General features: G+C 44.4%; 1 protein-coding gene across 13 annotated transcripts; it reads right to left on the bottom strand.

Annotated features, from left to right (window-relative positions):
* Nucleotides 1-26,840: 26,840 nt before the first annotated feature.
* Nucleotides 26,841-88,241, bottom strand: eya1 (EYA transcriptional coactivator and phosphatase 1). Of its 13 annotated transcripts, none has more exons than XM_047568535.1 (18): nucleotides 88,017-88,241; nucleotides 58,896-59,023; nucleotides 58,261-58,326; nucleotides 56,851-56,928; nucleotides 55,049-55,115; nucleotides 54,524-54,669; nucleotides 53,524-53,661; nucleotides 49,172-49,254; nucleotides 48,436-48,622; nucleotides 47,707-47,849; nucleotides 46,887-46,970; nucleotides 43,465-43,554; nucleotides 33,397-33,455; nucleotides 33,137-33,297; nucleotides 32,815-32,929; nucleotides 32,403-32,524; nucleotides 31,681-31,781; nucleotides 26,841-29,233 (listed from the first exon to the last, which is right to left on the bottom strand). In XM_047568535.1, the coding sequence occupies exons 2-18, from the start codon at nucleotides 59,017-59,019 to the stop codon at nucleotides 29,153-29,155; spliced, it is 1,845 nt and encodes a 614-aa protein (XP_047424491.1). In that variant the 5' UTR covers nucleotides 59,020-59,023; nucleotides 88,017-88,241; the 3' UTR covers nucleotides 26,841-29,152. The 13 variants fall into 13 exon arrangements, with proteins under 13 accessions (XP_047424491.1, XP_047424490.1, XP_047424483.1 ...); XM_047568534.1 differs by lacking the exon at nucleotides 88,017-88,241 and adding an exon at nucleotides 66,222-66,584; XM_047568527.1 differs by lacking the exon at nucleotides 88,017-88,241 and adding an exon at nucleotides 60,726-60,844.
* Nucleotides 88,242-107,125: the final 18,884 nt, after the last annotated feature.

The following is a 107,125-nucleotide window of genomic DNA, read 5'->3' as shown; positions in this document are numbered from 1 at the left end:
AAGTAGGGCCTTGTGTAAGTTACACATTGTATTCTTGTGTTGTCATTTGCGTTAAAAAAACTTCTCCTCCCAGTCAGGATCACGCCAGCACCATCAGGGCCTCAGAGCCTGCAGCGTTTTTGTCACCGATACACCAGCGCCGTGCCCTAAATGGGCGACACTGACACTAGGATGTCACCTGGACTTTGTTTCTTAGCGTGCCTCCGCGTCTCCACCCTCGCCCCTCGGGGTGATTCCCAGCCTCGGCCTCAGCCTCTCACTCCTCCCGTTTTTTTGCATTGAGACTCTTGACAATACGTCCCAAAGCCTCCAGGCTATTTTTTACACCTCAGAGCTTTGTTGTTCTTATTTTGAAATGTGCAAAACGTCAGGGTCGATCAACAGCAACAACACAAAAAAAGAAGAAAATAGTGGAACTTGGGAATAAGTGCATGTGGCCCACAGGGATGTTCCACAAAAGACTGAAGGCCTTATTGTTGTTGTGCACCATTATGGTGGCAGCCATAGCGTGACAGCTCCTTTCAGATTTAATGCTGAGTGACACATTGTTGATAACTATTAGCAGACTGAAATTCTCAATATTAGAGAGCGCTGCAGTCGGAAAACCCCCACTGTCCACAGCATATGATTTAGTATTAGGGAAGCACATTTAGACCCGACTGAGCCTTAGCCCGTGTGGTTTTGGAAGGTCCTTCACGTTACACACACTGACCGAGACTCTTTGTCTATGCATTATTAGAAAAAAAAAGTGTACTTCCTTAATTTCTCCAGTGATAGATGCCGCCGAAGCACATGCCAATCCGCAAGTTTACTGGTCGCGTGTCAGTGTACGAGCCTGGCGCCTGCTCTCGCTAACATTCTGCCCCGTCCGTGAAGCGTGCCCACGGATCTCCTTCTTCGTTGTTATTAAGTGCCTCGTATCCTTTTTCCCTGGTCTTAACCGTGATGACAATGCTTTCCAAATCCCAATCATTTAGAATACTGTAAACAGACCACTGCTTTCATGTGCGCAAACACTGCACAGTGAATACCCTCTAATAGCGCATATCAATTGCTATTAGAACTAAGGGGGGGAAAAAAAAGAAGGAGGAGAAAAAAAAATAAAAAAATCAAGAGGGTCCGATTATCCCTGAGTCTCTAACAGGCCAAATAAATAGTACCATGTGAGTGATTTGGCCCAGATGGACACACGAGTCCAAGGGAGTTAGGGTTGTTCAAAAACCATCAGAGTTTAGAGGGTAAGTCAGGGTACCTGCCTTACCTCAGCATCCCCTCATCATTAAGGGCTTAGTGTCCTAAATGGATTTTACAGTCTCTGCTCTGGGACACACACCGGCATGGAGACTGGGAGCTGCTTGAGGCTGCTCAGCCCCAATGAAAACCACTTGTGGAGTCAGCAGTGAACGTTGGAAAAATATATATATACATTTTAATTTCAAGACAACTAAAGGAGTCAGAAATCTTCTTACGTACCTGGAATATCTTCCACATACATTCGTCTACATATGTAAAATTCAGAGGTGGGTCATCCACCATTATTGCCAAACTCATAGTGGTGTTAAAGGAAAAGTCAGGAGGAATCCTTCCACAGGGATCATGAACAGCCCTACCATATTTGATTGGTAGTTACACACCCCTCTCATGATATGGGTCAATATATAATTGCGGTCCTTTTTGAGTTGACAGGTTGACAATTTGTTATTTTCCATGTAAAATTTTATATATTGCCGGAAAAAGAGAAACCTCAATTTAACAAAAAGAACACAATCAAAACTAATTTTGAATGAGCTAATTTTATTAACGTTTAGCTAATTAGAAGGCGGTTATTAGTTGACATTTGAGAGATATCTAGTCATTTTTTATTAATAAGTGATTGTTTCCATAATAAGTAATTATGCATTTTGTAAAGATGAATGTCTGCAAAAGTCCCAAAAGTTATATATTGACTCATATTAGCCAGAGCCTACTGGTAAGGAGAGATCATACAGCTTGGGCACACACACAGACGACTCATTTGTATATGACACTTTACAAATTGTAAACCGACCGATCACCACCATTCAGGCCGTGGCTGGCTCCGTATGCCGGTTTTGAGCGCAGTCTCAGTTTTCCCTTTATGAATGACGAAAACAGACTACTGCTCCCTGCTGATATGAAGATTTATTTCCTTTCACATGTGCCCAGAACATAAACTGCGCGCTGGTTGGCAGTGTAGCAAAAGTGTACCGCTGAAAAACATGTCAATCCACAGTTTTACTCTTCGCGTGTAGCCTTAGCAGACCTGGTACGTGCAGGAACTGCAAAAGCATTAATTGCAAATAACTTGGCAAATAGAGAAAATATCTGTACAACTATGCACCACAAATATATCGAAGCATAATCTCAGGTATTTGATTAGTATATGTTTTTTATTGTCACTTCAACCATATACAGTACATCAGGTGCAGAAAGACAAACAATGCAAACAGTACGAAATGTGCAAGACACCGGTATGAATGTAACGCTGTGTGCAAAGTATTCACAGATGTGTGCCTGTTAAAACTCTTCAAAAAGGACAGAATGGACGTGTCATCCAGTAGAATGACAGTCCTGTGAAATGCAGATCCTGGCAATCTTCCCATCAGGGCAACGTCTGCCTCTCCTGACGGGCCTCATTTGGGTGTGTAAATCAGCCCCGAGCCTTGACCACACCGGCTTCTGGCACCGGCATCAGCGATGGAAATGAGCCGCAGTGTGTCAACAGCCTCAGAGAAGTTCATATCAACTTGCTCATCCTATTTCATTTAGGGTTCTCCGTGCGTTGTGGTGACAGCGCTGAACAGCTCGATATATGTCTGCCCATCAATCAAACGGGCCCGATGTATATGAGCTTTCGGGTCGCGGTTGGAAGTGCAAAAAGAGAAACTGTACGTCTGTTAAGTCTACGTGCAGCAGCACGTGGAAATGGTTGCAGCGGAGCTGACCTCTAGCAGCCCAGTCAGTCCTGTTTGTGAGAGATGGAGCCTGTCTTTTATCAGTCCCCATTAGAGGGGACAGGAGTCTAGAGGGAGTGTGTTGGTCTGTGTGTGTGTGTGTGTGTGCGTGTGTGTGTGTGTGTGTGTTTCCTACTTTGTACGTGTGCCTTGCTTGAGCAGCCACATTAATCTCCATGAGTGAGCACTAGCAGGTGTTAACCTATGTCACTCCTAATCGCCATGGCAACAGAGTCATGGCACCTGGAGGTGTCTGTGCGTCATGTGTGGATCATCACCCACCCACCCACCCCCACCGCATGTTTCTAACAATGTGAAGATTCGGATAAGTTAGGAGTAGTCTGTAGTGTATACTGTACATATGTTAATTAAAAGAATATATCCAGAATATTTGGTTTTGTTGCAGGGTGGCTTACATGTGCTGTAGCTTTATCCTTTAAAATGTTAAATTAGAAGCATGAGGTGTTGTGTTTTTACCAACTCTATAAAAAGATGGCATCACTCATAGGTTTCTCCAAGAGATTCATTTGTCACCATTTTTCCAGTACCAAATTTCACCTACGTCCCAGGTAATTCGGGTTGTCTATGAGATTGACCAGAGCCGTATATTAGAGAGAGTCTGGTCAACTCAAATCATGGGCGCCATGTTTGCTACATCGGGTAGAAGATGAATGTGCTATGTTGAAATAAATGTCTTATTTTCACTATTAACTATATTATAAACTATATTATAAATGTTATCGCCAACGTCTGTCAATATCTAAAAGGCCCACACTTAAATATCCCAGCATCTACTTACTTTAAATATTTTAAATGAGCCTGTAAAATGCTTTGTAGCCCAATCACCTCATCAGTCATGTAGCTGTGTTTACCTTCCCAGTCTCCGTGTTCATCCATCACCATTAAAAGGTTGAAATTACTCAGAAATATTATAAATACTCATAAATAGTGAAAATTAAACTAGTTTTACTGTTATTCAGTATTATCATTATAACGTTAGCACGCTAGCCAACTGCTAAAGAGAAAACGAAATTGCATCTATGCATACATAACAGGGATTTATCCACGGTTAGCTTACCTGGGGTAGAAAAGTTCAATAAACAGCGGGCTGGATCTGCCGGCGGATGTCGCATGTCGGCAGTTGTGACGTATATTTTGAGCGACAAAAAAAATTAAATACATTTTATTTTAATGTTACAAGATCATCATCGTCAATTCAAATTTAGAATTATGTGTAAAAAAACAAAACACTAAAATAAAAATACATTAAATTAAATACTCGACAGCAACTAGTAAATGTGCCGCAATGCACTCTGGGAGTTCAGTGTGGTGTGGCATTCAGTGTCATTCAGTTGTTGTGTAAACTCCCGCTCGTTCACTGATGAGTGACTAGTTGCCGCTATTCTGAGGCAGTTAGTTAGCGTGAAAAAGTAAACGCCTTTAATCAGCGTCCTTGCTCCGCACCGCTCGCCGCAGAGAGCCGCAACAGAGGAACGAAAGAGCCGCATGCGGCTCCGGAGCCGCGGGTTGCCGACCCCTGCCCTAGTTGGACAGACTCTCTCTAATATTGGGACTGACTCACTTCCGTAGCCCCAAGTGGTCATTCGAGGAAGTGCAGTTTATTAGTGTACAAGACCTTTTTTTTTTTTTTTTTGCCTGGCGACCTCCTTTGTCTCTCAACAAATTATTAAAGATTCAATTAACTTGTCAAAAACAATGTCAATTATTTGGAGAAGCTTTACGAAACCTGGTCTGAAACCCCAGAACAAGCACAAAGGTGATGCTGGCAAGGAAAAACCCTTCCTTGGGGGAGGGAAAGTGAGAAGGACAAAGGGACACACAACTTTTAACATACAGTAGTAGCACAAAAATGCATGAGTAGTAATGGAGAAGAAATAAGGTAAGAAATGACAGGATAGGAGCTGTTGACAGTTAGGAGGCAGCCTCGGTCTATGGCAGCAGAACTACGGGACGGTTCAGTGTCAGGTGAGCCATCCCTCTGAGAGATATATCAAGTAATTTGTGAAGCTTCAGAGCTGCTGACCTTTGTCAGCATCCAGAGTCAAGATGTTGTTTCCACCAATTTCCAGTCTTAATGCTAAGCTAAGCTAATTGCTTCCTGAGCTCAAATTCATACTGCAAAGACAAACAGTCTTCACTGGAAGAAGGTTCTCTAATCTCTAATTATTCCTGTACCATTTAATAACAATGTTTTGATTATTTGGTGTATAGGGCAAAAAAAAAAGAAAAGAAAAGAAAAAGAAGCCCTACCAACTTTTTGAGGGATTGAGGCTGAATTTCCTGAAATAATAACCAACTAAATGCAAGTGGAGCATCACTTTTCTGAGGGCAGCATGGATTCATCCCCTGTAGGCTTTTAAGCTCAAGATGGGACTATCTTTTGGTATCGACTTCAAATATCTTCCTTACGGTGCAATCATTTCAGCCGAGGTCAAGCACTCGTGGTTTTCGGGAGAGCTCTCTTAATGCGTCCTTAAGTCCTCCGGCTCTCTGCTCTTAGCGTTCGTCTGCCAGACAAAAGTAAGCAACGGTTACTCGAAAGGAAATGCTTCGGGAGTGCTCTGGGCTGGAATGTGGCGCGCTGTGCTCCCAGAAGGCCGCGCTGCAGAGGCCCCCGGTGCGGCTGCCACACGCCATGATTGCCAGGGGTCACTGCCCGAGCCCGAACCCTTCAGCCTCCGTACCCGGCGCGCATGATTTGAGGTTAACGTGTCAGAATATTTCACCACTCTTCCCGGTTCGACCCCCACGCCGCTCTTTTTCGACTCGTCGTCCTGAGGGACCGCAAAAAGCCGGAGGATGTGTGAGAGGCCAAGAGTCAGATAAGCACATTCAGATTAGAGATAAAAAAAAAAGAGAAAAAAGAAAAATTAGGAATTAGATAGAGTGTGACATGGAGAGCGGTGATCTGGACGAGGGACGCTTTGCAGCGGCGTTGTTTACCTTGAGAGCGGGGATGACGGTGAGGCCGAGCGCGGCTAGCTAATGCTGGGTGGCAGCTCTCTGAGGCCGAGCCCCCTGGGCTTTCTGCTGGCTGGTCCAGCTGTCATCTTTCTAATGATTTCTTTATTTTGCAGGAAGAGCTTGTCGCCAGGGGAAACGCGCCACTTCCGGCACGGGGAAACCCGACGCTGGGCCAGGCTGACGCTGGGACCCGCTACGTCTGCAGCCACATCACAGGGGACCAACACCACCCTTTCATCCTGCCCGTGTTTCTTTGCTTTCTTTCTCCCTCTATCCACACAGTCATCAGTATCACCCTTTCTTGTGGAGCTCCCATTTGTCCTCGGGGGGTTTAACTTTACTTCTCGGTAGTAATAGTTTTCTTTCGACTCCTGAATGATTATTTAGCGTTTCATTTGTAGCAGATAACGGCGCGGTTCATACTTTAATAGCGTTTAATGCACATGTAGGGAAAAAAAAGCGCGCGGCGCTTCACATCCTCTTTCCACATTCGTGATATTTATTTTTTGAAAGTGATAGTTTTCTAACCAGAATGTGTGCAGAAACCTCTCATTAGCCCGTGACTAAATCACTCCTTTTTTGAAATAGTTAATTTAACTTCACATCAAATAAACATACCAGCGTCTCTCATAATCAGCCACGTTAAAATGTTTTTTCCGCCAAACACGAAACCTCGCGAATGATTTTGTAATGTATCTGAAATCCATTAGTGAGCGCTCGCCCTGGCCAGTTGGATCAAGAGCAGGGGAGTCGGGGCGGGATGGGAGGGGGGGGAAGAGGGGGGGGGGGAGGTTTACAGGCCGGCAATGACTGATCTCACCCTGACCGAGCTCCTCTCCGAGGGCGAGCTCGCGCAGATCCCCAGAGCCTTTCGCTTTCTTCCAGCCCTCCATCAGAAACCTTGAGAGGGCCTTGAAGAAAAGAAAACCAAACCCTCACCCCCCCATCCCCCTCCCCCCCGTCCCACTCCCTCCCCCCCATCCCCATCCGAGAGGCGCATAATCAGGCCCAGCCTCCCAATCACGAAACCCAAGTTGAGCGCGACTTACGGCCCCTTCCCCAGTGCTTCTCTCCAGGCCCCCTCCACCACCACCGCCTCCACCACCACCAAACTCCCTCCATTCGCCGCCGCTGATTGTTCCAGAAACAACAGATGGAAATTGTGAGCGTAAACATGTAAATATTGCAGGAGTCATGGCTGGGAGCAGAGCGGAGGTCCTCTCTGCCATCACGGGGCGAGCTATTTGAACATGAAACGGAGCAAAGCCTTCAGACAACAACCTCTTTGTGTCAGAAGTGATAGCTGTCAGGATGCAACACACAGAAGCACAAACACCGACGCGCGCACGTATAAACACGTAAAGGAAAGTGTGAAATCGAGCGCGTGCGAAGGGTCCAGTCACTGAACTAATCCGGTTTTATTTTATATTTTTATAATTTACATTAATTTAATTCTGAGAGAACTCGGACACAAACGTGCACGTGCGTGTCTGTGCGCGTTCCGCATGTAAAATTGCTCTAATTTCGGTCGATGGTAAACGTGGGGGCGCAATCTGCGTAGGGGCACCTGAGAGTCAAAGCATGAAGCACAGTTGAAAAATGTAAACATTTTCAGAGACTGATTAGTATCCAAACCACAGGACCGTTACCTGTCAGGTCCGAGCAGCGCGCGGCAACTTGACGAACGCGGATACGCTACGTGTGTGTGTGTGTGTGTGTGTGTGTGTGTAAATTAGCGTGCATGTACGTGATTATGTATGATTGAAGCCGAGGCCTGTTAGGGACACTAAAAAGGCTCTGGTTAGAATCAGAGAGTCTGCAGCATTCTGGACTGACAACATTGTTATATAATCTACATTTTCTCTGATTTGATTTCTGACAACACAGAAAGAAAAAAAAAAACGTCTATTTACAGAAAAGGCGAACCCTGATGAGCTGAAGGTTTTTTTTTTTTTTTTTTAAATTTTCAAGTGCAGATATATATTTCAATTTGCAAGGAGGTTACACAAAAACAGAAAATATTATCGAAGATAATATATTTTTTTATAATTGATTCATTTATAATTTATTTAACTCACTAAACATTGACTAAAAAATTCAAATGATAAATCCAGATAGTTTTAAGTATATATTCAAGTACAATAAAAACAATAATTCCAGGTCTATTTGTGGCTCTTTTTTTAATTTTCATGTCACTATTGTGTTGGTGGTAAAATCTCAAATGAAACTGAAATATTATGATTATTATTGGAGTTTTTAATTCCTATAATTAAATTTTTTTTCTTCTAATATTTACATGGGGTCTATATGACTTTGTCCCTTTACAGCCCAAGTGATTGACAGCTGGTCCCGGCCTGGAAACGCTGCTGGGGGCTCAACACTACGGGGAGGCTGCCATTGATATCCGTTGTGTAATTTTCTATTGGCAGGTGGGTGATGGCTGTGATTAAATCTGGGCTTTAGCCTCTGCCATCCGCATTATTGTGTCGGGATTCCCCGAGTCCCCGCTCTCCGGATCCTCTGTCACATTCTGTCATGCCAGCTTTGGGCCCTGCCAGCTGGCCCCCGTGGCATGGCATAACACGGACTATGCTGGCCTCACGAGGGGGCCCCGCCTTTGCTAAACCCCCCACCCACTTCCCCTTCTCTCTCTCTCTCTCTGTCTCTCCCTCAATCCTGACTCCTCAGTCTGTTTCCTGTCCTCCCCGTTTCCCACCCTCCACCATTTAAAGCCCCTCTCGCTGTCATGCAGCAGCGGCGCGGCTCTATTTATTTTAGTCCTCCGCTGTTCTCTTAAGCGATGCATCTGTCCATCACGCTCCGGCGGCTCCAGAAGGAGGGTCACGCCAGGTTTATGGCGTTGTTATTAAATGCGGGCGAGCTGCGTGGGTATCGCTGATTGCCGCTGAATGTGAGGGACGTGCAGGCCCGGCCTCGGTGGGCACAGACTGGGACGGCGGCTAAAGGTCAAGCGTGCTAAAACAGAGACGCTTCCTATTGATGTCTGACTGGAGTGTTTGTTTAAGCGCAGGGAGGCGAGGAGGGCCCGGGGTTTGGCTGAGGCCACTTTACCTCACACGCGTAATTGTGGAGGCTTCAGCATGAGTTTGAATCATCTCTGGGGCCGTCAACATCATAATTATCCCATTTGCCTTCCAAACACTGACAAATTATTCCGAGGTAATCCGACCTTCTCTGAGAGAGCCGACATTTCAAACACTTACGGAGACGTATAATAATAATTCTAAATATTGGAAAATACGCTTGAATATAGAAAACTGATGATTGCTTTATACGTGCATCAACAAACTAAACTCTAGATCAAATAATGCTTTATACAACTATATATCAGCAGAGGTGCGCGTACATGTGTGCACGTCTGCATTATCTCTAGGTTACATTAGAATATTGTATTTCCCCCGGGGCTCGGCTTTCTCTCGTTTTGTCTCGTGACCGAGGTGGTTCACCGGTTCAAAATTAGCCCGTGACACGTCAGGTGCGTACAGTATATCATCGGAGCACTGACCTCTTGAATAGCACACCTCATGCTGTGAATGTGTCAATATTATGAAGTGCTGTCATCTGATCTAATGGGGTCCATGTCGGTGGACAAGCTGTGACCCATGCCTGCACACACACACACACACACACACACACACACACACACAGAGCGTGCAGACACACAGGGACAGAGGCGGTGTCACTGTGCCTATTCCTGGCTATTTGTTTTAACAAAATGGTTTACCCATGTGCAATTTGTCCGGTGCTGTGTTTGTGACTGGAGATAGATCTGCTTACATTTTTGTTGCTGCCATAAGGCCGCAGCTCACTCTGTTGAGAAGGCATTTTTTTTATATATATATATATTTTTTTTATTTGCAGATTTGGAGCTGACTTCGTCTTATTCCAGCGAGGTCGAAGTCAAGGCCAGAAACGTGCCGCGGCCTGTCCTTCTGCCCGGGCCGAGGCCATCTTGGAAACGAGTTTTGGGATGAACGTCGCTCTCAAATCGAGATCCACCGTGTGCGTTTTCTTTTTTGTGTGTGTGTGTGTGTGTGTGTGTGGCTTGCGAAAAGGCAACAAATGCCAAGACACACACGAGACGTTGGACGTGTGCTCAAAGGCGGCCTGTCCGCCTAATTTCGACACCGCCGCTGTTTACCAAGACGTGGGAAAGTAGATGTTAAAAAATCATCATTATTACCGCTTGTTTTTTCACTCCATCTGCTGCAGTACAGTATCCGCCATTGATGTTGCCCACGTTAAACTTTCTTTATTGTTTACCTTTAGTATCTATATCTGTTTACCTTGGGCGTGGGCGACTCCTTCGGGTGCTTGAAATGATTTAGCCGATGACCTCATCCAGTATACACACTTGTCAGTGCCGAAGAAAGCGTGGAATCGGTTCATGCGCCGCTTTTTTTTTTTTTCTTTTCTTTTTTTCCCTTTTAAGTGGATGTAAATGATATATTTTCTCACATAGCTGAATCGTCTGGGAGTCTGGAAGGTTGTCACAGAGTTAGCCAGCGCGGCTCAGCTGTCCCGGGCTAGAAGACATGCACGCTGGCAGGGGCGCTCGTCGCGCAGAAGGTAATATTGTCAAGTGGAAGGGGGGTGTCTCCGTGCCACATGAGCATACCAGAGCCGTGATGTGCGCGCCGCAGCCGCGATCTTCCCCGCGACTGTCAGCGGGGCCAAACATCACACGGCCCCGTGATTTGTGTAATGCGTGAAATAATCCTGTGCGATTCCAATCCACGTGTTATTCACATACAAACACACACACACACACACGGGCTCACACTCACGGCTGGGACTCGGTGAATCCCCAACGGGGGAAAGCCACATTAAAGGTGAGCGTTGTTATTCTGCCTTCGGTCCTGCTAGACTCATCAGTTATCCTCTATGGCCTCCAGGATGTCTGCCATCCCCTCCCCTTCCCCTCCCCCCTTTCCCCCTCACCCTCCCCTCCCTCCTGTTTGTTTTAAGAAATATCCCGCTTTCATCGGAGCGGGAGCGAGGAGTGGGTGACACAAAAAGTAAAAACACATCTTTCACGTCTAAATAAATCTGACAAAAAAAAAAAAAAAAAATGCTTTATGAACTGCCACCTGAAGGTAGCCCTAAAAAGCCACGACAGAGCAAAGTGGCCATAACATTTAATCCGATTGGCTTCCTAGCTCCAAAACCGTCTTAGCAGATGGTAGGCTGTAATATGAAAGTTATTCACCCACTCACTATGGCAGTGCGTCTGTTATATCGCCATGTCCTGTTATTCTTTATGGGCTCCATAGGCACTAAAGAGGAGAGAAGTTATTTTCTTTTCATTACTTCTCTCTCTTGGGGGACCGGGGGACTTGGTCCAGCTCTTCCCTTTCAGTCCAGAAATTCTTTTCAATTAAAGCCCTATCCTAGCAGATGGTGGAGACATTAGGGCCGGAGCTCTGTTGATGTGCCGCCCCTGCAAGCGATGGACAGCCATTTCATTTGCCACGCAGTAAATCTTAAGGCACCTAATGCACCGGGCGGCCAGCGCCCGACAAACACACACCAGGCCCCCCCCGGTCAACGCGCCGAAAACCCTCGCAGTCATCCGCCTCCCCCCCCCGATCACACATGTATTGTCTTTGCCACGGATCAATTAAAAGGATGAGGGTCTAAAAAAAGGGGCCATTTGTAAAATGGACGTCCTCTAAGAAGAAGTGAAACAGCAGCAGAGAGCATTGGAAGCGTGAATAATTTATCCCGAAACCCTATCACGCTGTTTGTATCAGTTTCCATCATAAAGCTTGGGGGGAGGAGGAGGGGGAGGAGGGGGAGGAAGGGAATACATCAGCCCGTGTGACAGGCTCTACAGGGAGGGTACAGTAGAGGGGTCTTCTGGGCAACCACATACACATAAATCCACTCGCTGTCACTGGAGGAAATGGCACAGTGAGAGCGTGGCGTAAAGACTCGGGCCCGGACATGTGCTTTTAAAACAATACATGTTTGAGGAGCTTGCTTTATAAAGTGAGAGCTGGGAGTGACGGAGGCCTACAGTTTCCGTGAGATATGCAGGAGCACAAGAAACAGCCTATGTGTTCAGCTGTTGTGGCTTTTTCTTTTATTATTATTATTTCTTTTTTTTCTTTTTTTTTTTTGCAAGACGTGTAACATCTCCCGCAGCAAGTGCAAAAAAGCATGAGAAACGAGAAGCTTCTGGAATTCCAATTAATTTCTTCCAGTCTAAATCTAAACTTAACACTGAGCGGTATGCATCTGTCTGAAAAACAGCTCATAGACACCCAATACCTCTCTCGGTTTGGAGAACTGGGATGAACTTCGCCGCTGCCAGCTACATGTAAAAGAGACGCAGGGCGTATCTCGTCGCGCTCCGCTTTCCTTTGTGTTTTCACTGATACGACGGCGCGATAATTTTGCATTTGGGAGCAAATCTGCTCTGAAGCTGTGATTGATTCTACGGGACAGTAACAGCAGATACTGATTGCTTATCGTAAGAAATTGAAAAAATTTCACATGTGACTTAGCGTATTGTTTTAGAGCTATTGAAATAACGGCTGAAATCAGGAAAAATATACAGAGCTGCCTAATAGCCCAGCACGAAAACAATAACTAGGAAATGGATAGGGCAACATTTGGATTTGCCTGGAGGTTGCACACTTGATTCTGTGGTAACGTGTGTGAAGCCAAGATATTGTGTCGGGTTGCGTGTAAACACTGTCTCTACTTCTTCCAAGAGTGTCAGTTCATTTTTGTTATGATACATTTTGATTTTTACATCTTTATTATATGTCCATCTTAATTTAACTATAGATATAATAGTATGGCTTATTCATAGTAAAGTAATTAGTTACATTATAACATTACTGCATTTGAATTGTAAGGCATTACATTACTTTTAAGTTACGTTCACCAAAAATGACTGGAAATATGGATTTTGTGTTCTCAACATATCTTATTGCATTCAGTGTAGTGATGGTGGATGGCATAATGACTAAGCTAGGCTAACGCTAACAACATACACATGTACATATTGTGTGGTTATATTGAAATCAGTATTGCTAGAATCTACTACTGTATATTAACCAATCACGTAAAGAAAACGTGGCACCACCCTACATGTTTTTTTTAAATTACTTTCGGATCTTTCAGTTTCTCACACAAAGTAAACTTAACTATAGTGAAGAACTGAAAATCATGAGCATTTGTCCGTCTTGTGAATCTTGTGATTTGTGCTGTAGTCGTCTTCTCCCCAATCAGGAACGTTTGCTCTGACTTTTTTCTCCTCTGCTAATCTCAAATTTGTATAAAAACTCAATTAATTTAATTAATTTTGGGTTTAAAATCCTTAGTTATGCATGTTACTTGATATTTGTGTCGAGTAAAATATGTCTTACATTACCGCTTCACAACAAAAAGTAATGCATTACAGTATTTGCATTACTTTTGTACCACGTTACTCCCAACACTGATGCAGGGAAAGAGACTGTTTTCGTGAACACATCATAGCTCATTTCAATAACCATTTCCCATCACGTTTGGAGGCTTGCAAGAGCAGAGCTCCCAGTGAGTGAGTGAAAAGCAGCGAGCCTGAGCTCACCCCGGTCCGGTCCTGGCGGCTCTCACCGTTCCCAGCTGCTTCGGGAAGAGGAGCTGGGGACCGACCGACCCGACCGCTACTGCCAACGGGACCGCCGCGACCTTCGTCTGAAGCGGGAGCCAAACCTCACGGGTCCCAGCGGAGAGTGGCATTCTCCGAGAGAGCGAGCGAAAGTCTGGTTTAAGACGACAGAGGCAGCTCGTTAGGCGGCTCGGTCTTTACCAACTCCTAGTTCAACGGGAGCACTGGGAGACTGGAGGAAATCCCACATAAGTTGAAAAGGGATTCGGTCAAAGCGGAGCCATTTTCACACATTGTTCTACCTGGTAAAGGTGTTTGCAATCACTTTACTTATTACGTTGATGGCTGGAGAGGGAACTGAGTTAGTGTAATGTGTTTTACATGTATGGGAAAATTCCAGTGCAAAAAATGTATAATATTCCAGCAAAAGAAGACATTGCTTAAGCTTAGAATAAACATCAGAAGCAACAAATGTCAGGAATATTAAAACAACATCATATTACTCCATAGAATATGTTTTAAATTTGAATTAACTGAGTATTGACTTTCCTGGTCGATGCAGGGGCGGCAGCGGCGTAACCTCAGGCAAGCTTTCTGTTTGTCTGTTTGTCTGTTTGTCTGACTCCTGCTCATCCATCTCTCGTCCCAGTCTGTCCTGCATGTAACATATGAGATTTTTTTTTCTTCTTAGAGACAGAAAGGTTTGAGGGTGAAGTGTCATTTTACTCAGCATCCATAAATAGACCGTGCAGAGCATATCCCAATGGAGGTGAACGCATATCATGTTAGCAGGGCTGAGTAGGTGCTAACCTGCTGCTGGCAACCTCCACACTAAACAATACTTGTTAGAGAGAAACACAGAAATTGGATCACTGTTGTGTGAAAAGTGAACTAATGTTATGTGGAGTAAAACACAAGAAAGTGTAACGCAATCTAATGCTTATTGTTGAGCTGGTTCCCTTGACAGAATTGCATTACAGGTGATTGAATAGCAACGGGGATGTCTTTAGGTTGTCTACGTAGGATTCAAAGTTAGGGAAATTCTCAATTTTGCAAAACTAAAAGCAATCACTGAATATTTTGAGGGTTTCCTGTTATATTGGAGCAATAACCAGACATGTGGTTTCAGTTAGGTGCGAAAACATGCAAAAAATATGGCCTCTTCTAGAGGTTAAGCAACGAGTTAGCTAAGTATTTACCAAAATAATAGTTGTTTTTTCCGAGCATTTAGCAAAAACGCTAAGCTCCCAGTAGTGCAACTGGAGAAGGGATTAGCTAAGCTATTGTTTAGTCAAAAGAAAAGTTTAGGTCTTTTTCTAAGCATTTGGCTAAAATGATAATCCAATAGCCCATGAACAGAATAGTTGGACGTGTACAATGAAAATGCTAATAACAATTAAGCTAAACAATATTTTGACTTTTTCTCAGCATTTAGATGTAATGATAAGCTAAACAAAGCTGGAGAAGAATGAATGGAAAATTCAGAAAGCTAACTGTGGTTTAGCAAAACAACAGTTGGACCAAAAAAAAAAAAAAAATGCATTTAGCTAAAATGCAGAGTTTAGCTAAACAGTAACTGAAGCTTTTCTAAGCATTGGGCATGACAAGCTAATAATTTCACAGAATGAGCAGAGTTTAGCTAAACTACTGTTGAAACATTTGTTTAGCTAAACAATACTTTGACTTTTCTGAGAATGTAAATAAAGTCCTAAGCTAACAGTAGCACAAGTGGAAAACAGTTTAGCTCAATTGTTTAGATAAACAATAGTTGGACTTTTTGTTGACTTTGTTGACTTTAAGTGTTGCGCTAAAACGATAAGCTAAAGTAGCGTAAGTGGAGAAGAGGTTAGCTAAACAATAATTTGACCTTTTCCAAGCATTATGCTAAAATGATAAGCCAAGAGTAGAACAAAATAATTAGAGGTTAGCTAAACTATTGTGAAACATTTGTTTAGCTAAACAATACTTTGACTTTTGTAAAGTGCTAAGCTAACAGTAGCACGAGTGGAGATACGTTTATCTCAACTTTTGTTTAGATAAACAATTGCTGGACTTTTTGTAATGGTGGTGCTAAAATGATAAGCTAACGTAGCGTAAGTGGTGAAGAGGTTAGCTAAACAATAATTCGACCTTTTCCAAACATTAGGCTAAAATGATAAGTTAATAGTAGTACAAAATTATTAGAGTTTATTTATATTGTGAAACATTTGTTTAGCTAAACAATATTTGGACTTTCCTGAGAATTTATTTAAAGTGCTAAGCTAACAGAAGCAGAAGAGGAGAAAAGTTTAACTCAACACCTGGTTTAGTAAACAACAGTCAGAGCTATTCCCAGCATTAGGTCAAAAAGAAAGTTTCATAATGACACAGCCGGAGAGTGGTTATTATTGTTTAGCTGAGCAATAGTTGGACCTTTCTTAAAGGATTTAGCTATAATAACAAATTCTTAGCACAACTGACCACGATGATATCAGTAAACTAAATCAGCGATTTGCCTTATGCAGGAAATGGTAACACTAACTTAGTCATATGAGACATCATTGCAGACCATAGCAAAGAGAAAATAAATTGAGCAATAGAGGTTTTATTACTCAACTCAACTTTTTATTTGTAAAAGGAAGAATGTGTTATTTGTTCTGCCAAAACATACTTGGCGTTGCATTAAAATTAAGGCTTGACCGGAGGTTTGTTAAAAAAACAACAACTTGTAAGTCAAATATCCCTCCGATACAATCGTGAAGTTGTTCTGAAGCGTTGCCAAGGTTAAACCTGTAACAAATTATGTGATCATGTCTACTCTTTACAAGCTTAATCGTCCTAGACCCTTAAATACAGAGTAGGCCTTGTGGTTAGTCGGGTAACAATGTGTGTAAAAATTGCACTCAGTAAGACAGTGTCAATTATAGAAACCTCAGCATTGCTATTAACACAGAACAGACATTTTCATCTTTGACACCGTACACGCCCTGATATTTACCTGAGCTGGAAAGTCACTCGCAAACCAAATAATATCCCGGGGCATCGAACAAGCCGCCTGAAAAACCGCTTACAAGGCCGCTTCCTTCCGAAACACCCTCCTCCAGCCAGTAAAAGTCTCCGAGCCATGCCAGCGACATAAAGACGTGATAACTAATATAGTCTTGGCTACCTCCGCGTGCCCTGCAGCCACAGGCCTATTGTTGTCATGCTCTTTTGAAGCCTGGGAAAAATATCAAAGTGATGGAGGCTGACAGAGCTTTGAACAATTAGATTTTGGCTCGGTGACAGGAAAACCTTAGACAACAGGAGGGAGAGATGGTGAAGTGAAAAAAGAAAGAGACTGACAGACGGAGAGAGACGGACTGAAGAGTGTGCATGTACAGTTATTTTCCAATTTCTGACTGATGGGCCGAGGCGCAGAGAGGGGGGGACCTCAGATATTACTGTCCTAAAGCATGACAGCTTGACAAGGGAGCCTCCACTTGAAGCTTTTACAGGAAGGCACTCACAAGCCCTGGCACAGGAGTGAACTGCAACAGAAAGTCATGCAAACATGCTACATGTCGGACGCGCGGGCATACGCATATAGACACGCTCAGGAATGTGCGTCAGCCTCAAACGAGATGGACTTGGCCTTTGTGTGCCGAGGCAGCAGAGCAGACAGGACAGAGTGGATGCCAGAGATCCGCTGTCAAATTGCTATCCTGTATCTGACAGACGGAGCGAGACAGGAAGAGAAAGAATGGCAGCGGAAGACGGCGAGAAAAGTGTCTGTTCGGGCTAAAGCCGTTGCTGCTCCCGCGGTTCTCAGCCAGGGCAGGAAATGAAGAAATAGGATCACATCAAAATATGCGAGCCCTATCATCCCGAGCACACCTTTCCAAAGGCCGCAGTCAAGCCAGCGTAGGATTTAGGGGATTAACCTTTGGCAAGATTAAACAATTTTTTGCTGAGTTTATTAAGAAATGTGTTTTAACGATAGGCAGAAAAATGTACTGATGACGACAGTAAAATAAACCGAACGTCTCGCAGCCGGTCTGCAGGACTTGCCAACTAATACAAAGCTTCCCTAAAAAAAGGATTACGAAGCGACGGTCAAACAATCGAACCAAAGAAGTACAAACACTAATCACCGTTTCTGATGGGTTCAGCAACATGCGTCACAGGCACTGATGAGGTGAAGCCATTAAAACCATATTGGAGGTCCTATTGTAGTGAAAAGGCACTTTTGTAGCAAACCAATTTAGGGACCTTCTGCTTTTACATTTCTTTTTTCGTATCTGTAATAGGAAAAGCTGGTTAATAGTTGGTGATATTACTGCAGTTTCTAATCAGTCGATTTTAGAAGTAAACTACCTAAAGCACTTTGAATTTGAAGCTTAAAAAAGCTGTACAAACTGAGCTCTAGGAGTCAGTTCCTGCAGTGTGGGGACATAGCAAAAGTTCCTCAACCGTTACAGGTACTACGAACTGTGGTCATTTTGTTTCATTTCTTTCTTGTTGGTCATCAGTTTCACTTTCCATGATTTAACACACAGCATAACATCTTAATCATTGACCGACAAAGGATGTAGGCAGGCAGAAGCCTGAGGCTCATAGTATGTGCCTAGCCTTGGTAATCATGAACTGAATATTTACAGAAAAATACAAAAGTTAAATTACTGAAATAAAAAACAAACAAATCATCTAAGTCAAGTCACTTCAAACTCTATCTTCTTTCCTTATAATCATCTTTAATAAATCATCTTACATTTCAGGGTTTTTTTGAAAATTAACATAGAACAACATAACTTCAGTTTATCGCATAGTCCGTTCCATAGTTTCACACCGAGAACTGAAACACATGGAAAAAATATGTAAAGCCGTCTTAAATTATGTCTTCCCTCTCTTAATTTGAAAAAAAAAAAAAATTCCCCTAATCCTAATCAGGGAGGCCTGAAGGAATCCTTTGAGCGTGGAGGAGCGTACGCCAAAGCATCATAAAACAGACGTCATCATCGCAGTAAATTCAATTTAATACATCTTTAAATGTGCATTATGCGACTTCAATGCACACACCTGTTTGAGTAAAAATGACAGCGCCTGACAGTTTTACAAAACCACTTGACCTCTTTAAAACCATCATATGTGTCGTGTTTTTAAAGAATGACATATCCTGCGAGGGTGAATCCTTCTGGGCAGGTGAGAAATCCTGAACTAAGAGTCTAAGAGGCGACGTGCATGCGATGGTTTGTTGGAGCAGGTGGGGCTGTTTCCCTCTCGGTGCACAGTGATTACTGCTGGCTGAGGTCCACCCGGCCTGCAGCTAGCAAAACATTATCTATGGCTCAGTGAGTTCCCTTTTATTTGATTTAATCTTTCTTTTTTTTTTACAGGTTCCGTGACAGAAACCCATAACACGTGCACTCTTTTTCCGAGCCCAGAGGTCTGAAGCGCATCTTTTCTGAATCCAGATCGTGTGTATCCCGTGATGCTATGGAGGCGAAATGTAAACAAGCGCAAACAAACTCTCCGCGTGATGCCGCAGATTGTGCGCGCTGTGATCAGGGGAGCGAAACCCCGGCCTGCGATTCGTTTACTGCTCATTAAGGACCAGCGTGTGACACATGCGAACGCGCGCGCGTAAAACGTTCACCGTGATATATAAATGTTTTCCTCACCTAATCATAACTGCGAGCAGGAGCGTCCTAAATCTTTTTAAATAGTGAAAAAGATGAGTATTACTCTTTTTTATTGCAGGTCCTTAGAAACCGTAGATGTTTATGGGGTGCACTGTCAGAGCGTAAAAAGAAGAGGAAAAAAAAAACTCACACATGGATATCAGCTGGGTTTCATTCCACCTTTTTTTTTTTTTTTTTTCTCTCCCCTTTCCAGTTACTCTCTTCATTGAGACTCTGGAAGCTCATAAAGAGGCAGGCAGAGCGCGAGAGAGGATCTGGGTGATGTAATTTGCTCTTAGCGTCAGTGAGGAGCAGTCCGGTGATTTAGCAGGAGTGTGCTGAAGACATGACAGAGACTAATTGCTTTCATTAATCACGTTTTGCCGGGCCCATTCCCGAGCTAAACTAATTGAAATCCTCTTACCTGTCAAGGCGCCAACCATTGTGCACCCGGCAGGAGTCACAGAGGAGGAGGAGGAGGAGGGTGGGGAGCAAAGGTGCAGGGAAAGAGTGCAGGAGGAGGAACAGGCAGGAAATGAAGCTTTAACTACAAATAAACCATGTCTTTGTCTAGACAAATCTCTTTTCAAGCCGTAATGCTCTCTGAAATGTGTTAATGTCATGTAAAGTCTTTCAGAGGGCTGCGGAGCTGAGGAGAAGCCAAGCGCAAATGTGGCTTGGGAAGAAAGGCTCTTTTCCTGCATAAAATACCAAATCAAATTATTCCCCCTGGTCCAGCTGCCAGTGGCGTCGGAGACAGAGAGGGAGGGAGAGAGAGAGAGAGAGAGAGAGGGCTTTAGGCCTTAATACCTTTGTGTGTGACAGGGGCCATTACTGAGGCCCCTTTATGGTGCAGCACAACAGAGACATCAGAATGTCTGCAGACAGACGGAGGGAAAGACAGACGGGGCAGAGATAGACGAGGGCGCATTCCCCCGGAAAGTCTGTAAAGTTCAAGGTAGGAATCGGCATGCGCTTCGAGCCGGTTCACCGGGAGCCATCGACCGGCGTCCAGAAACGAAAAGAAATAGGTGGTGATGGTAGACGTAGAAATAACTGTAACTCTATAGTTTTTAGAGGAATGAAAAGGACATTGGAGGCTGTGGAGCTTTTACGGGCCTTTTTTTTTTTTATCCGTCGAACATCAAAAGCTAACCATCGACCCGGATCCCTAATCCACTCGTACCTGCCCACCTCACACTTCGCTGCCAGTCAACAAAGTACAATATATGCGAGGTGGGACTGAAAGAAGCGGTCGCACCTGCATATACACCTATGCACACACAAAAAGACGCACACACACACGCTGGTCTTTTTGGCAGCGGCATTCAGGAGTTGCATAGAGGACAAATCCAAAAGTGATTGCCGTGTGAAAGGCCCTCCTCCTGCCTTGAGAGCGCGTCTCCAGTTACGAGGTCACAGACAATTAGAGCGAGAGGATCAGACAGCTCCACCGTTGTCATGGCGCTGCGCGGCGGCTCCCGCGCACTCTCTCTCTCTCGCGCACGCACGCGCGCGCGCGCACACACATGTGCGCCAATAAATTCGGCGATAATGTCCGCGAAGCGCACACTGACAGTTGCTCGGCTATTTAGAGCGGCTCCAATAATCGCGTACAAATCACAGCCACGCATGCAATGCTTGTCAAAAAGGTTGCGCGGATGAACATGCATGTACATGATCTGACACACACGCGCGCACGGATACATCACACGCTGCCTGCAACCGCTAACACCTCCACTTCCTCCTCCTCCACCACCACCACCCCTCCGTCCCTCCTCCCTCAGTCCCAGACAAACGCAGCCTCAGGCCTCGACAGCAGACATTTTTTTTTTTTTTTTGTGAAAGGCGAATGTAATTCAATGTTCAGGAATGAATTTATTCGCCAAAAAAATATTATCTGCTGATCTGCGCAGGGGGAGGGAGTGTTCACTGGCTTCCTGAACACCTCTTGTCACTGTGTTGCCTTCCCTTGTGGTGTAGCGAGCAGGAGAAGGGCCTGCAGGGACACGGGCCGACTCCAGATCTTATCGCCGCTGCCATCCCCGTATTGGGTTACGACATCCATTTTTTAATTTAGCATACTGGGAGACAAGTCAGCATTCACAATGAAGCCTTTATGATCTGTGTCAGCTCGGTGCCAAGGACGAGTATTTCTCCTCATCACTCGTATACATGTTACCGGACAAACAGCCGTCCAACTCCTGCAGGGCTGACAAGAGACAGTAAAAGATTTCTGAGAGTAACAATGGTTTTGATGACGATGCGTGAGGCATGTTGTTGTTTAAAAGCTTTCTGCAGGCCTTCAGTGACAGCAGTTTCCAATACTTGCAGTGATTTTTTTAGAGAAATTCGCTTCAATTGTTTCACATAGAAGAAGCAAGAGAAAGTTTATTATTTTTAACCAACTGGTTCCTTTATTTAATGGCGAAAAACAGCCTTTTCCATTTAACTACTCAAAAACCAACCACATGGACAGTCTGCTCTACCTACTGAGCCACTACACAATTATCCAGTCCAGAGAAGCTAATGGTCGCTAGGAATTCTAGCTAGGAGTAGCTAACACGCTAACAATTCTCCCATTTAAATTTTTCAATTTCAATATCAGTTTTTCAGGTGAAGACCCCCAAACTGATTGAGAGCTTAATTAGGGGGCCCTACATATGTGTTCTATATTAAACTCTGTCTAGTGCTATATATAAATATACATTATTATCATCATTTTGCATTCAATAATAAGCTATGTTGGAAGCTATATGTTGGATTCTTGTTAATGTGTATTTGAAGAAATTTAAATTTTTATGTTAAAAATGTATGAAAAATGTCTAATCAACCAAAGATTTTGCGACCCCCCTCTGCAGTACCTCTGTGGACCCCCTGTTAAAGACCTACGACTTAAATATTAAGTATTAAAATAGTATGTTCACTTATACAAGTAACAAGGCTCAGCTTTAGCGGTTTAGCTTTAGCTGTTTTGCTAAAATTAGGCTATCAGGGATTGCTAAAACATTCTTCTAAAATGACTTGCAGCCTCAATGAATAGCTGACCATGTGTCGTAGCTTTGGAAATCATAGACATACAAGCTTTAAAGGTGTAGTTAGCCAGTTAGCTTTGGCATGATTTCAGTTTAACCTTTCGCACAAAATGACGTGGAGCTCGGTCGCTAAGCTACAATCAGACTGACATGTAGGTACCCGACTGAGCTCTCTGCAGTGAACCAGTAATAGGCCTAGCAGCTTTTTGTCATCACTAATATCCTTGTAGCACGTAAACCGTTGATGCGGACTGGCGTGGGCCGGTGAACCACCTGAAACGATTAACTTAGTGAACTCTGTCAGTGCTCTAATTCTCTCGCCCGGTGGTTCAGAGGAAGAATCATGAATTATGGATGGAGGGGCTTAAATACCTCCACCTCCGTTTTTCTCGCAGCCCGTCGGACGCCGCGGCCCTTCATGTTATGCAGAGCAGAGCTTTGTACACTCACGTCCGCTCTGCGCGGGTGAAATGTTAACTCGGAGGTTTCCCTTTGATTCGAGGGGAGATCGCGAAACAACATATTTAGTCTTTGAAACGGAGGAGGAGGAGGAGGAGTGGGACAAGCCGGTGTCCCCTTATCGAGTTTTAGCTGGCGGTGTGCGTTTCTGGTGGCGTACTGTACAACATGCCCATTCAGGGTAGGTGTATAAAAGATGAAGGACGGGAGTTAGCGGGAGGTCGATGGAGGCGAGAGGGCATCCCATGGTGGTGAACGTGGGGGTGTGTGTTGTGGGGGCGGCTGGGGGCACATGGGAAGGGGAACGGGTGAGGTGTGGGGAAGGAGAGAAGGGGTGTGTGTGGAGGGGGGGAGTCTCGGTTTCCTGTTCCCCAAATTCCCAGCTCCTGTCTGCGGAGCAGGTACACAAAGCCTCCCTTGAAGGTTTTGGAGACGGGCGGCGGGATGAAACGCAGCCACTGATGGTTAACAGATCTGTCCCCCTGGACTCCCCCACCTCCCCACGCCTCCCTTCCCTCGTCTCCCCTCCCGCACCGCTAGCCAGCGCTGCGTTTGTTTACACTCTCCCAAGCCTTTTTAGCATTTTCTGGCCGGGCCGGTAGACTTGGCGGGACTCCACGCTGCTGATTGCCATATTCCCAGACCAGAAATGTCACTTACCACTTTACCCTCCTTCATCCGCCAGTTAAACCCTTTGTAATCCCCCAGAAGAGCAGAGTCACCCAGGATATAGAATATTTTCTCCTGTCACAGTGACTCCTCACACTGGGCCGCCTCTCCTCCATCCGCCCCGCGTCCCCGGCCCAGACGGAGGGAAGAGAAAAGGAACCATTTCAGCCAACTGGAACGGGACATTAACATTCCTACTGGGGCAGTACGGGCTCAAGAGAAAGAGAGCCAGACCAAAAGAGGAGATACCAAGAGGGAGAAAACAACTATTGTGTTCCTCTTTTCAAGACACACTCTTCCTCTGTGGGACAGCGTGTCCTGAAAAGGTTTGCAAATTAAACTGTTTTTCCACTACACCACAGTCAATTTTACCCATTGAAGTCTTTCCCTATTTAAAGTTTAGCTGAAGTTAGCCAAAAAAAAGGAAAAAGTGCTGCTTATACATATATTAAAATACATTTTATTTAAATGTGAAAGAGGGGTCAGTTGCTGTGGTTGATCCAACACAACTGACCAGCCTGTCGAATGAAAAGTGAAACTTTACAAACACAGAAAAAAAAACGAATGCTAGTGTTTCAGGACGTAAAACAAATGCACAGTTTTAGGATTAAGAGAGAGAGAAAAAAAAAATCTCATAAGCAAGAGCACATGGCCCACCTACGAAACGGGGCTTCACCTCTCCTTCATTTCCACTTAAGGCGAAAATACGAGAGGAAACATCTCCCGTGACTTGTCGAGCAAAAACAAGCCGAGGTGGGACCCGGGGCCGTTTTTTATTAACGGACGACATCGGGTTTATTGAAATCGCCCCGGAGGCGCTTTCTGCCGCCAGACGAGAGGGAGCTTGGCCCCGGTCCGAGACCTCGCCGGGGAGAGTCGGCCCAATTAACACCCATAAGGGAGGTCCTTGCAAACACACACACACACACACATATATACACATAAACACGTGCTCGCACACAGCGGACAGGGAGGTCTGGAGCGGCTGCAGGATAACCTGGTAGCTCACGGCTCACGAGTTGAGCGCACGCAAACTTAACGCAGTTGTGGGGCGGCCTCAGCTCGCCTTTTAAACCTCCGCCGCTCACCTTCAAATGGGCCCAAATAAAGAGGAGGCGGGAGCGCGTTTGACCACAGATGCAGGTGGAGCTGTGGTTGCAGTGCTCACGTGCACAGGCCACTCAAGCCCCAGCAATCACTGTATGGTGTTATTGTCAACTAGATGCATGACTGCACCTTCGTATTTCTGCAACACTTGCTCGTCGTCTAAATGCATGCGCGCAACCGCCGCCGCCGCCGACTTCTCCCGTGGCGCAGCCCTCTCCGCAAGTCTATTAACACCCAAGGCCCAAAGTGCTTTTGCCCCCGACCAGGCCCGCCACCGTCGCACATTAATAGCCGGATTCATATGAGAATTCCTGGTCTGTATTGGACAGACATATTTGCGGCCCCCCCCTTTCGGAGCTGACACTTCTGGCCGGGATCCCTGGCATCCACAGCTTCCTGATTACCAGCTGTTCCTGCCCCACTCAGGCCGTCCCGATCCCAGTAACTGAGGAATAAACAAACAGTAAACAAACGGACCAGTTTAGCACCGTGGCCCGCCACGGCATGACAACGAGGGCTTCGCTGCTCTCACACTCGGCTGCCAGGGCCCTTCATCTTCAAAACCATTCGAGGAGGAGGAGGAGCTGCAATCAGCGACTTTCTCGCGGGGTCCGTCGAACCCCGCCTCTAGACAGACGGCATCGGCCTAATCAAGAAAAACGAAGTGCAGAGTGAGACAGCGTCAGGTTTTTAGATTGAGACTCCTCGCAGCTTGTGTGTGTGTGTGTGTGTGTGTGTGGAGGCTTCGCGTCCCTTATTGTCTCAATCTGTGGACATCTGCTCGCTACAAAAAGAGACAAATTCCCCAAACTCGAGACACACTAGCCACCACGAGAACACAGGCCTATTAATAGGCTTCCTGCTCGTAAAAGAGACGTGGCTCATGTGGATGCGGATCGGGTTTTTTGGGGGGGAGTTTGATATGCATGTAATACAATATTAGTTCAATTGTGATGCACCGTCAGAGGCCCCCTCCATGGAAATCTGCATGAAATCACTGTCTGGGCAAGGTCGTAAATCACCAACGGCGTTGTTTATTATTGCAGTACAGTTTTATGGAGGGCGGGCACTTTGCGGGGACGTCCCGGAGAGGAATGCCCAGCGCAGGACCTGGAAGGTAATGGCTCCTTTATTTCCACGAGGGGAGGTTGGTGGGAGTTCAGCGAAGACCGGGGCGTCTTGAGAATTACACGGTTACGGCCGAGCCCTGATTAAAGCACAGGAACCACCGTATCTAAGATCATACACATCATACCGGTGCATGATAAATCTCGCCAGAGTTCTGGTGGAGGACTGGGAGTCGGGGCAAACAAACAGACGCAGCCCGGGCTCTTATTTTTTTTTTTATTCCCTTCTGTTCTCAGCCAGAGCGGCTGGCCGACATGCATCAACACCCACTTTTTCATTCCCATAATGTCTCGTCTGGTCGCGTCTGAGTGTTCCTGCCAGGTCTCCGAGCATCGGGAAAACTTATCAAAGGGAACAGACCTCTATTCTGTGAGAGAGCAGCACTCGTCTCTTCTCCTACGGTCGGGACTTTCAGCTGTTCAGACGTGGGGAGGGGAGGGGAGGGGGAGGGAGGGGGGGGCACATTAGGGGTCAAAGTGCTGGTGCCTTCCGACGGTAGCACCCTAAATAGTTTTGCCCCGTCAGACGAGTCTGCGCCTTGCCCCCCCCCCCCCACCCCTCCACCTCTCTCTCGCCGATCGCTCCCACTTCATCTGAAAACATAATTGATCTGGATATTAAACGGTCCGTGCGGCTCTAAATACAATTCCATGCATGTTTAATACTCCAGCGTGGTTTTGGAGGCCGGACACTTTCTTCCCTGTCTGGGTTCGTGTTACATGCTGGACCGCCTTAACTGCGACCACCTCATAAAAATCAGCCTCATGAATATTTTTCTTTTTCACGTGTTATTTAAACTAACGCTGCCCTCTGCGGATTGGTAGCGGAGTGTGTGTGCATGTAAATTATGCACGTAGGCTCCTATGGACGCTGTTAGGACGGAGCGACTCCAGATACTGGGTTAGGAACTGGGTTGAGTTCAGGAGCCACGAGAAAGCGTAATGAAAATTTAGTACAGTCTCACAGGAATTATGAGGAATATGGAACCGGTCGAAAGGAAACCACAAAGCGTTTTGAAAAGTGACGTTAATCACGCTGAAAAAGTCACAAAAACGCGTTTTCATTAGCTGCAGGACGTGATCAGCATGTAGGTGTGTCCTGGTTCTGTTTGCTTCCTGGTAGGATTAGAGGCTGAAGTCACTTGGAGATGACACTGACATTAACCTGCTCACGTTAACGCACGAAATCAGAAATCATCGACAAAAAATGCCCGCGGCGCGCGTAACAGTTCACAAATCAGTTTTATTAATTTAAACACAATCAAATAATAATGTCAAAAACATCTGTACACATATTTTGCAGACACGACAATCTTTTGCGTTTTTCACAATGAGGCCCATGTACTGTAAAGTATTTCCAGTTTGCATTTATGACTGCAACATAATAAAAAAAGCGTGCTGTATGAATCTATAAAACATTTCCTCTATTTAGCTACCATTACCTTGATCTAGCAGCAATATGTAGGTACCCCGGAGCGCAGGTTGGGAGGGGACGGGGGGTGGGGTGTTGTTTTAGGGAAGATGGAAGGGGGTGGAGGGGAGGTGGGGGCAGATCTGAATCGAAACGCAAAGGCCGACAGTGATCATGTGCAAAGGAGGGAAAGAAAATCGGAGGCGCGACAAACGTCGGCCCCCGTTTTAAGAAATTCACAGTCGATAGCACATGTCCTGTACGTTCACAAACCCCTCGACGTTAGTGGCTTTTCTCTCAGCGCTAATTATGGTTTCCCCCGTCCACAGATGCAGGAGCACCACGGAGGAGGGCTTCGTGTGTATTTCGGCTACTTCAAAGTGGGACACAGAATATATTTCCAAAGTCGAAATAAAAACACTACATCATACAAAATTACGCTTGCTGTACAAGAGTTGTTATAGTGCTTGTATAAAAGATAATAAAACCTATTCAAGCCTGCTTTTATTTTATTCATTTAGTTTTTTTTTAAATGTCGGATTTTATTCAAATTTGTGGAGGCAGGAAGTCGCCTTTCGCTAAAACTCGTCAGAATTAAGTTTGAAATGTACGGGGTCAGGGCTGCAAGCTGGTGAAATGCCACAAGGACACAAGTTGTGAGCTACCTTTTTGAATAACAAAAAAAAAATAATAATAATTTCCCTTTGAAATGTGTGTCCAAAAAGGACTTATAGTAGAGGAGGCTTGTTATTCTATATAAAGATGTGACTGCAGTTTCCGGTGAGGACGAGAAACATCACAGAATCAGAAAACAGAAAAGGTCCTTGACACTTGACATCCATGCTTTTGGTCTTGACAAAACAATTTATCACAAAATCCCATTATCTACATATTTGTTTATAACTCGAAACACATCAACACGTTCAGGCGTCGCCGCACCAGCTTATGTGCGATGGGATGCCTTTTCATTTATTTATTTTTTTCTTTACTTCAATGAAAAAAAAAAAAAAAAAAAAAAAGCATTGCCACCTTTCAAGAGCATGTACCTAAATGAATATAGGAAGGAATAGTCCAGTGATTACAAACTTACACACACACAAAAAAAAAAAGATTTCCTCTGTACACGATTGTCTCAGCATTGTAAATAAAGTTTTTTGTTAATTTTCTTAAATTATTAGAAAACCCCCTTTTTTTTCTTTTTTTTTCTCTTTTTTTATCCGTCTTCCATGAACGTGTTCCTCTCGCTGCGTCGGAAATCAATAGTACTTTGTAAAAGGCACGAGTCTTTTTGTCGTGGAGGTACCTTCTCGGCGGCCGCTCACAAAGTCTCTGTTCATAAATAAAGGAGCGCAGGAGCCTCCCAGGCCCGGCGCTTAACAGAGGAGCAGTCGCTGCTTTGTGTGTCTGTCCCGCGATGGAGGTGAGACTGTAACGTATGTAAACAGATGAGGAACAGAAATGAGAGGGTGGAGGGGTGGAGGGTGGAGGGTGGGGGCGTGTGAAGAGCTGAAGGGATGGAGAAACGTCACCAGCAGTAGTCGTGGGCCCGTGATCTACTGTAGCTGAGTTTTTTTTTTTCGTGGCGAGGTGGGGGGGGCGAGGTGTGGGGGGCGAGGTGGGGGGGCGAGGCAGGCCAGGCCTTCAGTAGCTCGGCTCTCCTCCGCAGGTGTGAACCCTGATGGAGTCCCCGGCACAAACAGGAGGCCGTAAAACACTCTGACAGCTCCGGAGAGCGGCCGATTCACAGTAACCAGGGCGAGCAGCTGCAGCGCCGTAAATTCACCACTCTCTCTCTCTCTCTCCTTCGCCTCGCAGAAAAAAAAAAAAAAAAAAAAGGGTTAAGACGATGTGTGACCGTATGTCAGCACATTAACCGCGTGCTCTGCCTTCTTTTTTCTCTTCTTTTCTTCGCATGTAGTGAAAGACAGACGCCAGGCAGCACAAGGGGGTTGGAGGTGGGGCTTCTTCTTCTTCTTCTACTTCTTCTTCTTCTTCTTTTCTTTTTTTTTTTCCCAGAGGCGCGGGGTCTGTGCGGCAAGCGTGGGACGGGGCTGGAGGGCGAAGGTGAAAGGTTGCGTGGTGCGCTGAGGCGGAGCAGGGCGTCCCGACGGTGGTGGTGTAGTGCTACAAGTATTCCAGGTCTAGAGCGTGGTGGAGGGCCATGAGGTCTGAATGGCTGGAGATCCTCCAGAAGGGCATGTTGTGCTGCGGGAGGGGGGGAGGAGGGAGGGAGGGAGGGAGGGAGGGAGGGAGCGAAAGCATTGGTTTAGTCTTACAGTACAAAGCTTTACGGCATAAACAAACACGAAATTAGGCAGAAAATGACGATAATCTACAAAGAATTTTTTGTCGTTTCGGTCACAGTCGAGACTAAAAGTTCTTGAAAAGGTTGTGGTGTTGTAAGTGTCAGGTTGGTGCTGGTAACTATGATGCAGCATTTTGTTGACATCTAAACTAGGGTATTACGGTATTTTTCAAAATTCTGACGATATCACCGTATATTACGGTATTTTTACTTTTTTCATTTTTCATGCATGTTCACATTTTCTACTGAGTGAGAGAGGAATTAATGCAGTAGATTGACTAAAGATGGACTATTTTACTGTGATGATGAGTAAATGTTGTAGAATAATCGCACAGTTGTAGTAAAACAGGTTTGTGTGGCCCCGTGTTAGCACTGTTGTCTGCTTATGTGGACATTTACAGCTTGGGTTCAGAAAAACAAAGAATTAAATGTTTATTTTTTCATATTTCCTGCATATTTAAGCTGCTACGTCTTTAATGGTAATAGCAGCACGTCCGGCTACCGTAATAACAGTAGCTGGCGCGCAACATTTTTTTTCTCACATTCATAAAAAAGCTAAAACTGGCTCATCCTCTGTTACGTCGATTGCTGCGTGTCGTTCAGGGCGGTGACGTCTCTCGGAAAGCAACTGTTTTTCCCTGACACATCTGTGGATCTGTAAAGCATCGAGCTGAACCAGAAGCTGTCGTTTTAGGCTGAAGCGAACTCCCACAGCGTCTTCTGAATGAACCTCCCGCCTGCCAGTGTGTGTGTGTGTGTGTGTGTGTGTGTGTGTGTTTGGGACGGTGCGAATGAGCTGTTGTTCCCAAGCAAAGGATGAGGAAGAAACCCGAGTCGCGGAGAATGAAAGGAGCTTGTCAGGTAAGAGTCCTCGGCTCCTCAGCGCGCGGAGCCCATTACCCTCCCCTTATCAAAGGTATGGCCTCTCCCAGGCATATGTTCCGCTTAGGAGAGCCTGCACTGACCCTTAAAAAGCTCTTTGCTTTTTGTTTTGTAAATTGTCTTTGCTTTTAAGTTTAAAAGCTGGAGATGTTATCTCTGCCCTCTGTCCCAGGCGATGGTAATAACCGAAGACAGAATTGTTTCGGGGATTTTTTTTTTTTTTTTTTGTGGTGGTTGGGGGGGGGCTGAAGGAATGAGGGCCGAGAGAGAACGTTCAGTCATTTGCTTTTGTAGTTCCACGCAGTGTCACGTCTGATATGCGCCTCCTGACGGGTGAAATTGTTGTGTTATTTCACGTCCTCTCTGATGTTGACACAGAAACCTTTTACTGCGTGCCGTGTCGTGGGACTCACACCACTCAAGATCAGGGGGGGGGAAAAAAAAACACCTTATCCTTCCATCAATGTCACACTCCCAACAATTCAAGACTGAGTAAAAATATTTGCATCCTTTTCCACAATCACCCCTCAAGACCGCAGTCCCAGGGCGTGTTACAGAGCTATAGCTTTACACTTTTCATCCAGGGTAAAGATCGTCGTGACTCCCTAATCACTCTCCATCTATCCTCGCGCTTTTAGTCTTTGTTTACTGAGAAACAAGTGAAAGAAAAAAAAAGGAGCTGGAGGCTTTTCAAAGGGAAACTCCGCGCCTTCAGCCCGACACTGCGGCTCACCGTGACTGTCAGGGAACTATGCCCGCGGACCGCTGATTAATTTGCTAATGAGTGTTTTCTGCGTGCGGCTCAGATGCGGCGTTGGGTTCACACCCGAGACCTGACAGAAACGCTGAATGCACAAGAAACGGAGCAAGAGCCGACAGGCAACCGAAACGGGGCGAGTCGCATCCATACGTGACAGATGATGTTTCCCGAAAAAAGTACGAGTTGTTTTTTTTTTTACTTGAGCCATCTCGTGCTAACAGGCTCGTCGCTGCAGTAAATATTCTAATTTCTTCAACAATGATTTAAGTCTCCTTTATGCGTGTGCTCTATTTACGACGGTGCCTTCAACGTGCCTGAAAGGGCTTGTATAGCGTTACACATGCAGCATTCACGCTGCTCACAGCACCAAGGAGGAATATATAATTATGCCATCTCTCCCCTCCCCTGCCCTGTAAACCTGAGATGGCGGAGGAAGAGCGCTGATTACACACTACAGACTTTCTCCCTTGTACTTGGACGCCCTGTAAGAGGATAAACGAAGGAAAGCAAAGACTTTTGAGGAGGAGGCGGCTTGCTGGGGCGCTGAGTCCTTTCACTGGAAAGGTATGGCAGGTATGTTTTGTCTTCCGTACGCATTCACCGTGAACTCCTGACCTCGTGTATCCAAATAATCAGGAGCTCTGACGTGTTTTTTTCTTTCTTTTTTTTCTCACGAATGTTTTCTGTTGTTCTGAGGCCTCTTACCTTTTTTGAGCCTTGCTCCTCTTCCACTCCATCTCCAACAACAATGTAAACAACTTTCCTCCCGAACCTCTGAATTACTCTCTCGAAGCAGCTCTCCTTCCCTGTTGAGGAATCAAAAGAGCGGTTGTTAGCCGTTAGCGGAGCACGGCGTGGATGCAAACAGATGCACGGGCGCTTGCAAACACAAAGCTGATTCAGAGGCCACTTTAAAACACTGTGTGTGTGTGTATGATGAGGCTAGACACTAAAGGAAGGAGATACGATGAGATCATAAAAAGTAAAGACTTGACGCTTGACTGATGGGCCTGAAAATGGTGCACGGGAGAAGCCTGACGTTTATTTTGCCTTTGCTCTGGCGAAGAAGGGGGGAAGGTGGGAAGAGAAATGGGAGGAAGAGAAGGGGGTCCCGTTGCTCTGGAATGACATAAATGTGCAGAAGTGGTTTCATATGCAGAGGCCTGGAGAGGCCCAGCGCAGGCCCAGCTCCAAGAAAATAATCCCAGGCTGATTAGGACTACTCCTTCACAGGAGAACATCAACCCTCTCCGGTGACCGGTTGTACCGCGACGTCCGCGCCTCGGCCCTGTCGCTTAGGTAGCGTGTGTGCCTTGACTGCTTTCTCTCACCGGGCTAAAACAATAAGCGGCAGAAAGACCGAGCGCAAAACAAAAGGGGAACAAATCACACGTTCGGAACGAGGCGGGTTTAAAGCAGGCATTCACCTATTTTGGTTGCACTATAAATATTCTCGATGGGAAAGACGATTCCCAGGCCGTAGAGCAGGACCTTAGCCAGGGCAGGGATGAGCTGCGTGGTGGTCACCAGGATATTCACACAGTTTGACCTGCAACGGGAAGACAGAGGAGATTAGAGCGTTCTGAATCACTCCGAGGGAGGACAAAAGAAAACACAAAAGAAAAAAGCGTGTAGGAAGTGAAGACGCCGCGATGCGTCACATCTTTAAAACACGTCCTGCAATGAGGGATTGGAACACAGCTGCCGAAGAGACAAATCTTTAGCGCTGGTGCTTTTCTTTTATAGCTCGGCAGCACGCTGCTGACTTATTTACACCACATGCACGTTTATATATGTGCGGTGTGGGACTGGGTACAATTTTCCTCGCTGGAGTCCTACCTTGAGTGGATTAATGTTAGTGCTTTCAGTGCCAGTGTTAACCAGGAGTCCGTCAAGGCTTCAATTTCTGCTCGCAATTGCAACCAGGCTTCCCTTTTGGCCGGGCCCAGCAGACCTGAAACGCAGGGTAACATTGTTTGGGTTGGACCGGCCCCTTTCGAATACCACTGAAATTTCTTAAAATTTACCCTGACCAAGCGGTGTGGCATGTATGCTTTTAGAACACACACACACACACACACAAGCACGCACACACGAACATCTGCAAACTCATTCCTCCTCAACAGATCTGCGCGGAGTGGCACCGCTCGTTGGGGATTACCTCCGACGTTATTTTTGTAGGTGGTGTAGATTTCTTTTACTCGTCTGTAGCGGAAGGCCAGCTTTCTCATCCAGTCCACGCCTCCGCGCACGCCCGTGGCCAGACACAGGTTGGCACTGGTGGCCGCCGCATGGAAGCCGTCGGCGCTGAAGTTATACGTGCTAAAAAAAACAAAAGGAGAAAGGATCCGTCAGCGCGCCGGGCCGTGCTGGAGCACTTCTGAGTGACCGGTGAGTTCAAAAAGTGAAGCAGCTCTGTACCTTAGGTCCTGACCGTTGTCGTCGGAGGACACGTCATCGATGTGAACCTGGTCACATTCCTGAAACACACAATCACGCACTTTGAGACAAAGTTTTCACATATTCTTAAAGACGGTTTCTTGTTTGGGAAAGGACACAAATGGTGACTGGTCTTCAACGTTTTTCAGGCCAAGACCTCAAACTAATGGAGACATTAAGTAGGTATATTAAACTTGGTCTAATGCTATTTATAAATATCCATTATTAATATCATTTTGCATTCAGTATTTAGTTATTCAAACAATACACAGGTTCAAATATTCATTGTTTTCATTTCAAACATGTGCAACAGTAGGGTGGTGCTAACGTCTTCTGACTCCATTTATCTTTTTACTAAAATATGTTGGATTCGTGTTAATGTGTAGATAAAGAAAATTGAATTTGTGGGGGAAAATTAAAAAAAAATATATAAAAAATGTCTAATCAATCAAAAATTTTGTTGAAGACCTATGCTTTAGGTCATATTTTATCAGATTTCACATATTTATTTAGGAATATGTGCTACGTTATCTCAGTCTCCGTATTTGCCTTCTTCTTCTTATCATTAGTCTGGAAGGACTGTAACCACTAGAGCATAGGTCTGTGGAGGCACTGTAAGGGGGGGACGCAAAATCTTTGGTTGGCAAGACACTTTTTATGTAAAAAAAAAATAAAAAATCTTAAATTTCTTTAAATGCACATTAACCTGAATCAAACATATTTTAAATAAGATAATACTGTTTATAAATAGCACTAGTTTAAAGGTCCGTGGCCTGGAAAACGTTGAAGACCTCTGGTCTAAAGATGTGAACACCACAAACATAACCACTAAGGATCAATTCAGAAACTCTCTATATATAAGTATAGTGGAGGAATGCAGGCCAGATAAGGCACAATAACATAAAAGCGAAGGCACTAATGGTCTGTGCATGTGTCCGTTTGTCTGTGTGTGTCCACGTCCTAACATATGTGCACACGCCTCCTTCCCCTCGGGGCGAGCGCGCGGCTCCTCTTGGAAAGGTGGAGGGATTCTGCAGCTCCGATTCAGCGCTGATTCCACCAGCACACAGTAACACAATCCAGACTTTCTGGTAAATGTAACCTACTAGAAAAATTGAACCTGATGCTAACCGCCAATGAAATTATGACCTCTGATTGCTGCTGCGCCACACACCAACACAGCCCCGGGGCCAGTCAGCCAGTCAGCCAGCCAGCCAGCCGGCCAGCCAGCCAGCCAGCCAGCAAGCCAGCCGGCAAAAGAGCGCAAGAGAAAGCAGACGAAAAAAAACAAAAAAATCTGTTATTAGTTTTCCATTTATAGGAGCAGGCTCTAGTGCCTCCCCCTTCCTCCCCTGTCTCCGCCCCGTCAGCCAGCTCCAAATGTGAGGGAGTCCTGCCTTGGCACTCAGACCAACACATTTCACATGGGGGCAGAGAGTGGACGCGGTGGGCGAGCTGCTTTCCACCGAAACTTTAGCGTGGCTAGCGTTTTGGACAGCGGGGAGGTTGAGCAATGGCCTCGCTAAGAGCAAAAGAATTTCATTCATGCAACATTAACCTCTAAATTTGTTTCAGTCGACTCTAATCTAGTGTGAATAACATTGCGTGTGATATCTCCATGATGTAGTTTCTCTTCTAATTTCTCTGGAAAGCTGCAGGTTTTTTTTTTAATTGGACGCGCAACTGCCAAAACGGTTTGTCTCACCTGTTTAAAGTTATGCGAGAAATAATAATTTCTCATGGAAATTGAAACTCGAGGAAAGAGAATTCCTCCCGTCTCGAGTATGAAAAGTCCCTTCCAATTTTTTGGAGCTTTTTAATTAAGTTTCATCCGGCTGTTAAGACACCAAAACACAGAAAGAACTTCCTTGTTTTAAGTCAATCTAACCGAGGCCAAATGCTGACGTTATTACATTCCTCTCTAATGCTAGAGCAGGGTAAGGGTAAGGGCTTTGGACCGTAAACCTTTTTTATTTTACTGGTTCCCCTCTGAACAAATTTTTCATCTCCCTGGATTTGTGGAGAGAGGGAGGGAAGAGCGACGTGAGGAGAAACTCAAACCAGCTGTTCTTTAACAGAATTAAAATCTTGACCCCCCAACCCTAGCTCTAATGCAGCCGTTCTCCAGCCAAGCCTCTCCCAGCGAGCCCCGAGATCCAAAGAGGAAAAGACTTTGACCCCGTGACCCCCCCAACCCCCCCTCTCCCCTCCTCTCCGGGGCGCCGGTTACCCCGATAAAGGGGGCGGCGGGGTAAAGGCAAGTTGAACAGAGTCCAAAGTGACCTCACATTGAGCCAGCTCATTTCCAGATAGACAGACTACCAACGGACAACGGGGGGGGCCGCAGCCTAATCTGTTTCCAGACACCCACCAGCAGATCTTAAACGGTGGAAGAAAGCGGCAATTTGTCCCGGCTTGACAGTATCACGAAAGTTGTGGACGTTTTACGTTCGCAAGACCAGACGTATTGCGTGCACTTAATTCCTTAAGCAGCAGAGGCATGTCTGTTTGTTTAGGAGAACACAAACGGCACCCTGGGTTAAGCACCTCATAAAGCTTCCTTTCAGAGACCTCCCATTCTGGTGCAAGTGACTGGAATGCTCCCATTATCCACTAATTATCTGCAACCCGCCAACAATCGCCTCTTGCCACCTCTTCTTCTTTGGTTTCTTTGGTTCTTGGCAGTTTCACCCAAACTGATGGAGAGATTAATTAGGGACCCCCTACCTACTATATGTGAGCCTAGTGCTACTTATAAATATACATTATTATTAACATTTTGCATTCAATATTAAGCTGTTTCAAACATGTAGGGTGATCGTGCGACTGCCATAAACATATCTACATACATCATGCACCGTTAGCTTCTCTTGTGCTAATATTGCAGCGAGCAAATGGGATTTCACCTGGGGACTAAATAGGACAATTTGTGGGGGGACCTGACAAAGTGGGCGTGTAATATGCGGCCTCGTGATTGGCTCAGCAGCGATAGGGGCGGGGCCTACTGTGTACAGGAGGCTTGGATTGACAGGTGTCGGCTAGCGCTCAGTGTGAAACGGTGAATGACAGATAATGTCTTCTGCCTCTGTTGATCTCTTTATTAAAATATGTGTTTAAAGAAAAAAAAATCTGTTGAGGACCTTTTGTTTTCAGCTCTACTCATCCCAAACTGCTTGACAATAACACCTCACACTGGCAAATCCCATGTAAGGTTTCTTTCAGAGTGTGACAGCCAACGCGGATCAAACAGACACTTGAGAACAATGTTATTCAGCATGTTAATTGCGGACCTCCAGCCAAAACTGCACAATGACCCGAAACACAAAATATGTCTCAGTAATTAGGCCTAACTGCAGCCATTAGGACTGCTGCCTGATTATGAATTATTTTTCATGGGCTGGTCCAACTCCTCAAAGCTAATAAACACAGCAAACCTCAACAAACGCGAGGTCTTAAAAATACAAATGGCCAAAAAAATAGAGGGGTTTTGGTTAAATAACGTCGTTTTCTTCATTGTTTCTGCGTATTTACATAGCATTTCGATTGTGTCACGGTGGTTAATTAATAGATGGTCAGGGTTGAAACCTCCACATTGAAGTGTGTGTGTGTGTGTGTGTGTGTGTGTGTGTGCACTGGGAATAAAAAGCGAGGAGGGGTTGGGGTGGGGGGGTGGGGGGGTTGTTGTTGGAAGAATGAGCCCAACAATTACTGTTCCCAGCTGGGGTTGGCATAAACCTCTGCACTGGCTCCCTGGGAGGACTGGGAAAGCTAATAGAGGAGGTGGCTGTGGGTAATGTCGTACAGTAACCCTTACACACACTCATTAGAAGCCACTTCTGAAGGCCTCGTAAACGCCACAGAGCCATGAACGGGGCAGGTCGCAGTGGAAAGAATGGAAAGAAACAACATCGGTCGGCGCGTTTTACTATCCCATTTTGAATTTTACAAATAAACACATGGAGGCTCCGCTGTCCGTAGAGTTTTGTAGGTGGAAATATGCTCACGTGAAACCGAACGTAGGTAGAAATCCTACTTTTGCGGTTTATTCAGCGTCACTTTATGATGAAGTAGTTCGTTTCCAGTCATGCAGGAACTCATAAGCTTTAAAGTTAAAGGAACTAATCACCCAGGGATCTTTGAAAAACCATGTGAAAGACTTTTAATGTAAATTTCCGAGTCTTTGTCCTGTTGTTTTATCTTCCATGTATTTTATTTGCGTTGCTGTCTGTTCTTAATTGTTGTTCCTAGGCTGCTGTCTGGGCCACACTTCTCCTGGAAAAGAAGGATCTACCTGGTTAAATAAAGGCTAATAAACTGGAGGAATCCTAACCCTGAGCACTTGAAGTTACTGTCACTGAGTCACTGGACTGATTGAAAGACAGAATAAGACGCTGTCATTATTTTTGTTTTTCATGACGTGAGTAGCAGACTGACAGGCCTTCGCGATGGAACAGACGTCGAGAGGCGGTTTGAGAATTTCTTAGAACCGTTTGAACATCTCTTTTCCGTCCAGTCCCCCCCCCCCCCACTCCCGGTTCTCCCCTCACCAAGCAAACAGTGGTCTCTCTAAAACCTACAATCACCACTAACTCGCCCCAGATGTTCCTACTGTACTAAGGAGTGAAGACCCTCCACCAGAAGCCATCGCAATTACTCCTTACGCAAACACCGCGTTCTCTCTGTTAACTTCATCACCGCCCGTTCTTTTATTTGGCTACCGAGCCGACTTAATCTCTGCAGGAGAGAAGGAAAAAAAAAAAAAAAAAAAAAAGCACATAACTTGAAGACGGGATGCTTCGGCCTTTGCTCTCTCTCTCTCTCTCTCTCTCTCTCGCTGTCTTTCCACTGGTCTGTTGAAAAGCCTCCACTGGGGAGGAAGTTATCAGAGCCCTCTTTGTTCCCTTGGCATCTGTCATTAAGCAATCAGCGGTGACGGCCTGAGTCTTCCTGTAGCCCTGGAAAGAGCTCGGAGTGGTGACTGCGGCAGTCAGAGGCTTGGAGAAGAAAGACTGGGGGGCGACCATGCAACGCATGTTACCAAAACAGAAAGATTCATGTTAACTCCACTCGCAGACTCGGCTTTTCCTCCTCCCCCCCTCCCTCCATGAAGGTCTAGGTCACTGCCATACAATAGTGCCCACTTTCTGGATACCCTTCCTCTCTCAGGTGAGCTGTTCTGTCAGGTGGGGGGGGGGGGGTCAAAACCACAGTGTGAGCGATAACAGCCATCATCACGAAATTCCTCGTGACCCCACAGGCTAATGCCATGTGAAAAACGCTCCACCATGGTTCGCAGGTTCTCAATGCTGCCACTCTACCGGCAGAGGCTGTCACCCCCCCCACCCCCCTCGGTGGTTTGTGACCCCCAGCAACTTCCTCCTCCGTTCCCACCACAGGCACCCCTGTCTAGGTGGAGGGGAGGGAGGGGAGGGCGCAGGAGGGGGCTGTGATTATCTGGGGGTCAAACACAGGATGTGGGTAACAAAGAGAGAGTTCTTCAAAAACCCCACTTCATTCCAATCCACAATCTGTGCTTGAACAGTCGCGGAATTCAAACAGCGGTGCCAAACAAAGCACAGGTATAGAGACATCTATGCTGGTTTTACTCCCCCCCCCCCCCCCCACCCCCACCCCACACCCACCACAAAATTAAACACAATCAGGATGAGGGACTCAGAAACTACATTTAACAATTTGAGAAAGTTCTGGAGAGAAAAAGGACGCGCTCCACGGGGGGAACCTTCGAGGACGCTTGAGAAAAAAATATCAAAATCTCATTTCTGCTTCTCAGCATCTTTCCCCCCCCAGAAATAAACACAGTGAGGCTGTTTATTTCTGCCAAGCGGAGACTGCCGTTTGAACACACTTCCACCACAAACCAAAATTAAGCAGGTGCTGCGTCTCCCTTTTTTTTTTTTTTTTTTTTAAACGGGCGGACAAGAAAACTTTTCTTAAATATCGTCATTTATCACCAGCCGGTAATGTTATATTTTTTTCCGTGCAGCCTCAACCCTCATTGGTGTGTGAGTTGGCCCGTGCTGGGACGGGACGGCGGGTAGACGGTGGTGGAGGGGGGAAGACTGGCAGGGCGACTCTGCAACTGACTGAAGTCGCTCCAAAACACATCAGTGGCCCTGCCTGGAGACTTGATGGAGTTATGTCGAGGAACGAGGCAGAAGTGCTGCATCAGTGGCCAAGGACATGATGAAACACCAGCGTCAGCCTGCACGCCCCAAACGGACGGAGCCCATCTGACAAAACACACCACGCAGGAAAATAGCATCGTTTGGGCTCCAGCAAAAACTTTTATCTGGTCAGCTTAAGCGTAAGTAACTCTAGTTTAAAATTTATTAGAAAACCCGCAAAAAAAATAAACTATTAAGGGTAAAAAAAAAAAAGCTACCAGTCAAAAAATGGAACGGCTAAGTACAAGATCTGCAGCGGGACGTAAAACCAACAGAACGGCTCCGCAGTAAGAGGCTCTGGAGGACCATTTGAGCCGCCAGGAAAAAAAGGTAACTTTTCACAGCATCCCTCATTAACAGGCAGCCCCTGGGTGAGAGTGACAGAGGAGGGTTCAACCCCGCGACTCGCAGGCTGGGAGCTATAAAAAAAGCCAGTCAGCTTACAGTGTTACAGGACTCCTGCACAGGTAAGGACGTGAGCGAGGGAGTTTGTGAATACTTGAGTGTTTGTACAGTTTATATATATATATATATATATGTGTGTGTGTGTGTGTGTGTTCACGTGTTGGGAGTGCATGTGCAAAAGCGCGTGAGTCAGCGTTGCACACAGCATGGAGACGTCAGTGGGCTAATTTAAAATGTTGCCACCTTTAGAGACCTCTCCCCCCCTCCACACACCACTCCCTGCCTGCCTCCCTGCCTGCGAGTGCTTTGCCCCCATGCCCTTTATTCTCCAGACTCGGAGGGTTGTTTTCTCACCCACGGAGGAGGCGGGAGTCGGCAGTAACCTGTACCCCACTGAGAAGGGAACACGGGGCGTTCTGGGGGGGGGGGGGGGGGAGAGAGGCCCCTGGTTCCCACATATTGCTCGGTGTCAAGAGTTTGGGCAGCGCACCTATACTAAACTCACACCCAGAGCCACAGAAGAGCTGTCAGTCTTCTGAGTGAACTCAAGCCTCAGTGTGCTTCGTTATACACATCGCCTTAGACCATCAGTTAACTCCGCGTGAAGCCTCCAGCCACAGCAATAAAAACATCAGCAGAAAAATGAGCTAAATTTAAAAAAAATAAATAAAAATCTGCATATATTTGATATTTAATACAGAAAACACAATAAAAAGTTAAAAATAAATAGATACTATATAAAAATGCTTATATATTTTGCTATTTATTAACAAATTGCAACAAATATTAGTTTAATTAATGAAATATATATATATATGTATTTATGTCTGCAGATATAAGGAGCACATTTCATGGTAGAAACACACTCTCGAGGATCGATGCGAGACATTCGCAGGTTTTGGGCGCATTGAAAACCTTCCTGCCGTATTTCTGGGAGCCGACGTAAAAAAACGGTGGGTGGAAAAAGAAAAAAAAAAAAAAAAAAAGAAAAAAAAAGAGAGCGCTGATCCAGAAAAAGGTTAGAGGAAGAAGAGGGAAAGAGCAAGAGAGAGACATAAGGGTGAAACTGATCCCTGTTGACCCCTTCGGCATGCCCTCTTTCTTTTTATGACTTTCCCCTGAATCGTCACTCACCAGCTCTATCAACGGGCTCCAGCCTCCATTCATTCACACGCACGCACACACACACACACACACACACACACACACACACACAAGTGAATGGACAGAATACGCTAACACACAAGCTAAGCCTCGGCTGCAGCCTCTGTAGCCTGAGTGCAGTTTAATCCTGAAAAAAAGACTGCGATGTTAAAGATGTGATGTTTATAGATTTGTGCCGCTCAAATTTTGATAAAATTTAAAAACTGTGCTGTGCACTGCGAATGTTTTACAGGAAGCACGGCCCCTATTTAACGTCCTTGTGCAGAGGCTGGCAGAACAAGAGTGTTAAGACTTGGGCCGAGTACTCACACACCGTTAGGCCACTGCACCTGTGTTTCTGCACAGCCTCTGGGGGTCTCCCTTTATGGCTTAGACTAAATTAGATGGACCATATGCATTTCTGCACATGCTTAAATACATAACTGCTGCTGGCCGCGGTATTTATAGTCGGACTCTATTTAGCTGCATCTGAGATGGAGGACTGTAAATCAGGGGAGAGGAAACGCGACTGGTTAGGCATTGCTGAGAACTGGCACTTAACACTCAAGATTGACCCAGCTCAGTTTAAGAGGAGAGATCAATATGTCTTCAGGAGAATGTCACTCCTCCTCTGGTATGATTGTTAACGTCTACAGAGAGGTCTCTGCGCCGGACTCCCTAAAAAAACCATTGTTCCCGCGCTGCCGCAGTCTGCGCACTCGGGTTAAAGCTGAGGAAAAATCGGAATCTTTTAAGTGTCAAAGCAAAATCATGCAATTTTGTCACTGAGATAAAGCAGAAGAAATGCGGGCGAGGGATTTTAAAATAATTTTATAAGTATCCTGAGCTGCCAATTCGTCTGCGAACGGGTTTCATCACACATGAAAAGAAATCAAAACACGGGACAGATGTTGAGCGAAACCACATTTAAGCGTTGTCGCAAACTGCCATTTTTTTTTTTTTTTTCCTCCCAAATGATTGGGGCACATCTATTAAACAAAGTGCAGCTAGGATGGATTCTACGCGGCCAAGGCATAAGGAAATATTTAACCAGCCAATTGCAGTCAATTAACTTTGATCACGATGACTGCGTTTCTCTCAGTCCCTCGTCTGTCTGGGGGAGTATTAACATTTTCTTTCTTCGTTTCTCTGTCTCTAGTTTTTTTTTTTGTTTTTTTTTTTTCTTTCTTTCCTTCCTTCTTTGGGCTCGCTCCGTGTAACGCAGCCGAACATGGTGGTGGTGAATAATGAGACTTGGCAGACCGGCCGCAGATCTCTTCACACTTAAGTATCAAACAAAACATTTCCTCTCCCGTGAGGTCAGCGCGAAGCAGGACACTGAGGAAAAAGCGTCGGGTCAGTGGGATCAGATTCGCCGGGAGAAGGAGGCGGAGAGACAGAGAGAGGCAGAAACAGAGAGAGGAGGCTGCGTGGACAAAAAGGCATGGAAATAAAATAAAGGAAGCGAACAAAAAATCGTAGACGGAGAGCTGGATGGTGTTGTGGGAAATAACATGTGTAAAAAATGTGTTGTTTAATGTTGTTTATGAGGGCGAATGCGACATGTGCAATTATTCTTCCCATCCCCAGCTGCACTGTTTCGTACACAACACATGCACATGTATAATCATACCTGCATTTGTGCATCCATTCAATGGTAGATATGTATATACATATATGTAAGGATACTAATTTTTTTTTATATTTTTCATGTTTTTTCTATTCTTATTTTTATTTTATTTCATACACATGTGCATCTTATCTTATCTTGTGCAATACCTGAGTATGTGCCACACATTTTCCTGCACATGCAGCCTATTTGCACCTTTCCCCAGAGTAAAGCAGACACGCAGACACACACACCTCCCTACCCCTCTACATCCCTCTATATCCCTCTATTCCCGTGCCCCAGGGGAAGATTTTACACCAGCCGTACATGAATCAGAGGGGGCGAAAGAAGAATGGGAGAGGACACGGCGGGGGAGTAGGGAGGGGGGCACATGCAAGCGACGGACAGGGTCTGCGGTGTGGGTGGACAGCGACACCAAGCACACAGCACGACACACACAGCCAGGCGGCGAGGCCACAGAAACACTAGAGCCTGACAAATTGCACTGCAGCCGCTACGGGCAGAGCGGGACAGAAGTGGAGGCGGAGGAGACTGACAGAACGCGTAAAAATGATGGTTTATCCCCTGGGCTCTGAGGTAATACTTCACCCCTACGGGGCCGGACAACTCCACGCTATGACACCGTCGCTCTGGCTGAAATCTAAATGGGCTGTCACGCCAACGCTCAGAAATCAGAAATGCACTCACCTCTAAGTCGTTGAAGAATAAGTGTGTGTCGGCCAAGTTGAAGATCATCTCTTCCATCCTCAGGCCTAGTGATACAGATGTCGGTGGATCCTTAAAAGAAAAACAGACAAACACAATTCAGTCGAACAGCATTTGTTTGTCGGAAGAAGCATGATGCAATGCAGCGGATAGTGATGTTTCCTGTAAGCCGCTTAATTAACACAGAATCCCTTTAAATTCCACAGCGGGCCGGTCCCATAAAAGAAGAAGACATTAGACGGACTTGAAAGTTCCAGCCTCCGTTTACGACCCTCTGAAAGGGACCAGAATAGTCATCAGAACTGCCGCAGACTTGAACGAGCGCAGTAAAAGGCATGTCTCTTTTCAGGAGGGGTGGTCGATTTAGACGAGCCGGGGTCAAAGGCTCCTCGTAAATAGCCCATTCTCCGCATACTTGCGCAGATGCATCATCTGATCTGATTATACACGCCGAAAGTTTCATTAGATAATGGGCGGGGGTTTATTAATGCAAGTGCAAAATAATTGCCAAGAGAAAATACACACTTATTACAGGGAGACCTCTGCAGCAGAGGCGACCGCTGGTTTTTCCTTAAATCATGATCTTGGTGAGTAATGTGACACGCGCTGTAATGGTGATATGGTTGCGCTGTCTGTAAGATAATACCTAGAGAGGACTGGACTACACTGTAAATAGTTAATGAGCCGGTGACAATGTGCATGATTTCCCCTTTAAAAAGATAATGAATAGGCAAAAAGTTTTCAGTGCATTTTCTACAACTTTCCTGAAGAGGGTTCGCATCCGTTTTTGCTTGAACGCGAAATGAATTCCTTTCATATCTCAAATCTCTAATCAGCAAATTGTGTCCAGAAAGCAGGAGATGAAGAAAGACAATTAGGCGGCTGCGGAGGAGGCTTTTCTTTTTCAGCCGCGCGAGACCTCTATTAAAGACAGCGCCAGATGCAAGGATTACAGTTAAACCACCTAAAGACACACCTGAGCTTTCCACTGATTAGCTGTCACACCCCACAATGCTTATGTTTTCACCGAAATGACAGAGTGCGAGCCACACAAGAAGAGCTCAAGCCCCACTTCTGGAGGCTTCCCCCCGTCTTCTCCTTAACCTCCCAGTTTGAACCAGTCTTTCAGTAAGAATTCATCAGAGGTAATTTGCCTTCCACATCAACAGGCTAGCGGTTCGCTCTTCCCAACCTCTGCTGCTGCTGCTGGTGGGTGATTTAGTGTTGTGGACCGGTTTGGTGGGAAAAGCCGGACTACTCTGGCACAAGCGAATCCTTTCCAATTAAATCTAAACAATCAGTCAGTGAGGGAGTTAAGAATACAAGCAGGCCAGAAGGCCAAAGTGCTGCTGCTGTCATTGCTCCAGCACCACCTGTCCTGAGATGTCAGCGTCCCCAGGGGGGCGCCAAGCTCCCTCCCCCCCCCAACACCAAGTCCCCTACCAATAACAGCCCCCTCATCCCCACCCACTTTAAGCTCCGGCTCTGTCCAGCCCAATAGCAGCACAGCTGGCCTCAGCCGTCAGCTTTATGGGAGTGAGCAGCCTTGATGCCAATTAAAAGAGCTGATAAGAACAGCAGTGTGTGTGTGTGTGTTTATGCGCGTATGAGGGAGCGAGGCGGCAAAAAAAAAAAAAAAAAAAAAAAAGGAGAGAGAGAGAGTGGGTGGGAGGTCACAGCGAACAAGAGAAAGTGTGGATGTGCACTCAGTCAGATACACATCTATTTATAGAAAGCTCAGAGCAGCGAGGAGGGAAAACAGATTTGTAACTTTTTTTGTGTGTTGTTTATGCCGCTAAGAGATGAAACGAGTGACGGAGAGGAGAGGAGAGGAGAGGAGAGGAGAGGAGAGGAGAGGAGAGGAGAGGAGAGGAGAGGAGAGGTTGCCGTGGAGGATAGGTGGTGGTGGTGGTGGTGGAGGGATGTTGCTCTGCCTCACTTTCTTTTCACAGGTAGTTTACAGATCTGCGTTTCTGATATGCTTTGATGCAGCGAGCTCTGCGGTCGCTGCCTCAAAGTGGGGAAGCACAACATTGCTCCAATGTGACGGCGTCAGCAGGTTGAAGAACAACGCGAAGGAGAAACGCAGAAGAACAAAAGAGGGAAAAACGGAGAAGGAGAGAGACTCCAGTGGCTGTCACATCCCATATGAGGTCTGACGGCTCTCGTGGAGTCAGGAGTGTTTCCTGTTTCAAAGGAGCGCGCGCACAATCAGTGTTGCGCGTTTCGTGTTTGTGTGTGTGTGCGCGCGGTGCGTGAGCCTCTCATCACGCAGCCACGGCTCCCTAAGCCTTCGGCTCTCTCTTTACCCAGCAGGCAGGGCTGAGAATTAAGTAAATAAACAGCGCGGGGTCATGGGGCAGCCGTCTTTCACCCCAAAAACAAAACACTGCCCCCATCAAACGCCCCCTCATACCAGAACAAAGGCCCAGAGCGTTGGGCCGCAGACGCTAAGCTCTCTGACATATGAGGAGCAATATGTCATTATCAGCTTCAAAACCAGACACATCCATAGCCAAAACAACTGGTGATTAGAAATGCTACTCTGAGACAAAATACACTTATGAACCAACAATGAGCTGGTATCTTTTTTTTTTTTTTTTTTAATCATCTGAACTACACTGGAATAAAAAAAAACAGAAAGGATGATGCAATTCGAAGATTATAAAGAACCTCAACACAAAACCATGAGAATAGGATTCAGCCTTATCTCCCAAATAGTTTGTTTGGAAAGTTTAAATTTAGAGAAGCAATTTACATGAAACAACAAATAGCAGAGCCTGGAAAAGTAAACTCTTCGTTTTATGAATATACACGGTGACATGGGATAGAAAATGACCTTCCACTAAAATAATAACATCATGTTAAGATATATATATATATATATATATATATAGACATGCATATATATTTGAATGTGAATCCTAATTAATGCAGGTTGAAGTCGGAGTTTTTGACTGAAGTACAGTTGGCGGACCCTCGACAGGGTCTCCAGGGAGACCCGCGCCTGAAAAGCACGGATTGAGAAGCACTTAATTAAACTAACAATGTGGCATTTCTGGAGGAGAAAGGAACACTCAAGATGTGTCAATAGACATCCACGGTGCAACTGTTGTGAGCCCCTACAGCCGAGCCCCGACCAGCCACGCATAGCTCCAACAGCTGCAAAGAGCCTTCAAATACTTGACAGGCCTCATTGGACCTATTAAAAAAAGAAACAATTATCTGTACATTGAGTTCTACTCTATCTTCTCACTATGGACTTAGGCCTAAGTGAAATATATCCTCCGCTTCCTCCGCTCGGTGGCCATTACCCGACTCAAATCCCCCTTTTTCTCTCCTTTTAATACTGATGCGTTTTGTACGATAAAGTGCTGCTACTGCCACAGTCTGATGTCACTCACCCGTCCGTATCTGTTGGCATAAGAACCCGTGAGCAAGGAATGGAAAACGATGATTGTTTCATCCAGGTCCCAGATGAAAACTCGCTAGAGAGATGTGGGGTGGAGGGGGTGGAGGGGGTGGAGGGGGGGGGGGGTGACAAAGAAAAAAATAGAGAGAAAAGAAGCAAAATCAATGGTTGCACTCTGTAGCGCTGCAAGGTGATCCTCCTGGTCAATAGGCCAGGAGCGTGTATTCGCGCGCCGCAGGGACCAGGATCCATTTGCTCGGGCTGGTCACCGCAACACTTCTCTCACCACCCCACTACACACACACACACACACACACACTTTCCAGCCCTTGGCCTTTACATTAGAGTAATCAATAGTGACAAACTAATTAACTAGATATGTTAACATGGCGTGATGTCAGTGCCATAATGGCCGCTGTTATCCTCGTTCAAATTAATAACATATTAATGAAGAGCCTTCGGAATTATGAAGGGTTTGTTTTGACATACGGTCACTATGGGCGGCAGCCTCGGCGAGCGCTCCCTCATGACTAGAGAATATATATTATTCACTTCGGCGGTGACTCATTTATTCACCTTATTGTTTATTTACGAGGTATACATGAGAGGTTTATATAAGATATGTGTTCGGCGATGAGTCATATATTCCACGATGCATCAATAATGCATTTAAAGTTAAGGAATCAAGCGTTTAAGAATTAATGGCCGTCAAGTGTTAAAGTTGTGTGGCAGCCATATAGTAAGTGGATTAGTGTCCATGTGCCTCAGACAGGGCGAGGCTGTCTGTCGCCAAGGTAGCGGGCTCACCCTACCTCAAGGTCAGAGTCGGGCGGCGGTGATGGGTTGTTGTTCCTTCTTCCACGGCCACGTGACTTTCCATCCGAGGCCCGGCGCAATCGATCCGAATCTGAATCTTTAATGGGGGTTGATGGACTGTGGATGGTACTGTACTCAACTGAAAAGGAAGGAAAGAAGAAAGGGCATGAGAAGTGCGCGCCCGAGACGAGCCATGACTTGTTTTTTGAGGAGAGTGACCATTTGTTTTGATGCGGCACAGACAGCATCCTGCGCGGGGACATTATTCAAAGGGGGCAGACCGTTTCGGGGGCCTGCAGATAACAAACGCATCGCAAATCAGTTGCAGCACACATGCTAAAAGCCGTCGCGCTCCATGCTGATTTAATAAACAAGAGGTAACGGAGTGCACGTCAGCTGCGAGTAGCGAACATGTCACTCATCCGAACTGGATGAATGCATGAAATTACGGTTATTTAAAGCGAGCTGTCTTTAGTGTTGATCGATGACAACTTCAAATGCAGCCATAAAAACTTGAAGGACTTATAAAGATACAATCTCAATTGCCAGATGATGCATTAATGTCACATGGAATTATGGGAAATCCAACAACATTTCAGTTCCTTTCAAATTGTTGTTTTTGTCTGCGTTTTGTTACATGCGCAGGCTGAAAAAGAAATACTATTTGTACTGTTTTGCATGAGTTTCGCATTAACGATTGCTCACAGCTCTCGGAGTGCTCTTACCGGCGGGGTTGTCTGTGAGGGCTTGGCTGGTGACGGCGGCAGGTGGCTCCTGGAGGGTGTAGGTGGTGGTGGTGGAGGGCGTGCTGGGGCTGGTGTTGTTACTCGTCATGTAGGGCGAAGTGTAGGGTGAGCTGTTGTAATACTGAGCGTACTGGCTCTGGCCAAAGGCGGGATAATTGGGGTACTCCTGCGAAGAAAGACGGAGGTGGGTTATATTTGGATGGAGATAAGACGAAGAAAGAAAGAAAAAAAAAAAACCAAGAGATAAATCAAGTGAGGGGAGATTTTGATCAAAATGCAAAGAGAGACAAAAGGTAGCAGAGCTGAAGGAAATAAGTAGGAGGTTTGGCAGAGTAATCCGAGATATGCCCTGCACCAGTGTTGCTACTTTACAGAGCAGATTCCAAAAAATAAATGCAAACACATGTCTGTTCTGTCCTACATCTGGACAACGATCCGTCTTGTTTTTTCTTCCCCCCCGTTCTCCTTTTCCTCTGTGGCATGATACATATGCGTTGGAAGAGGTGCAATAGATAATCCAGTGTACAAAGATTTTGACGTTGTGAGTGATTTATGTTTGGATGTGTCATGGGTGAAATGCAACATATTGAGTATGCATGTTTCGTAAAGATTTCCAGGTTGGGAGGCTGCGGTTCCAACATAAACTATGATCGGAAAGCTGGATATTGGTACCAGATCAGAGAAACGCGGCGATGGAGGGAAGGGGTGAAGCTACCTGTTGTGTGCTGTTGAAGCCGGTCGAGTTTGTCAGGGAGTTGTTTCCCGCGTACAACCCCGACGTTGTTGTGAAAGTACCACCTTTGGGGGGAGAAAAAACACACAGAAGTTATGTACAGGCTTGTGTCAATATGAAAGGATTAAACCTGCAGGTAAAATGAAATGGCACATTGTTAGAGAGGGGGGGAGGCGGGGGGAGAAAAAAAAAAGATTAGTCTTTCTCAAAACAACTGTTTGAGATGGGGAACAGAGGGAGGCCTCAGGGAGCACTCCGAACAGTGGCCTTATCTTTCCTCCTCTTCCTTTCTTATCAGTGATTGGATCAAGGCTGATGAATGACGGGGTTGGGGTGGGGTGGGGGTTAGGGGAGATGAGGGAGGGAGGGTGAGGAAGGGGGGGGACCCGCTTCCAAGCCCGCACAATGTGAAGAACACAAGAGACTGTTGTGTGTGAGCTACCGAAGGGTAGCGTGGGGCGAAAAAGGGAGGAAGGGGGGGGGGGTGGAAAAGGTGGATGCACTCACTGGGACGGAGCATGAGGGTGCTGGGTGGGGTGGGGGGGGTGAGGTTTGACAGAGACGTATAGGTAAGGAGGGCCGGGGTCGGAGTGAGTGGCGCTGGGAGGCTTGGCTGCTTGAAGCCTCGATGAATATGTATGCTCCTCTTTTCACTCTGCTCAAAGGACGGCGGGTAATTAAATCACTGAAAAGGGGTTGATAGCATCTAATGGCTTAATAATATACAAGCGGAGAATTATAGGGGAGAAGAGCGGCGGTTGCCCTCTGGGGCACAACCTCTCTCTTGAAATGACCCATAATGTCATGTCGAGGACGGAGCAGCTTAAAGGAGGTCTGCCTAATCTTTGAGGCTCCACTTGTGCGACGCAATTTACACTAAACTATAAATGTTAATGAACAAAATGACAAGTCTCACTGCGCGTACGCTTAATGCTTCATTCACCTCAACAGCGCTCAACCCCGAGAATGATTCATCCCTTAAAAGAAAGCGCAGTTAAGCAGGTTTCCATTCGGTGGAAATTCTATTGCCTGCAGCACCAACCGTGTTTATAAAGAGGAGAAACCTTTAGTCACAAAGTGCTCACTGTTAAAGAATTTAGCTGCGAGCAGGGAGCGCTTGATTCAATGTGCAGACAGTCAGTCAGTCAGTCAGTCAGGCAGTCAGTCAGTGGCGAGGCATGAAAATGGCACGCACTCATGTTTAACCCTCTGTCAATACATGACTGGAATTAGTATCTGATTGCTTTAGCAGCTTATAAGCCTGCAAACTGTACGATACGTGACCTGTAATATAAAAGAACAAACACAATACAGCGGCGGTCAGTGATTTTACTACAATATGGTTTTCTAAAATTTCACCAACCAATAGCCCCTGGGCTTTATTACTCATTTCTGTCCGTACAAAGACAGACTGGTTGTCCATTCTTCAACACCGTGATCCTCCCATAGCCCCAAAAAAAAAAGAAAAAAGAAAAAGAGAAAAGTATCCCACCGCTTCAGTGAAAACAAGGCAGGAGATAAATTTACTGTTCCTAAATGAGGGCGTAATTACACCTTTGTTGTCAAGAGAGAAACGGAGGGAGCTCCTTTCATCCTCTGGTCATTGGCCCCATCAGGAGGGCCCTCCCATACCGTGACAAACGTGAAGCAGCTTTCAGAGAGGAGGGGGGGGGTGATTGGAGAAGTTTGTGTGTGGGTGGGTGGGTGGAGGGGCATGAAAGGCAGCAGCCTGTAGAAAGCAACTCGGATATTAAAAGACATAGCCCAGTGTTTGGCCATATCCGGCAGATACGCACCTAGCGCAGTGGCTAAAAGACAGAAAAACAAATACCTCCCAGATTCCTAAGATTACCGGTAGCCAGTAATTATTTGTGCACCTCCCCACCCTCTACCTCCACACAATTATCAGGCACACAGCAGATTTTCTAACGCATTTTTCATCCGGGCCTCCATCTGTAATTTTCATTTCATCGGTGGTGTTTTCTCTCAGTTTTTTGTTTAATATTTCAACGGCGGACGGGTGGAGGGGGTGGGTTTTGTAAAACTTTCCCTGCGGAAAGTTCAATATCAAGTGAAAGTCCAAGCGAACAATAAGTCAGAGACAACAAATTAGCCGAATGCACAGTTCAAACAGTCATAAGAGCGTTCGCTGGCAGAGTCTGAGGGGGAACAAGGAGCCACATAAAAGCTGAGGGGACCCCTGGCAGCCCGGCGAGAACGAGCCTGTGCTGTTGGGAGTGGTGGTGGTGGTGGTGGTGCTGGTTATAGTTGGGAGGAGAGAGGGGGGTCTTGCGGTTCCCCCGGGGGGCATGTTTTCTCTCCCTCCCCCTGTCCTGCTCCAGTTAGTTCACTCACTCAAGACCAGACATCGTCCCTCCTCCTCCTGCCCTCCTGCCTTCTGGCTCCACAATTGGAAGTCCATTTGCTTTGCTTGATCAGTCCCCTTCGCCATGGGCTATGTCTATCATCAGTGCACAATATTTGTAGCAGAAGTTTGTATGCCCCACTTGGGAATAGGCTATCAAGTCCAGATGGGGCTCTCTCTCTTTTAAAAAAAAAAAAAAGGCAACCTGGGCTCCGGCTTGTTCGTCTCACAGCGCCATTGGGACAGAATGTCGGAATCCAATTATTCACCTAATTAGCATCTGCTCAGTCCAAACGACAGAACAATGCCTCCGTCTCTTCGCGCACCTCTGGTGTTTTAGCCTTTTTTTTTTATTTTTTATTTTTTTTAATTGTAGTCCAAGAAAAAAAAAAAAAAAAACTCTAAATAAAAGTTGCAAAAGTGAGATCCAGAAAAACCGGCCCACACAAAGCTCCATGGCATTGGACATGAAATCAAGGAGCAAAAACATTAATTTAATCGTCCGCCGCCTTGACAGCTGGCCACAGCCTGGTGGCAGGGACACTAACAGAGATGAGAGTATCAGATGTGGAGTGGAAGGAGTCTTTGGTTGGGACGCCGAGGCCTGAGGCACATCGCCCAGGCAGATCAATAGGCCAGAGAGAGTAATGATGATGGCGTGGCGGAGGGCCAGAGCAACAGTTAGAGAACCTAGGGCCAGAATAGTGGTCAATCTGTCATCTAACATGGCCGTCAATTACTAATGCACTTAATGCTAACGTGGGGCATCCGATAGCCAGAGATAGCAAGAGAGATTGAGGGAGAACCAGAGACGGACAGAGGGAAAAGAAAGACAGGCTAAGAGCATAATACTTGGAAGATGAATGGGCACATAATACTGTCATCGTGAGTTAAACCACTAAGAGCAGGATAGCAGCTTGTGCATTCTGCCGCACATGCTCTGGCTCTCGTTCCCTTCCTTACCCCGCGTCTGCCTCTCCTTTTTTCAGGTGCTCGGATGCGTGCCGCAAAACTCTCGACTGTGGCCAACTGTATTTGGTTAAGAGGCGTGGAAAAGAGGCTTCCCCGAGCCACATCTGCTGCTGAGCTGGCGTTATTTATTGTGAAATGCTCCGGAGGCTTTTCAGCAACATGTGGAGATATTTCAACTGTTACACTTTAGGTATTACGAGAGAGAAGAGAACGCGGAGACTGGCGCTAGCTGCTAGCGAGCCGTCCTCGTGGGGCAGGTGGGACAGGGGGTTTGCTGGATCCACAGAGAGAGTAGAAAGAGGGAGTAATAGAAACACACCGAGCATAAGATGTGAGCTACATTTAGACTGACGGCACAGAAAGAGCAAGAAAAAAAGAAAAAAGAACGGGGGGCGCTAGGCGCAACAACTCATCTTTATCGGTTTCAAGGCCATAAATCTCTACGGTCTCAGCTCTTAGCCAAATACAAATATGATCACAGGGAGAGAAAAAACAAAGGCTGGGGAGCGACATGGCTGGTGCCTCCTAAGTGCCTGCCATTTTTCCATCTGTGTTGATTCTTTTAAGAGGAGAGGAGAGGAGAGGAGAGGGAGGAAGCCGTTTGTGGCTGCACATAACACCGCCGGGATGCAGCCATTGTCTGGGGGTGAGGGCGAGGGCCGCGTTGTGAATCAGTCTGGGCTCTGCGAGCTCTTAAATCAAGAACAGAGACCCGATTTCTCTAATCTTTTCTAAAAACAGTACAATGAAAAATATTAGAACGGCTTAAGCGGTAGATGAATATCTTGACAACAGTGAAATAGATACACAGAGCGATGTGCCAAGTTAAAACAAAGGAAGGCAAAAAAAAAAAAAAAAGACAGGAAAACTAATCTTATTCTTTTGATTTAGAGCTCCTCTTAATAGTTTTGCAAACGTGTCACGGCAGCCGCTCCAGTCATCCGCCGCCACTTCACAGAACGCACAGACAGATGAAATAACCCAAAGATGTCCTCACCCTGCATCTGGTAGCTGTAGGGGGCTTGTCCCGTCTGTGGCGTGGTGAAGCCAGAGCTGTAGCTTAGGAAGCCCGCTTGTCCTGGGGATTGGGACTGGCTCAAACCCCCCTCCGTCTTTATGCCTGCCCACAATGGACCTAAATCAGTTAGTGACACCAGATCGGTTTGATGCACAGACAACAGTCAACACAGGTTTAAATTACACTGGACGCAGCAAAGGGACACCGCCTCTGTCTGTTAGCATAACACACTAATCACAATGTGGATGAGCAGTGATTACCTGATAACTGATTCCCACTATCACGGGCTGATAAGAAACATTATCTTGCACCGGGCCTATATCACACTGCTGAGAAGATGCTAAGCTAAATGCACGCTCAGATTTTAGGATTGCAAAAAATGGTTATTATCTAACGTAATCTAATGTGATAAGATGAGGAGCTGATAAGACGTTGAGCTTGTGTTCGGGAGTCATACCGACAGTGGTCCTGCTAATGTAGTTTCTATGCAATGCTAGGTTGCAGGACTCCATTCAAATAATAAACAAAGTAAATTCCTGCACATATTGGACAGTCTTGCGGGGTCAGAGCACTCCAAAGACTTTGGACAAATAAAGCCTACAGTGAGCCACGCATTCTACGCTTTCTCTCGCGGTGCCAGAGGAAACCAGTTTTTGTTTTCAGATTTCTATCTAATCTCTCCGATCTACGCGAAAAAGCCTCACAAGCAAATTCTCCTTTATTGAACCGGAGGAGAACATGCAGGCACTAAACAACAACTCAGCGTTCTGCCGCTCCCGCCTTTTCCAGGAGGAGATGTGGGAACACGGTTCGGTCCGAGTAAAGTCACAGTCGTGACCTTCATGGAAGGGAAAACATTTAGCCGTACGGTTCTTATTCTATGCATGAATACGAGCTGAGGGAGACAGGCAGTATTAAATGACATACTTAGCAAAAAAAAAAAAAAAAAAAAGGAGGTTACAAATTGTGTTTATTTTACCGTAAGCTGGGATGCCATAGGGCTGGCCAGGCTGGGGGTAGCTAGCATAAGCTGCGGCCTGCTGCATTCCTGTGGTGTACTGCGTCTGTCCATACGCAGCCATATTTTGGGATGAAGGGGTAGGAAGAATATGCGGATACGTTCTGCTATTTGAGAAAGGAAACAAAAAAAAAAAAAGAAACAACAGTGAGAAAGGAAGGCAAGAAAAAAACAAAAAGATGTTTTAACCCCCCCAAAAACCGTGACACAAACTTCGCTAACTGACAAACTCTTGGCGATTGCGCCACCTCGGCTGTGAGGCAGATAGCATCTCACGGCTCGCATACATAGTGGAAGAACAACAAATGGCAAAGGAAATTTTTTTGCGAGATAATAATTACAGCAGGTTTCAGAGTGCACGAGCTGCAGACATCCAGGCAAACAAAGCCGGCCAGAAAACCCAAGATCTAGCAGGAGGATCTCATTAAAGACCCAAATGAAGTTGGATGCTGCTTATTTGTTAAAGAAAAATAAAAGAAACCTTACTTGGAAGGGTAAATCTGTGGAGAGAACTGGTGAGTTTGTCTTGGGCTGAAGCCACTGGTTCCAATAGCTGGGGAGAGTTAAAAAGAAAAGAGGCGAGCACATATTTAACCATATTTAAACATTAAGAAATAAGGTAAATATTGTCTTTTGCCAACAGGACTTCTGGATTCCAAGGAAACAGTAATTACATTGCATTACTCTATTTATTTTGGTAACCTTATTTAAGGCCGAAATCCGGAGAGCAATGCTCAAGTAAAATAATCAGGTAAGAACATCAGGTTCTTCTGCTGACCTGCGTATCTCTGAGATACTTCTGGGCTGCTATGACAACTGCAGGCGCAAACACACACACACACACACAGACACACACACTCGATGGTCGGAATCAGTCTCGGCCTGTGGCTTCAGTCGCCTCGGGCCTTTCAAGCCACAACCACATTGGAAGTGACATCACTGATTGCAGGTAATGAGTGCTACTGCATAATCATTCCATCATTAAGAGCACGACTCTGTGGTTCCACGGTGCCGCTCGCTCGTGAAGCTTTCAGCCACAGAGAAATCAAACACTTGTTTTAAATCTGTTGACACACACTGTTTTGGTTTGTTTTTTGTTTTAAAACTAATATTCGTCAGTATTGCATATATTCCAAGTGCGGTTGTGCTTAAAAAATGCCACAATTAACCACGTTAATTTGAATGTAGAGCGTGCATAATGTTTTTTTATCAGATAATTAGATAATATTCCAATTTGCACAAAAAACAAAAATAAAAAAACAGAACAAATCAGACAAGAAACAATGTGGGTTTTTGCAGCGGAAGTGGCACCGCTTTGAAACATCTGTGTAATTGGTCGCGACATGTAGAATAAGGGATTTGGTTGCGCTAACTGTATGTAACTGTACGCCGTAACCCCTCACGCACGTTATTAATATTGAACACTTTTCCCACATCAGCAGCACCTGCCACTGGATAAAAGTTGCTCTTCTGTGCAGAGCTTTGGGTTTCCCCCACGGAGGATATGGAGTATACCATTACTAAATTTCATTAATATTTCCAGAGACAAAAGTCATGAAGTGATTTATGCGCTTCTAGCGTTAAGTATCGAGTCCTTAGTTAAATAGTTAAGGAAATAGAGGGAAATTAGCTGCGAGTTAATACCACGTGCAGTTGGATGCGGTGCTATTTATAAATGTTTAACCAAAATGTGACACGGATTCCACTGAGGGCGGAAAGAAACGAAGCAACAACAACAAAAAAAAAATAAAAAAATTATCGCATTAGTGATAACTTCTCTTACAATTCCTACAACGCGCATTATATTGTGCGGCCTTGGCTTTATTTAGCAGCGTGTTTATGTGTGTGCGTCTGTGTGATGTTTCCCCGCTGAAAGGAAGGTGTGAAAACCCCGGCTCTGACAGGGCGATAGGGTAACAGCCCGTGGAGAGACAGGGCCACTGGGACGCCGTGTCACTCTCCCGAAGAGACGGGCTCTGTGCATTACAGGTCATAATTCAGTCCTGTCCCGACATGGGAACCAGCGGGACAGACACACACACACACACACACACACACACACACGTGTTAAGCAAGTGCAGCATATAAATATGCTGACAAAGTTTTTAAACACACATGCGCTCAGACACGCAGACATTGTGTTCTGCTGCAGGGACGCTTCCTATCAGTCACCCATCTCCAGACTCGTCTCATCAACTAACACGAGTGTGTGTGTGTGTGTGTGTGTGTGATAAGAGAGAGAGACAAATAAGTGCACACGCACACACAAAACGGTTTTCCGCTCTCACCTGATCCTGAGAAGCTGTCTAGCGACGTGTCTGCTACCGAGGAGGCGATTTCGCTGCTGCTCATTGGCTCTGTTTTAACTGCAAACAAAGACGCCACAATGTCACCAAACAAGCCACAACAACAAAAAAATATAAATATATATATAAATAAATAAATAAATAAAAAAGAAATCAAACTGACTGTAAGTCTCACTAAATTAGACTTACGTATTGTTTCAATACGGAGTGTGAAATAAAGAGGGACAGGGAGAAGTGAGCAGTCAAACAACTCAACGGCATTAATTTAAATGCACAATAAATATTGCAAATGACGTAACGCGTTGCTCCGTTTCCGTGTGTCTAGTGTGTTGTCCTTAATTGTTTTTGATCATGTAATATTTAAAATGATCACCTCTCCTTTATCTTTTATTCAGGATGCCTTAGCCAGTCATGTAAAGACTTTGACATTATTTCAAAGGGCACCACAAATCAAAGTTTAATTTGACAGAGAACTCTACTAAGACGTATATATATAAATATATATATAAAAAACTAGCGGCTAATCAGCAGGATGAAAAAGAATCCTTCCTGCAGATTGAAGTCACTGAGCTCGGCAGCTACATGCACGCACAATTGAAATGTCAAGGAAATATATACGGTGTATAAAATCTTTTTAAGAGTGTAGCGAACGCTGTTTGACCTGGACTCCATTATACAGCCCTGCAATAGATTTGCAAAGACAATTTCACAGCTATCTGACAGCTCTGGAATCTTTGAAATCAATCCATTTCACTTCAGGCGGGCTGAAGGATTTTCTTTTTCCTTTTTTTCTTTTTTCTTTTTTTGGCAAAACAAATTGACAATGCGGGCAAGGGAGTCATGCTCAGTGGAATCCCTCACGGTTGAAGAAACCATTTGCTGTCATGTATTACATGTTTCCGCTATGCTCGCTCGGTGCAGAAACACATGTTGACGTGGGGTAATTCTTTTGAACAACACACACGCGCACACACACACACGTACACGCGCACACACCGATGAACACGGAGCGGTAAAGTGCATGCACAAACCGGCGCACACTCACGTCACAGAGCACACAATGATAACCACCGTATCCGGGAACATCCAGCATGAAAACAAAAAAGGCTCAGTGTGCAAGTTTATAACCTGACCAGTCAAGTACAATGAACTCAAGTGGAGTCAAACCATGCTTGAAACAAAATGCCACAAAAAAAATAACAATAAGAGTTTCTAAATGAAAGGCACAATAGTTGAGGCAATTTTATAGTTTTTGCAGCTGATGGACTGTGTATTTACTCGTGGAGGGTTTTAAACATGTTTGTTAATGAGTTGAAGTGATTGAGCGCTTTCGGGATGGTTTGGAAAACACCAAGTATTGTCCTTTCATCGTGTCACTAAAAGTAGACAAACCTGCAGCCGACTGAGAGTTAGAACCTAACAACCAGTCTGCAGTGGTAAGCATTGTGATGTTATCACCTATGGGAAAGAAGAACGGCAAAGGGACACATGACAGACAGTCTGAACGATGAGGCCCCGCGTCATGAATACACAAAAATAAAAAAACCCGGAGCCGGGAGCAAAGACTAGCTCAGAGATTACGTGACAAGGGCTGTTTTTAATAATTTGTGTCACACGGGGAGCGAGTGCTTCACTAAACAAAGGCTCGTATTTTAAAGGGCAGGTGAATCAGCTGAGTAAATAACTATGTACGGTGGAAGCCGCATGCAAAGCTCGACAATTTCCATGCTGTAGGCTTTGAATAATTACATGGTTACTTAAATAAACAGCTAATAGTCGCAGGGAAACGACTACTGCTGGTGGTGAATTGTGCGATCCACAAATGTCCAAGTGGCAAATGTAAAGTACATCATCATCACACTCAAAAAAATAATTGCGCTGACTCACCCTGCAAAATGTGCAACAACTTTAGCTTTAGTTCGTGTAACGCAGATTAAAGGGCCACTTCTTTTTTTTTTTAATTACTTTTAAATCACAGCAGCAAATAAGACAGAGAAAAGATAAGTTTAAGAGCACTGCGCACATACCTTCAGTGCCATTGGGTGTCATGGAATTGTTACTGATGTGCGAGTTGTCGAGGTTAGGACCACTAGGAGATTCACTGCTACCACTTACTCGGCTGTGAGGACTGGCTAGATCCTGCATTTCCATAGACCTGACGAGACACACACACACACACACACACACACACACACACACACACACACACACACACACACACACACAAAATCAAATTACACGTTTCACTCTGGTTTCAGGGAAGGCACGGAGCTCTGACACACAATGCTGCGCACACGCTATGCATAAAGCAACTGTGAAGACGCTAAAGTGTTACGGAAAAATATGATATACACACACACACACACACACACACACACACACATCTAAAAATACAAACAAAGCAGTTCAATTTCTATTTGGTGCCACGTCAAAAATAACACATGCACGCACAAGTACAAGGCAAAATGTGACACACACACACACACACACGCACACATAAATAAAAGCAGTGCAGGGCTGCGCGCTGTAAAACGAGCGGTAAACATTCTGACAAGATAATTTCAGATTTCTCTCGTCACAGCTTTGCGCGACGCGAACACAAATTGTTTACTGTCAATTTAGTCTGATGTTTCTTCGAGACAGAAATGGCCGTAAGTGTATATCGCTTTGCGAAGACCGTTAACAGATGTTTGCTGGTTTGAGGCGATGCTTAATGTGCCTGTTAAAAGTGCAGCACTCTGCTTGATTATAAGAGCCCACGCCTCAGCGATGGGCAGATGAGAAGCTCATGAGGCATGTGTTTGCTCTGGCAAGCTCCTTAATTGTTTCTGTGTTTATACAAAAGACCACGCCACTGAAAACATTATTCTATCTTCTCCTTTGTGCGCTCAAAGGATTTCATCGAGTGTAGACAATGGAGTAAGAGGAAGGCACGAGCGATTTAAAAAAAAAAAAAAAAAAAAAGGACGGCCACAAGCTCCATACCCCATTTGTCTCTGCCACTGTTCCCTTAGCAATAGTGGGTTAATAAAATTAGCATGACATGTTTTGTACATTATACTGTCATTTTCAATTAGGTTTCGGGGCTCGGGGTATCTCTGCTATCGATAAACATTGGCCTTTGCACGAGGCCACAAAGATAAATGCTCTAAGTAGTCTGAGGGATAACAGATGCCACAAAAAATAGAATTACCAGATAAAAAAAAGATTAAATCACGATACGCTTTCACTGAGTTTTTGAGGATGTAAAACTCCTTTTTTTTAATTTTTTTTTTTTTAATTTTTTTAGCAACAACACAAAAGTCAGAACTCTTCACGTGTGCAGAAATGGAAGCTGAACTCTTGTCTTCCCAAAGGTAAATTAATTCACTCCTCCCCTAAAAATACACCACCAGCATACAACACTATTTTTTTTTGCACACACACTTAATTTACGTTTCCTCCTCCTGTGTCAAAAGTTTTTTGCGTCATCAACCGTCCCCCACTCAAACGACACAGTAAGCAGAGAAATGTTGACAGCGGCTAAACGGAGTCTCTAAGGAAACGCCTGACGCCGCGCGGAGCGGCCCGAGCGTCTCCGACGCTCCCGGCGCGGCCGCCGCTGAGCTCTTACCTGGAACCTGGCTCTGAGTCCTCCCAAACCACACTCCCTTCCTCTCTATTCTGCCTCCGCTCCACCTGCCCCCCCCCCCCACCCGCCCCCTCCTCCGGCAGAAACAATGTCACCCCTTGTTACTGCGGCTCGATGTCACAGTCCGGAGCCATCCGTGACACAAAAAAGGCTTGTCTGAGAAAACATTATTGTTATTCTGGAGCAGAATGGGAAGAGAGGCTCTAGCGGGAGAACAGAGGCTCACATTGTCTCTCTCTCGCTCTCTGAGCCGCAGCCCCGCTCCACTGTTGTTTCCTCCTCCAGGTCCTCCCTCCTCCCCGAGCAAGGGGAGCATGGCCAAATGACGGAAAGGTGATTCATCATTGGTCTACGACAGCTGCAAACTGGATTAGCCCTCCCCCAATCAACATGCAAAGCGGCTTAGCCAAGGTAAGCAGGAAGGGGTGGGGTGGGAGGGTGGTTGGAGGGGAGGTGGGTGGAGGGGGTTGAAGGGTTGGGGGGGGTGGAAGAGGGCTAAGGGTGGGAGAGGCCGCCTGCTCTCCTGCTGCTGGAAGTGAGATGGGACTTGTTGAGCGGAGGCAAGTCGAGCGTGACACCCCTAGCATCTCCAGCAGATCTTTCATCTGCAATTGACACTATCTGAAATTTATCAGCACTCCTCCTCCAGGGCGCACTGACAGGGCCTAATGACCATCACGGCTGCTTCCCGCGGGCCTGCCCCTGCTTGGGGCTATGCTAAAAAGTATGAAAATATGCAACTTCCCTTTAACTTCGCAGCTCGCTCGCGATGGATGGAAAGCGAAGATAGGGAACGAGCTACGCTCCCTCAAACACGCATTACGTGCGTCTATATCCATCTTCTCCTCCTCTGCAGGATCACAACTTTTTCTTTTCGGACACCAAGACGCATAACTCACGCCTGTATGTCTGCATGAGTGCACACACACACACACACACACTCATGCACAGGGCACTTCAGAGGCCCCCAGATGAGTGGTGCAAATGTGCAAATGCGCACACACACACACACACACACACACACACACACACACACACACAGAGACACACACACACATCTCTCACACACGGGGCACTTTAGAGGCCCCAGATCAGTGGTGCATCTCAGACAATGAAGGAGACTGGAAACAAGAACATGGAGAGCATATGGAGCCACATATGTTTCCTATGACGCTACGAATGCCTCTATTACTCTCCTTTAGCTGACAGTTACATTTCGCTGTCCACTCCCGCTCTGCTTGTCTCTCCGCGAACATCAAGCGAAGCCATATACTTGCGTGGCTATAACACTATATTAGACCTGACTCCGGCCCACCATGGGAATACGGGGTCCAAAAAAAGGTCAAAGGTATTTATCTGGTCAGAAAAAGAGACTTGGGGGGAAAAATATATATATATGTATGCTGGCATGATTTTTTTTTTGTTTAATGGTTGACTGTTTACATGAGCCAAGGTAACCTGAGATCCATGGTCTTAAGTTTTTTTTTTTTTTTCCTCCAGCGGGCTTTGCTCTTCACACCAAGGCAAAGCCTTCATGAATACCATTTCAGCTTTACAGTTTGCCCTCCCTCCCACTGCTTACGGTGTAGCCATCTGAGCAAAGACTGCCAGGGAAGCAGCACATCCACCTGGCATCTCTCTCTCTCTATATATATATATATATATATATCACAGGTAAAAGAGAAAACTCGTTTTTTTTGCCACAGGACATTAACAACAATCAGAGAGTTGGGGAAAGTTTGCGGAGGCAGAGCGTCGCTGCGGTGGCCGTGGGTTGATGTGGTTGCAGCGTGAGCGCTGGCTGGCTCCTCCGTTCAGCAGCACCGGCCAATAAAGCCATTACCGCGCTGGTGTGCGTCTCAGCTCGAGCCAGCAGGTGAAACCAGCCAGGTGAACAGAGGAACAGAGGGAGACTGGAGGGGAGAAGGAAAGGGGGGGTGGGGGGGTGGGTGGAGGTGCGGGTGAGGGAGGGGGGAGGGCAGGGATTTAAAAGCAAAAAAAAAAAAAGCAAAAAAAAAAAAGAAGTCTTTCTTCTTTACCGCTAAATATTTATTGTTTAAAAAAAAGGGGGAGGGAGGAGGGGGGGGTTGCATTCAGCATCTTTGATGTGCTCCTTACTTCAACCTGAACAGCCGGGCTTTGAAGCCAACGAGAACAAAGCTCGGCTGGATGAAGCGCTGCAAGTGTCATCATGAGAAGGAGGAAAAAAAAGAAGGAGAAGAAGAAGAACTGCCACAACACGCTTCATCCGTGGTTGTTTTCTGGCCTTTCCGTCTCGCTTTACTTATTTCAAGACCTGCATGTCCAAAGGTAAACACAAGCACAGCTCAGCCTTTAGCATACATCATCCCAGCATACAGGACGTCTGACCCGGCGACAAATCATCCCTTCACCTCCGCTTACATCACCACAGCGAGTGAAAAAGGTCGGGATTTAAAATCAGGGCAGCAGAGCACAGCGGGGAGGAGAATACGAGTGGATATTCTTTTTTGATCATTCCCACTCTCTGCTCCCTTAATACAAATTAATTTTACAGCGCGTATTTCACAGGGCTGCATGTGTTGTGTGTTACGACTTTCGCAAAACAACGCTTTAATCAAAATCTAACTTTAAAACAACTAATCTCCACTTAAGCTGGTCAGCTGAATCCACATGGTGGCCCAGGAAAAATAAATCCACTCGCAAAGAATGTAGATGCAGACAACAATTGGACACAGATGTGAGTGGAATTAGGCACAGTTTAGAAAATGCTACACTTCACTTGTGTCTCTATACGTGGCCAAAAAAATGACGGTTGCCAGCAAATGCAACGTTGAGACAGAGTTTAGCTGGAAAAGGCATGACCCCTGAAAATGTATCGTTAAATTAACATTAGAAATTACATGGTGGTGTAATTTACTCTCCTGGACCTTTGGATGCATGAAAAAACCTGTTAGTTTAAATTTAATACGGCATTAATGTATTAAAACGCATCAGAACTGATGCAACGTGAAACCGTACTATTTATTTGTTACACTGCATGCCTATCATTTGCAACACATTGCGAGATTTGCGGCCAGAAATTATGGAAGCACACGTCGCCCGTGCACATTTTAAATTATTTTTTTTTTCCTGTTACTTGTCCATAATTAAAAGCACGATTATTAACAGATGTGCAACCGCTGATGTGCAATTTGTCTCTCTCATTTGGCTCAATCTGACATCGTGCTCCAGCAGTTCACTCAATGGCTACATTAAATCTGTTAATACTGTGCTCTTCAACCTTCAAAATTATTTCCAGAAGGCCACTTTGCCTTTGAGGGGCCGGCAAACAAGATTTAAGGTGGACATTTTATCACAGCCTGTCTGCCACCGCGACCACTGCGGCGCGAGAGAGAGAGAGGCCTCCTAAGACAGAGATGAAAGAAAGTCCAGGGACACATCCTCAGAATTATATCACGTTAATGCTTCAGAGTTAATTCTCTCAAAAATGACACTGATGAAATTAATGACTAAGAAGCACGAGGAGCTTTTATTTATTTATTTTTTGCATTAGCATGTTGCTTAATGAAGACATGAAATAATTTTTTTAATGTTTTATAAAGTGATATCAATAATTACATCAGTGCATTTAGCTGATTTGTTGCACAGACGCTATAAACCACGATGTGATGAGCCTTTAAATGCTGAATTCCAGCTGAGCGGCTTCCTTATTATCGTGCACAATCTAAACACGCTGCCCTTTATAAACAAACACGTAAGTGGGTATTAGTGATTGAGGACCCGTAATGGCAAACCATCAGACTGCCACGAAGAAGCTCAGAAAGTCCCATTTCCTGTTCTTTCACCCACATATTTCAGACACAAACAGTGGCGTGTTAACAAAACAACACCCCCGCAGTATTTGGTAAACAGCCCCCTTCGCCCACTAATCGCCCGGTGTGGGCTACTTAATAGCGGCCCCCCCCTCTATTACCTTCTCCCCTCTCTCATCCTCTGTCTCCACCTCTCCATCTTCCCCGCTAATAATAAGTGAGGCTGGATCAATTAGCCCCGTGTGTCTTTCACCGTTTTCAATCTCCAGGCCAAGGGGCTTGGCTGGCGAGACACGTCCATACGGAAGGCATCAGTCTTTGGGCAAACAATGCCACCGTCACCGCCGACCACTCCTGCTTGTGCACACTGCTGCTGCTGCTGCTGCTGCACATGCATGGAGCCATGCAGCCAGGCGGAGAGACCCTGATCTCTCCCGGCGCAGAGCAAATAGACAGAGCAAACAGCCTCCAAATCGGCCTCCTCATTATCTGTTAATTAGATAAATAAGGTTATTGTGTGAGTGAATGGCTGCAGCAGGCGGCCGCATACGCCGGTCCCTGTTTGCCCACACTGGAGCGGGGAGAGCCACTCGGCTCGCTGCAGCACGGCTCACCGGCCGCCCTTAACCTCTTCTATTTCCTCTCTTTCATCAACACACACCTTTCTAAACACCAGAAATGACAGGAGGGTGAAAACGGAAAAGAGGGAAAAATTTAAGGGAGATGAAATGCCCCTTTACACACACACACACACACACACATGCACACACACCAATTATTCCCCCGACTTGTGATGTAAGCCTGTGATCTGAACATTAAACCAGAACATCCTTCAATTAGAGAGGCTGGTGATTACAGCGCGTGAGTCATCTTCACTACGAGGGGAGAGCGGCGGCGAGCGGAGACGCGGCGCGGCCCGGGGAGCCGAGGGCCTGTTGTCTCGGTGGGACGCTGGGAGAGACTCCCAGGTCTCCTTGCAGCATTCCTGGCCTCAGCAGATGGCATTAGATGTCAGCTGCTTTAACTGCGGTGGTTGTGTTTATTCTGTCAGTAGAAAAAGGACTACTGCAGAGACCAGCATGTTTTTCTTGCTTGATCGAAAATGTAAACCGGGCCGGGTACAAAAAAAAAAAGAAAAAGGGAAAAGGAAAAGGATACCGTTATGTCAAAAGGGAATTTGAGTATTTTACAAACAATTCTAATGAAGTTTTTTTCTGCAGATTTTAAAATGTATTCCTGTTTACAATCCAAAAATATTTAGTTATTTTTAAATTGCAATTTACATCAGTAAATATGGAATAATATATATTTTTTAAATATAATTCATTTCAACAAATTTTTTTTTTGTAGAAAACTGACATGGTATTTTTATCTGTTCTGCATGGATTCAATTGCTAAAAAAAACAATAAAATTAATTATGATTTTTTAACAATTACCACATATCCGGCTCTAAATGTTATTTAAATTAACGTTATATTACATTTTTAGGCTGATTTCTTTATCAGGACGGGAGCACCATTTACTTTCACTAAAATTACAACTAAACAATTCTCTCTGTTTTTTTGCTGTTGTTTTTTTTTTTTACTATTTATTTATCGCCACCATCAAAACAGCAGCTGCCATGTGGAGATTGAAGCCTCCCCTCCACCCCGTGTTGATATTATCATTAAAATTTTTGAACGGCTTTACAGTTTTAAAATTTCTGGAAATGGAAGCGATAGGTGCGGATTTAAACCCTGAGAATTAACCACGAGATTAGGCCCGAATTATATCTGTTACTCGTACGCCTCCGGTGACAGAAAAGCTTTAAGTCAGAATTTAAATAAAAGCTGCTGCTAATTTATCACAAAGATTCCACACACACACACACACACATACACTGAAATCAAGACAGCAACAAACAAATAGAAATTGAAGTTATACTCACTACAATTATGGTTGAATCCCTGTGTTTTTATCCCTTCTTATGTCTTCTTGTTTTGTTTTTTTTAAAAAAAGAAAAAAAAAAAGTCTTCTAGATAAAGATCATTCAGTCCAGCAACCAAACGGACAGCAGAACTTTCTGAAACAGTTCTCGGTGGAGTCTGTAGCACAGCGAATGTAAACTACAAGACTGCTTTTTTCTTTTTCATTTTAGGTGTTGGAACCCATGGAGCCCCGCGTGGTATCTCAGGAGACTCGGTCCTATTGAGAAAGAGAGTTGTCCGATTACTGCTTCAGGCAGTGACTAGTGAGTGTCTGAGGAACGGGGGGGAAAAAGAGAGAGAGTGAGAGAGAGCAAGAGGGAGGGAGGGAAGGGAGGGAGGGAGGGAGTGAAAGAGGGAGGGAGAAGGAGGCTGCTGCTGTTTGAAAAAGCAGAAAAGTTGCTCGGTGCTCTCACAGGAAGACTTTGGGTCTGGAGGAGGCACGGGGGAGTTGAGCCTCACACCAGCTCCCCATATGTCATTCACTCACAGCTTTAAGCAATAGAGTCCTCTCCAGATTTTATCAGTGGAGACTAAAGACAATGAAAAGGCAGATCTGTCCACTGGAACACCACCAGGCTCTGCTCACATACCCCGAGGGCTCACACTTTTCTCCTCCACTCCCCCCCCCCCCCCCCCCCCCCCACCACCACCACCACCCCACCACCACCACCCCACCCGACCCGACCCCACCACCCCCTTTTTCTCTCTTGTTTTTGCTGTGCTCCTTTTTCACCACAAACCACTTCTTCTTCTTTTTTTTTTTTCTTCTTTGCTTTGTCTTGTGAGCGTTGCTGGATTTCTTTCCGTCAAAGGAGGGTAAACAAGGGGTTAGGTCATTAAGCTTTTAGGTGATGGGGAGGCAGAGCTTTAACAACCGGGCCGATATGCGGAGTCTCGTCTAGTCGGCTCTAGTCACTCTAGTGGAAGTCCTCCGTCAACACATACACACAGCGTCTGTGTGCAAGGTAATGACTGCCTTCTGTCTGCTCCAGGTTATTATTTCAACTGTGCAAAGCTGCCGTTCAAGGCCAAGCTGCTACTGATGAGCCCAAACTGGCGATTTATTCAAGGCTCGTACAGATTTTGCTTTGGTATGCCGTGACATTTTTTTTTTTTTCAAGAATATCAATCCTGCACAGAGAACGGTTGGGACGCCAATGAACCGTTTAAAATGTGTTTAATTTCCACACAGTAAAACTGCAGCTGAAATACCAACTGTAATACTGACAAATGATTACCGAGGAAGAGGAAATCAGACATTTACTATGGTAAAGAGGTGGTGAGAGAAACAGAACACACACACGGCCTGAAGAAGTGTGCTGTGTTAGTGGCCGGGCCGCGTGCGCACGCCCCGCACGAATATCTCAGGAACACCGGTGATGACTAGAAATAAAAAATGCCTGCGTGTCGCCGCGAGAGCACGTTCGAATCTTTATTGCGATGATTATTTGAATTTATTCCATTGAATCAGTCAGTTCGCGCTCGATCAGCTGCACAGTTCACAGCCCGCACTGAAAGCAGGTCGACACCGAGCAGCCTCTGTGCAGCCGTAGTCAACGAGGAGCTGACAGAAATAGATCCGAGCTGCACTGCTCCTGATTTAAACACACCGCAGTAATAATGTGGACGTGCCTGAAATGCAAGTGCTGTCTCCGTTCCCAAACCGACTGCCCACAGGTAAAGCCATGGGATCGCATTACAACACCGGAGCATGAAATATATTGCACACTGAACAGATTCTTGATAACTCAATTGACTAATAGATGCTCGGGGACTCTCAAGTAACTATTTCTAATAGCAGAGGGGTACACATACCAATTAAGTTACTGCATTCAATAAACAGCCGTATAAAATTAGATGCAGATATAATTTTGCAAGTGAGTTATTTTCAAATTACACTGTATAATTATCCAAAATTGTTCACGTCTCGAACGTCCAAACTCAGATTTTTCCTCGTGCACTCGGATGCACGGTTTAGAAACCCAGCAGTTACGCCGGAGATGACCGTCGCTATTTCGTGTTCCACAGCGTTAAATGGAAACATGTGCAAACGCAAACAACCTGTATGCGAAACGTCGGTTAAACCTTTCATTTCAAAGTTTAAAAAACGTTTAAAAACAGTCACGCAGTCACATAAACTAATCACATTCAATAAACAAGCTGGGAGGCGTGCTAAAATGAAAACAACAAAAACTCCTTTTCTGTAACTACGATAACTTATGACCATCTGTAGCTGCCAAACGTTAGCTTAACAAAATATGTGCTGATAAGTGTTCCACTGACATCAGCGCTAAAATGCCACTTGCCTAAAACTATATCAAGTGAGAAATTTGAGAAGTGAGCTAAGATTAAATGTGAAGCCGTTCTTTATTAAGGATTATCTTGATGGGACTCAGTGGTCTTCATGTGGGGTTGTCTGCCTGCAATTTGGAGTGAGGAGAGATCTCCACTGTCCTCCACTGCCAATAGGTTATCCACTCATCTTCTCACACACATGGAAATAGACTCAATTCCAAATGGCTGATTCAGTTTCAGAGATAAGGAATTGAGGGTTAATGTAAATTTAACTGGATTTCTGGTTCTTGCGGTGACTTTTCCCTCTGTTGCTCCACAAAGGAGGACATCTCTGCAAAGTGAGTTTACTTATCTTGACAAAGAATATATAAACAGAGCGAAAAGCGCAGGAACGGTGTGACAAGGGATCAAATGGTGCAGATGAAATGAAATGCTAACACCCTGGTGACACAGTTGCAATATTATCATATGCATAAGCAGGAAACTTGTTTGGAGAGAGCTACTACAGTGTTTATACAATGTCACACATTGAGGAAGGGGGGGGGGGGGGATCAAGTTCCTTTTTTTGACATACATCTCTGCAGAGCATTATATTCAAAACCTTCCCCGAAGAAGGGAAATCTGAACTTGGGATAACTTTGGATAAAATAACAGTTTTATATATTTACACAGGCATTAGAGGGCGAAGCGTTCACCTATTGACTAAGGAGAAAAATACGAAGAAAAAAAAAAAAAAAACTACACAAACATCCTAGCCCAACTTTGCCCCTGACCCGAGCGAGACATTAAATTTGCTGCAGGGAAATTTGTCAAAGAGCCCGGTAAGTGCTAGGTACTGGATATTCCCGAGTCGTTCCGTGTGCACAGTTTCCTGTTCAAACATAAAACGCCAGGAGCTGTGACAACTCGAGCAATCAAAGCGAAAACAAAACCGAAAAAAAACACGTTACCCTGATTTTAAAATGTCTTTTCTGCATGCGGCATTTAGGTACACGCCGTGTGTCATTTACCCATCTACCAGGCTTTCATTAAACCCCAAAGAGATTTTTAGATGATGATAAGTTGCCGCCACAAAAAAAAAGGGGATTTGACAGCGCAGACAGACAATTTTGAAGTCCCTCAAGGTAAATTAGTAGCAAGTCAAGTGCTTTCAAGTGGTGAATGAAAGTTCCCAGTGAAGCCTGAACTCCTTATAAACAAACATCAGGTTGGCGTGCCCCGCTGAGGAGCAGCGATAAAAGTAAACACAGCATACCTCGACATGAAAATGCATCGGGAGCTTTCCTCCGCGGAAAGCGAGGAACAAAGTAAACGGTTAACCTCAGTGGACGTCACAAACTTAAAACCAACAGAGTGCCCTCATTGTTGCAGTCATCTTGGTTTCAGGGACAAAAAAAAAAAAGAAAAAGAAAAAGAAAAAGAAAGATGTTTTGAATTAAGTGCGCTTTCTTAAAGAGACCTTGAAGCAGTTACCGTATTTTGTAGTTGTCACACTGGAAGCTAACTAGTACGAGGCTAAGAAACCTCTCTGGAGGAACGTTTTTGCCGTGAGTACACCACGAGAGACGAGCGTACTTTACGACCAGTGAAGCGCACCTGGTGAAAGTCTATAAGGACTCTGAAAATCCTCTGACAGATATTTTATTGCTCTCCAATGGGCCCAAAATGGCCAAACAAGCACACTGCAGAGACCTATTAATCAGAATGAGAGCTCGCTAAGACTGTAAGTATCACTGCAGGCCCTACACCAAGAATTTATACCCTGCTGAAAGATAAAGATATTAATAAGAGTAAATTCAGCTCACAATGTGGATCGTTAGATGATGTATATTGAGACGTCCTATTTTTTCCTCGTAAATTCACTGCACATGCAAGGAAACCGCTGAAAGGTGAATTATGGTTTTGGGGCCGACACTCGGAAATTAAGATGACCTCCTTTGATCTTCTGGTATTTCTAATATTCTAAACGTAGATAACAAAGCTTAACATTTCTTTAAAAGAATCTCTTCCATGGGGAAATTAGTTTAAACAGGACAGATTTAAGCCAATTATTTTTAAAACCACTGCATTTAAATGATTTGATTAAACAGATCAAATAATATTTTTGTACATTTGATGTACTATGTTAAAGTTTGCCTCGTCACCTCCATTAATTCTCCTTCTATTGAGATCCTTTTGTACTGTGAAATGCTTCCAACAGTTTTACCAAAAGCAACATAAGCTGGCAGCTACTCTGAATGAAACGCACGGTGGATAACTGCCCTCATACGTCTTACGTCTGTCCCTTAAACCCAGTAAAAAATAAATAAATAAATGCAGCCAAGGAATAGGAACAAACCAATTTACCAAACAGTAACTGGAGAAAGTTCCTCCTGCGTCCTTGCCCTGGTTGTCAAGTCACTTAAATATTTCCTCAGCACTAGTTCTGCTAGTAATTCTGGTTTAAAGATATCAGCAGCCATAAATCTAAATGAGCTGCACCCTTAAATACCAATATGTTTGGTAATAAATTTTCAGCACCCCTCTAATGGCAGCATTTGTTAGGCTTGTCCCAACTGTCTGGGACTGGCTTCTGACTTGTGCAACCCGGGCGGCCAGAAATGTGGCACTCCCCGTCTTCTACACAGCTGCCCAGGTCAGCAGAGCACTGGTGGCCAAGGCTCTTGATCAACAGGCTTGCACTGGGGGTCCAGCCAATAAGGGGGGAGGGGGGGCATCACTGGAACTTATGTCCACTACACCACCAGCTCCCAATTGGTTAAAGTGAAAAATGCAGAGGTTTTTAGACGTAACTGCTGCCTCGCAACCCACCCCCTCAGGCTGACTCCTCGCCTCCCTCTCTGACTCATTTACAAACCCCCACAAGTCCAGCCACTGTGACATTTGTGAAGCCAGGAGTCCACATAACAAAAACACATTAGGCAAATGTCTGGGGTCAAACGTCTGTTTGAATTGGCCAGATGAAAGACACTTAGATTGGGCCTGTGCCATTCTGCTCAGCGCCTAAATACAGTTACAAAAGGAGGCAGCGCCGTGCGAGCCGGCGGTTTGCTTACTGACAGAATAACGCTTCCACATTCAGGCTTATACTGCCAGGGGATGATTCACAGAGAAGGATATGTAAGCCAGGGGCATTATCAATCAGCTATCTGCGCTGTATAAATAAAACAGAATCACAACACACCTAACCTAAATACACACTGGTTCTCAAAGAAGGAAGTGCAAGTGAACACAGCTCTGGAATTTGAAATGATGAATGGGCGCAGCCACTGGACACCAGCTTTCAGTAATTTTTAACTCTTGGACAGACTTAACAGCTGGGCTTATCTGTCTACCCTGCCTCCTTGTACATGTGCACTTAAAAAAAAAAGCTGAAGCTTGGATTATCTAGGCACCAGTCACTTATATTATACAACAGCGGGGAAACATGCTGAGCAGCACGGTTTTCACAGCCTTGAAGACAGTGTGAACTATTAGTGGCTGAGCTGAACTTCGAAGGTGCTTTCAATCATTCTGGAGAATGGCATGATGGTCCAAAATAACCAATGTGGAAATGTGCAGTTTAAGACCATACGACAGGAGTGCTGACGCGTGTGCTAATACCTTACCCCCACAGTACCTCTTGGTGACTTCTGTGCATGCGTCTGGTACTCGTTGCTGCAGACATTGTGAGTGCAGGAGACAGCGTTTCACTCATTGTTTTTCCTAGAGCACTAGCGCCGCACTATCAATATCCAGCGGACAGGAAGAGCCGTCTGGGTTACTTTACATATGAAAAAAACAAAGGCTGCATCATCTAAGTGAGAAGAGAGTTATAAGCCAAGAGGAAACAACAAATACAAATAATGCACCGACTCCGTAAACACTCATTCCAGTGCCCGTCCACCGAGACCTGGGAGAACTCAGGAGACTTCCTGATGAAGTTCAATCTCTACAAATATATCATTGTTAAAAGGCGAACTCAATGATATGCCGTGTTTGTTTCCTCTTGGTGTGTTCGGAGCAGCCCTGGCCCGGCTAAAAGGTGACTTCCCCTATGAGGAAATGGAATTTGCAATGCCCTCCTTACAGAACACTCTCCCTTTGTGCTAGTGTAAAATGTGCTCTACCTTATTTAGCTAGATTTGAGGAAAGACAATATCATATTATATATTATTTTCGCTCATATTAGTAAAGCATTTATCTATTTTTAGTATATGCAACCTTAAGCTAAAGCGATACTATTTTATCATAGTGGCCTGCTAACAAACATAAGATATAAGGGGCTAACACATCGTATCCCTTTAAATCCTCCATGAACATATGAGAGACAGACTATACAATACACGCTCCATTTAAACCAGGAAGCAACAAACGAACCATAGCGGACGAGTAACCACGATAATGGTGCTCAGAAGCGGAAAATGCATTGACAGAGCAGGTTTGTGAGCATTAAAAAGCTTTAAAGAAGGGAATGGTTTGATTAGTAGTCGAGTATCGAGTTAGTGCATCGAGTCCATAAACTAAATGAATTCCTATTGACATCTCACCATCTTTTAAAAGTCCTCCTCTCTCTATGTATTGTGTAACCTCTTTAAATCTTCTTTGAAGACTCAAACCTTTCTTACTACATTAGGTTTGGGAAGATCCTTTAATTTATCCCATACATTTATATATATTTGGCAATACCTACAGGTTTAAAAGATAATTTGGAGATAAAAATGCTGAAGCTGATAGAAAAGACTTAGAAATATGATCATTTAAAATTGAAGAAATCAGAAAACACACATATACTGTATGTATTTAAAAAATAAAATAAAAAAATGGAGGTAAGCTTGCTACAGCTGCCAATTGCCTTTAGGGGAATCTCTTCTCTGACTTTGTTCTTGACATCTTTGATAATTCATATACCTTTTCAACCCCATGAATTAGAGATAAATTAAATGAAAGTGACAAATTACCACTTTAAGTCAAGGGGAAGAGTACGGGGGGGGGGGGTTCGTTTGACTTTGATTAACCTTTTGATAGTCGCACACACGCAGCGAGGGGAGATGTGATGAACTGCTAGGGACCTCTGATGGTGAACACATGATTCATCGATACCAGCAGGTCTGCGAATCTTTTCTAAAAAAGCAAACGAAAACCACAACAAAGAAATTCCGGTCATCCGGGGCAATGCCTCTGACTCCAAAATAAACATTGGGTTTGTTGCAAGGATCCACTTCTGCATTCAAGGGAGAAAAAAAATCAGACGGTGGGAAAACAGGGAAAAGAGTGTGAAGCTTTCTTCCTCTTGACTTTGTGACTCAGTTGCCGGAGCCCCAGGTGTTTTTTGTTCTCAAAACATCCAGTCATCTCTCTGTAGCCGACTTTCAGTTGGTTGGAAACCAACACAGAAAAGCGTCTCTCCTAAATAAATGAATAAGATGTTTAGCAACGCGTTCTGTGCCTACTACGACACCAAGCTAGATTGACCTATAAATAGCCCGGTAGCCTACCATGGAAACAAACAACCGCATAGCCTCGGATCAGTTACAGGAGTAGCAACTTTTTATAGGTCACGAAAACTTCCAGTTGCCTAGGAAACAATGTGGAAGGACAGTGCACTTTTGGATGCAGAACAGGTAATACTGGTCAGGGCAATTAGAGGGGCCTATTTTTGCTGAATGGGAGTTATCAGAGAGCTGGCTCGGGGTAATTGAGGGGTTTGCTCATTCACCGGCCACGGACTGTTGTGCTAATGCTGCACCTGGGCCAAAGCACCTTGAACAGCTCACAATGGGAAGAAATGCCTGTTTGTTTTCTGTAAGCCAGGGTAAGTATGTGGTGGAAATGTGTCAAAGGACGGGAATGGTGGTTCAACAAAAAAGCCACTTTCTGAATATTGATTTCCATTTTAACTTGGGGAAGTAGAATTCATTTTGTAGGCAAACTTTAAAGAAATACATCTACTGTATTTTATTTTTTAATATATTGGGCACTGTCCACATCTTGCATCGTCTCTTTTAGATTATTTGTGTGCATCGTAAGCTTTAATACTCAATTCTGTTGACTTCCACTATTACGTTTGTTGTGAATATGCGGCTACAATACTATCACGTCTGGGTTGAACTCTTGTGGCGGTTACTAAAATCCCATAGGTCAACATAGTTCCACAGCTGTGACTCTCACAGAGCCCTGACCCATCCATTGCATGATGACTATGCAATTTACTAAATTACAAGCCAGCTGAAACCCTGCCCTAAAGAAGCCCCAGACTTTGCTTGAATTATTAATCGACTATTGATGAAGGCCTGATAAATGCACCCAGCTCAACGTCCCAGTGACATTCTTGTCTCCTGCCCTGAGCCACTTCTGCCGCTCTGTCTGCCTACACGCTCCTGCCAGGTGACTCAAAACTTAAGATGCGAAAATGTGCTCATTTAAATCACAAAAGGCAATTGTTTTCAACAATGTATCATCTTACAGATCTCGACTCTGTTCTGCCCAGGAACTCAAATAAGCGCATTACCAAGCCAGCTAATTACAGTTTCACACAGTGTGACAGTCGACAATCTTCCCCTATTCTGTTGGCCAGACACCAAATTCTTCTAATGTGCTCACTCGAGGGGAATCAACATGCCAATCTGATGGAGGTATACAAACATCAGCGGAGAATTACTGGCATAATTTTGATTAGTTCTCAGCCTTAGGTGTTAATATAAAATCCATCAAGCTCTAGGAAACTGAAGAGAACATTACCGCATATCTGACACTTTTTCACACACAAATACACGAGACAAAAGCGTTTCACTCCTCAGGTATTACGGGGATATTAATCTAGCGATGTGACGTACGTTATCAAATGACAGTCGAGCGCTCCAGCAGCCCCACTGACTGACCTCTGGGCTTGCCCGTCCTTATCTCCACCACATACTTCTAGCAGCTGCAGAGCACTTAATAAATTGCACCTTCAACAAAAGGAAAAGGTGATGAATTGAAAAATGTTTATCCCGTTCATCAATTATTAATGCAGCCTCTCCCTCAAACCGGCCACTGATGAATAATTAAAATTAATCTCATTATGGGAGTTTTCATTATAGGATAATTTAATTAAATGAAAGCCCGAGGACCTCTGAGGGCCCTGAGTCACTAGGGCCCCGTGCCCTACTCCTCTAAATGGGTAGAGGACAGGAGAGTGCACTGTTAATGCACAAGAGCCCATACATTATTTAATGGATCCCACTAAGTAAGGACAGATCAATGATAACTTGTCATCTCGTCAACGCGTTGAAAGCATTCCAGAGCCCACTGAAGAGCACATCTGCAAAAAAATAAGAATAAAAACATCAGCGCACACGTATGGGAAAAGCTGCACATTTACTGTATGCGGAGCAATGTCACTTACTGTCATTTGAGGATGCAACTATGTCTTTGTTTGTGCATATTGAATTGCAACAGCAAACAGAGGATGCCTGTGCATTTTACTGACGGGAAGGCAGTGGTCGGCTCGAGGTAGGACGATGAGAGGGGAAAACAGTAAGACTTGATGTCTGTTGCTTCAGTGGTGCAAATGGTGAAGGGTACAAGGTGTACATCTGATACCAAACAATAAATGATATCAGAGTCAAATGGGAGCCATTAAAGACTTTCTTGGTGAGCAAGAGGAGGGGCCGAAGAGGAAGAGGGTATCTAGGTTTGTCTTGTCTCCAGGAGCACTTAGGCACTCTAATTATTACAGTGAAGATGCACTCATCTAGCTCACACTTAGACAGCTTAAGCTCGTTTTCCACCACACATGCACAGAGTTCTCAGCTATCCGCACAGGCATCAAAACAAATAGTGACTTGAAAGTTTGGTAAATGAAAATATGCAACATAGTGATCTACACGATGGACACACTTGTCACATGTATCCACTGAGTTTGAAAAAGTCAATAGGAATGATTGATTGGTAACTTACCGCACATGATAAACAGACAAAAACAATCCCTATGATAAAAATTTGCCATCTTGCACTAAATGCGATAAACGCAATTTGACGATGTAGACGTGTGCAAAGTACTCAACGTCCTTGCAGCCACAGCTCACATGTGGCTATTGCTAACGATGCTCCTCATCTCATCAATAATATGGCACTGGTTCGGATATCATAAAGTGGATGTGGAACAAATTAAGTTGTCCCATGTGCAAGGTTTGCAAAAAAAAAAAAAGATAACGGCTAAAGATAAAACAAAAAATTTATTCCACTACCTGAAATACAACACAAAAATGTTCCCAGTTTTTGTGTTTTATGAATGAGAAAAAAATGTTGCGCACAGACTACAGCAGCATTTATTACGGTAACCGGTCGCGCTGCTATTGACTTCACAGACGTAGCTTTAGTTTGAATGTGTTTAAATGTGAATAAACATGTCTGTGTTTCTACCTTTCACCTTTTTTTATATCTCCGAGCTGTAAACGTCCTCAGATTTCATTTCAGAAATCTGGTAACCTTAGACAAGGTTAGTGTTAGTACAGTTTTCTCCATAACTTCCTACTTAGACCTGTGGTTAAGCAGCTTATTTGACTATAACTGGTCGTCTTGGAGCTCTAAAGACAGAACGTAGTGACAGATTGTCAAAGACACTGGAATTATAATATTTTTATCGTGGTTTTTATTGTTATTGCCAGAATGGTAAAATGTATCGTGACCTAAGAGCCCTTGCAGATTTCTTTGCTGTATCACTCTGTAGCATTTAACTCCTCAACCACAGATCCACTTCAGTATTTTAACATTCTAATACAGGTGTGTTTAACTTCTTCTTGCATTAAGCCCTGTCTGTAAAGCGAAAGCCAGAATTTCAGTTCCAGACAAAAGACGTCATGCTACTATCATAATAATCATGGAAAACAATGATGGAGGATGGAAATGTAAATGAGGAAATGATCAACATGACACGTATCTTTTTCTTCAGCACCTCAGTCAGTCCATTGTATGAGTTATTAACACAAGTGAGGGTCATTCCTATTTCCACAATCACTGTCTCTCGATATGAGATTTACAAAAGGTGCCAAATGCTTTATTGCAGCGCAATGAGGGTAAAATTCAAATTTCTAAAGAAGGGGCCAGATAATTTTCTGCGAGGGCCAGATATGACCCAGGGGCCAGGTCTGATGATGGATATTATAAATCTACAAACCAGTGTCATTGCTCAGACCCGACTGTCATTGCTATACTTATACAAATGAAATGAATGCAATTACTGCGCTTAAACCATGGCGGGATTCTAAGTGTATGTATATGCACATCAGGCCCCACATTTCAAAGAGGAAATCTTTAACATAAACATTAGCATTTTGTGAAAACAACTGAGTAATTAGTTTAGGGCGTAATAAGCTGGGGTAGGCACACAATGAAAGAAAGCATTCTGGCTTTAAAATGAATAAAAATTGATTGTGTCCCAATAAAAAACGAATTGGCAGAGTGTTAACTGGATTCCACATAAACGTCTGTAGCAGTCCCTGGCCGCTTTATTGTGTGCTAATGCAATAGAGAACACTTAGCAATAAATGCTCCTCTCTGATGAGCTCACAGAGGCTTTCCAAGATGGCCTGATGAAATTGTAAAAATTAGATTTGAGCTAGCTGCTAATGACTCCTAAAACAAAGGAAAATCTCCAAATAGAATTAGCCTGCCCTCTTCTTCTCTAAATACATCATATGTAAATTACTGTCATTTGGAGAAATATGCTTGCCTGGAAGGTAAAGCCTTCATTAGAGATCTCAGTAGGTTTGGGACTCGAACAAGAACTCCTCCAGGACATTTAAAAAGTTTGACTATGAGAGAAGCCAAAGGTATTGTTCACACACGGCAGCAAATCAGCGTTATGACTAAGGAATATATATATTTTTTTTATTATTGCTGCAGTCAAATTAGATGGATTTTGTTCTGAAGCTGAAGGGCGTTGATGTGAGAAACAAATACTGTATGCGTGCAATGTCGCTCCTATATAATCCATATTGTATTCAATTTGAAATCTGCAAACAGCATGCTCACTTACAATATCTTTAGCGAATCATTTCATTAATGCAGAACCACAGACACCAATAAAGCATCTCAGTGAAAGTTATTCAATACAGTTAATTAAATGAATGTAAGTCTGATACATTATGGTGGTCATGCACTTTGACCATTAAGTGCAGTTTTGTTAACAGTCAAGTTGGCGGATTTTTCCCTTCATTTTCTGTCATAATAGCAAACCAGTACACGCTTCACATTGTGGAAGATTATTTTTTTAAACCCAGTAGTTTTAGTGCTTAATGACTAATCTGAGATGAGTTTCTAGGAAGATCATCTTTCAAAATAAACCATGTTAGTTTTGAGGTTGGAATGTAAATGACAGCTTCTCGTTTAGCCGGTTGAGTGCTTTATACAGCTATTAACAAACAAACAAACACAAAATTAACATGGTTGTACAAATGGTGTCATTTGTTTGCACAAGTTGTGCACGCCCCGTGCAAGCAAACAATCCTTTGTGCGTTATTAAGTCTCAGTTTGGGACGAATGATTAAGTATACGTGTAATGTTCAGAACATCAATGAAGCACAAATGTTTCATTAGAAGTTAAAAGCCGGTGCTTAAAGGGGCACAAATGTTTATTTGGCATAATTATTACCTTTGAATTTTCAGCTGAATCTGAAAGATGCGTCAGTAAAGAAGAGCGACGGTGACCATGGAGCAGCTGAGCTCAGAAAAGTGGTTCAGAGTCGTGATTATCTGAACATGTTAATACAATCCATTCATATTTATACTGTTTTTAGCATATGCTGAATAAAAAGTGTGTGTCAAAAGCTAACAGACATGACAAATCCAATACGAAAAACCCTTTCCATAGCAGTTCTTGGTGCACTGACAGGCTGTATGTCAGAAGGTCGGATGTTGCGCACACAACAGCGCTGCTGCTGAACAAATTCCTAGGAATTCCTGTCATTTAGATTGCTTCAAGATGAACAATGCAACTTTGTTAACCGACGATTTCAAAATATTTACACAATTCCTACTGCTAGCTATTTGCCCTTTTAGAGAAGCCGACACTTGCTGCTCAATGAACACTCACACTACTACGCGGTAGTGTTTGCACAGGGCAAGAAAAACAGACACATATGACAACTTTCCAGGAATTACGCACCAATTAAACGGGGTGAGTTGCGTTTGTTGGAGCTACTCAACTGTTTCCTAATACAAACAGAGGACCTGCCAGTTGTCTAGCTCGAGGACATAAACCTTGTGTGTTCCTCCCAGGTAGGTAATACACTTATCTGACCATTGTTCTCAGTTCATCCCTGTTCAATCACGGGGCTTTGCCAGTAAGATTTGCCCGGTTTTAGATAAAACCCTCTCCAAATAAAAGCACAGACCTCACAGGTTTTTCCTAAAGTAAAACCTTGCTGAATATTTAACCAGCGAATTACATGCGACTCTAAAAGGTTCATAATAATTTCAACCATTTAAAAAAAAAAGCACTGTCCACAACATAAGTCATCACTAAGCAGAAGTGGATCGACAGCGATGTTTTATATGAATGTAATTGGGAGTAAAAAGCGAACATCTGTAGGCTGAGCATGTTTGTCTGCATGCCTGAAAGTGAGACCGAGTCTGCAGGGCAGTGAAGTTTCAGACTTTTGTGAGGGTCACACATGGAGCAACAGCCAGACTGCAGCTGTGGGGTATTTCCACTGTCCATAAGTGGCTACCTATTAATGGGCTTACAGAAACTCAAAATAAAAACTTAAATCTGTCAAACAGTTATTGCGCTGTTTAACTTTTTTAATGTAGTCATTTCACATCAAACCAAAAGCAAACATGTATCATATTTCTTCCTTTCTTCCCATATTATAAAACAGGGTTAACATATAGATCAGGAACACAACAGAAAACTAGACCGGAAGGGATTATTCCACATTTAAAATAAATGGTAGTTTATAATATCACATGCTACATAAGCAGACACGCTTTGGTACAAAATAAATAAATAAATAAATAAAAATAACAGGGATTTATAATGCATCCTATAACACGTGATGGATCAAAACAGTTAATGGGTCCTGATGTTCTTGAAGGAGTGAAGCAGCAAATTACAGTAATTGAAAGTCCATGCTGCGACAGAAATAACTGTTCTCACACAGGGGCTAGACCCACTGGTGCCTTTTGCTGTCTGTTGGCGAGAACTAAATATATTTTCTGCATTCTGAACGGCATTCCTCTCGAACGCATATGTGCCAGTAGTTAACAGTGGATGAGAATAAATAGCTTTCTCAGCCAAGCCTTGAGATGTGTCAAAGATGGGTGCACATGCGTGTGATTTTTTTTTTGTTTGCGGTTATATATTTTATTTAATACACGAAGCAGCTATAAAGAAGAGTTTGTCTTAATTTTAATTTGTATCTGTTTTCTTTAATAACAAGTCAGATGAACTGACACGTACACATATTGACAGAGTAATAAGCCTTCTGGCAGCGTAACAGGGCCTTATTTTTAAGGATCATTATAGTGAGCCAGAATTATGTCACTCCGACCACCTGTTCCCTGAAAAACGTCACTGGCTTTAAGTAGTTCCGGCATGCATCCAAAATGTGAACTTCTGAACCAGAGTGCTTACTTTCTCATTTGTGCAGGAGCAGGAGGCGGCAGTGTGTAGCAACAGGCACTCTAATTTCGTGGCGGTGGAGGAAAGGTTTACATAAGAGATGAGCTGTTCTGTGGCTGTCACTCAACCTACCTCCGATTGGCAAACACAGGAATAAGGGCTGGTGCTGTTTCATGTCACCTAAAGGCTAATGGGAGATTAAACATCAGCGGCGGGAATGCTAAATATTGTAAGAGGTTTGCACGTTTCTCTGGAAATAACCCGAGGAGCCTCTTAAGAATTTAATGAAATGAAATAAAAATTGAGGAAATTATCCTTAAGTGATGCTCGATTACATTATCAATCAAAAATAGATGTAATGAAATGGTATCAAGAGAGAAGCCTGTATTAATGTTATTAGAATAGAATAAATAGAATAGAATAGAATAGAATAGAATAGAATAGAATAGAATAGAATTTATTGTCATTAATCAGTGCACAACGAGATTGGAGAGAAAAAAGACACAGGTATGTACAAAATAGTGCAAAGAAGGTTTTTTTTTGCAAGGATTTACATATATTAATACTAAAAAAACATACAAAAATTACAAAATAAAATATATATTGTTTTTTATTGCAGCAGTGGTAAAAGTGTAAACATGTACTGCACAGGTTTTTAGAATAGACGTAATAAAATAGCAATAGATAGACAAATGAGGAGCATCAATGTAGTTTCAAGTCTGTTATTGTCTGAGATCAAACAAATAAAATAAAAGCCAAGTTGAGGAGTATTTGGAGGTTGTTCGCCATAAATGAAAATTTATCCCAAGACAGTCCTGCAGCTCTGTACTGGCAATAAAAAGATCCAACTTTTACAATGAACGTTTAAGAGAGAGAGAAACTACACCGGCAGCACAGGACATGTACCTGCTAAATGAAACCATCTTTGTGAGGAAACCAGCCCGGCAGCAGCGGTGCATCATGGGACGCGTTGGAAACCGCCATAATGTGGCGGCCTTGATGAAATAACCTCACGCTAAGACCAGCGTGCTGACAGTAGGGATCAAGGCGGTCAGAGTAATTCCAAGGGTCCTGCGCTCTCTAAAGCCCAGTAGCTGACCTGAACAAAAGGTTGATAAGCCACAGACACAGCACCAACAGGCCAAAGTGCCAGTGTCCACACTGTAAACGACTGCAAATCAATACTGGTGCTTTCGGGTCGGTGGAAGATGGAGGCAGGCGAGCAGAAGAGGGCACTGTTCTTCATCTCCAACACAAAGAATAATCACAAACATCCTCTATAACATGATTTTTTATTAAGAGAATTTCACATGCTCCGTTCTGTCCTTCAACAATAAAGAGAAAAAGCCATATAAACAGAACGTATACGATCTGGCATAACATTATGACCACTTTCCTAATATTGTGTAGTTGTGACTCATTGGAGAAAGGACATGGGCCTTCTGAGGGTGTCCTGTGGTGGATGTTGTTAGTAGGGGGGCCTTTCGGGTGCTGTGGTTTGAGGGGAGGGGCCTCTGTGGATCAACTTATAGATGCTTGCTCAGTTTGGGATCTAGTGAATTTGGAGGCCAGGTCCACAACACCTTGAGCTGTTCTTCACGTTTTTTTATGAGCTGATCCTAAACCATCCTACCTGCTTTCAACGAGTCATTGCTGGGGGGGTGGGGGTGCCTGTTCTGATCTAGGTGGGTTTCCCATCAGAGCACTGTATTGTCCCACGATGGTTTAAATGTTCTAGTGTTATTTGCTTCTTCTGTCAGCCATTTGCTCCATGTAATGACTATTATGCGTCTAACAAGATTTTTTATTTTTTTCTTCAGCTGTGCCTTTTTGACTCTGATGACATAATGCTGTGGAGAGTTGGGAGCTGGAGGGGAGAGCGATGGTGGGGGGGGGGTGGAGGGGCACTTTCTCCGCTTTTACTTTTATACACCTATTTAAGAACAGCAGCCTTTCACACCGAGTTCAGCAGGAAGAAGCAGTAAAACGAAATGGGCAAGACCTACAGTATTTCATAATTAATAGGTAGCAGCGAGAGGAGAGCGGCCCACGCTGACGTAAAAAGATCAACAACGTATATAAGTGATCATTCATTCTCCGGAAAATTACGGACACAAAAAACCCTGGTGCCGTTTGTTATTCTTTTTTGCAAAGACAAAATCGTAACAAATTTGAAATATGTGTCAGGTTTTTTATAATCTTTGATTGCTTTGCTTTATTTGGAAGTGCTACAGAGCTGCTACTCGCCTTGCCTATACGACCTAATTTGTAACTGAGGTGGTCCCCGGCTCATACCAGGTCACCACCTGCAAGCAGTACTGTAAATTACTTGGTGGGCCTAATTGCCCATGTCCGCTGTGTTACTATAAACTACTAGAGCTGTGCTAACTCTATTGTCAGGTACTTAATCAAGGCCACCAGATTTATTTCCTAGCTCTAACTCTAGGGACAACCACAAGCAGGTCTGAGTAACTGGATCTTTTTTGTGCATCTAAAACCAACCACCTTATTCTTAGTGTGAATTGGGGTTTGGAAATGATAACAATAATGATATCAACTCAATCCATATGAGGGCTAGCCTTTCATACTGGGAGTTGGATAATGCACAATAGACCCAGATGTTTCTCAGTATGACCCCGCCTGGGGGGGCATGGTGCCATTATGCCAATCAAACACAGCAACACTTTAAGTCACGGGCCTGAAACAGACTGGAAAAACTCAACTACACAGCTTTACACACAGTAGTAGCAGCAGCAGCAATAGTTTCTCATGCACACACCTGAAGCATTAGAAAAAGAACAATTTCAGGGCAAAGCTTTCACATAATAATGAGGATAATAGACTTACCTGGATCATTTGGCAGTTTGCTAATTCACTACATTGCATTTGAATTAGTTAGAAAGTGTGATTTTAACTATATAAATATGCAAAATTCTTAAAAACCTAATTTTACACTTTCACAACAGTGCACTGTGAGCTGCGTCAGACAAATAAATGTAATCCTTAATAATTTTACGTCAATATATTTTGCATTTCAGTCGCTTTCATTAAGGGACTGAATATAGCACTTTGTAATATAACTCCTTTTTGTCAGTGCAGCAGGCGAAGCAGCGGAGGGTGAGAGAAGAGTGAGCACCGAGCAATGCAGAGGGGATGTGGTCTGTGTAGGGATGTCAGAAGCATAATGGGCAGCTGAGTCATAGGTTATAAAAAGCTGTCATTAGGGATTTCTGTCCTCAGCAGCTCATCACGCAGGACCTGTGAATTATTTATTACGCTGGAAACTCAAGTGCCCCGTTACTCAAGACCGCCTGGTTTCCTGCACTTCCCTTTCCTTGGGCTTGTTTAATAAAAGCATACCATTTAGTTTTTGTAATTAAAGTCTTTAAGGTGATCCAATGCATAAATAGGAATTCATTTTATTAATGCAAGCACTGCGGTGATTTTCTAGCAGTGGATATAATAAATTATACACCAGCAGTGCGTGCGCCTAATGATTGCATTTATACAATGAAAGTGCACAATTAAAGTGTTTGGATTATTAGGATGGGCCTTGTATTTTTTGCCCTCAGTCCAAATGACCACCTCATTAGCACTCAGAGCGCATTTGTAAAAGGGATTTTCATTGTAAGCTTGAATTTTTTTTTTTTTTTTTTTTTTTTAAGATAAACTAAAGGATAATCCTACTAGATGCAGTTTGTATGCTCTGGAGAAGGACACGTCAGGTCCTCATGTTAGTCATTTAGAGCAGATTTGTCAAAGTTTTTATTCTGCAAATCAGCAAAAACAAAAAAAAAAAAAAGAAAGAAAGAAAGAAAAGGAAAACCACTACTGCCCTAAATCAGTCTCACTTAACTTTTTCCTCTTTGTTTTTGATAGCAAAGTCAATGCAAATCAGCTCAGGCATTTTTCCTCACTTTGTTTTGTTCTCAGTATATGAAAATGGTTAAAAATCCCATGGGTCAGTGAAAATGATCCCTCCACTCCAGTCGCCTGCTCTAAGTCAGCCAAAACATTCCAGACTTCAAAAGACGGCTTTTCCTACCAGGGCCATTTCAGTGTCCCAACCTCCGTGGCCCAGGAGGACTTGGTTATTTGGATAAATTAATTTCTGGAGTCTGCCTGAGTTGCAAAAACAACCTCCTGCCTGACAGCAAATTAGTCTAACTGAAAAAAAAAAAAAAAAAAAAAAATAGAAAATATATAAAGTTAAAGAAAACACCCACGATTTTGTGTTTACCGGCGGCTCTACGGTGTTTATGACTTTCTATACTTCTGGAAATTGTAATAAAAGAATAAAAAATATGACTGTGTAAACCGATGTGTGTGTAAACCTATCTGTTGGCAGGTGAAGAGTTTCAATGGGCAACATCAGCACACAGGCTGTAAAACACACAGGCTGTGTACAGTACACAGCTGACAGACAGTGTACCATAAAACAGGCTGATGTAAAAGTTTAACAGCTGTCAGTGGTATTGGAAAAAAAAAGATATAAAATTGAAATCTCTTGAAAAGTCAAAGATTTCTGAAAGGGGAAAAATGTAAACCCAACACAGACTGCAAAAAAAAAAAAAAAAAAAAAAAAAATATGAGGGGAGGAAAATGGTTACGGAGTGAAAATTATGCAAACAGATGAAGACAATCCAGAATTAATGGTCCGCAACATTTTCAGGCACTCAAAGAGCTGTCCAAGGACACCATAGGGGAGCCGGCATGGCCTCAGTAATTGGAGGAGCATGTAACTTCAAAAGTAAGGAGAACAGACTGGAGAACTTTCCTCTGAAGTCAAGTCTTAAAGAAAACGTGAAGCACATGTACCGTACAGTAGGGAATCTGGTACATGTGTGAATGAAAATTGTTCTATTCATTGCTGCAGACATGATACATTGCAGTATTCCTGCTGCGCAACCACACTTTTATAAACCGACTGTATCCTGAGCCCGAGATCTTTCGCGTTACAGCTGTTTCACCTCAGGTCAATCATCGAGGAGACACCAAAAAAAAAAGAAGCTGGGGTCAAAACAAAACGAGATTTTTCCACAACGTCAATAAATATGTCAATAAAATGCAGCATTCAGAGGATGTGAGATCACCCGACGAAAAATAAAAAGCTATAAAAATGAAATGACCGCCAGTCACAATAAATATGTCATTTACAGTGTTGCGGATTTTGACCGTGTTCCTGATCCTTCGTAAAATAGATGATATTTCTGGACGGAAATCCAAGGAGGGGAACATTAACCTTTGGTGCTGTCAGATGACGATTCAATCAAAGTGACAGCGGAGCGTTACAACAGCAGGAATCAAGACCAAATTTACATGCAACCGTTTTTCTGTTTCATTTTTTAGAGGAAATAATATCTTGGGAAACTAACCGGTCGATTAGTCCCCAATAAACAAACAAGTGGGGAAGTAACTGCGCTCTCGTGAACACACGGGATGCAAACCGTGCACTATTCAGCTTAAACGCACGCTTAAATTCATCCTGATTATCAGCACTAAGAGCGCGTCAACTCGACACCGGTTTGCGTGAGGAGCAACGGTTTGTGTCGCTTCAGAAAGACGGGAGAACGGACGACACAGACCGGACAAAGCCGACATCATTTGTGTATCCTGTTCCACTCTTGTCGCATTGTGACTGCAGCGCCACAAGGTTCGTGTGTAACCACGGACCGATGAACCCCCCGCCTGGACTTCTTGTCAGACATGAGCCAATTCTCAGCAGCAACCTCATCATAACATTTAACCAGGTGTATAAATACGGCAGCCTCTTGAGCTTTACACGCCGGACGACTCTTGATATTTGACAACAGACAAAGGAAAACATTGAATCAGGGAACCTCCATTTTTACACAGTTGATTCAGAACCGTGGAACGAGCAGAAGGCCCGTCTGAGCACAGACTGCAATCACGATGGCGTAACTTTGACATAACCTACACTTCTGTCTCGGCGATGTGCTTCGGTTATATATCATGAAAATAACTCCAAGTCAGAAGAAAATGAAGACAAACTGTATCATACTGGAATGGGAAAAACAGAGGGGAACACAATCTTTCCAAGGCCCTTTGGTTAGAGGCAAGAACACCATGCACGCTCAAGTCAATCCAACATACACTAACTGAGGAGAAAATGTCCATTTTTAACCTGTTATCCATCACTGTCAAATGTGGTGCACGGTGAAAAAAAGGGAAATAATTAAACAGAAAAATGACTGCAGTCTGGGGCGGAATGAATGAGAGCTAAAACTACCGCTGCTGTTAACTTAAGGCAAATGATATTTTGACAAATGTCTTTTAGACATCTTGCACTTACACCCGCTTCACCTTAGTTCTGGGAGTTAAAAAAAAAAGAAAAAGAAAAAGCTACACACAACACATGCTACGAAAGTGAGTACATACATGTAAGAGGTTTGAATTATTTTAAAATGTGATGATTTTAAACAGAATTCTAGGTTTGACGTAAATGTCAGTCATTGTAGTGTGATGTGAAGAATGCAACTAAATATTTAACCATAAAGCTTTGTTGCCATAAGTTAAAACAAACTAAATCACTATTAATACATAGGTAGCATGCGTAAATAACTGGAATAAATACTCTAAATTAGAGTTATGGCATGCAGCTGACTGGTAAGCCTCAATTTAGCTCTAATTTATCAGTGCGCACGGATCCTTCCGCAGCTAATACCACGGAGCTATGATTCACGGTGCTGTCTGTCCAACTTAAAGTAGCTCCGCAGTCTCCGCCCATATTGGAAACGGCTCAATACCACGCTGTCAATTCGCCACACAAGTCAAACAAATACGTGGAGCGCGAAAGGCGTTGAAGCGACCACTGGAAAACGGGCAAAACGAGGCGGTTTCGTGCGGCACCTACCTTGTTTGTGCCACCGCTGTCACCACGCGCAACAAGTCCCCCTGTCCAGAAACATGAACTTATGCTTCTCCTTCTTCGTCTTCTTCTGAGCGTCCCCCCCTTTCCTCCCTCTCTGGCTGGGACACAAAGTGCGCGACGAACACAGAAAAGAAGTTTGAAAGCGGCGTGAAAAAGTCTCTCATGGTCCGCGACGAAGGCGAAAAGTTTTCATGGCAGCCGGAGTCGGAAGGTTACGCTCAATTCTCAAGGTATCCGCATGCGTCCGTGCGCGCGCGCTGCCCACTGGTATCAAATGCAACAGGCACGAGGACACCAGCTTTTAGTATTACGGTTCGCTTTGTCAACAACTACGACACGCTGGTTTTACCTGTCAGCTTGGTATATTTTTCCTCCTAATTTAATTTAAGTAGGGCGGTTGTAGTAGTGGTCAAAAATGGTATTAGTTTTTTAAATATTATTTTATTTTTATTTATTTTTTTAAGTAAAAAAAAAAAAAAATCTACTCGGTATTTATTCCAGGAAACCCTCAAATTAAAATGACCTTAGCTGTGGTGAATCATAACGGTGCTTTAAACAGCGTCTTCCTCCCTGCTGACATGAATTAGAGCGCCACCCATGGGTCCCTAACGTAGCCATCAACATTGCTCAATAATTTCAGTAAAATTAGTTTTTTATTCTTTAAATATTTAGTCCATAAAAACTGTTTAATGGTTTAATTAGTTAATTTCAAATATTCCTCTTAAATAAATAAACAAAAATAAAACGTTCACCTTTATCACCCTCCTATGATTATTCAAATTAGACAATCTGCAAGGGAAAATGTTACTCTTCTGTTGAATTGCTGATTATTTTATCCCTGGTTTCTTGGTGGGTAGTGTCCTCTAGACTCTCTGGACTCTTTTTTTTTTTTAATTTATTTTAATTTACACCTAATTTTATAGTCACACATCGTCACACTTATCTGTCCTATCATGAATCAGAGGCACTTAGAAGCCATTGTTACATTCTAGCTAGCATGCAGCTCTAGATAAAACAACTTAAATGTCCCACATACATTTTAAGTATATGAATAAAATTTATGTGACTGATAATGAAAGAATCAGTTACATAATAAACTCCAGAAGCCTTAAAATAAAAAAATTAGCTTCATAAAATGGAATTATTAAAGTAAAACATACGAAATTGTATCGTATACAGTAAGTGAGGTTACGATATAACAAGGATGTGAAGCAGATATTGCTTCAGTTCGAGGGTTCATCTTGAATTTCTGAAAGAAATTGCGTGAAGCTCCAAATTCCAGCAAAGAAGTTTTAACCCTAAACTCTTACAACATTAAACCGTTATCAGTAAAAAATGTATTGCTGTAAAACATTTTCCGTGTGAGACGGCGGCAGCAGCTGAGCATATTTAATGAATGATTCAGATGAATGAATGTTAACATTCAGGCTTCCTTGAATAGCCTCCATAAAGTAAAGCAATTTTCCTTTGATAATATCAACTAATACGACCAGATGATTGGACGGACAGCCTTTAACAGCCTTCAGCAGTTCTGATGATTTGTTGCATCAATTGACTGCTCGCCTAATCTCGTTTAAAAAATGCACTCATCCAAAGGTTCCATCCCGAGCCTTCATTTCGGCGCAGCAGCCAACTCACCTTCAGATAAAGGGATGCAAGTGGAGAGCGGAGAGTGCCACATATCCTTGAGAGCATTTTTTAATTTCTTGGTGCTCCATCTGTTGAAATGATAAAGTGCAGCCATAATGGAGTGCAACAAGATTAAATTAATCAGGTTTGTCCATTACACCGCCGCAGGCTCTTCACAGATGATTGCAATTTTCTCTGTCAGGCCCATTATTGTAAGATCTGCTTAGTGGGTTGATGCGATTAAAATGGACTTAATGTAAATTTAACAATACAAATAACACTTCTGTCTGTGTATGTTTAAGAGGGGCGCGGCTGGAGGGTCCTGAAGTGCAACGGTAAACACCCACTGTAACCATTTTTAACTTCAAACAAACCAGGGTGCTATTTGATTAGTGCGGACTCCGTGATCAATAACTATGTTTCGTGTTTTCATGTTCTCCGTGATGTCAAAGGATCCGGTTGCACAGACCACCCTTGTCTGGACATCAGCTGTAAGGAACACAACACCTTCTGCAAGCGTATCATGATGCCCGTAGATCATTTTAAACCTGCAGAGAGGGGAGTTTAATGGAGTCGCTCTGATGAAAGCGTATAAAGTGCACGCCTTGTGTGTGAATCTCGTGGCTCGGCACAGTAGGTGAAGCAGACTTGAGAGGATTTTATTAATTTTTTTTTTTTTCCCCCGGAGCTGATCTAATATCTTCCTGATTGGTTGTTTCCTCCTGCTGGATCAGGTCACTGCCCTGGGACAAAGCCTACAGGATGTGCGCTTAACAGGAGGAGATCTCGGGCCGAGCGCCACAAAGCTCCCGCCGCCACTTAAACGCGGGAATGGCGGAACTGTCACGCCAAAAACGTCAGATGCGTTTTATTCTCAGCACCTCTATAATATTTGATTTATGCCACACTGTAAAGTATAACAATGCACCGATGCTTTGTCTTCATGGGGATACTCTCCTACGCGCTCGATGTTTTTTTTTTTTTTTTTGCTGGTACCTCTTCTGCGAGAAACATTTTTCACGGATTTTATTCTGGAACCTCACCTCAACCACATCTGGTTCAAGTGATTCCTCTGGATTTTTGGGGCGGCCCAGGCTTAAGGTTATTGTGGCTAAATGAAGAATTACCATAACCAATCAGACAATGCACGTTATTACATTATGTGAGGCGTTTCATTTTGAGGTCAGGTGTTTTGTGTTAGCCTCCTATCGCGTTACAAGCGAAGTGAAACACCCTGCACCTGAAGAAAAGTACATATTTTTTCGATACGTAAAAAGGGAGGACACTTGTACTTGTACTCTTCTGTGCCCTCCCTTTTTTTTTTTTCTTCTTTTTAAACAAAAAGCACACAATGAAATTTACAATACCTGGAGTGCCACCCAGGTAACCTGAGGAGGTATGCGCCAGTGTGTTTGTTGTAGGCACCTTTCACACAAGGTGCATTCCAGTGGTCACGGCAGGCCAACAACAAGTCAATCAATCTTGTGCACTGGTAATTCAGTAGGTGTCACGCTATCTCTTTTGTTAGCCGCAGCGTGAGTCACAGAAGCAAGTAACACAACAAAATACTTTTTAGACACTAAAGAACAAACAGATTGCGTGCAGCTTGTACATATAATTACAAAAAAAAAAAATGGTCACCGTGTACTATGAATTCAGCTAAGAGCACAGATATCGGATAATTTGTTCTGTCAGTATGTTTTTAAATCTAAAATGCCCCGGTTTCTTATTGCAAATTGTCAAACCGGCCTTGTGAAACTATTCCAAAAATAATAATTAATTGCCATCGGTGAGCGCTTTAACCTGCGTAACATCCGAATACAAAAGTACAAGTATCACTCAGAATACTTTGATTCATTGCTCCGTTTCCAGATACGACCTCTAGTTAAGGACCCGGCCCCGTGCTGCCAAATCAAATAACCCCGCAGCCACGTGAAAATGCTGAAAAACAATCTCTCGTCTATCAGCTGTTGCATTTGAGAAGAAGTGTGCTTGAAAGAGGATTGCAATATAATGAGACGTCCGTTCCCAAAAAATGTTTAATAAAAACACATGCATCACACCGGCCGGTATCGCCTTCAGTTTGGGAAATTTGTAGCCTTGAGGGGTCCTCCAAAAAAACTGCCCAACACGCTTGTGCAAATTTTTGATTGGCAATGAATGCAAGAAGTAATTTCCCCCTTTTGCTAAATCCCGGTTATTTATGGGACATCTTTCTTAAGTCAACAGAAATCTCAGACACTTTGCCAAAGTACGCAGCCGACTCAGTTCTGATCACTTATACTTTTTACCTTCGTCTTTCTGGCTCCCTGGTAGAAATGGGTTTTTCGGAGGAAATAATGTGTCTGAAGGTTAAAAATGTCATAAGGAACACCAGAGATGGGCTACCTTATTGACTCCTCTTGGACATAATATGATTCCGCTGATGTGCCATCCGCAACCAACTTCTTAAATCTCACTCCTTCCCTTCGCACCGGCACCATTTTCGTCCAGGTTTGCCTTACATGTCTGTGGTTTTAATACAATAACTGGGGGGTTTTCAGGAATCGTCTTCTTGCTGATAAAAACATTACACGTAGAAAAATAGGGCTAGGTGTTTGCTTTAAAAGCATTTAACGCGCGCATTGTCACTTACAGGTGCTATTATGGCATTTTCCGCCAGAAGCTTGGATTTCATGATTATGTTATGTTTTTCTTTTAGTGAGGAAAGACTTCAAAAAAAAAAAAACAGCGTCCATCCTGGAATTTTGTAATGAAGATGAAAACTTTGCCAGGATTTGTGCTAAAAACATATATACAGTGCGGATGCAGCAATAGGTCAGCAATAGGTGTGGTTGAGTCCCGCAGACGGATAGTGATCATGTGGATTAATCTGCATTTAGCCACACTTGTCTCATGGGATTTTCCTTGGCTACATGCGAGCAGACGCTGAGCCAAAGCCCAGCTCAGTATTTTGACAGCGGAGCCAGAAAAAACAAAAGTGTTTTGCTTTTCCGTCGAAAAAAGTGGGGGGAAAAAAAAGCGAGAGCGAAAGAAAGAAAGGAAGATGTAGTGGAGAGAAACGGTAGTCCCTCAGCCACTGCCTTACTCAATCCATATGCGAGGCTTAGAGGCAGGAAATACCCACAATTCAGTGTAATCAGGGTAGAGGCCGCCTACCCCATTGGAACAGACCTGGTGGAACTGATTGGGCACCATTAGGGCAAAGCAAGAGCTGAATATGCAGCGCTCCAAAACGTTACATTTTCAAGCGGCGCAGACACAATCAGAGTAATGGGAGGGAGCGTGTTCTATCTCCCATGAAAAAGTTTTTCGGTGCATGAATTCTAGGCCCACCTCTAATCTCGCAGCCTCCATCTCCTGTCAAGTACGCGAGCGAAAGTACTGCACACATTTGGCTTAGTTCGCAGTGACACATTTCCGAGTTCCAAATGTTTGACCAGTGCATGAGCTCATTATGTAAAATGTCCCAGGCCCTCACTGCTGCCTATTCTCAGTTCACTTTGAATCACAAAGGAGCAGTCTTTTTTTTTTTTTTTTTTCATATTTATTTTTTTGTTTGGTCACATTGCTTATCCACACAATGATTCTTTTCCAGGGTTTGACCACAAGGAATACTTCGACAGAGCAAATGATAATGTTCCGCCCTAAGAAGTCAACAGTTGTTTGACAGCCTGGTGGGTTTGCTTCATGATGAGGGAGAACTTCTGGCATGTTAAACCATAATAACACCCCCCCCCCCAAACTAGCGTGCTAGCTGTAGCCCTGCGTCGGAACCAGAACGGGGTTTCCCAGTTGTGCAAACAGAGGCTGGCTGACTTGTTGTCTGTGCAGCTTGACATTTATGGAATTTGAGGGGTCTGCATGTTTACTGATAGTTGGTTTTGGTTTGTCCCTTTTTTGAGAAATAATTGGGGAGGCTGGAGGAAACAAGGGGAGCGACAGCTGATGTGGTTTGGTCAAAGGGAACGAACATCTGCCTTTGATTTAATGTGTGGCCCAATAAAGACCCGTGGCACTGGTGCAAAATCTGCCTTTCCCTCTTGTTAGATCTGGTTCTCTCCTCTCCCTCTTTCTTTCATTCTTTCGTTCTTTCGCACACGATCCAGAGAGAGAGCATCCCCCCACACCCCACCCCACCCCACCGCATGATTGCTCGCTTCTTCATCCGCGCCGTAAACGTCAGTCATTTGTGAGCGCGGTCGCAAACACGGCCGAACGCCGCTCTATGTGCAGGAGAAAAAAAAGCGCCAGAGTAGTTAAATCCTTGATTTGTACCTCTCAAAACTCTCACAAGTCCCCCATGCCCGTCCACCCCCGCTCTCCACCTCCCACACAATTCCCAGGTCAACAGAGCTCTCAATATGAGGCGCGTCTGGTCTACTGTGACAGCATATGGTTATCCACTCAAGGTGTCCGGAGGCTCTCGTTCTTCAAACATTAAGTGCTGGGCTCATTCAATCAAAGCGGGCGCTGCGTTGAAGAAGCAAAGAACCTGTCTGGCTCTGTCAAAAAAAAATTTTTTAGTTTTTTTTTTTTTAGCTTTATTGTTATGATAGTATTATTTTTGCTGGCATGTAAAGGGGCATTTTTTTACTCAGTTTAACTTATATCTTAAATTGGGTTTAACAATTTCAGTCCCTCCCTCCTTTTCTCTCCCTCTCCCTGCAATCAGAGCGGCCCCCCATTTTACCGTTTTACCATTTCACCGTGTCTGGCGGGCCGCACCGTACGCGAGCGAAGAGTAAACGCGCTAAATGAGACGCAGATTACATCATATTTTGAATCGGGAGAGGGTGGGGGGGGGTGGGGGCTACATCGGCATCCCGTGGAGCTTTATGAACACTGTCAGTTACCTTTTAAATACCATGGAGACGATGTTTACGTTAAGAAAACAAGTGCACGTTCTGCCTGTTAGAGGCTCAGTTCCTTAAGTGCTCGGCAGCTCCACGCAGATGTTTGCACTGTAAACACATAGCGAATATTAGAATGACGTCAACCTGGAAGTGAAGGTCTGCAACCAGTTACCGCCCCGACTTTGCTTCTTTATCTAGAATACCGAAGATTAGCAGAATTTTTATTTTTTTTTCTTCCATGATGGCGGATGATGGTCTCCCTGTAGCAGATATTCTCTGATTGGATGAGAGGCGGGTGCTGATTTTTGTCTGCGTTGCATGGCGACAGCGTGGCAGGCATGATGGAGACGTGTGCTGGGAGCGATAGCATCTCTGAAAGGCAGCTCCCTTGGGCTAATGGGGGAGTTATCCTATTAGAGCCCCTCCTGCACTCCACTCCTCCTCTTTCTACAGGAGAGCACCCATCATTGCCTGCTCTCTCCTGCAAAGGGGGGAAGAGGCTAATGGCCCCTGGTGCACACAACGCTGCCCTCTCCTCCCTTTCTGCATCCCGTCTCACTCTCCCTCCACTGCTGCTGCTGCTTCTTCTTCGTCTTCTTCCTCACTCTTGATTCCCCAGGATCAATAATTCTCGCCGGGTGCCCTTACATTTCCGTCTCAACACGTTGGTCCATAAATCAGCGAGCTTCCTCGGGCAGGAAGGATGCCTCGGCTAGAAAACATCTCAAGCAAGCACAGGTCAGGGGGAGAGGTGAGGACAGCTTAACGGACTGTCCCCAATAACATGCCCCATTCTATTGCCTCTGTAAGAGACATTTTTTGTTCTGATCCGCTCCCGAGTCAAAGGATGAGTGGGGGAGGGAAATAAATTAGGATCCACATTAAGCTGTCACCCAAGACTCTGAACACACATGGATTTTCCCACGCGGTTGCGGGGTTTGAAGCAATATGAAGCAACTAGTTCCGCTTGATACCAAGTATAAAAAATAAGTAAATAAATAAGGGTTTCCCCTTTCAAATTATTATATATTTCTAAATCCTTCCAAGAATTCTTAACTGTTCTCTCTCAGGTTCATTCATCTTCCTTGTTGCTGAACCTCACAAAGTCAGTTTTCTCTTACTTACAAAGGTACAAAGTTTTTGAGTTATATTAAGGCCTTTACCTTTGTTGATGATGTTGGTGTTTAATACTGATTTTTTTTGGAGTATTTTATTTTTTTACCCATTTTTTTAACCTCTACAGCACTTTATGTATGTTGTTTTTTCTTTGTCTCTTCTTCTATGTCATAGGTCTTCAACAGGGGGTCCGTGACCCCCAGGGGGTCTGCAGAGATATACCGCAAAATATTTAGTTGATTACACATTTTATATATATATTTATTAATTTTACAGCATGGTCATCCTACTGTTGCCCATGTTTGAAATAAAAATTGAATATGTGGACCTATGAATTATTTGAATAGCTTATATTTATAAATAGCACTAGGCCAAGTGTAATATAGAACACATATAGTAGGTAGTAGGGGGGTCCTTAGCCTAAAAAACCTCTAAAAAGACCTCTGTTCTACGTTATTGTCTCTGTATTATGGTGCAAATAAATTGATTACAAATTATAAATAAATTACAAGGTGGTTAGCACTGATTCCTCACAGCGGGATGGATCTGGGTTTGGATCCATCGGTCGACTGGGTCCTTTCCGTGTACGGAGTTTCCACGTTCTCCCCGTGTCCTCGTGGGTTCATCATCATCCTAATGTCATCATCCATGCCCATCATCCTAAAGAAATGCTCGTTAGCTTCGCTGCTGATACTAAATTGGCTGTAGATGTGAGTGTCAGTAGTTGTCTGTCTTTCTGTGTCAGCCCTGAGATAGACTGGAGGCCTGTCCAGGGTGGACCGCGCCTTTCGCCCGGCGACAGCTGGAACAGGCCTCGAGATCCTCCAGAGGACAAGGAGTTACAGAACCTGAATGAATGAAATAAATATTTTTTTTTTTTTCACGTGGAAAACAAATCAAAACCTCTTTTTAAAACTCAACCGGCACATTCCAAGGGACGCGTTCGGATCATGTCATCCCGTTGTTTAAAGCGAGGGACCCCGCTCTGGCGTAAATCGCCTCCTCCGAATCGCTCCCCTTGACAGATCCAACAAAACAAAATACGGCGCACATGTTTTGAAAGCGAAGGGGATCTTTGAAGAGTTTCGGGAGCGTGCATCTGTGCTCCTCGCGGGCCGTTCGCTCCTTCCACCGGAGCCGCTGCCTGTTTCCCCCCGCGGCTTCAGGAGGCAGCAGAAAGACATTGACCTAGCCCTCTGTGATGGCCCCTCGGTGGCCATCCTGTCTTCCAGTGTCCGTCTTCTACATGCTTGAGCGCTGAGGCGCTTGACGTTTTTATGCTGTAACTTGTGCAACTCAAGCGTGCCGGCGAGGGTGCAGTTGTAGGACATTAGTAAGTAAGGGTAAAAAAAATAAATAGATGAAAGGAAACAGTTAATTAGGGCGTGCATCAGGGCAAACAGTGATTACAAATTATCCTTGATCTCAAGATGGTACAGGATGAGACTGACAGAAGAGTTATTGTTGCTTTTTCTTCGTAAGAGATTGGTCTTTATACTGTAACCGTGAGGATTCGTCTTCCACTTCCTGGTCCTCCACTGCCCTAACCACATGTTTAAAAAGTTATCATGTTCAATGGGCCGTGCGCGAGTTCTCGGGTCTCGGAATCAACTCCCGCGCTCCTCTTCTCCGAGCGCTGGATTGCGGCAGAGCGGGAGCCAGAAAACGCACAAACAGTTCAAAGAGCGCAGAGGCTTGATGGGCTTTTTGTGCCTGCGATTTATGATTTGGAGTCAAAGGTATTTCCAGGAGAGGCCAATGTTTTTTCCTGCCCCGACTATAACCGGTGCTGATTTACACGAACAGAAAACATTTAATTTCCCCTCCTCTCTTTTGCACTAAACGCCGTCCTTCCCCGCATGCACAGGGCAGGCTTTTATTGCTCCGCGTTACGATAAAGAATACGCAGATAAATGGGGGGACTCGCACCAAACAATGGCTTTTCTATTGCAAGTGTGTGTAATCGTCTCGTGGAAGGAGGCACTGTGTTTTGGCAAATTGTACCATATTCATCTGGCTATAGGCATTCCCTTTCCTGCCTTCTCCTCGGGTTTCCCCGTCCCCGTCACACTGCAGGGCCCTTATCGTGCTGCCCGCTCTCAATGGGCAGGGCCGACGCTAAGATTTCAGATGCTGGCCGGCCTCACCGAGGGAACAGGTGTCCCCTCTGTCTGGCTGTGGTCGGGTCCCGCCGTGGAAGCATGGGAAAGGGCAGCCACCGCAGAGGTTCTACCCCAGCGGACAGGTAACAGTGCGCCTTTCAACTCGGCCTGAATTCAGCTAAATTGGCATCCTTTTAGGAACTCCGGGAAGCAGTTGGGAGGAGGAAAATAAAGAGCGGAAATTCGCCCAACGATTCCCAGTTGATTCGAGCAGTATGGTGTTCTCACAATGGGAAAGGAGAGAAACTATTTTGATGTGTAAATGAGATAAGAAAAAAAAGGTCTGGGCCAGGATTGCTTTACTTTTTCTTGCATAGTTTAACAGAAAAGAGCTGCGTGGCCGATGCATTCGGTGCATTTAAATAAATCAATTTATTTATTTCTTCTGGATATGATAAGACACATCCTAAGAGACAATCTGCCATCTCCTAGGGACAGACTCTTTCTTTTAAGTCAACCCACGAGACGAGAGGGATTTCAGGCCTCGTGGTGGTTGAGGAGCTCATTGTGAAACGAGATCAAAAGAGCAGCGGTGTCAGCCCTCGAGCGCCCAGCTCATCAGCGTGACCTGTGATCAATGGCGCAGGTGTGGAGGAGCACACCGGGGCAGGTAAATATCTCAGAGGCTAACACCTTTGGCCACTCATTAGGTGCACATCCAGGTGAACTTTAGCTGCTTGGGAGTCTTAGCTCCAAGGAGTCTAAGGGAAAACAGGTAATGACTCTTTCTCGTGCTTGCCTCGGTTATTAATGTTTACTCTCGCTGACAGCGCAACCGGCCTCCATTCACATAAACATCTAAATCATCAAAGTCAGACATGGCCTCGAGGAAGCTTTGGGACCGAAAGGAACGAAGACATTTGCAAATGTCATCTGACGACCTCTCCGCTCGGTTGCTGCGTGCTAGCCGCGGAGTGATAATATATCGATGGGAATGCCATTAAAAACAGTTTCCAGCTCCTCCCGGATTCATTTGCACTGACCCAGAATGCAGTATTTTCTTAACACAAGCAGCAGGCCGCTTTGATGTTATCTCCCTATCCAAACAGTGGAGGGCCGGCCGCCCCCGCCCCGCCTGTGGCAGCGGAGGACGGCGTCGATTAATCACAGTGAGGCCTGCGAGAGCGCGCTCATAAATCGCCTCGCCGCTCCTTAAACAGGAGAGTCCCAGGGCGCAGCGCCGTCATTTATCAACACTCTCCCCTCCGGATGAGGAGTAAATAAAACTCTGAATATGTAACGGTGCGGGGGGAAAAGGAGAGGTGGAGGGGGTGGTGGGGGGGGTGGAACCCTGGGATGCTGAGTATATCCAGTGGTGTAATGGTAAATAAAGAAAGTGGCTAAACTCTGACCTCCAAGCAGTCGTGCATTTATTTAGTTTATTCATTGAGATTTTCTCTAAATCACACACTTCCAGGTGACTTACATTGACTATACAGTAAAACATCAAACACACAGAACTTTCTGGGGCTCATTTAAAGCAGCTTTGTGTGCGATACAGTATTTTATCTGGAAAACAGAGCTTAAAAAATCAATATTTAAATCAAGCTTTAACCCTTAGAATGGCTTCATAACCACACGGTTGATCTTTTTTGTAGTAGTAGTAGACAATAAAATAATAATATACCATCACTATTCATTCAAATGGTTGAGGATGTAAACTCCCAAATCTGAATTTTAAAACGTTAACCCTTTGACTGGCATTGTAACCACACAGATGATCCTTTGTTTGTTTTTTTAGTAGTAGTAGGAAATAAAATGCTTAAGTTTCACTTCACTTTATAAGACTCATAAATTTGCCACATTATATATACAAATACCAAAGCTGTGGCTTTTATACTTTTTGAGCTTTTGAACGGAGGAAAATATGCATCATACAGCTCCAATATTTATATGTGAAGATATTAATAATGATACGTCAAAACACTCAGTTTGCAGTGCACGCTATTAATATAGATTAAAAATGAATGATATTTAATCGTGATTAATCGTTTTTCTTAGTGTGGAAGTCGAAAAGTTAAGACATTTTTACCAAGAAAAAAAAGTGATATTTTACGATTTCCTGACATTTTTTTAGCCTTTATAATAAAACATATTAATCGAGACTGTAATAAATAGATGATGTATTTATTTCATCCTGTGATGTATAGAATCAAATGAGTCCCTTAGGTGAATAATGTTTCCCTCAAGTGGAGGTTAAGAAAAATGCATTGGTCTGCCTCAGTACATTAGAGTGGGAACGTCTGGGGCTGTGTTACTTTAGTGTCCAACTTTACAGAGTATTGACAAGCAGTTTAGAAAACGTAGGAGTCCATTTTTATGCTCATTTCTTTACAGAGAAAAAAACAAACTCGTCAGACAGTCGTGAAACTGAAATCCTTGAAATCTCAACTTCAGATCTGTTGTGCATGATGTGGTGACACAAACAGCAGATACGTGCATGAAGTTATTTAATCATTTATAGTTTAGTTATTTATACGTTTCATCACAAAAGCAACGTCCCACTTTGGACTTGACGCAATAGCAGGAAGCAGGCAGGAGGACAGGGGGAAACATTTTCCCAGGATTTCTCTTTGGGAATGGTTCGGGGGGTGTAAACATCGTCCCTCCTTGTGTCCAAGGAAACACTGGGAGTCCTGTGAGAGTCTGGGAAGAAGCAGCAGCGGCAGGAAAGTACTATCTCCATCATCGGCACTCCCCGGGCCTGTCCTCACGCTGCTGGCAACCCCACAAAGCCTGCCCGGAGACAGATGACAGCGCCACAAAGACAACACAGGTGGCTGGCCGCAGACCACCTGGCGCAGAGAAGCCGAGCCACACCAAGAATCTGGACGACACCGCAGAAAGGAGGGATTGGATATAAAAGGGGGGGAATTATTATGGGGGGGAGGATAAAGAAGATAAAGAGGTGCAGACAAACAAAGGAAAGGTAACGATTGAGGTAAAAGGACTGAGAAGAATTGGCAGCTGGGGCAAATTTAACTGATTCGCTATTCTCATTTAAAAGATAGTTTGGGAAATCCATTTTTCCATTGCTCACTTAGCATTTAATAAGGGAAATAAAAGCTGCAACCAGCTGCTGGTTAGCTCAGCTCAGCAAAAAAATAATGTAGGACAAGCACCAGTGTCTCAGTGTTACAAAAACGTTGTGTTAACTCATCTAAAACCCACTTATTAACACCTTTTTTTGTTGACATATATAAAAAACACAATGTCTAAACTTGATATTTTGTGGTTTTTATAGGAAGATTTCACTATTTGTTTGACACAGTTGTTGGTTTTACACAACTGAAGATTAAAACAATGTGTTTGATTATGAATTTGCAAGACTGGAAGACGGCCGCAACGCCAAGACCATCACCACCATCACTTTTGAGAAGCCAAATGAGCCGTGTCGTTCCCTTTCCAGTCTTTTATGGTTGTAAGACCAATATTAACATTCATTCAGCAATAACACGAGCATTTCCCTCAAAATATCCGTACAAAGTAAATTAAAATTTTTGCATGGTAACGCGATAATTTGCGTGTCTTTTCGTGATAAAGTGGCGCTACATTTCTGCAAGCTAAAAGTCGATAATGACCCTGTGATATAAAATACACGTTTCCTGCAAATCCTCATCGTCTTCCAAGCTGTTACTCATCGTGATGGATAAGCTCATCAAAGCCGGCGCTACATCTATCACATCTATCACATCTATCACAGCCTGGGCGAAGGACTCGTCTCATGTGTCACAATAGGGGCGGCGTACATCAAATTTGACCCGTTTCTCCAGTTTCTTTTAACAATACCGTTTAATAACGATATGGTCCGTCACGCCCCATAGTGCGATTACATGCCCTCCTTTCAAGAGGCTTTTCTCCTAACCAAGATGAATCTGCGTCCGGGGCTCGCGTCCGTGCGCACCTTTGAACTGGGGCTGGCGCTCCGGTGCCGTGACCTCGATCTGTTCCCCCTCAGAGAGCGCAGTGAACTTTTATCCAGACAGCACAATCCCCCTGGATCAAATTCTTTAGCGTGATGGAGAATTTCTGGAGCCACCGGGCCCTTTAAAGCAAAGGTGGACTTCCAGAGAGGTTAAGTGGACTTCATAGACTTTTTTCGGAGCTCGGATCAAGTTTTTTTTTTTCTTTGCTGGGCGTATAAAAATAAGTGGAGCACAGCTGATTAGAAACACAGAAGAAGTGGCTATTGTTGGTATTTTTTTTAAACGGTGGTAATAGCTTGACCTTACCTGCTGTGGGAGGAGCAGTGGAACGTCATCAATGATAACCATCAATTTAGATGCACTGAAGGGCACATATAGGAAATATGCATTCCTTTTCCACTCCTCCTCCTAATTTGTAGTTCAATTCCACCACATTTTTTACCCTAAATTTTTGCATCTAATCCCGACACTTTCATCTTTTTTTTTTTTTTTTTTTTATCTCTGCCTGTCTTCCATTTGCCTCCTCGGTGGGAGCCCTTCCTTCAGCTCCTGCCTGTCTGCAGCCCTCCCTCAACAGCTGTCACGAAAACCAAACAGACAAACTTAATTGGTGTTCCAGACTCGAGGAAACTGGACTAAAATATTTGCATAATTTCACAGAGGACGGAGGAAATTGTTAAAACATGTGAGCCAAGGCCGTGGTTGCTGTAACCCTACGCCCCCCCACCCTCAAACCTCCCACCACCCTCCCTCCCTCCCTCCCTCCCCAGGGGCCCGAGCGGCTCTTGGGTGCCACCCAGCGCCAACGGTGCCAGGAGGGAATAGAGGGGGGGAAGAAGGGGCAGTCGAGGAAAGAGAGGAGAGGAGTGAAAAGGTCAGTGGAGCCGATCCTATCGGAGCGTTTCACCTTCTCGCGCCGCTCGGAGCCACAGAAGACCTGACACAGGCAGAGCCGAACCTGCAGTGTCATGTGAACACAACACTGCTGGGGAGGGGGACAACACTTTTTCCCCCCCACTAAAACGTTCCTGCTGCTGACATGGCCATTTGTGCATTTTGCACTCAAACAGAAATAATGTGCTTTTTTTCATTATTATTATTCTAGGCCCCTTATTAAAGATATGTCTATTAGCCTCAACCAGATCTGGCTTCGTTTTCTGTAAGTGTTCAGTTTTGGAAAATTATGTTTCAGCGCCATAATCAGAGACAATTTCTGAAAGCACATTCATGCATTTAGACTGGGCCATGGTCCACTCGCATGTTTTTTAAGATTGCCATCTTGTTTTTATCCCGAGGTAGTTCTGCTGGAGCTTGGACTAAAAGTTTGGGTCATTATCTTCCTGTAGGATGAAGCTCTGACCAACTGTTCTTAAACTTCTGACCGGTAGTGTATATACTGTATTTTATTTAAAGCTGCAACAATGGCTGGATAAAACATCTAACCACACACGGTGAAAACCTCAGAGAAAAACAGGACCCCGTTCCAGCTTCTTTCAGCTTTCTGTTTTGGTTTTCCAGCACTGCATCTTGTTAAAAAAAAAAAACTGCTTAAGACAAAGCTTTCAATAACAGACAGACAAACTTAATGATCGAAATGTGCACCTCGCGATTAGGCGTGGAGACCGAACCTGAGCTAAAAGAAGGAGGATTATTGAGCCGTACGCTTGTTTGAACAGCAGAAACATTATGTTTCCGCACATTAATCAGACGTAACAAGCATCGGAGGCGATTTCTGAAAGAACGTTTACGCGTTTGGAACGTCTGGACTGCGCTCCTCGCTTTCCCAAATATAATTTAGATTCAAACGGTGTATATATTAGCGGCCGTCTAATTACGGCCGACTGCGGAGCGCCAGATAAGATCCAGACCGGCACAGCGGAGGGAAGGCAGATTTAATTAAAGAGCTGGAAAACTTCATGAACGGATCATTCAGTTTGGCACAGAAAAAAAAAAAAAAAGAGAATGAATGTGACTCGGCGAGGCCTTGTTTTGAAGTTCAACAATGACAACTTCACAAAGAGTTAAGATGGAATGAAACGGAATTATTGTTTGCGTGAATGAACAGAATGTGCTATTGCTCTTTCAGCACAACGCTCGTAAATCAACATGTGACCCGCACTAATTCCGACAGATTACTTTTACGAAGTTTTTGCCTCAGACCCTGTCCTCCTCCGTCCTGGTTCCCACATAGCGAGACAGAGTGGTGGGCGTTCAACAGTTACAGCTGAGGCAGAGCAGGGTAATTAAACTAGTCTGGGCCATGTGGAAAAGACATAGAGCTTTAAATGCCCTCGCTGGAGATAACATGAGCGCCGCGCAGATAGATCACATGGGAGAGCCCCCGTTTACTGGCGATGCCAGCTGCACCGAGACACCGCGGCGAGCTTCGTCACCTTGTAAACGAAAAAGAGAAGAGACGGGGCAGCGTGGGGGATTTCGACCGGGGTAGGAAGTGCTGCGCCGCGTCTTTTTGTTGCTCACCAGAGGCTGAAAGGGAGCAGAGGGGTCTGAGCGCGGGGGTCTGAAATTGCAGGGTGCTTAATAAAAATGTGGAGGAGGCAAGTATGAGACGCATGAAGTAGCTCAAACAAGCATCAGGTGTCTCTGGGATTTCAAAGGAAATTTCATGCTGCAAAAGTGTATTTTATGGTTCTCAGCTAAGAGAGATTGTGAAATCTAAGCCTGTGATTGTTGACATTAGATATTATTTTGTTCCCCCCTCCCCCTCCTCCTTGCAACGCTGATGCAAATGAGCCGTCACAGTTTCTGCACATTAGCCTAAGAGGAAACGGCTAATTGGAAATTCACCAGCTCTGCAAGTAATTATTCTAAAACCAACTCTTTATTACTGAGGTGTGATTAGATCTAATCAAGTGGAGATAAAGTGAGTAAACAGTTCATTAAGCAGCCGCTCCTTATGAATACAACATAATTATTAAATGATTATGGTGATTACACACCCACCAGGGTTTGTGGCGTGTCTTCATTATCACGCGGATTAATCAGCGCCGCAGGCCGAGGCAGGCGGCTGCTGCAGGATTCGGATGTGTGCGAAATGAGGTCAAAAACCCCGTTTCCCGCGAAATATCGTTGAGATGGGAAAACCGCAGAGCCACACACAACTCCAATTTAGGATAAAAGGATGCACGTCTATATAAATCTGACATATGTTCCATGTATTGACACTGCTGACGTCTAACGAGGCAAAAGTTAGCGTCTTGCGACGTCCCTCCTCTCGCACAAACGCCTGCAGAACAGTTTCCCTCATATTAGTTGTGTCTCCGTTATAGAGCGCAAATTAATCAGTGTCACAGGCCCAGAACGTGGGAGAAAGATGATGGATGGAAAGCGTCTGCACGGCGGCCACGTGATGCAGAGAGAGAGGACTAGAGGAAGCCGAGCCGGGGAGCGTGTGAGCATCTGGGACGTAGCGCTGGATGTAGCCCCCCCCCACTACCACCACCGTGAAAGAGACAGAACACGAGCTCGCGTGCATCTTCGAGTCTTTCTGCGACGACGGAACAAACGGCACGGCCTTGAGAGAGGCCTCTGTGGATTTAGGGCTCCGTCAGCCCCCGGGGGTGGGGTGGGGTGGGGTGGGATGGGGTGGCGGGGGTCTCTGGCCGTCCTTGAAGCTGCCTGTTTGTCTCTTTCCACACCGCCGACTAGCCAAACAGCAGGATCCTCCACCTCTCCCACGGGTCAGGTCCCCTCTCAACCCCCGGCAACGAGCTTTGATCTGACCGTCAGAAGAAGGGGGTCTGAGAGGGCTTTGGGAACTCTAAGCTCCCTGTATGTGTGTGATGAGGCGGCGGGCTGAAAGCCAGGGGGATGGTTGGGGTCAGGTGGGGTCAAAGGCCGGTGTCCATCTCGACCGTCCTCCTGGTTGTCGGCTCCCACACAAATGCACGCACACACACTAACACTTCTATGACTTGGATAAAACATCCAACCACACACAGTGAAAACCCCAGAGAAAAATTAGGACCTGACTCCTGCTTCCTCTTAGAACGTTTTAGCTTCTTTCGGCTTACTGTTTTGGTTTTCCAGCGCTGCATTATGGTGTGAATTTAAAGTTCCCCAAAGAGGCAACAGTTTTTGTTACAAAGACACAGCTTTCTGTAATCCTGTTCATCATCAAACAACAGACAAAGTTAGTGGCCAAGAATTGAAATGCGCACCTAGCATCACTAAGCTAATGCTGCTTTGTAGGGCTGGGGGGTATAACGGCTCAAACCGAATACTGGTGCATGAATTAAATAATATACCAGCCGTGTCTGCTGTTGACAGTCCCGGTTTTGGTTGACCTGTCCCCCGGCTAAAGCTGTCACTGAAAATGTCCCCAATATCAATCAGCTTTTTATGAATGAGATAAAAAAAAAATGTTGCGCGCACACTACAATTATTACGGTAGCCTGTCATGCTGCTGTTGACATCACAGACATAGGAGTTTAAATAAGTTTAAATATGGATAAACACGTCAAAATAAATGAAACCGTAATTGTCGCTGTTTCTACATTTCATCTTGATAACATTATTATTATTATTTTTTTATTATTATTATTTATTTCTGAGCTGTAAATGTCAGCTAGTGCTAACACGGGGTCACGCAAACATGTTTTACTGCTAGTGTGGGATGATTCTACAATATTTACTCATCATCACAGTAAAATAGTCCATCCTTAGTCAATCTACTGCTTTAATTCCTCTCTCAACCAGTGGAAAATGTTGTGAATATGTGATTTTGCATGAAAAAAACAAACATTTTGGGTCATACCTTTCTGATTTCTGACAGCTGTGTAGTTATTCAACTGTATTACTGCTTTCAACTCAACTGATGACAATAGACTTTCTTAATTCTCATTTTGTGACATCATGCTGCAATATTTTTACCGTCCAGGGTGAAGTGACTTTTTTTTATTAAGAAATCTTAAAAGTCTAAAAGACACCTTTTGTTTTTTGTCATTTCGTCTCGTCTTCGCCCGACTTCTCACCTGTGCAAAGCGTTTGCACGTCTTGCGCGCCGGCGGCTCGCCTGTTGATCTCCACATGCGCCCCGCGTCTCCACACCTTTTCCCCACGGGCAGCCTCTCTGACCACCGCGCGGCTATCAGTCCTCCACTCACTTCTACCCAGGACAGCCCCCTTTTGAAGGCTGAGTAATTAACGTGCCATCTGATACACCATCCGGCCGTAGAGGCTCTCTGGGGACGCGCACACACACACACACACACACACTCACACACAAAAGCTTACGTGCACGCTTCCAGGCCCACATGCACAGGTAATCCATCACGCAGTGTTAACTGGCCAAGTGTCGCTGTCAGCTGCGTCTTATGTATGATGGTGACCCTAGGGTTAGCCCAAAGAGACCATCACGTACCGTAATGACAATCCCCACT

The sequence above is a fragment of the Mugil cephalus genome, chromosome 18 (genome assembly GCF_022458985.1).
Source record: "Mugil cephalus isolate CIBA_MC_2020 chromosome 18, CIBA_Mcephalus_1.1, whole genome shotgun sequence".
NCBI lineage: Eukaryota > Metazoa > Chordata > Actinopteri > Mugiliformes > Mugilidae > Mugil > Mugil cephalus.
This window is presented reverse-complemented; position numbering and strand designations above follow the sequence as displayed.

What these genes read in the sequence shown, in the direction of transcription:
- eya1 (XM_047568527.1), bottom strand. Translation starts at nt 60,844, where the DNA reads ATGATGAATCACCTTTCCGTCATTTGGCCATGCTCCCCTTGCTCGGGG. An exon ending in TAACTCTCAGTCGGCTGCAG is followed by an intron (nt 56,929 to 58,260) that starts GTTTGTCTACTT and finishes CTTTGTTTGCAG; the next exon opens with TTAAAACAGAGCCAATGAGC. An exon ending in ATGCCAACAGATACGGACGG is followed by an intron (nt 43,555 to 46,886) that starts GTGAGTGACATC and finishes TTTTCTTTTAAG; the next exon opens with GATCCACCGACATCTGTATC.